The 144,179-nt window shown below is 38.7% G+C and overlaps 1 protein-coding gene across 1 annotated transcript; it reads right to left on the reverse strand.

The window, feature by feature from the left end:
- Positions 1 to 136,084: 136,084 nt before the first annotated feature.
- On the reverse strand, positions 136,085 to 142,074 carry LOC307136012 (uncharacterized protein; the record flags this gene model as incomplete). Its single annotated transcript, XM_079832758.1, has 12 exons — positions 136,085 to 136,245; positions 136,328 to 136,487; positions 136,636 to 136,850; positions 136,936 to 136,977; positions 137,238 to 137,300; positions 137,385 to 137,462; positions 137,538 to 137,585; positions 137,681 to 137,773; positions 138,335 to 138,400; positions 138,615 to 138,707; positions 138,793 to 138,972; positions 141,939 to 142,074. 12 exons carry the CDS (start codon positions 142,072 to 142,074, stop codon positions 136,085 to 136,087), a joined length of 1,335 nt encoding a protein of 444 aa, XP_079688884.1.
- Between the last annotated feature and the right edge of the window lie 2,105 nt (positions 142,075 to 144,179).

Below are 144,179 nucleotides of genomic sequence, written 5' to 3' on the forward strand. Positions count from 1 at the left end.
CTATTGCTCGTACACTTTTTTCTACCACATATTTTCCTTCCCTTCGCCTCTCTATTAATGTGCTTGGACACAGAGCTCTGTGAACAGCCAGCCTCTTTTGCAATGACCTTTTGTGTCTTGCCCTCCTTGTGCAAGGTGTCAATGGTCGTCTTTTGGACAACTGTCAAGTAAGCAGTCTTCCCCATGATTGTGTAGCCTACAGAACTAGACTGAGAGACCATTTAAAGGCCTTTGCAGGTGTTTTGAGTTAATTAGCTGATTAGAGTGTGGCACCAGGTGTTTTCCATATTGAACCTTTTCACAATATTCTAATTTTCTGAGATACTGAATTTGGAATTTTCCTTAGTTTTCAGTTATAATCATCAAAATTAAAAGAAATAAACATTTGAAATATATAAGTCTGTGTGTGTAATGAATTAATATAATATACAAGTTTCACGTTTTGGTCAACCGCTAATCCTAACCATATAAGCTTATAACTTAGTAAAGTTCAATAAGATTACTATTTAAAAAATAGTTGCCAACACCTCAAGCCACTTAATAAAAAACAAAATGGTAACAAATAACACAGTGCAAACCAGTTACAACAATAAATGTCTTTGGCAAGCCAGCACTGTTTTTTTTTTTTTTTTGGGACAATAAATCTCAACAACTGACATCATAATATGCAATCTTACAGCAAAATCTGCAACTACGACCAACTAAGAATACCCACCTAAAACAATTTCACAAACTTTTACAGTCCTAGTGAGAAAGCAGGTTAAACTCATTCTGATTTGAGCCCAGCCGCCAAGCATTTTGGGTTACTATCAGTGCCATAATACAACTAAATATTGCACTGTGAAACAAAATGATTAAAATGCTCCACACATGCTTAAATTACTCTCTAGCATCACTCCTTTTAGTTTTGGAAATATTTTTTTAGTAAAGAGTTTATCAATTTGAATTCAAGAGAAACTGTATATACAGGTGGCACAATAGAAAAACATCAGGGAAGTGAATTACATTCTTCTTTATCCATAAGCCTTTTTCAGAGGGAAATCTACAATTCAAAGGCCTAATCTACATGACCTCTGACCCTTCTCATCTGCTGGGTCCCCAGAATAAACAGCCACCACAGAGGTTACAATCAAAGTAAGGTAGTTAATCTTATAATATCCACAGATGATTATCAGTGCGCACAGATAAGATGACTGAGGAGATTTTAAGCGTGAATATTTTATGCCCACCGATTAGCCTGGGCCATAACAGTGTTGAAAATGTTTAAACATGACCTTGTGATTATGAGCTTGAATATGTGCACAGAATCTTTATCACAAGAGCTTGATGTCAGGGTTTTTAAAAGCAAACTAAAACTTACTGTACATACAGGACCACAGATCAAGTGGATTTGTCTTTTTTATTGTTTCCTATGGAAGCTACCTTGACACTCGCAACTAGCAAAATTAGAAAAATAAAGCATATTTTCAAACAAAATTGCAAATGCCCCTTTCAGCCGTTGCATCTTCCCCAACAAAACATTACAAACAGGTGTTTGAAAAGACATGTCTCAATAAGTAATAATATGCTACTTTCAATAAAAGGTCCAACAAAGGTGTTTGAGGCTACACTGGACACACTGAGGTAGACATAATAATCAGGTAGTGGGGTAACGTTATTCAAACCGAACCGAAAAACCGCGATACACCACCCAGAGTTCGAGCCGCGATACTCTCATGTTGAACCGAGTGCGCCCCGCCCCCTGCTGCCCCGGCCCCGATCTCATTCACCTTATGCCACAAAATATTTTTTTTCTTCCTTGACATTAGATTAAATAGCAATTAGTACACTTTTAACAACTAATAAGATCTATATTTTTGCTAAATATTATTATAATAATATCATTTACTAAGTATACACTAACTTTTGTCTTTCAAGTGTATGTCACGTGACTTGGGCGATCGCTCAAGCTTCATCGAAGGGCAAAGAGAACCAGTTTCCCCATTTAGCCAGGTAGGCAAAATGCTACCTTGGAATCCCAGCAAAATGGTGATTTTCGTAGCTTGTTACAAAATAAAAAAAAGTTTTTCACCTCAGAAAAAACGCTTTCCTGTCCTGTCAGCCGTTATACTGTGCCCGTAGCGCACACTCTTTCTTTAGTTACACGTGCGCGCGCCGCATCACGCCGTATATTATAAGTGCAAGAGAAACTATGAGCATGCAACGTTACAATGTCAATTTGTAATTCATGAAATAAAAGTAAAGTACCAATTCGATTGTGGCATAGGTGTATCGTTACACCCCAATAATCACGCACATTTGTTTTTCTGAGCGTGTGAATGATGATGCTGGATTGAAGTGTCCACTGGCATTGCAATACTCTGTTCGCCTTAACTACCTGTTTCACAGGTGCTTGTGCCATTGAAGATGTTCAGAGTGACCAACTCCCGACTTTTAAGATCATCTTAATGGCGTTTCACGTGCTTCAGTAATTTATTTGCGTTATTATTATTTTTTGTTATTAATGTCATGCTCTACCGTGTTTACGTCGACAGCCCTAATTTTAACATAACATTTTTTACATCACCTTTAAGTTAAGTTATAGTAAAAATTAAATGTGGCCTTGGTAGCTACCTTAAATAAAAACTATATATATTATAATATTAAATAAATACAACTGAAATAACTGATGCTCGAGCATGCTTTTGCTACAGGTTTCTCTTTAGCATACTACCTGTAAAGCATGAACCCAGATCCTGTCGACTCAAAACTCCTGCAGAGATTGTGGTGAGTTTCATTCCTGCATGCATAATTAATTTCCTGCAAAGTTGACTTTGACCCTGAAGACCTCTCTGACAACTCGTGCTCTCACCTTTAGCACAGCGTATCTGCTGACAACTTCCTGTTGTCTGACAAAAATGGAACAAGTCAGTCATGCTTGAATCGGAGGTGCAAGCGTGGACAGTGACTCCGCAAAAGCAGAGAATAAACCGTTGGATTTGAGCAGTTTGAGGAGCAGAGATCCTGTAAACAGCGAATGCTGTCTCACAGCAACCAGCCCATGTGTTAGCACCTTGTTGGGTTGACTGCAGCCTGGCAGACGGGGCTTGTTTTTACAGGGATCAGCACCAAAAGATCCAGGGTGCTTATTTTAACACCTGCCCTGGAGCTCTGTCTGTGCTCAGCCCACTCCCCGTCCACCAGCGCACCCCCCCTCCCCCCTCGAGTGGCCCTCTCTCAGCCTGGGCCCCATGCCAAAGACCTCAGAGGTCTGTTCTTGCCATGACAGGCCCACGCAAACCCAACTTCAGTCTCGCAGAGAGCCACAATCATCTGATCCCTCAGCAAAACGAATGCCACATAACAACAACATAAATCTTCCCCTTATTAAATAAAGAAGCCATAGCGATAGTTTTCTTAAATGATTGATCTTTCTGAACTGCACTAAATACCTTCTTTGTTGATTTACTTCCTGTTGAAACAGGAAGCCAATAGACTATTAGGCTCATTAGCTGCTTTTCCACTGTCAGGCAAGAGTGCGAGCGAGGGCTTTCCACAGGCCGGGCTGGGGTAATAGCCTCGGACCTGTAGCACCAAGCCCAAAATCATGCTGTGTTTCTACTGTCGGGCTAGAACATCCGCTGTGCTTGGCCTGCCGTAACAACGTCACACAAACCCATCATTTCACCGACAAATGGAAGTTTTATCATAAAAATTATAAAAAATAAATCACTGGCAAATAGCGAGATCGCAAAACAAACATGATAAAAGCGGCAGTTTGTTGGCTTTTTTGTTGTTTACTTGAAGAGTTAAAAACCTAAGCCTCGCTGTTTTACCACAGTTTTACAATAATAAGTAATACATTGATCAAAATGAATTAATTTGTGTCAAGATTGCACGTTAGACCCAGAGAAATAAAGAGGTATTTACTGTTATTTCACAAAAGAAAGACAACACATGCACTTTATTTGTAGTCACAGGACAGTATGTTTACATAGAAAGAATGATAATTTCTACACATTTTCTACCAAAAATACAACCTGAGCAACTTTAGCACTCTCTTCAGTGACAGTCCCAATACAGTTAGGCTTTATTTGGCATACAACAAGACGTATACTGACAGATAAAATAAATACACGGTTGTGATATGATTTGTCTGATTTCTTCAAGCAGTCGTATTTACCATGTTTACTCTAGTAATAGTTAGCACATATAGTATTTTGCATCTCATATAAATATTTCTTATACGCGGTCATCAGAATCCACATCGGATCAAAAACAGAAGTTATTTCAAACACTTGCTGCTGTCTGATAGTGAGTTTTGAGTCAAGATGATGTTTTTGTCTTTCTTTCTTCAGTGGAAAAGAAATCAAGTTTTTTGAGGAAAACATTTCAGGATTTTTCTCCATATAATGGACTTAAATTGCAACCAAAATGTTGAAGGTCCAAAGGTCCAGCACAATCCCAGCTGCGGAATAGGGTCTTATCTAGCGAAACCATCTGTCATTTTCTAAAAAAAATTTAAATGTATACTTTTTAACCTAAATTGCTCATCTTGTGCTGATTTGTGACACACCACGCGCAATCACACCGGAAAGGTCACGCTAGACATAGGCAGAAGTACCGCCCTCGTGTTTACAAAGCGCTCGTGCGAAAACGAAATCAAACTTCCTTTAGCAAAAAAAAAGGTTAAACAACGATGTCGGACGATTTTTAAGTTGGAGATGGAGTTTTTTTGTAAAGGGCGTTTGTATAAGTCTTTGCACATTTGCTTGGGGCGGTACATCCGCCTACATCTAGCGTGACCTTTCCGACGTGATTGCGCAATCCGTGGCACATCGCAGAGCAGCACAAGATAAGCAATTTTAGGTTAAAAAAGTATATAAATTTAAATTTTTTCTTGAAAATGGCAGATGATTCCGCTAGATAAGACCTTATTCCTCAGGTGTTTTCATGCAGAGCTCTTTGAAGCCCTTTGAAACTGCATTGATTTGGACCTTCAACCCGTTGGTTGCAATTGAAGTTCATTATGTGAAGAAAAATCCTGGAATGTTTTCCTCAAAAAATTATTTTTGACTGATTAAGAAAGACACAAACATCTTGGATAAGTTGGGGGTAGATCAATTATAAGGAAATTTTAATTTTAAAGTGAACTAATCCTTTAATGCTGATGTTATCTGGTATATGAAGTTATCCCTGCCGCTGCCTTCTCCAGACTCAGATAAACTCTGCCTTTGTTCGTAACCACTCCCCGCTTTGGACCAAGGATTCAGCGGGCCAAAAAAACCTGGCCATTGGCTTGAGGAAGCCCCAACCAAGCCCGGAAGTTACAGTGGAAACGTTTCTGGCATGCACTAGCATGCCCGATTAAGGCCCAACAGTGGAAACGCACCTATTGAAAAGACCAAGGGGTCAGTGGTTAGCCTACAAGTAGATTAGCCTACTAGTAGATGCCATACCATGGCTATTCAAAGTTACCCAGATTTGGGTCCAAAAAAATTAGATTGTGAACTTATGTGAAACAGGTTTGCAGGTATGTTCTTTGTTAGTTAAAGGTTAAGAATTGTGTGTAATATTTGCTGTTGTGTATTTGCGTTACCAGTGTTGAGATATCTAGTCCCAGAAATATTGCAACAGTTCTAACTTCAACAGTCTCATTTAGTACAAAAAGCAATTTACACCTCTGCCTGTAGGTTTGATTCATTCATTTCTGAACAATTATTGGCTGGCCAGGTCTAAATATGCTTTTGGCTCATTCAGTGCATCAACTCAGAGCTGAAGTTTGATTTAGTTTGATTCTGTGAACCAGCTTGACCAGCTTCTAGTTTTAAAAGAATGATTCATCTTAAAAGAATAAATCGAATACTGCTATTGTATGTAAAAGTTATCATTTTGCTTGTATATTTAAAGCCTTTACATGAAAAAAAAAAAAAAATGCTAATACTATAAATTATGTAGACGAGCTGATTAAGAATCAAAGTTCTTTTTTTGAACCATTAATTTTAAAAACATTAGGTTCATTTGCTTTGGGAATCAGGTTACACTAGTCATAATGTGCGTGGCTATATGTCTTTGTAAAGAGGAAGAATTGTGCGCACATCCAATGAAACTTTTACAGGTGCCAGATTCAATAAAGAATAAATCAAAGTAAACCAAAATCACCAAACACCAAAAACGTTATTTATATGATCAAATGCCCATGTGGTCTAGCATATATAGGTAAAACTCAGCGCTGCTTAAAAACACGCATTGCAGAACATAGAAACAATATACGTACTGTTCATTTTAATTTTTGTAAATACACAATTTGTCAACTTTCCGATATTTAGGAATAGAACAAGTAAGAATACCCAGAAGGGGTGGTGACATCAACAAAATCCTTTTACAGAGGGAAGCTTTTTATATATACACACTTAACACTCTTTCTCCAAAAGGTTTGAATATGGAGATTGATTTGAAATCTTTTTTTGTGAATATTTACTATTTCTTTTTGTATTTTTATTAGGGCTGTCAAAAGATTAATCGCGATTAATCACATCCAAAATAAAAGTTTGTGTTTACATAATATATGTGTGTGTACTCTGTTAATTATTATTTATATATAAATACACACACATTCATGTATATATTTAAGAAATATTTGCATGCCATGTATATACTGTATATACATTTATATAATCTATAATATATATATATATAAATATAAATGTTTTATATATAAAAATAATAATTTTTTTCTTAAATATATACATGCTTGTGTATGTATTTATATATAAATAATAATTAACAGAGTACACACACATATATTATGTAAACACAAACTTTTATTTTGGATGCGATTAATCTTTTGACAGCCCTAATTTTTATTTTTCATGTATTGTTATAAAAATCCCCCTTTTCTTTTTGTTCTTTTTCCCTGCTAGTAAATTGTTTAAGATGATATTTTGTATTATATTTGGGTTTGTAAATTATGGGTTTTTCCTTTCCTTTTTTTGATTGTGTCTATTTTGATTGGATGATTGGGTAATCAGCTCATTAATGAGGTCAGGTGTGATGGTTCACACATATAATTTCTACCTGTTTGTGCTTGTTGTTTGCCTGACGAAGACCCTTTTGGGTTGAAACGTTGCATGTTTTAATAAATCTTTGGGAGCAGTATCAACAATGTGTAGATTTTTGTTTACTTTGCAATATGTCTTTGACACACCAAAAAGAACTGGTTCATAAGAGTCATTTATTTGTGAATCGGACTACACTGGTCACAGTGTTTTTTGAATCAATAGAAAGAACGATTTTATAAAAGAAATTTAATTGGTCAAGTGGTATGTTTATTTTTAATAAGGCCTTCAAGGACAACTTAATAGAAAGACATGTTTGCCATTATTTTGCAGTACAAAGTCTTTTTATTGCATCACATTCAATATAGACTGCAAAAGAATTACAAATAAGTACGCTGTATAAATATGCTCTATAATTTTTTTGTTACTAAAAGCAAGTTTTGTAAGCATTTAGGAGTACACTAGATGGCATGTAAGCTGACACACAGACTAAAAGCCACAAAACTCTAATTTTGATTTCATAAAGGGTTTTCCCAAGGGAGACCATTAAGAGTGACAGTGCACCATGAAGGAATGATGAATTATGAACAGTCACAACGTGTGTGTGTGTGTGTGTGTGTGTGTGTGTGGTCAGCATGCTCTTTCTCCTCTCTGGTCCACTGGTCTGATGTATCCCCTAGGCCCAGATGCTCTCAGCAGGAAAGGACTGTCCATCCTGCGAAACTGCACTGATCTGACAAACCTGGGCAGATGTGCCAAGTGCCTCCTGCTTAAGGGTCACGTCCCCCTTAAAGCGATGGCCACAGATGGCCCATATTTCACTGCTAGCCTTCCTCCGTTCACTAAGGTTAGGTCCCTCTCCTGAGTGGAGTTATATGTGACCTCTCAAGAGAACGAGGGACTGGGGACTTCATTTAGCCAATGGGGAGACGACTGCCGCCACAGCCACGCATAGCAAAATCGTTCCTTTTTTTTCTCCCCTGAAGATCAGTCTTCTGAATTATGTGAAGTGCTGACTTTAATTTGTCCTGAGGAAAATAAAACTCCAAATAAATCTGATTTTGCAACAGTGTGAAATTTAGGCCAAGAGAAAATTAATCAGTTTTTGGAGTCTGACATCAGATACAAAATCTCAAGTGTCATGAGCTGTTCCCAAAGATTTTTTTCCCTCGCGTTTTATCTGTTTTATGTTCGCGATGAGCACATCTTACATTCCGCTTCACTCTGTTTATCCATCCATCCATCCATTTTCAATATAAGTGCTGTTACATAAGGCTTTAAGATGTGAAAGAGTGGGGAACATGCGTGTGGTGTATTAAAATGTGAAGTTTTCTGTAAAACCACATCAAAGTACGGGCTGAAGTGATTTAAAGGGAATTACCATTCACGCTGTATGTCAATTCAAAATAGCAAACACAATATCACCCTCTGAAACACTGACCTCAAAACAAAGTTCCCTCAGGGATTCGCTGAAGATGCATTACCAAGCCACAATTGTAAATAAGTTTTTAATGGACATTTATTGCTCTGCTACGCTCTTCTTGAACTACACCCATTTTCCCAACGTTGATAAATTCTGATGTGTCTCGCTCTGAAATTTTGCAAGCTAAACGTAAAGAGAATCCAGATAGTATTTTGTAAGCAAATATTTTTGAACAAATGACGCTCCACATGTCATCTGTATATTTACGATGACTCAAAGACATGGGTGTGTGGGTCTAATTAAAAATGTGAGCGGGGTTAGCAGCCTGCTGCTTTCCTCCAAGTCTCTTGTTGCCAGCTCTTGGCAGCTCTGCTGTCAGAGAGCCAGCTGTTTAGTCCTGCCCTGAATTATTGCCAGCCCGCAGTGCATTGTGGGACATCTGGTCCGAGCCATGCTTTTGTCATCTTTTGTCAATACAACGCTTAAGTTCTTAAGTCAGGACATTACAAGAAAGTGCTTCCATTTTATGAGATATTTCTAATTATGTAGATCATGGACGGCACACCACTTCATAATTTCAGAGCACTTTTGAGCAGTATACACAGATTATGAAAGATTATGAACGAACTAGGGAATGTCATTCATTATTGCATGTGGGTCTTTTATACATATCCAGAAATGCAAGTAAATGGTGTGTGGGTGTTGACGTCCTTTTAAGTCAAAGAAAGAAAGAAGATCAAGAGAAAGACAACTTTGTTATATTAAAATGAAAGGCAATTAAACATTTTCTCTCAAAGAGAAACCGCTATATATTCAACAGTTTTCAATAGCAGTATGGCTAATCAACAGTTCTGGATGCAGAGCGGGCTTCTTAGGGTAAATGTTTACATGACAACAATGTACTAAAGCAGAATAGTTTTTCCTTTGCATTTTTTTGCATACAGACACCATTGTCAAAATGATCCCTGTTCACATGAATGCACAAATTCACGTTTTTGTATTTTACGATAATGGTATTGTTTTCAAAAACGTTTGAAAAAGTTTACGTTTTCAGGCCCCCAAAATGTTGTTGTCATGTAAATGAACAATAATACAATCAGCAATACTTTACAATAAGGTCCCAATAATTCAATAACTAATATTTACTAAAGATTAGGTAACTAACTGTTGCACTTGTATTTATACATTTTTATGTTAGTTACTTTTAATACAATGTTAACTCAATTCCATTAAAAACATCAACACATACAACTTTTGATTTTAATAATGTATTTGTAAATGTTGAAATTAAAATTAACTAAGATTAATACATTCGTTAGAAGTATTATTCATTGTTAGTTTATGTTAACTAATGAATTTTACTAATGGAATCTTATTGTAAAGTCTTACCACAATCCAATCTCATGAGAAATTGCAGTATTGTAACAAATTATGTTGTGCAAAAAAGTACTACCCAAACCCTAAACCTAACCATAAAGTTTACCCAACCATAATTGTAACAGGGAAAAAATAAAATAAATAAATAAATCCACACAACTACAACTTTGTCACTTCAAAAAGTCACATAAAAGATTGTAAAACTAATCCATATGAATCAAGCAATTTAAAAATTTCTAAAGAGACTGGATCATTTTTTACAGTATGAACTAATTGAATTTAGGTGTTTATTCACATATAAACATTGATCAGCGAACATAAACAGAAGTTCAACCGTACTTGCTTGTCCCGCGAGAACAAACTTCATTGGTTCTTGCAGAAGCTCAAATATGCTATGTAACACATGAGAATGAACCTCATTGGTTCTCACAGAGACTCAAACATGTTACTTAACACACAATAATGAACCTCATTGGTTCTAGCAGAAGCTCAAACACACTGCGTAACAGATGAGAATGAACCTCATTGGTTCTCACAGAAGCTCAAACGTGCTGGGTAACACACAAGAATGAACCTCATTGGTTCTAGCAGAAGCTCAAACACGCTGCGTAACATACGAGAATGAACCTCATTGGTTCTCAAAGAAGCTCAAACCTGCTGCGTAACAGATGAGAATGAACCTCATTGGTTCTAGAAGAAGCTCAAACATGCTGCGTAACGTACGAGAATGAACCTCATTGGTTCTAGCAGAAGCTCAAACATGCTGCATAACAAATGAGAATGAACCTCATTGGTTCTCACAGAAGCTCAAACGTGCTGGGTAAAACACAATAATTAACCTCATTGGTTCTAGCAGAAGCTCAAACCTGCTGCGTAACATACGAGAATGAACCTCACTGGTTCTTGAGGAATCTCAAACCTGCTGCGTAATAGATGAGAATGAACCTCATTGGTTCTAGCAGAAGCTCAAACACGCTGCGTAACAAATGAGAATGAGCCTCATTGGTTCTAGCAGAAGCTCAAACATTTTGCGTAACGTACGAGAATGAACCTCATTGGTTCTTGAGGAATCTCAAACCTGTTGCATAACAGATGAGAATGAACCTCATTGGTTTTAGCAGAAGCTCAAACATGCTGCGTAACGTACGAGAATGAACCTCATTGGTTCTTGAGGAATTTCAAACCTGTTGAGTAACAAATGAGAATGAACCTCATTGGTTCTCACAGAAGCTCAAACGTGCTAGATAACACACAAGAATTAACCTCATTGGTTCTCACAGAAGCACAAACGTGCTAGATAACACACAAGAATGAGCCTCATTGGATCTAGCAGAAGCTCAAACATGCTGCGTAACGTACAAGAATGAACCTCATTGGTTCTAGCAGAAGCTCAAACATGCTGCGTAACGTACAAGAATGAACCTCATTGGTTCTAGCAGAAGCTCAAACATGCTGCATAACATATGAGAATGAACCTCATTGGTTCTAGCAGAAGCTCAAACATGCTGCATAACATATGAGAATGAGCCTCATTGGTTCTAGCAGAAGCTCAAACATGCTGCATAACATATGAGAATTAGCCTCATTGGTTCTAGCAGAAGCTCAAACATGCTGCGTAACGTACAAGAATGAACCTCATTGGTTCTAGCAGAAGCTCAAACATGCTGCATAACATATGAGAATGAACCTCATTGGTTCTAGCAGAAGCTCAAACATGCTGCATATCATATGAGAATGAGCCTCATTGGTTCTAGCAGAAGCTCAAACATGCTGCGTAACGTACAAGAATGAACCTCATTAGTTCTAGCCGAAGCTCAAACCTGCTGCGTAACATACGAGAATGAACCTCACTGGTTCTTGAGGAATCTCAAACATGCTGCGTAACAGATGCGAATGAGCCTCATTGGTTCTAGCAGAAGCTCAAACATGCTGCATAACATATGAGAATGAGCCTCATTGGTTCTAGCAGAAGCTCAAACATGCTGCGTAACTTACGAGAATGAACCTTATTGGTTCTAGCTGAAGCTCAAACATGCTGCATAACATATGAGAATGAGCCTCATTGGTTCTAGCAGAAGCTCAAACATGCTGCGTAACTTACGAGAATGAACCTTATTGGTTCTAGCAGAAGCTCAAACATGCTGCATAACTTACGAGAATGAACCTCATTGGTTCTAGCAGAAGCTCAAACATGCTGCGTAACGTACAAGAATGAAACTCATTGGTTCTAGCAGAAGCTCAAACATGCTGCATAACATATGAGAATGAGCCTCATTGGTTCTAACAGAAGCTCAAACATGCTGCGTAACGTACGAGAATGAACCTTATTGGTTCTAGTAGAAGCTCAAACATGCTGCGTAACTTACGAGAATGAACCTCATTGGTTCTAGCAGAAGCTCAAACATGCTGCGTAACGTACAAGAATGAACCTCATTGGTTCAAGCAGAAGCTCAAACATGCTGCATAACATATGAGAATGAGCCTCATTGGTTCTAACAGAAGCTCAAACATGCTGCGTAACGTACGAGAATGAACCTCATTGGTTCTAGCAGAAGCTCAAACATGCTGCATAACATATGAGAATGAGCCTCATTGGTTCTAGCAGAAGCTCAAACATGCTGCATAACATATGAGAATGAGCCTCATTGGTTCTAGCAGAAGCTCAAACATGCTGCATAACTTACGAGAATGAACCTCATTGGTTCTAGCAGAAGCTCAAACATGCTGCATAACATATGAGAATGAGCCTCATTGGTTCTAGCCGAAGCTCAAACCTGCTGCGTAACATACGAGAATGAACTTCACTGGTTCTTGAGGAATCTCAAACCTGCTGCGTAACATATGAGAATGAACCTCACTGGTTCTTGAGGAATCTCAAACCTGCTGCGTAACATATGAGAATGAACCTCATTGGTTCAGGCAGAAGCTCAAACATGCTGCGTAACTTACGAGAATGAACCTTATTGGTTCTAGCAGAAGCTCAAACATGCTGCATAACATATGAGAATGAGCCTCATTGGTTCTAGCAGAAGCTCAAACATGCTGCGTAACTTACGAGAATGAACCTTATTGGTTCTAGCAGAAGCTCAAACATGCTGCGTAACTTACGAGAATGAACCTCATTGGTTCTAGCAGAAGCTCAAACATGCTGCGTAACGTACAAGAATGAACCTCATTGGTTCTAGCAGAAGCTCAAACATGCTACATAACATATGAGAATGAGCCTCATTGGTTCTAACAGAAGCTCAAACATGCTGCGTAACGTACGAGAATGAACCTTATTGGTTCTAGCAGAAGCTCAAACATGCTGCGTAACTTACGAGAATGAACCTCATTGGTTCTAGCAGAAGCTCAAACATGCTGCGTAACGTACAAGAATGAAACTCATTGGTTCAAGCAGAAGCTCAAACATGCTGCGTAACGTACGAGAATGAACCTCATTGGTTCTAGCAGAAGCTCAAACATGCTGCGTAACTTACGAGAATGAACCTCATTGGTTCTAGCAGAAGCTCAAACATGCTGCGTAACGTACAAGAATGAACCTCATTGGTTCAAGCAGAAGCTCAAACATGCTGCATAACATATGAGAATGAGCCTCATTGGTTCTAACAGAAGCTCAAACATGCTGCGTAACGTACGAGAATGAACCTCATTGGTTCTAGCAGAATCTCAAACATGCTGCATAACATATGAGAATGAGCCTCATTGGTTCTAGCCGAAGCTCAAACCTGCTGCGTAACATACGAGAATGAACTTCACTGGTTCTTGAGGAATCTCAAACCTGCTGCGTAACATATGAGAATGAACCTCACTGGTTCTTGAGGAATCTCAAACCTGCTGCGTAACATATGAGAATGAACCTCATTGGTTCAGGCAGAAGCTCAAACATGCTGCATAACATATGAGAAAGAGCCTCATTGGTTCTAGCAGAAGCTCAAACATGCTGCGTAACGTACGAGAATGAACCTCATTGGTTCTTGAGGAATCTCAAACCTGTTGCGTAACAAATGAGAATGAACCTCATTGGTTCTCACAGAAGCTCTAACGTGCTGGGTAACACACAAGAATGAACCTCATTGGTTCTAGCAGAAGCTCAAACACGCTGTGTAACAGATGAGAATGAACCTCATTGGTTCTCACAGAATCTCAAACCTGCTGCGTAACAGATGAGAATTAATCCCATTGGTTCTTGCGGAAGCTCAAACATGATGCATAACACGAGAATAACTCTAATTAGTTCTCACACATCAAGCAAGCATGCTTGAGCTTCCGTTTACCATATCTGATGTGAACATTTGTGAATAAAAGCCTAAATTCAATCTGCTCATCATATAAAGTGATCGTGTCTCCTCAGAAGTTTTTGAAAAAGCCGCTCAATTCATATGGATTATTTTATGAACTTTTTGAACCATCAAAGTGGTAGTTGCGTGGACCCTCAATGAAGTGACAGAAATTTCTCAGATTACATTTAAATATCGAAATATCGATATATGAACTAAAGTCTTACAGGTTTGAAACGACATGAGGGTGAGTAAATGATGACAAAGTTTCGATTTTTGGGTGAACTAACCCTTTAAAAACAGCATCTCAGGTCACCTCTTGCAGTCCTTTGCACTAACCTTCCCTGCTCTGTTTAACTGCAGCGCATGACTGTCCTGTGATCAGTGAGGAGCTCCTGTGAGTGAAGAGCATCTTCTAGAGTACAGACGGGCCCCTGATGTTTGCCACCCCTCCCTGTGTTTATAATTCATTATTATCATGAAGTATATAGCCCCGTTCACTTTTCACAGACGACTTCAAACACTCTGACACGCCGTTCTGTTACCCTTTCCAAGAGCCGATACAGCGCCGTTGTACATCACATCCGGACTTCAAATATTCTTTGAGTCTCAATTTTGCCGACAAAAAGGAGGAACCAATGGCACAAAACAACGGCAACAAAAATATCCCCCCACTCTTTTATCTTGCGTTTCTTCAAGGAACTCGTGTGTGTGTTCTCTTTGTTTTGCTCTAGAGACGTGTTTCGTTTTTTTTTGTTGCTGTTGTTGTTGTCTTCTGTGAAGCTCGTGGGCCAAAAGCTCATAATCATTTCAAAAGGTCCTTTAAATATATAATAGGCATGCTACATCTCAGCAAACAAAGTGTCACTCTGAGGAGGTAAACATTCGAGCTGACTCCCGCAATCATGCGACGGTCCCTGAAAAACGTCTGTTTCGCGACCTCTGCTTTCACGTATCACCTTCACAACCGCACATGCACGTTAACATCCAGGAATACAAAAATAAAGTGTGTGCTCCAGTCACACAAGTCATCTTTACGATTATAGGAAATGTTTCCCCTTGCTGTGCCCATACGCCGAAACACTTTAACTGCAAATGCAGGATTTTTTTTTATAATCTCCCACTATGAACGGCAATTTAAATAATATCATTATCACTGCTAAGTAATGAGTTTTAGTTCAAATGTTGTTTCACATTCCAATATCAATAATATCGAGAACATTATTATAAGTTGCAGGTTTAATATCAGTAATTTCGATGTGGGGTAGTCAAAGATGACTATTATTATGTGACTATTAATTTGCGCAGTAAAAAAAACAAACAAATCATTGTGCGTAACTAAATGAGAGACCATCAAAAGTGTCAATATGCATTTCAGAGGTGGTTGCTCCCACATAAATGTTATGTTTAGTGCAGACCGAGATATTATCTTGCTGACTAGTGTGTGTAAACAGTGTCTGAGAGCTGTTAGTTCCAAAAAAGATGCTGTTTGGGGAAAATTGAGAAACTCACCCTTGGCACATTCGTAATCTTTTAAATCTTTTAGCATGTGCCTGTTGGCTAAAATACTTGGCCTCAGAACAGAACTTAACCTCACAATCCAGAGATGTAAAATGGGAAAGAGAGAGAGAGAGAGAGAGAGAGAGAGAGGGGCTGATAGACATGACACCTCTCTCCATGTCAGGACCTGGGCCAATGACTTGCAAACCGCTTGAATTTCGACTCGCCCACAGGCCTGAAAAACTGCTCGCTGTGAACGTTGACAGCAATTTGAAAATCATCGACCAGAACACCAGAGAAAAAACAAATCTTTATTATGATTAATCCTCAAACCGCCGTGGTCTGAAAAAGCAGCATCAAAGCGGAGCGCTTATGAAGGAAATCAGACTCTGTCATGTTATTTCATACAGATGAAACGGGATTGTTTCTCGAGCAGAGGCCCAGTGCGTGGCTGTTGTGATGAAGATTGCCAGTGGCTTCTTGTGGCTATGTGTCTGTAGGGCCGCTGGAATGAGTGTGGAACCTCTGGACGGAGTTTCACTGCTGTCATCCAGATGTTTTTTATGACACTCAATGAACTGCAGATTAGTCTGAGCTTTATAGGGAAAAGATTGCATCTTGGGATTTGGAAAATGACTCTTTTTGACCACTTATAACAGGTCAAAGATGTCGAATTTTCAAAGGACTGTCCTGATTGAATACTGAAAGTAATTGTGAGATGTAAAAAGAACTAAAACGGTTCTATTTTCACAGATATTTAAAGACATGGAGCTTAGTGATTAAACTCTTTTTTTCTTTCTCATTCCATGAAAATGGTATACTTTGGAATATCAAGACATTTTTTTAGTACCACAAAATTCATGTTTTCTATTGTGAAAAGTATGTTTTTAGATGTGTATTTTTTAAATGCACACTTTAAAATGGTCATAACATTCAAAAACTGTATCCAAAAATCTGAAATAATTGACTAATTCAAATAACTTATTAAAACATTAAATACTACCAATAAATAAATAAATATATATATATATATATATATATATATATATATATATATATATATATATATATATATATATATATATATATATATATATATATATATATATATATATATATATATATATATATATATATATTATATATAATAAAAAATGTGTCCCATGTTCACATTAATTAATTGTATTTATATCTTTATTAAAAAACACAGATATATTATATATATATATATATATATATATATATATATATATATATATATATATATATATATATATATATATATATAATTAGTTTTCTTTCTTTAATGTAAATGAATAATTAGTTAATAATTAATTTCTTTTAATTAATTAATAAATATAATAAAATACTAGTTTATAATAATGATGGTTGTCTGACAATTCATAATTATTCATTTATTTATTGTAAATTTGATCAACTTTGTCTTTCCATTTTGAAAATAGCACAAAACAGGGTTTTAAATTTTAGTGCAAAAATTCCAAGCCTCATATTAAAAAGAATAAAAGATAAAACAGGTCATTATAGTTTGACCTCCTCAGGGTTTATCAATATTTTCTTAAGCTTATTCGCTTTTCAATGACCATTTTTAGGCCCTATTTTTTAACCTGTTCGTGAAAAGGGCCTTCTCACTACACTCTAAAAAATGCTGGGTTAAAAACATCCCAAGTTGGGTTGAAAATGGACTAACCCAGCGATTGGGTTGTTTCAACCCAGCAGTTGGGTTAAATGTTTGCTTAAAACAACCCAATCGCTGGGTTAGTCCATTTTCAACCCAACTTGGGTTGTTTTTAACCCAGCACTTTTTAGAGTGTACCTTTTTCCCCCAAAAATGTGTGTGAGTGTGTGTGGCGCACAGTTGTGCACGGCTTCTTCTGACACTGCGGCGAACAGCTCCTGCTCCGACATCAGAGAGATTCCACAGCGAGGTTTTAATTATGTACCGACTTAACTTGGCTCAGAGTTTCAGGATCCTTATTGAACAACATAAATCTGGAGCAATGACAGCTCTGTTCTCCACACCCCACAAACACCCCGTCCACAGACCTCCCAGAGTTTAAGAGCACCATCCCCTCCTGGACCACACCACTAAGGTGCAGTCTTCCATACAATAAATCCTAATCGAAAGTTTGTTCAGATGTGTCAGAGAGAGTGCATGTGCGCACATGCGCTCGGAGAGATATACATGCATGTTTGCGTGTATCCATCAGCTCATTTAAGGATGCCCTTTTCGATGCAGATGGTCTTAGGCCAACACAGATCTTATAACGAATATCATAAAATGTGTGACCACACTGCATAACTAAACGCAAATTGTGTAGGTATGTTAATAATGTCCCATTTAACACCAGGTTTTAAAAAGACTATGTTTCTCAGAACTCTCTAAAATGCCCAAGTCTCATTTTCTCCTTTTAGCAGACCCCTATTAGCACACTTATGAACTTTCACACTGCCTTAATTTCAAAATTAAACACCTGTATTTGTTACCCACCACCAACGAGAGGTGTTTTTCAAAGGTGACGGCATTAACGACTGCGATAATCACGGCTCGTCCGTTCTCTGCAGGCTAGCATCCTGTTTTCCAGGCCATCGTTCTCGACTTCAGCTGTTCTGCAGCCGCCTGGCGTTTAGAGCTGTGTGAACGCACCCCCATTGCACTGTGCACGCATCGAGACGGTTCTTGGGAGTGAGAAAATTATCAGATTTATCTTGTGTCTCCATTGGCACATTTTAAAGAACAGTAAATGCAGCTAATTAAATAAAGGGTCAAGGGAAACAATGAACGTGCGGCACAACTGAGTGTATTAAACAAAGACTGAAAATATTGTGAAGATCTGAAGGCCAGACCACAGCTGTTAGAAAAAACTAAAAGGACTTTTTAAAAGTCTTAGTGTTAAAAAACAAACATTTAACTGCTACTTTCCAGGTGTGGGCATACCCAAACTGGATTTGGCTGTAATTTGCGGCAAAACACAAATATGCGTTTTTGTTTGTTTGTTTACTGTGGCATTATTTATCGCTCGTTTTTTTGTGGAAGGAAAGATGGAGCAGAGAAGGAAGAAGAGGATTAGCTCACGTTATGTGATGAGTGCATTAGTCCGTTTGAGAAGCGTTTGCTGCCGCACCTGCTCTGGATGGTTTTGTGAAGCATTTGGAAGCTATGACTGACTCGAACTGCCATAAAAGGTACACATTTGGAAGATGAGCTACGTTAGTGAGATTTAACAACGCTTAAAACAACATGATGGTAAAATTTATGAACGTGTCATCATCCTCCCGCGGCTACAGTGAAAAAAGAAGGAATGTGTCCTGTCTCTCACGAAATTCTCTTTTGTTCCTTACCTGTAATAAATATTGATTTATTCATACTTTAACTTATTTTATTTATGATTATTAGTAGTATTATTGCAGTGTATAATTACAGAAAAGTATTGACAGAAAGAGCCGGGAGTAAAAATACAGTAAAAACACAAACCCAGAATTAAAAGATGCAACCTCTAAAGCAAATGCACATTACATTCCATAACAATAATGCATTTGTAGGCCTACTGTATAATAGGCAGAAGAATTAATAACCAAAAAAGAAGAATTTATAACAAAAAAAAGACATCATTTATATGTGACATTTTCTGTGGGGCATCAGGGGATAGGATGAAAAAATAGCTAAAGGTAATGATTTCACACACCCACACACACACACACACACACACACACACACACACACACACACACACACACACACACACACACACACACACACACACACACACACACACACACATCTATATTAGCAAGAGGGGACTATCGCTCTACACTGGCCAAGAGGGGACCCGTGTTTCTGGTCATTTTAAAGAAACAAAACTTACATACAAAATTTAGTTTTAAGGTCTTTTTTCATAATTATAACTTCAAATGTGAATTTTTTTTTTTTTTTTTTTTACATGCCAAGAGGGGACCTGACCGATGTCTACCTATCCAACGGGACCTCCATAGCCTGCAATGGATCTGTGTGTGTTATATACATAACGTTAACTGGCAGTAAAGTCTTTCTCGATTATATGTTTTTTCATGGACCTTTTTTGGAGATCAATGTTGACTGCATTGAAAAAATGTCATCTGTCTCAAATAAATTATGTGAACTGAATTTCTTTTAACATTGTCACTTGTTAACATTGATAACTGAGTTTTAATTCTTATTACAGTGTATATTTTATGGCAAGAACTGATGTTTTGTGTTTTAAATCAAGCAGAAATCACTCTTTAAGGAAACAATTGCAGGTCACACGCACACACACACACACACACACACACACACACACACACACACACACACACACACACACACACACACACACACACACACACACACACACACACACACACACACACACACACACACACACACACAAAAAACACACACACACACACACACACACACACACACACACACACACACACACACACACACACACACACACATATATAACAAAACAAAACAAATCCAATCCAATCTCTTTGATAAAAAAAATAGCTAAAAGCAACTTGGCAACTCTGGTTATTAATGAAAAATGAAAAAGGAACTTGTAATGTAATTGTGCATAAATTATTTAACATCTTTAACAAAACATTTTTACCAAAGCAGCTCAGTGAGAAATTTTTCAATGCTCGCAAATGAACTAATGCCATGTCTGTCTGTTAATCGAGTTCATGCACTGATTCATTCACAGGTATAATTTCAATAGAAGTCACGAACACTCTTTATCAGGTGTCCTGTGCGGTTCTGGAGTGTAAGCACTACTGACTGGAGGTTGGCCTGTTCTCTGAGTTCCTCCTACTCCAGCATTAATCTGATCCTGGCGGAGGAATGTGGGATTTGGCAAGCGCTTGGCCATAAATAAAGAGAGGCCTACACAAAAGAATGTGTTAATTACTAATTATACAGAGAAAGGCACAGACCAAGCAAATGAGTGCTGGAAGGCGAATGGAGATGTCTGATCCCAACTGCAGCGTTAGGTCCACTTATGTAAAATAGAAATCAAACGCTTCAATCATGCAACTGTTAAGAATGTGTTCCTGTCCTAATTGCCATGAAAAACAGTATCTGTCACATGAACCAGAGAAAAAGCCCAGTCTCTAGAATCGTGACCCCATCCCAAGATGCCATTTGAAAGTCCCTGAACTTACACATTTAATCACCTCCTTCCGTCTCATTAGATATTGTAGCTAGTCGTCTGTGGGGTTCAAAACTCTTCCTCACCTTCTGTAAAAAAAAGTGCCTGGATATACAGTGAGGTGGAAACCTGCGGTAAATTAGTGTCACAATTCCGGGGAACTATTTGCAGATCAGCGGAAAGTGGCAGATGGCGCTTGCATTGAAACGTATTGTGACTGTTATTCAAAAGCAGGCTTTTTTTCCGCTCTCTTTTTTCATGATATTAAAAAATAATGTGTTGTTTTCTTACTGTGTGGCCTATTAATAGGGAAAGAAGTGGGGGAGAATTAAACTTTAAGCAGCCCTTGACACTCGCTGAAATTTAGGGTGTCTATTAAAGATCCTCTTTAAAAAAGCAGAATGAAATAATAGATTTGCGGCTGGCATCTTGCCTGCCTGCAACTTCCTGGGCTCATCATTAGAGCTGGCATCTCCAGGTCTCAGGGAAACATCCGTGGCCCTCAGAGTAACACCGTCTTCTGCATCTGTCCTGGCTGCCTGTCTCCAGAGCCTGCTCTCACTGATGTTAAAAGAAATCTTTATTGTCAGCCACATCTCCCATTCACTTTGTTCACCTGCGCTGACAATCCTGGGCTGTGTGTGAGAGAGTCACAGAGAGATTGTGTGTGTGTGTGTGTGTGTGTGTGTGAGTATACGTGAGTATAGAGTCCCTGCGTGAGAGTGAGTGTGTGTATGCAACTCTCCCTCCCTCCGGTCTCTTTCGTCTTCCAACATTGGCATCCCTGAGTTTCTAAATGCTCCCTCATTAGTTTAAATCTGTTTGAAATCTCCAAGTGAGAGAGTGGTAATGAAGTGCAAGCAGTGGCCCTCTCTTAAGCCGTGACAGGTGGGAAGATGGCTCGTGATGTTTGATTGGGGGGGAGGGCGCTTGGCGGCGTTGGCAGGAGGGGCGGCGGATGGAGCAGGGGGGTAACGGACTTCTGGATTCCAAAGCATATCGCGTTGGTATCACCGGCAGACAGACTGCGTTTCGACAGCAACGCTTACGACACCTCTTCAAGTGAAGCCATACAGCACTTTGGCGCATGGGACTGACAGTTTGTTGAATTATTTAGCTAGGCCCCGATCCGCTGTTTGCATTGCCGTTCATTATGCGCTCGCTGTCTTTTAATGAGGTCAATTATATAGGGCTGAGTTCCTGCACAGGAAACAGAAATACACCTGATTAAATAGGCGTAAGTGAAATGCTCAGCTGTGGAAAAGGGAAGGAATAAAAGATGATTTCTGTGGCAGGAATCACTAATGTGTCTAAAATTGGTCAGTCCGATGGTACCTTCAGCAGATCATTGGTTGTTCTCATCATTTAACCAGCCTTATAAGACCACAAAACTCATATTACCATGTAGAACACAAAAAGAGTTAACACAATGTATTTATTTTCTAAAAATAAAAATACATGGTGATCATTTGCTATTAAGTTCAATCAATCAATCAATCAATCAATCAATCAATCAATCAATCAATCAATCAATCAATCAATCAGTCAATCAATCAATCAATCAAACAATCAAACAAACAAGCAAGCAAGCAATAAATCAATCAAACAATCAAACAATCAATCAATCAATCAATCAATCAATCAATCAATCAATCAATCAAACAAACAAACAATCAATCAAGCAATCAATCTTTCAATCAATCAATCAATCAAACAAACAAACAATCAATCAATCAATCAATCAATCAATCAATCAATCAATCAATCAAGCAAACAATCAATCAATCAATCAATCAATCAAACAATCAATCAATCAAACAATCAAACAAGCAATCAATCAATCAATCAAACAAGCAAGCAAGCAATAAATCAATCAATCAAACAATCAATCAATCAAACAAACAATCAATCAATAAATCAATCAATCAATCAAACAATCAATCAATCTTTCAACCAATAGATAGGTAGGAAGGTAAATAAATATATTCGATCAGAATCTGAGCCTGGATCCCCATAGGGCACAAGGTGAACCAAACTTGACCCTTGTGCTCCCTCCCCGAAAAAATGCTGGCTATCATTTCTCTGTAACCAGGTACAAAAGAAGATTGTTTGTACAAATCACTCTCCTGTGCCAGTTTGGCAACAAGCTAAATTTGCAGAATACAATCCGCTTTTAGTCTTGTGACCTGCAAAGATAAACAGGGGCATTTGATGGGGGAGGTAAACAGAGTGACAGATAGATTTAATCTGCTAATCGTGCACAAATTCAAAGTTTCACATCTCCCTTATCTTGTGGCTTTTCGAGAGAGAGAGAGAGAGAGAGAGAGAGAGAGAGAGAGAGAGAGAGAGAGATAAGAGTTTATGCTCAGAAGGATTGATTATCTGCTAAATAAACAAATATGGAAGCCATGTCTATTAAACCATGACTGAGTTTGTCATGTTTATGTATTTGCTAACTTTTAACAAAATTTATCTCACAAACAGAAGTAAAAAAAAAAGAAGAAAAGAAAAGGAAAAGTTGGAAGCAAATACCAAGCATTTCCTTATTCAATGTTTTATATAAAATATAATAATAATTAAATTAACTAATAATAATAATAAAGTGAACATAGGAATTCATTATTCTTTTTCCCTCTGGAATGTGAGATGTCTTTGATTAATCAGTAGTTCACCTCTTTCTTCATATTCTCCTCATGGAATCTTTTTGTAGCAGTTTCAAATATTTGTGCATGGGTGCATAAATGATTTCCCTTTCATTCTCTCTCTCATTCTCTCTCTTTATTTCCAGACCGTCTTAAGTAATTTGACCTTTAACAGGGAGAGCAAGCTAATTTTTTGCTTCAATGGCCAAGAATCAGAACATGTCACTTAATTCAAATTGGAATGAATATAGGTATCCATGACACACCCAGTGTGGTTTTGTGTTAAAGGATGTGTAAGGAGAGAGATACTGTCTGTGACACGCTTATGGCTTAACGTTTACATTTGCATTGTATGCATTTACATTGCCAGATTTTCGCCTCAGATATGCAGACACAATCAGAGTCCAATAATTCAAATATAGTTCAATATCAGTGTATAATTATTATTATTTTACACTGGATGTTTTAAAGCTCAAAAACAACTCAACAAGCACTGGGAATTCTTTCCTTTATTCCTGTTTCAATCTTCTAATGCATTTACAGTAAAAATCGGTGGGATTGTACCTCATTTAGCACCCCCTCTACTAACTGTCACTGTCTGAACTATTTTGCTTTGCCATTTCCCTTTGTTTCAGTCTCGGATTTCCTTTCATTTAGAAATATCTTTGATCAGAATGTCATCTTAACATCTAATTCAAATGCTCTTCTCTATGCAAATAACATCTGCTCACCTTTAATGAATTTGCCATATCTATTCTTACAAACATTTACTATGGTAACCATAGTCTTCACACAAATACACAATGCAAAACACATTAAAAATGAATTGGTGCTTTTTTTTTAATTATTATTATAATTATAATTTAAATTTTTTAAAGGTCCCATGGCATGAACATTTTATTTTATGAGGTTTTTTAACATTAATATGAGTTCTCTTACACTCTAAAAAAAAAAAGGTTCTATATGGCACCAAAAATGGTTCTTGGCTCGTAATCATAGGGGAACCTTTTTTAGTGCTATATAGCACCAATTTTGGTGCTTCAGTGGTTCTTCAGCGGTTCTTCAGAGGTTCTTCAGCGGTTCTTCAGAGGTTCTTCACCGGTTCTTTGACTAAGGTGCTATATAGCACCTCTGAAGAACCGCTGAAGAACCACTGAAGCACCAAAATTGGTGCTATATAGCACTAAAAAAGGTTCCCCTATGATTAAGAGCCTTTTTTTTTAGAGTGGTATATGGTCCCCAAGTGGCTAGAAATTTCGATAGGTGTAAACCGAGTTCTGGGTGTCCTGCTCTGCCTTTGAGAAAATGAGAGCTCAGACGAGCCGATCTAGAATCTTCCCTGTATGTCGTCATACGGGGAATGGTTACCTCCCCTTCCTCTGCTTTGCCTGCCCAGAGAAAATGGATTCAGTTTATTTTAGTCGCAATGTCAGCACAGGCTTTACAAACAGACTTTACGATATTGATTCAACAGCACTGCCACAAACAGTGAGTAACAGTGTTCAATAATGCCTGATCTGTGATCAGTGATTTCTGATGTGTAGCTAATTATTCAAGTTCACACAGACTTTCTTCCTAAATCGTTTAATACTGTTTATGCATCAGTGAATCAAGCCAGTGACTAAATTATAAAAATTACATCGTTTCTGTTAGTAGCATGACACAAATCTGTTATTTAAATCATGATTAGACGCTAGATTAGCGATCAAAGAACACTCTCTTTATAATGCTCGGATCTATCACACATCGCGAGTGTATCTGCACACTTGCCCAAACTGCCATTATAATGAATGACGCTGTTATGCTGCACAACAAAGCTCTTACTGTATTCATGTCGATGTTGTGTTTGCTGTTAGTTATGGTGAAAGCATTTTTTGAGAGAAATACCGCTGCAATGACGAGATCACTGCACTCACGCGATCAACAGACTGCATGTCTACTCAATGCTCATCACTGCAGCCTTTCATTTGCTGGGAAAAGATCTAAAACATAATGCTATAATCAACACTTTCACCATTCGTTAATCTCGACAGCTGTAATGGTAAAAAAAACTTAGTAGTATTTGAGAGGGGTTCCACATGTTACAAAGTTCGTAGAATAAGGAGGAAGAATACAAGGTCGGCGTTACTGGGACTCGTGTTTACTCAGAACTCTCAGATACAAACAAAATAAACTCGCGCTCACAGCGCTCTCAACAACTCAGTACAATATAACTTCCTCAGCAATCTTTCTCCAGCTCTCTGGTCCACGAGTGACCAGTCCGTCTCTTTCTGCCAGTGCTTGCAGACCTCGCTAGACCACGCCCCCTCTGCCACATAATCTAATACTCATTTCAAATGCAAAGATGTCAGCCAATCACAACAGTGGTCGTTTTCACTGAAATCTCACAGCAGACACGCCCCTTCAAATAGAGCATTCAAGCCAGTGGGCTGATATCAAGATAGAAAAAATGCCTTTTATTTCTATATTATGACATTTTATGATGTAAAAATCCTACTAACAATATAAGTACACCTCAGGAAACATTATAAAATAATTTTAAAAATCCATGCCATGGGACCTCTAAGTTACAACCTGACGTTTATCATTTACATTTTTTAAGTTACAACGTGAGGTTTATTGCACTTTTTGGCCATAGTTAAATTAATTACTGAAGAAGAAAATCGATTAGAAATTAAAAATATAATAATATAATAATATATATATATAAAACGTGCTGCGTTAACGTGAGACTCTTATCGGGCGATAAAAAAAATATTGCCGTTAATCTATTCTCAAAGTTGGGTTGGGAGCTGGGTGTACTACGCAAGCTATGATGACTTTCACCTTGATATTTTAGTGCGGATGTATACCTAGCCAAATTGCACTGTAGGGGGCGAGAGAACGAGTCTTCGAACCTGTGTGTATGCCTACTAGTTTTGTCAAAAATATCGATATTTTGCTATGTATCAATAATGAAATATCTGAAATGATACAATACTCATTTTCTACAGTATTGATATCAGCTGCGCTCTCCTCTCCGACCGACAGCGAGTTGACACGCACCCTTCTCCTCTCATTCAGTCCGTTTAATCCTCTGAATTTTGCGAACGGGTGTTCAATATATATTTATATATATTTATATATTTATTAGGGGTGTAACGGTACACGTATTCGTACCGAACCATTCCGGTACAGGGCTTTCGGTAAGGTGCGCGTGTGTTCCGAACGGTTACGAATGCAATCTTTAACAGTCGGCTTGTTTAAAGCGCGGAACACACTTCAGTCCTAGTTCCGACACAAACATATTAAGTATTCTGTCCATTTTATCATGAAATTCAAACGATAAATGGGTTGACGCTCTTTAATGTGACGACTGATCACTGTAGACACGTCAGTTCAAGCGGCCGCGGCGTGTGCGTGTGAGTGCGATCATCTCTTCCTAAAGAATAAACATGAATTAATATCTTAAGGTATGTTGAGGATACATTAACACTGAAACGTATCATATGTGGTGTAATCGCTCAATCAGTGTTTCAACCGCGGAAAGACGTCAATATTAAAACAGCTTGTAAACAATGTCATGTAGCATCACATTTACCTCAGGCAGTCATTCAGTGTCCACAGCTGTTAGCTCACTGGAGAAATCAAATATTTTGCTAAATATATGCACTATATTAGCCTATATATTCATTATATTCTACTTAACCTGCAGTGATGTCTTGATTATTTCATGTATTTTTAAATAAACCTGTCATGAAAATGACACTCAAATTATTATATTCCAACAACGAATTGGAGAAAAAAACACATAATTTTATAAATTAGATTTAGAAATTAATGCAAAAACAGCCTTATGTGAAGCTTATGAGTGATTATTATACCTAAAAATAAATAGCAACTGAATTTAGGCTAATAGTTTTGGCTCTGTTGTTAACCTTTAATATTAATGTGCAAGTAAGGGCTCCCTATATAGTTTACACAGCAATATCTTCAACAAACTTTTAGTTATAATTTAATTCATTTAAGGAGAGAGACTTTTTTTCTTCAGTAAACCACTGTTTAATAAATATAAATAAAAAGCAATTTTGTAAAACTGCTGTACCGAACCCGCACCGAACCGTGACTTCAAAACCGAGGTACGTACCGAACCGTCAGTTTTGTGTACCGTTACACCCCTAATATATATATATACACACACACACACACACACACACACAATTTGAATGGATGCATTAACAAAAACTGTAATATCATTGTTAAAAGAAAAAAAAAATACAGGGTATTTTCATGGAAAAATGTGCTTACCATGGTAAATTTTTATAATGGCATCACTACACTACATAATATATAACAGTATTTAGTTTAGTATAATATAATATATATTAGCAAGACTGCAAAAAACAATACGCTAAAAATAAAACTTTAAATACATATATTTATATATAAGTATTCTCTCTTTTTCTGTCTTTTAACAGTGAGCAAGAGGCATAGCTAAGCACAGCACACCCTAACCCTTCCCGCTAATATGGAGGTAAAGGTAAAAAAGGAGGAAAAAAGGAAAAGGGAAAAAGCTCATTCTGCATAGCCCCTCTGCTCCGATAATGCATCACACTTCAACTCCGTCTCATCTTATGCAAAGTGACTTACAAGAGGAAGCTGGCGCCAAGAAGCATCAGCGCTCCGTCACTTGAGAGAGGGAAGCAATATTAAAAAGAGTCCCTTGACGGATGCCACAATAGCAGTGCCTTTCATTATCGCCCTGCCGCCTGTGTCAAGCCACCGTGTACCGTTCATTGTGCATGCATAGTAAATGACTATTTACCTGCCAGTGCCTTTGATAAGTCAGTCCCCTCTCCGCTGGCCCTCGTGCCCCCACCCCTCGCCCTTCCCTCCCCTTCAGCCGGACCCGAGCCGCTTGCTTGCACCCCTCCTCTTCCCACCATCACATTATCATGAGCTTCCCTACCGCCTCCTCTGCTAGAATTTGTAAGATTACATTTTCCACAGGTGCCGTTCTCTGGGGCTTATCAAGGAACTTTCTTTGATTGTTTCCTGCTTTTTTTTCAGTACCTCCCGTTTCCTCTTCTTTTATCTCCTTCCCTCTCTGAGCCGTCCTCCCTCTCGCGCTTTCTCTGTTCCTTCTCGTCTCGCTCGTGTTTCTCGGCCTTCTTCTCCTGTCAGCGTCCCTGCTGGGGTTTTGTGTTGCGGTCGCTCTGTTTGTGCAGTCCCTTGTTTTCAAATGACATACCGGGATAGATATGCAATATTAAAGAGGGGCCTTATGAATTTTTGACATCTAATTAGTTGCTTCTCGGTTAACATATCGCAGCTCACGGGGGCAGGGCCTTCCACCAGGGTCTCTAAAGAGCCAAACAAAACAACCCGGCCATCTTTTGCATGTTCATCTCTAATGTAAGCAGTAATCGTTGCGCTAAGGTTAATTAATGGCCCTTGGTATCCAGGATTTTCACAGTGTATCTGGTTTGCGGTATCGTCATTTTACCAATTAGCTTATTTTTCCTCTTGAAATCTTAATAGCCCACTTTGAACGCTCGGAACATACAGTTGAACAGCAATTTTGTGACATTGTAACTATTTATGGATGGCACAGAACCTCAGAGCACACACATTCTCTCTCACTTTCTCTCTCTCATTCACACACACACACACACACATACAAACAGTAATATCCAGTCAGCTAGGCCAGATAAAGCAAACAAAAGCAATGAATTTAAAACTGTTTCCTTGCTCTATACTCCGTGGCAATGTCCCCATCCAGAACAATGCAACCTAAGCTCCCCCTCTCACTATTCATATATACAATAGGATATATAAAAATTAAATACATTTTTCTTGCATTTTTTAAATGTTCAATTCAATATATTCATATTTCAAAATTACAAATGATATTATCAGCATAAAAAAATGGAAAAGTTAAATAAAATTACATTAATTGCAGAATATTTTTAGCATTTGTTTCGTTAGGCTTTAATGACAGTAGCTGCATAAATTCTGACCTATTTATTTCCAGAGAGATGAGAAATAAGAGAAATGTTGTCCCAGAATTTTGGACCACACTGTATATATCTCCTGTGCCCCCCGTACTTTAGATCCCTAACATATTTCTGCAAGAATCTTTTCCACTCTCGATGGTTGATTCCCAAAGGTCCATGCAAGTACGCTTGGGAGTTAGTGATTTCTCTTGTAGAACAGAGCAGAGCAGAACAGCAGAGCACAACAGGAAGAGCATCAGCAGGGTGTGTAATCTGACATCGATACAGGAGGGATTCTGGATAGACTGATAAGATGTGCATCTTCCTTGGCAAATCTGTCTACAGAGTTTTAGACTGATCGTATTATCTTAATCACTTCAAATACCTGTTTAGTCTTCACCATAAAGGTCAAAATGAATGACACTGCAGCAACCCATATAAATACATATGAGTCTAAGGTTAAAAAGCTGAAAAAGTAGCATAAAATAGCATTGATCAGATCATATGTCTCTCTCTCTCTCTCTCTCTCTCTCTCTCTCTCTCTCTCTCTCTCTCTCTCTCTCTATATATATATATATATATATATATATATATATATATATAACACTTTAGTTTAGGGTCCACTTCTCACTATTAACTAGTTGTTTATTAGCATGCATATTACTAAGATATTGACTGTGTATTAGTACTTATAAAGCACATATTAATGCTTTATTCCTCACTACTAAATATTCCACAGTCAACTGTTAGTGGTATTATAACAAAGTGGAAGCAATTGGGAACAACAGCAACTCACAGAGCGGGAGACGTGTTCTCTGAAGTGATGAATCACGCTTCTCTGTCTGGAAATCTGATAGACGAGTCTGGGTTTGGCGGGTGCCAGGAGAACGGTACTTGTCTGACTGCTTTGTGCCAAGTGTAAAGTTTGGTGGAGGGGGGATTATGGTGTGGGGATGTTTTTCAGGGGTTGGGCTTAGCCCCTTAGTTCCAGTGAAAGGAACACTTAATGCGTCAGCATACCAAGACATTTTGGACAATTTCATGCTCCCAATTTTGGGATGGCCCCTTCCAGTTCCAACATGACTGCGCACCAGTGCACAAAGCAAGGTCCATAAAGACATGGATGAGCAAGTTTGGTGTGGAGGAACTTGACTGGCCAGCACAGAGTCCTGACCTCAACCCGATAGAACCCCTTTGGGATTAATTAAAGCGGAGACTGCGAGCCAGGTCTTCGTCCAACATCAGTGCCTGATCTGACAAATGCGCTTCTAAAAAAATGGTCAAAAATTCCCATAAACACACTCCTAAACCCTCCTAAAGCCTTCCCAGAAGAGTTAAAGCTGTTATAGCTGCAAAGGGTGGGCCAACTCCATATTAAACCCTACAGATTAAGAATGGGATGTCATTAACGTTCTTGTGCATGTAAAGGCAGGAGTCCCAAAATTGTTGGCAATATAGTGTATATTATATTCAGTTATTCTATCATACAGTATGCATACTATGACAAGAAAGTCTACTGCTAGCTCACATTCTGTTCAGTGAAAGGATAACATTTTGCAGTTGGGTCTTCTTCTATGTTGCCTCTCTGCCTGACAGGGAAAGTAAACTCCAATTTCAGAGCTCTCCGAAGACCACCACCATCGTGGATACTGACGGCTCCCGTAGAATAATGATCAATTAACTGATTATTCTGGTGAGGGGCCTGATTCGATAATCAGTGCGGCTATTAATCACTTTTTATCTACTAATCAGCAGCTCCTTATTCATTATGCGCTACAGATCAGGGGAGAAGCTCTAGACTGGGCCGTGTTTTCAATCACACCATTTTCCCTTAGATCCTGTGGTAGGTAACATGTTGCGATTGTACGATAATACCGCTCAGATCCGTCTGAACTCACGCCATGATGAATTGCAGGCACTGAATGGTGAACCACGAGGAAATGAAAACCAACTGAACTGAATTGGCGAAACACATACAGAACTAAAAGTTCACACAAAGATGAACATTCTGTCATCATTTGCTCACCCTCATGTCGTTCCAAACCGATTTGACTTACAGGGACCAAAAACAAGGGAGTTGTCTTGCAGCTTAACGTCCCAGCAGCTTTTGTGTGTCGAGCAACAAAGAATTCATATACATTTTAACATGGTAGTAAGTAAATAATGACAGAAAACAAATGTAATGAAATTAAACAAACACACACACATATATATGTACATACGTATCCTAAAATAAAATGCAATGCAAAGTAATTTCTGTTTTAAACAAAAAGAGATACATTTAAAAAAAGGGTCATACTTATGAATATTTCTAAGCAGAAGCTGCTATGTGGTAAATTGCTTGTTCTGAAAAAGACTAGAGGCTATACGACAGCACTTTACGCAGTGCATTTCCTAAGTGTTCACCTCATTCTCAGAGCCCGCCTTTTGCGGCATAAACGCTTTTCTGTTATTTTTTCATTTAGCGTCAATTGACCTGACAGAATGGTTAGCAATTAAGTGATTTTTGTAATGGTCTTGGGTAATTTGCTTAGGCTTGTCAGCTGTCATTTTATGAAGTCACCCTCAGCCCTGCTCTCTCGCTGGCGCATAATAGCTTATAATTTCAAAATCTTTATCCTCTGTTTCATTCTCAATAAATTGAAATTACAGGAAGTTGTTGAAGACGCTTAAATTTCCCCCTTTTTGTTCCATTCTGTCTATTTCGTAATTGACAGTAAAGGGAATCTTTTTGCTTGGGCAACCATAACATAATCACGCTTATATGTAAACTCTGTCACACGATAAGCGGAGAAACCTGCTCGCTCGGGTTCAGTGTAAATACAGGAAGTTTTTCCGCATAGCTAATTGGGCATGTCATGTCAGAGCCATATCGCACAGAAATCATTTGATTTAGTTCACGCAAGCGACATCGACCCTAGAAAACATCAACATAATACAAGGTCAAATAACAGAGAGTAATGATATCTCTTTTTTTCGTCAGGACAAAAGGGACTGCAGCTTTTCTACCGTGCTCGTATTTAAGGCCGTGCTGCATTGATGGTCTCGGTTTGTCTTGTCACTAGAAATGTTGCAAATTTCCAGCATAAAATACTTCAGCTGTCATCTGCGTGCCACCACTTTGTCAAGTAATGTTTTTCAGCTAATCATCTCAGCTTGTAATAACTCCAGCCTAACATCTGCTGTCCCCCATAACACTTCACTAATTTTTCCCTCATTCCATTGCACACCATTCGCTCCTAACACAATCTACATGTATTAGTTGATAATGACTTAGCGCTTAAAAGCAAATAGATGTCGAGGGACCGGCAAGACAGACGCTCCTACCATCCTCTGACTCCGGAAGATGAATCGAAGCCTGTGAGAGCAGAAGAAACGCTTATCAATCATATTTAATGTTTATATATGCATGTACTGACAAACTGTGACAGGACCCTTGTTGGCACAGCGAAAGCATCTAGGCTTTGAATTTGTCCTTTCTGCGAAGACATTCCGAGACAAAAAAGTCTTGGAAGAGTTATGACTTTCACCAAGACCCTCCGTCTTATCATTTTCCTTTATGACCTCATATTGGGAAAAATCCCCTACTTACGTTTTAATGGGTTTCCTTGCTGTGCTTAACATGGTTTGAAATGGCATCTCGTAATAACCATATGCCTATTAAAGACATGATTGAGACAGTCACTAATGAGCAAAGTGCATGCTGACTGTGTTAAGAAAATTGTCGGAGATACAATCATATTTCTAATGAGAATTTTGGCAGTATTTCTAATTGGTAGAAATTGAATCCACAAATTTTAACTGTTATGACTTGCATCAACAAAGTAGAAGATTGCACAGTTCTACTTTAAATATGTGGGCACATTCCATTACACTTTAAATGAGAGGGGTCAGTAAGATTTTTTTTATTTATTTTTTAAGAATTGAATACTTTTATTCAACAAGGATGCATTAAATTGATCAAAATTGACAGTAAAAAGATTTCTATTTTAAATAAAAGCTGTTCTTTTTAACTTTCTATTCATCAAAGAATTGTGGAAAAAATGTATCACAGTTTTCACACACACACACAAAAAAAAAAAAAAAAAAAAAATATATATATATATATATATATATATATATATATATATATATATATATATATATATATATATATATATATATATATATATATATATATATATATATATATATATATATATATATAAGCAGCAAAACTGTTTTCAACATTAATAATTTCTTGAGCAGCAAATCAGCATATTCGAATGATTTCTGAAGGATTGTGTGACACTGAAGACTGGAGTAATAGTTGCTGAAAATTCAGCATTGCCATCACAGGAATACATTACAGTTTTAAATATATTCACAGAGAAAGCAGCTCTATTAAATTGTAATACAATTTCACAATATTACTGTTTTTACTGTATATTTGATCACATAGATGCAGCCTTGGTGAGCATATAAGACTCCTTTCAAAAACTTTTGAACGGGAGTCACAGTTTCAGTTTAACTGAACCACTTTTGTGTTTGGATCATGTATAATATGTCAATGCATAAAACGAAGATAGGAAATAATGCCAGACTGCATTGCAAATTCAAAAATCGGCTCTAAAAATTGTTAATGTCTCAGACTTGATGGGAAAATAGGGGGAAAAAAAGATCCATCTACTTGTTTAAAATGTGCAATATCACATTTCATAATGTTTTGTTTTGCACACCGAACTGATTTTAGATCTTCCTGTGTGTTTTCTGAGAGATCAGAGAACTGGAAGACAAAGAGATTTAGCCACACTTAAATTGCAATTGCAGTTCCCCCATAGACGCTCCTTTGCCCAGACACCTTTTTCATACACGACTGAACCATTCATATTCCATCTGTTCCAGCTCTCACTCTTTGGGGAGGCTGTCAATCTCGAGAAATCATGTGACACGGAAGGGATGGGAGAGGAAGATGGGGGGGGGGGGGGTTGTTTCGACGTTACGCCGCTCATGGACGTCTGACTCTTGGGACTCTCCCAAGCATTGAGTGAACATTTACCTCTCCTATATATTTATAGGGAAAGAGAGAGAGGGAGGCGGGCTGGAGGGCGCCGATGTTGCCGCTGCAGCATGACCGGGAGCCAGGAGAGAGAAGACACATCTGTCACAGGATTAACTTTCCACTACCTGGGACCTGGGTGTCAGGAGCGGCCCCTGTGTGCTGCACACACACTCTGATGACATCAGATAGAATACAAAAGCTGCCTATTGTTGGCTGATGAACACCTGTCAAAAGCTTGCATACTGAGATTCATAAGGAACTTCAGAAGTCAGGAAGTCAGACGTCCACTCATTAAAAAAATAGATGATACAACAAAACATGTCTGTATTTGGTTTCTTTGAAACCTTGTTTATTTAATTTATTCTTTACCTATTCATTCATAGTACAGTAGAGGGAGAAGAGTAAAAATCGTTTTGTTATAAGGTATTTTTCCAACTATGGCCACTTTTTGCCCTCTCAACAACATACAATAAAGTATTTACATCCAAAATATTTACATTACAAAATAATGTAGTGATTTTTCTCATTTCTACCACATCTCAAATGACGTATTTTGTTCTGTGATGAAAATTGTAATGGTGGAAATTACATTTTAACATACAATTTCCAACAGATCTCCATAACTTGTTAACATATTTTACAACAAAAAAAGTGCTTAAAGTTTGAGATAAGAAATTTTGTGAAAGTGATTTTAGAATTTAGAAAGAAGAACAAATATCTGCCAATGGGTTTATAAAAATCTACTTAATTCAAATGCAAGTTATTGTCATATCCATTGACAGATATTTGTTCTTGTTTTAAGCATAAACTGACTTCATTTTGTTCAATTTCTCAGAAAACTAGACTTAATTTCTCCATTTTGCATCTCAAGTAAATGTATCTTGATTTAAAGATGTTTAGATATTTGTACTGGAAAACAAAAACATTTGCAGTTCATGCAATTTAATTTTGCAATTAAATTTAGGTCTGAAATCTGTTTTATTAATTTAATTTTTGTTTTATAGTTTGTTAAAATGTTTCTGGTTTCTGTTTTAATGGTTAAATTCAATTGTTTTAACCAAAAAACATGTCTAATTAACTGAAACAGCAGCAATTTATTCAATATTTTAGGTCCCTATAAAATCCCCCCAAAAATTTCTCAAATTCCGTTTTTTACTCAATTTTTTAGGAATGGATTCTATGGTTCCGTCTATGTTTTCTGCATCGCATTATATTGAATTGAAGACTTTCTGCTCCAATTTAAGACGTTTTTAAAGCCTTAAATGGTGGAAGACCCGTGGAAACCCTGTTACCTTCATCTCTCTCTTCACAATACATTTGACACTACATTAAAAAGTCAAATGAACTTATCACTGCAGGTTGGCATTTTGATTTTACTCCGATTGCGGCAGCAATTCAACTTATTTAATTATTTTTTCAATACCTACAGTTGTGTTGAGATTCTCGCCATCTAACTATCTGTGGTCTCAAGCTGAGGGCAAAATCTCTAGTGTCCTTATGGTCATTTTATCTCCTGCCATTTCTCATTGTCTCAAATCACTTACCATGTCCCTAATAGAACCTACCACAGGTGTAATTTGGCCATAAGGCTGGACTTGAGGGATTTGTTTTGCTGCTTTCTCTCAGGGAAAAAATATCCCCAGTCCTGATCGTTGACCCTTGAGCCCTGTTTACAATTTGGAGATGATTATGAAGGTCTTAACTTAAGTAGCCAAGGAAGTCCCAGTGGAGCATCCTAAGCGACCAGCGCGGCTCCTGACAGGATTGTTTTTGTTTTGGAAGCGCCCTCGCGCCACACCCCCCTCCTCCTCCTGTCTGTCTCGTTCTCTCTCTCTCCGGCCTGCAGGGCATTAAGATGCCCATGAATTAATGAAGAACACAGAGGTAATTAAACGAGATGGTGACGGGCTCCTCTGAGCTTTCAGAGGGACAGAATGTCCTCTCGGGCCCCTCCCTGCCTGCAGGTTGCTACGTGCACTACGGGCTTGATTGGCCTGCTGGGCAAAGGGGCAGATTGCAGCGAGGCATCACCTGTGGCACAGGAACCCCTCCCAGGGCCCTCCCCAGGCTGCTGGGTCACGCGGCCTGGTCTAAACACCCCCTGTGGGCCAAAGAGGAGAAAACAACAAGAGAAGGATGCAGAGAGCAACAGGGCCACTTCCCCAGATTATTGCACCATGCTGGCCTGTTTACACTGAGCCGTGATGGACAGCTAGCAGGCAGCAATTGCCCTTTTATCAGACTTACCTCTCACAGACCAACGGTACTTTACGCGTGCCTCAGAACGCCACGGCGGCAGCGAGCTGTAATGGACCTGCCTGCCGTTTCAATAACAAGCTTTTTTGAACTCGTACAACAAAGTGCTGCTGCTATCTTGCATCACTCCGAGTAACTTGCTTGAACTTCTTCGCCTTTTAAAGAGATAGTCCAGCAAAAAATGAAAATTCTATCGTCATTTACTCACCGTCAAGTCGTTCCAAACTTGTATGACTTTCTTTCTTCTGTGGAACACAAAAGACGACAACAGTTTTGGTTCCCACGGAAGTTACCAAAATGATTTAGGGATGAGTAAATGATGACAGAACTTACTTTTTTGGTGGACTATCCCTTTAAGAACAATATTTGACCCATTTCAAACACAGTATCTTGCAGTATGCTGTAGCACACAGCTACAAAACAGATGTATATCATATAATATAACACAATAATTTTATTGACTCTTTCTACAGGCAACAAGTGAAACTTGTTATGAGTGAATCACTGATTCGTTGAGAATTTTTGGGTGGACTTTTCCTTTAAGAACGATATTTTACCCATTTTAAACATAAAGCATACACCAGTACCAGCACACGCCCAAGATGTGATCACCCCGGGCTACATATGGTAGCAAGTTTCTTGTAGTATGCTGTAACATACGACTAAAACAGATGTGTTATGAGCATTTCGTAACGTGGATTCAAATGTGGCGATGACGACATGTTTGCAAAGTTTTGAAAGCGATAATGGGAAAGTTTAGAAGATGACTGCTCTCTTTTGCAAGCACCCTAACATATCTCTATCCTGTCCCATGAGGGGTGCCTTTCTAACGCCGTTAGAGGGACCACAAAAGACGAGGGCGTTGGGCGATCCAGTGACTCTGGGCTCCTGAGACAGACCTGTATTTTGTTTATTTGTTCTCCGACTGCAGTCTGGATAATCATCTGTATAAATGCTCAGTTCCCACTTGTGCTCGGAACGCTCTCCCGTCCACGCACCGCCCCTAAGGAGGATCTCCCAGGGAGACGAAACATGTGCACAATCAGGAGGCAGGTACATCCTTTGTCAAGCACTGCTGAGGGAATTGTGCAGCATGGAGGTTGTTTGCCTGACACAGAGGTCCTCATCATGCCTCTCTCCATCTGCCAATGCTTTGCGTCTCTGCGTCCCTTTGTGCCGCCTCACAAAATATTTGGACGTTGCTGCTTTCAGCCTTGGAAGAGCTGTAAACAATGTGTGCTATTCAAAAATGAGAAAATAAAAAGTTAAGAATAAGAGACGGTGTCTATGTGTGTCATTTTATAATTTCACTGTCACAGAACTATGTTCCACCACTACATTTCTATAAATTGTAAAATTAGGGGTGTGATGAGACATTTATCTCACGAGATGAGACGATATACGAGATTGGGTTCACGAGAACGAGACGAGACAAGATTTTTACATAGCATTTTTTTAAAAACCCTCAATGATGAAATACATGACTAGAAAAAATAGTTTGCAGGTGCATTTGAAATGTTTTAACTCATCATCTTGTAATGAATGTCATTTCAGTTCTACTTTCTGAGTATGAATTATCATATGCAGTAAAAGACAACAATACTCAAGCACTGTAAAGGTTTTGGCAAAAACTCAACTGGCTTCTTTCCTGTATGATTGTCTCTTCAGACCTTAGAACTGCACATGAGCTTCTTTTGACCTCCTAACTGAACTCCTTCCCACAAATTGATCATAGATATTAAGTGCAAACAATAACCATAATCAAAGTACTCAATATTAAAAGTGCAAATAGAGACCAAATTTATCTACAAGCAAGATTAAGAGCTACGAGATGGTTACAACGGGATAGCTTTTATATTGGAAGATATTCGCGTGCCTCAAGGAGCCGCTTTCAAACAGCGGTAACGTATCGCGTTTACTTTCACTTTGAGTTTCGTGAAAATGTGTACTCTGGGAATAGGGAGCGGTGGCGCTGAATGCGCATTTTAAAATATAACCTCACCACGGTTGAGTTCACTAACATGTAACACACACTTGTACATGCGAGCGCTGGCTTCACTAACACATGTAACGCACACTCATAACACGCTCAATGTCTTCTCGTCACGTGATCAGTGCTGCGCGCACGACTCAAACAGCTCGTCTTGGGCATAGATGTATATCTATGGTCTTGGGTGAGCTGATGGAATTGAAGCGACTGTTATCCACCTGAGTTAAATAGTTTTTATTTATATAAAAAGCAAAACTAGAGTGGATGCGTAATGTAAACGTAGTGTTGGCCTATTCTATCCTAACTTCACCCTTACACTCCATCATGACATTATGACACGAGAAAGCTTTTCACCTCGACGAGAAATCTTGTCACAGTTTAGTCTCGCGTAGCACGAGATCTCGTCACACCCCTAATATATAGAGGGCACAGAGGGCTAAATCTCAGAAACTAAAAGGTTTTGAATCAAAAGTCCAAATGAACAAAAGTGTATTTTCTCTAAAATGGTTATATATTGGTTTCATACCAAGCGGCAACCTCCCGCGGTCTCTCTTGAAGCCAACACGGAAGTGACCGCTCGAGACAGGCTCTAAAAGAGAGTCAAATCTGTATCTCCCCCATGTTAAAATGCCCAACTTTACAGCAGAAAAAATATTTGTTTACAACCTTGTACAAAAAGTGGTTCCCTTTCAGTCTGTGGCGTCGACGTAACGTCTGTGTTCCCTCCTCCAGGGAACGAGGGTTACATACGTAACTGAGACGTTTTGGTCTATACAGCTAATTTTGCCTTTTATGACAACTGTGAGGGTGGTGAATTTTTCTATAACTCATTCATTTAAAATATATTAAGCCTTAAAGTTCTGCATAATTAAGGCCGTGGCCACTTGAGTGACAGGTGGATTGCCACTATGGTCGAGCTAGGCGGGCGTGGTTTCAGCAACCGGGCACCTCAGCTCCACCCACATCCCGCCTCTTTGCCCATTGTCAGTTATCCGGGAGTGAAGCGTTTAGACATGCTGCCAAGATGGCAACGACCGACTTTAGGCTTCAAAAATGCTCTACAGAAACCTACGGGTGACGTCACGGTGTCTACGTCCATATTTTTTTTTACAGTCTATGTTTTAAACATTTAGTTCAAAATATTTAGCACGTGCACAGCGCAAAAACCTAACTACAGCAGATAAAAAAAAACTATAAAAGTAGTTCCTGTAGCTCAAACAGTAAAGCACAACACTAGCAATGCCAAGGTCAAAGTTTCGAACAAAAATAAACAAAAATGAATAACTGTAAGTGTGCTATGCTTTTAATACAAGCACCTGTACAATTTACCTGTGTTCTGAACTATTTTTGTTAGCAGAATAAAACGAAATAACTGCCAATATTGTGTCTAAAATGTAAGTTACTTCATATTAACATTTTGTTCAATGAATTGTAGTAACATCCCACAATAAAACTGCTTCTTTATAATGGCAACTTTAATTTTTTTTAAAAAAGCTTTCATTAATAGTTCTGACTTGACGTTTTTTAACTACTGTATAATGGAGGCTTGGACAATAATTTTGTATTTTATAATTGTTTTATCCATACAGAAAAAAAATTAAATCAGACTAAGAAATTTTCAATGTAGTAAAACATGCGACAACTAGTTTAGTCAATAAACGGTTTCTAAAGTGCCATGAAAAAAGAAAAGCTTGTTCTAGAAAACTGAAATACGGTGTGGATTGCAGTTTTCTGGGACTAGCTTTTCTTTCTTTCTTTTTTTCTTTTTTTAAATCTTTGGACAATTGGCTGGGTTTGGACATGGAGTAGAGAAATGTTCTGATTATGAGGAGAACAGGTGCAGGAGAGCCCACTCCTGGGACCCTCAGACAGCCACTGGCCCTTCTATGGGGACTGCATTTGTGTGTGCGCGAGCGTGTGGATAGGGGACGGGGATGAGGGGCGAGAGCTCAGCTCATTAGAAAGCTTTTGCTTCTGCTAACTCACTTGTCCCATGGGAGACAGCTAATCACCACAAAGGGACCTAAAGTCAGTTAAAGCAGGATGTAGGATGCTTATTTACAGACCTCTTTCTCTCTATTTCCCTCTCTCTCCCAGCTATTTCCCTCCTTTTGCCATTTATTCCCATCATTTGAGGAGATTTATGCAAGCGCTTCAAAGAGGGCAATACATTAAACAAATACATGTAAATTAAATACATGTAAACACTAAACAAATCAACGCAGGTTTTCATTATTAAGTGTTCATTGAAACCGCCTCAAATTATAAAGGTGATATATCATTATGTTCCAATTAATAAGAAAAAGATTACTTTTGTAAATGATAAATAGAAAAGGAGCATATTAATTATATATCTATATATATAATACAATAGAATAATATAATAATATATATATATATATATATATATATATATATATATATATATATATATATATATATATATATATATATATATATATATATATATATATATATACATACATACATACAAGGCAAGTTTTACTATATTGTATACACACACACACACACACACACACACACACCCTCACACACAAGACACAACCAAACTGAACAAGGCGGCTGGGTCTCCTTATCTCTTCTATGGCTGTTAATTCTGTGGTCATTGGTACTTTTTGTTGACCACAGGAACGCTCATTTAATAGTTTTGAGGTTTGAGGTTCTGGCCGATAGTGGTCAACATGCTGCGGTCAACACACAATTAGAACAACACAACGATACCAGATTGGTCTTCAGGCCTTGTAATGACCTGCATCAATTCTAAAGTGCACATATTCAATAAAACATTTCAGCTGTGTTTGGATGCTGTCCATGTTTTCTTTGTTTACTTCCCCATGACATCATATATAATTGGATTGTGGCATGTTTGTATCGTTGTTTCCCTGTCAACCTCAACTTGAGTCTGTGAATGAGCCATCATCATTTTCACATCCAATTAAAAGTTATAGAACTCCATTATGAAAGTTCCACTTGTCTGTATCCAACCAAAACAAGCACAATTTAAGTTATTAACTGATATCCATTCAGCCTTGCTCATTTCCCAATAGGAAGTGAAACTGTATTTTAAGCTAAAATGTTTCTTGGTTCGCTTCCAAACCCATTGCCAGGTCCGTTTACGGTTTGGTGTTCAAGATTAATACCTAACCAACAGTCTCCAACCGCATCAGGTGATCACTCTTCGAAATGAAGGTTCTGTTTCAGGAGACATGTATAACAAAATGATATGGAGTCCTAACACGGGAGCCCAAGAGAAAATGAGCATTCTTCTTAAAGATGGTCATATAGAACTACCGTTGATACTTCTTCATAAGATGACGGTCCTCTCACAGGAAACCGCTTTGTATTCAGCAATGCTTCGCCTCTGCCGGTCAAAGACTGTTTGCTTGTGTTCACCGAGGTGGAGAGATCACATATAGGAGTGGATATCAGTCTCCTCCAAACAGCAAGTCTCTTTATCAATTTGCTAAACACACACAGTCTAATCCCGGGGGGCCTCCTGTGGCTGCAGATATAAATTTAAGAGGATAATTAGACCCACGCGAGGGGGCACTCCACAGGACAGGAAAGAGGACGGCAGGCAGCGGCCAGAGAGGAGATCTCCCTCTCCCACAAGTGCCCGGCTGGTGCTGGCAAAGCCTCTGCCACCCCTGGAGCCTCGCAGGTGCTAACTGATTTATATCTGTTCATAAATGTTTAACCTTTTTTTTCATCCAAAGGAAAGGGCATCTTATCTCTATCCCCAGTTCTGTTAATTGAGTATATGATTAGAGCCTGCTGTTTGACTCGACAAGTCCCCTCTTTTGTTGCTAACAGGAAGGCCAAAGGACACAACTGGGGGAGAGTCACTGTCGCCATAGGTTTCCCTTCTCTGATGAGGACGAATGTTTTTTTTTACCTATGATTCCCTTTGCTTCCTTATAAACTCATGGGAGATACAAACTTTCATGAAATGTATTATCAAAGCTTTTTTATATTACATTTAGTAAAGAATAAGGTACATACACTCCAAAAAAATGCTTGGACAACCCAAGTTGGGTCGAAAATGGACAGCAATTGGGTTGTTTTAACCCAGTGATTGGCATCAGCAAGCACTTTTAATCCTTTTCATACACAATTATGATTACAGGGGCAGATTATGGATTAATGAAGACTTGTTTTCACGCGGCTCCTTGCACAATATTATGTTATGACCTCGAAACACTTTACCATAGTGCATGATTTGTAAACGAATATATTTTGGAGTTTGCATCACTTAACCAGCTCCATATGTTCGACTTTTCTGACATCAAGCTTGCTCGGCTTGCAAGACTTGGTAAATGAAAAAGAAAGAAAGAAAAAACTAGGGTAACAACCTGCTAACTCATCAACACATCCTGACATCACAAGACATCAACTAAAAAAAAAAAAAATGTTTCAAACAATGCAGCCTTATTATTATTATTATGCCAGGAAGACGGTAAATGGGAATTAACTACAAAACCCTTATCCTCCAAAAACACACTTAACTAAAAATGTTGATTTAAAAAACTGCAATGAAATCCTTGACATTTTTTCAGCTTTATTAAAACTTTTTGCAGTGCACATTGGCATTTGTTAAAGAGGTCAAGAACAGCAGTTTTACCACCATTTCCTACAAAGTATAACAAAGCCATCATCAATGTTGTCACACTAAATGTTCACTATTGTTCCATGAGTTCCATTAAGCAGAGAAAGAGCTTAGTAACACCACTGACAGTCTTAAAATCACCATCTCCACTGGTTTGCTCACACAAAACTCAGCATATCCATCCATTCTCAAAACAATGAGAGGCATTGTCAAAATATCTGAAGTTGTGAAAAAGCCTTGACGGTGTTGTTTCAACAAATGATACATTATATTATCACTTTAACTTGGACAGTGATCCTCTTTGACAGTTTTATCACTATAACTCCATTCATGTGAATGGATGTGTGATGACGGTCACAACATCTGCAAATCACTCGTGTTTTCCACACAATATTTCCTCTGGCAGGCAATGAAGTATCTATTCTCACTATAAGCAACCCCTTCTATCAAGTAGACACATATATCACCTATGTCATTGTGATCAGCTCCATGTTTCCAGTTATTTGAAACCAAGGCCCTGTCCCAAAATGCCAAGCCCTTGCCTGACGTCCTCTGAAGCCACAATTTCCACGTCAGTGCAAAGTAACATATGAGTCTAAACAGCGTCAACTTGGATACGCTAGATGTGCAGAATTTTTCCTAGTCTTCTATTAATAGTTTTTGTATTCTTCATGAATCTACTGTAAATAAGCTGGTAGCTCTAGACTGGTGATGACATCATCACAGATGTCTGAGCCAGTGGTCAGCTCTGGTGTTGATTATTCAAGTGTTTCTGGCCTTCTTAATAGCGTCTTCCTGGGAGGTGGCTGACTTTCAGAGAACAGAAGAGGGCTTAGGGGGAAAAAAATCAATAACACATGATTTATTGATCACTAAAAATGCTCCTCATTAGCCCCCCGAGTGGCCCTCTGCATTTAACAGATGACAAAATGTCACCACTGCACTAAAACTGTCCTGGATTTCTATCACACTTTCAGAATCCCAGAGGGGAAACCTGGAGCAAGAGAAAACAAGCAACATCTAACTTCCTGTTAAAGCTTATACCTATAGGCTATTCGTCCAAATGAAACTGTATGTTACAAATATAATATTTAAATAATGCATGATAAATTATAATTAAAAACTACTTATAAATAAATTCTAGATGAAAATGGTAAGACAATACAGCACTCAAATATAATATAATCGGGTCATATACAAATAATTAAACATCTAATTTTAAATTAAATTTCATTTGATAATAATTATTAATAATATACATGACAGATTATAATAAAAAAATGATAGATGCAAATGGTGGGAAATTACATTGCTCGAATTTAATATAATTGGGTCATATACAAATACTTACAAATTATTTTTTTTTAATTGTTTTTCTTTTATAATAATTATTAATAAAAAATCATATATATATATATATATATATATATATATATATATATATATATATATATATATATATATATATATATATCAGATATACAGTATATAGCACACTGTAATTTCTTGCCATTTTCATCATAAATATAAATATACACGTGTGTGTGTGCGTGTGTGTGTGTGTGTGCGCGTGTGTATGTATAATGAAAATGGCAAGGAATTACAGTGTGCTCAAAATAATATAATTGGGTCATATACAAAGAATTGAAAATATTAAAAATAGAATAATTATAATAAAACATGACAAATTGTCATGGTGTTATTCTGGTTATTTTGTTGTTCAATGTCATGTCATGGCTCCGTGCCTCTCTGGTCCCCTAAACTGCCTGACCCGCCATGGTTCCCTGAACTTCCGGCAGCGCCATGGTTTCCTGAACTTCCTGCACCGCCATGGTTTCCTGAACTTCCTGCACCGCCATGGTTTCCTGAACTTCCTGCACCGCCATGGTTTCCTGAACTTCCTGCACCGCCATGGTTTCCTGAACTTCCTGCACCGCCATGGTCCCCTGATCTTCCTGCACATGTATGTCATGGCCTATTCTGGTTTTGTTTCATGTTCTTATTTTGTTATGTTCAATGTCATGTTTCCTGGTTTGTCATGTATTTCATTGTGCCCTCATGTGATCATGTCATGTGCTTCCCTAGCCTCTTGTGTCTTGTTGTCATTGGTTCATTGTCTTGATTGTTCACAGGTGTGTCTTGTTTAGTCATTAGTCCTTGTGTATTTAAGCCCTCATGTTTGCCTCCTTCCCTTGTCTAGTATTATTCCCTGTACCGCTGTTGGTGATTTCTGTGTCTGTTCAGGTCAGGTCCTTGTTTTGTTTTGTAAATAAACTGCTCTTGGGTTCTTATAGCTTGCCTCCAGGGGATTCATACCGTTACACGGAAAATACAGTACTTTTTTAAAAACATAATTTATAAATAATTTGACAATTTTTAAATGTATAAATATACTCTCAAGTATAACAAATGTCTAAATATTATTAAATTTAGCTTAGCTTTTCAAATGCACCTGCTAATTGCTTAAAGGCCATGTGAAGTATAACGGTTACAGTTATTTATTAACTCTACTCATTAACAACGTCAAAGGTCCTTCCTCCACACTGCTCTCATTGCTCGTCTTCAGAAGAAACAACTTATGATGGACAGGAAGTGTTTAACAGATATGCATATGGTTAACGCTATAGCATGTTGTCCTTTTTTTTTTTTTGTAAAGAAAATGTGCCAAAACTTCTTCGGCTTTCAGGCAGTAGCTGACGTTTCTTTCTGGAGACAGACTGTGAGAGGGAAAGTTTATTGAAGGATGGAAAGAGAACTGAGGATGGGGGTTAGAGAGATCAAATATCCATTTAATTAATTCAAGAAAGGGCAATAAAACTGTTTTAATTAACTCAAGGGTCAGGCTCGATACCCAAATTTCTCCCAGATTATAGTGGCCCATCTTTACTCCTTATGTTCCCACAATGCATATAAACCTAATGGCATTGCAGCCTAATTGCTATCACATTTTCTAACCCTTACTCTAGTTATCTTTTAAACATGAGAACATGAATCCTTGTCAAAACATTAATTATAAATAAAAACAGAGATTGTAAGATTGTAGTAGTACATTATCATAGTATAACTGCTCACAAATACATACTACACTGTCCCTGTTTTTAAATGACTTTAGTATGTTGGGAAGCACAGTTTAGGAACAGAGGAACGGATCACAGGGGAGAAGGGCCTGAAAAATCCTTCTGTTCCTGCTGTCCTGCAGTGAGGCTGATCCCTCATGCGCCGGGCCGCAGAGTCCCTGACTACGGTGCTCCATCACCACGGTCAACGTGACGTATGAAGGTGCCCCTGCTCACAGCGGGACCCTCGCAGGGATTTTCAGAAGCACAGATCCAGTGTCGCGCGCTGGCTGATGGTCAGTGCCGTGTGATTAAACGTTCCCTAATGTCACTCGCATAACTCATCATAGCTCTTGTGACCAGGTTTGTGTTTACCCATGATTCTCTTTCACTATAAGCAGTGTTGGTTTAGCTTTTGGCCTGTGAGGAATGTATCGAAGCACATATGTCCACCATTCTTGCTTGAAAAAACTTCTTAATGAGAAAAAAGTCCATTGCCAAGTGGGAAAGAAAGAAAAGGACTTTAAAAAGAAGGGTGGAAAAAAAGAAAAACATGTTCTAACTCTCCTTGACTTGCTTTTTCTGCTTTGGAGCAGCCTTAATTGCGACACATTTATGCAGAGAAAAAGGAGACTGGATTTGTTTTGTCTGTCTCGTCGACGGTCGTTTCATTGCAACAGATGCTGAAAGACAGATTTGTTCAATTTAAAATCAAAAGGTACAAGCTGGGGCTTTTATGTCCTATTTTTTCCCCATTTCTAAAGGAACTTAATATGCTGTCATCACACTTGTATAATGTAAGTGTTTCAAGGAAGTGTTCTGAAGATGGACTATGGGATGTTTTACATGCTGTCCAATTGCATGCATTCAATCTGTATACTGTATCGCCATTGTCATTGCAATTATCATTCATTTTCCACTTCAGCAATGGACGTGATTGGTCATGTAACTGTTATGTACTACACTATTAAAGCTCAGTTGGGTTTTCAAAATGCATCAGAATTCTTACACCAATATATCTTACATTGTAGTCTTGTCTCTTTAGTATTCATGCACAACGTTTGTATGTTTTGATGTACACTCAAACATACATTATGGACATATTGGCAGCATTTAAAATGTATTACAAATGCAATCTGTACAAATCTATATGCATGTTATTTCTACCATGACAACTCTCGGAGTGTGTGGTAATGGATATGACAATGTTATGTTTGGTCTTGGCGGAATAAATTTGCTACACTACACTGCTGTTGCTCTTGATTATTGCTGCTGTAGGACTTGCTACTGCCGATACATACACAACACACTGCTGTGAGCAAGTAAGAAATGCTGATACTGTACAATAGCATACATGAATTACACAGGTGGAGCTGGGGAAGGTGGAGTGTTTCTGAAAGTGTGCTGCAACTGCTACAGCAAATGCTGACCGAGTATTTGAAGGCTGAGCAGTAAGCTCATTGGCTACTGATAAAGCAGGAACCAATCAGACGCGCCCAATAAAGAATGATATGATTGTAAGCAAGTACAGAAAATTGCTACTGCTAATACATTCACAGACATGCTGCTGCTTTACATCTAACATACAGTACATAAAATAACCCCCATAGAAGATCTATACAGGAGGAGCTGGGGAAGGTGGAGGGTTTCTAGGGGGTCGTTTACACAACACCTTTTTTAACTGAACTTTTTATGCAATATGCCATTCATTTAAATGGCAAGGCCAATTTGGGGGCGTGAAAAAGCAAACTTTTGAAAACGGGATTCAAAGTGCCTTTAACATTTTCATGTAAACCAAACAAACGTGAATTTGTGAAAACGATGACATCATGCGCATGTGAAGTAAATGTTCACATATGCGTATTGCGCGTTCGCGGCGTGTTTCTCGACAAAGGTGTCATCGCCAACTACTGGCCATAATACAGCCTTTTTTAGTAATTTTGGCAGATCCATGTGAACAGATCTGTTTGCCCATGATTCTCTTTCTCATGAACGTTGTTGTCTGTTTTTAGTACATCGTTGTCGTGTAAACATACCCTAAAAGCAGACTGCTAACAGCAAACAATGCCAAGTATTTGAATTGATGCCACAGCAACCAATCAGCTGCGCTATATAGATAACAATGTGATTGCTTGAGTTAAGGATCTATCAGCCTATGCCATCTAGAGTTTCATGACATAACTTTGTATCTGTATAGTTACATTTTACTAATATCTCAATATTTATATTGAACTCTTATGTAGCGTTCACACCGGACGCGAATGACGAAAATAATTTGTTCGCGCGAAGTTGGACACTTGAACGTTTTGAATTTACTCGCTTCATTCGTGCGTGACATTCACTTCACAACAGACGCGAATTCGCGTCATGGGAGGGGCTTCTGCCAGCCGGCTCGTCTCATTGAGAAATGACTGACATTTTGTTAAAATTTACAGTTAATGTGTGACAAAACGTAGTTTTAAGACTTTTTCAGCCAATAATGTAGTTGTTTAAAGCTCAAATCTGTGGTTTATTTATAAAAAGAGTGCCTATTTGAACATTTTATCTGGTTTTCGGAGTTTTGAGCTCCAGTGGATCAGCGGCGCTCCGCGCTCGTTAACCCCGGCGAGAGTAGCCTTTACTCGGCTAGTCCATCTGACGTCTGCCGCTGGCTCTGATGTCTCTGTGGTGTGTCTCGAGCTATAATTCGTCTTGTGTATATGTAACGGCCGATCTTTGGTCTCATGGATCTATAATTTGTTCCCTGGCAAATTGTTTAGGCTGAGGGCAAAGTGAAGTTTCATTACTTTTTTATTTTTAAGCTATTTAACTTTACGTTACAGTTGTAGCCGACTAGCACTGACTTTGAATGTTTGACTGAATTGTTTGCTTTATTTCATGTATAGCTTTTTATACCTTTTACTTATACTTTTGAATTAATGATCATACATAAACTTGCATTTAACAAAAAGAGACATGAAAGTTGTGTTTCATGTCATTTAATGTTATCACAGTGATAATCTTATTGTCTGAACCAGATATTAATACACAGATTTTCTCCTCATTGTTGTCACTACCAGAGCAAGCTCCTGATTGGTTAACATGGCGTGAATATCCGCCAAAGTTCAGATTTTTCAACTCAAACGCTCAATTCGCTCCGTGTCATTCCCACCGCTTCATTCGCGCGTCAAACGCTCAATTCGTTCAATTCGCGGCGTGTCATTTGCGCCGCCTCATTCACGCGAATCGCACCGCAGAATGTCTATTCGCGTCATTGCATTGACTTAACATGTAAATCACTCGCGCGAATCGCGTCATTCGCGTCCGGTGTAATCTAACAGGAGTCATAACCATTTGTATGTCTCTATAGTTGTTCATTTGTAAAATTGCTTACTTTTTAGATGCTGTCAATACATTAATAATGTACGTCAATATACAAAAATATACGTTCTAGAACCACATTTTAGGTATGAATACCTATGATTACTAATGAGATCATTGGTTGAGTTTAGTTTTGGCATTAGATTATTGGTAGCCTATAAGAATTATATTAGTATAGTCTTGGCAAAAAAACAAAACAAAAACTTAATACAATACTTTGTTGGGAACACAGAGAGACTTTGCAACCTTTTCAAATCAATTACTGCAGTTCTCACAACCTTTAAAACTATGTATTCAAATAAAAACAAACAAATATAAAATTGTACATCATTTCACAAGATATGGAAATGAGCAGCTGACACTGGCCTGACACAGAGAGCCACAGATAATGATTCCTGCTTTATTTTGACCAACCAGTGCTTAATTAAAGCCACGTAGCTTCTGTTTGCCGCGCTACAGTCGAACCCTCGGCTCAAGCTTATTCAAATGGCAGTCCCTAAGGGAAAAATCCAAACTTGGGTGAGATGGCAAGCTGTTCTGCATCACTACGGCAACACCTGCTATTACAGGTTCCGTCTGCCAGTCAACCTGGCCCAACGGGGGGCGAGCGGACCACAAAAACATTTGTACCTACAAAACTCCTGATTAGCATACCTGTGGGAATAATGGACAGAGGGAAAGGGGGGAGAGAGGGGAAAAACTAGCAAGATTTAGAGTCTCACAGATTACACAAACAGTTTTTCCCCCATCGCAGTTTATCATGCAGTAGCAAACATAATTTCTGACATGATTGCAGGAAATTTCTGCGCATTGCCACTCTTGAGGTCTCGAAAACTTACTCCCCTAAGGGCACGGGAAATCATCGGTGCACATACGTAGAACACTGTGTCTTGAAAAGCACGTTAACAAGCCTTTTGCGGCCCGTTATTCAGATCATGGTTGGGAGCCGATGATTTCCGAGCTGTCAGTTAGTTGGGATGAGCCCCTCACCTGACATTGTGCAGTCACACTTGACTGGTCCTCATAACCACAGAATCAAACTCATCAAGTAAGCATTAATTCACAATAAAGTTTAGTACACACAAAACAGTCCAACCTGACACCCTCCCACTGCACATATTTTTACACAAGTCAAATGAATACCAGTCAGTGTTTGTAATGAAAGAATCAAAATTGATGTAAAAGAACTATTCATATGAGTGCTGAAGAGTCATTTTAGAGAATCAGTTCATTCATGTCAGGCTCAAAAATGACTAAACAGCAACCCCAGTACCATAAAAGTTGTCCATATGACTGAATCTTGAATAAATAATTCAGAGCAATTTTGTAAACTGAGCCAAATTAACATTTGAAAAGATTTGACTCAAAATAATGACTTGGTCACAAATGATCAATTCTTTCATTAATGTGCACATTATCGTCTTTTCAGTTGATGACTTTTAATAATGAACTTAAGTCTGTTGTTCAGAAAACTCTTCAAAATAATTTAACTTTAGAAGATTTCGGATACAACACACAAGTCAATAGACGCAGCTTTCTACCATGCAAATTCTCACCCAAATCAATACGTTCAGATTAAATGTATAAATAAAAAGGCACTGAGTCATTTTAGTGAATCAGTTTTTTAATGTAAATTAATCTATACAAAAAAAATCACTGATTTATTTGAATCCTTCCACACAAGTCCTGTGTAGCATCTTTTTTGCAGCAAAATATTTAAACTACTGACTGACACTATGTTTCCAACGGATATAGTGTAGTGTGCTTTGTGTACTATTCATTGTATTTCAATATAATTTACATATTCATGTTTAACTGTCCATTCAGATGGCTGCTAATTTTCCTCACTTTTTATTTCAAAATTTATGAGATTTAAACAATGAGCGAGTACATCATTAATCCATCTTCCAAACTGTTTTTGTCTTATCCTGAATCACTAAGTGTTTATATTCTGACTATCTTGTTCTTCCTCAACACGCATGCAGTTTTGTTTATTAACCACTAGAGTGCCAACAGTTGCATAGTGTACCTTTAAAGATATAACCCTATAAATAATTTCACTTTATGTTATTTATATAAAAAAATTGGAGCGTATAGCTTTAAAACTAACATAAAAGACTGACAAAAGAGGCAGTAATAGCAGCAGCTTTAGCACTTCCCCAAAGATAAATAAAAGACAAACTAAATAAATCAGTTAAATCTTTACACTCCTCCCTTTCAGCCTCCTTGCAGCATCCCTGCCTGTTTTTCCAGAGAGGTGAGGACCGCCCTGTGCTCCTGAGAGAGAGGAAGCTCGCTGAGAGCGGCACGCTTCACTACAGAAACACCTGCTTTTGTTAGCTCACTACGCCACTTACTCTCACCCTCAGGGACGTGCCACGGGGAGGGAGGGGACTGAGGAGACACAAAGCAAACAATGTCTCTGAGCTCCATGTCATCTGGATGAGAAAACAGATCCACCACCGCCTCAGAATACAGAAGGTACAGCAAAGTAGGCTAACAGTATTCAGACTTTTAGGGATGTGAACTTGAAAGTTTCTCTTGTGTGAAACCTCTTTCGACCTGGACACAAACATCATTAAATGAATACTGCACTCATTACACTTCTGTCATCACTTATTCACCCTCATGATGTTTCAAACATGTATGACTTTCTTTCTTCTGGACACTTTTTATCCATGTGCATGAGGACTGGGGTGCTGTTAAGCTCCGAAATGACTCAAAAGTGCCACAAAATAATCATAAAAGTGGTCCCAATGATTCCCTGAAATGATTTGACTCAAAATAGTCATTCACAATGGTTAGTTCTCTCATTAACTTAAATTAAAGTCTCAAAATTTACAAGACTTCAGATACAGCTCAAAAGTCATAAGGACTGCTTTTATTATTTTTTGTAGTACTTTTTCATATTTTTGAGCTTGACAGCCACAGTCCTCGTTCACTTTCATCGAATGGAAAAGAGTAGTCAGGATATTCACCTAAAATGACATTCTATGTTCCAGAAGAAGAAAGATAAATGGGTTTGAAACTTCATGAGCATGAGTAAATAATGAACCATTCCTTAAATGACACAATGGTAAAATTGATGAACACCAGGCATTTTTCTCTTCTCTGTCGTCCATGATGAGAATCCCCGTAAATATGTTCCTAATAAAGGAGTTAATCTGCAAGTATATTTTATGTTTTGGGAGCGAGTCGCTGCGTAATATGATGTGGTTTGGGTTGTAGCACTCATCCATATTTCATTCAGACTCCTGGGAATTGTGTGCTATGAATCCTGTAACCGTCGAAATGTAACACTGTCCTTTTAATACAGTTTTAATCAGAGAACCACAAGATGAACTATAGGCAAAAAAATAAAGTTTCCCATTCACAGCATCCATGTAATCCATGAGTGTTGCACATCTTCTTTCGCAAAAGGGAAATTAAGGGTCTTTTTTCAGGTCTTATCTTTTCAGAATCATTCCATTATTTGAAGCTTATTTGAAAAAGCCTTGCATCATCAATGCAGAAAGGGTGTGCTGACAATTGCATTAATTACTTTATCTAAATCACTTCCAATTAACCTTACACACCACCTTACAAATAGAGTCTTGCCAGGCCACCCTGAATGACGCCGTCTCCTACAGACAGACAGATTTTTTAAAAAGGGAAGAGAAGAAGAGAGAATTTAGAGTAGGGGAATTTCGTGCAGAGACAGATAAGACTGCCACTTAGTCTGAGGGCTCTTCCTTTGATGGCTACACATTACATTATGATTAATTAATTTCACATTGATATATGTTTTAATTTAACACCGATTCTTGTGTTCTGGGCACGGGACTTGCTCATTTTAGATTAGATTTCAGGTGTATTAGGAAAAGCATGCTGATTGCTGACTGTCAATGTAATGTGGGGGGATAGATCCGATATGCTGTCCTGTGAGGAGGAAAAAAAAAGTCTCAATGTAAAAAATTTTCTTTTGAATAACCAGTAATGTGCTTTTAAAATGTGTGCATTTAACAGTGCATATATAATATTTAACTACTTAAAATAGAAAAATTATTGATCAGTCATTTGGCAAAGTGAAATGAAATACCTATGGTGTGAATTTCATTTTATGTGTCTAGATTCAGCGAGTTCATTGACGCTGTTGGTGATCGCTGAAGAGGAAAAACACAGTCTATGCTGGAACTTTAAATGTTAATTATAATGCTGGCAGAAGAACTGAGAACTTTGGAGCTTAATGATAAATAAAATGCAGCTGCAGTGAAGACTGCGTCTAGACCGTTACTAACAGCAACTAAACAGCAAGACTTTCACAGGGAGAGAAAGAGTAAAGGAAAGAGGGATGAGAAAGTAAGAATGATAAGGAAAGAGATGACTATTACTAAGAAAATGAATGGAATGTATTTTTGATGATCATTTACAAATGGTATAATTTTTCTCCAAAACATGACTTACGGTTCATAATTTAATAAAATTTTTTGGAATACAATTTATCGAAAACTTTTCCAGATGTATTGACAGCGAGTGAATGAACAGAGCGAATAAATCCACAAATTAGATGGATTTCCTTTAGAATGCTCGAATATGTCTTAAGACCTTCCTTCATTAATAGATGTGCAAACTTCTGCCTCCAGTATAAAAACAAAATGTTCTGCGGTGCCAAACAATTTGTAAGTAAGATCTAACATGCAAACACACTTTTGAGAGTGTGAACGACCATCTTTTTATAAAACATGAGGCAAAGTTTAATACCTGTTTTTGGATGTAATTATATAAAGAAAAAAAAAGGGTGTGTGGTTATTTATTTATCTCAGAGCTCATGGTCTCTCATGGAAAAAGGGGGGAAAAACATCCCCGCTCTCATCTCTTTTTGATGTGTTTGCCTTCACGGCTTCTGAGCGCTCTCTAATTCCATCTGGCCACAACAGAGGCGGTGGAATGGCAAGAAAAAGCATTTCCATATGTGCAAATTAGGAGGCTGCCTCCCCAAAACTGCAGTGCCATTCCTCTGAAGTAGATAGCACTGCTGAGAGCTGCCAAGTCCTCTAATGGCAATCAAGAGGAGAGTTCTTATTGGCCTGTCTACCTCGGGCAACAATAGTGCATTTTCATCCTGTAATTTCAGGTGTTTTTTTAATGCAAAAATGACAGGGGGAAAAAACAATAATAAAGCATGCAACATAAAAACTTATATCATGAAACAATGGGCGTTCGGTCCATATAAGCTGCGAATGCTCTGCATACCCAAGCCATTCGTAAACTCGCTAATTAATAATAACACTATAAATTGCTATAAATTCCCTTTTTTGATGTGTACCATAAAGCTTGTATGATAAAATGTTGGTGATATGTATGTAACTGTACGCCATTTATTTATTTGCCAAACAACGGTATTTTCTTAAAATCTGCCAGTTACGGAGAGTTGTGGGTAAATGGATCCACAGCAGCTATGCTCCGTTGTTATATATTGTCATAACTGTCCAGCATTCTCATTGGTTTGCTGGCATATGGGGGATTTCATGTGCAGGGAAAGCTGTCCATGAATCGCTCGTCCAAGTGGACAAATGATCTCGATCAACGAAAATCACATTGAATTTGATACAAAACTAATTAGACTAAATCAAGTGAAAAAAAGTCATAAATAAAACATTTCATTTTCTCCATAGGGAAATGAATATTTTACGAAAACTTAAGTGTTAAAGACAGACATACTGTACTACTCTAACTATCCGAGGTTGTTAATAATTTGCTTTTTTTTACTTATAATACTTATTTATTATAATTACATTATAATTATTGTTTACTTATTTTTTTAATTTATAATTGGCTACTAATATTATATTATTCTTATTGTTAATTCTTAAAATTCTATTAAATTGACACCTGCTATGTTTTTTTCTCAGTCGTCTCTGTCTTTAGTGTGTCGGATAGCTAAAGCTGAGTCCAAATCATCAGTCCTCGTCCTCCTTGATCTATCTGCTGCCTTTGACACTGTCAATCATCAGATTCTTCTGTCCACCCTCTCATCACTGGGCATCACAGGGACTCCGCTCCATTGGTTTGAATCCTATCTCACAGGTAGGTCCTTCAAGGTTGCCTGGAGAGGAGAGGAATCCCAAGCGCATCAACTGACCACGGGGGTTCCTCAGGGCTCAGTGCTTGGACCTCTCCTTTTCTCCATTTACACCACTTCATTAGGTCCCATCATACAGGCACATGGCTTCTCATATCACTGCTATGCTGATGACACTCAGCTCTACCTTTCATTCCAACCAGACGACCCCATAGTAGCTGCACGAATCTCCAGCTGTCTGGCGGACATCTCTGCATGGATGAGTAAAAATCACCTACAGCTCAACCTGGCAAAGACTGAGTTCCTCATCTTTCCCGCCACTCACACTATGCAACATGACTTCACCATCCAGCTAGGTGCATCCCTGATCTCCCCTTCAAAATCAGTCAGAAATCTTGGAGTTACATTTGATGATCAGTTGTCCTTCAGAGAACACATTGCTAAGACAGCTCGCTCTTGCAGGTTTGCGCTCTACAACATCAGGAAGATCAGACCGTTCCTAACAGAACACGCAACACAGCTTCTTGTCCAGGCCCTGGTTATTTCTAGACTTGACTACTGCAATGCGCTTCTGGCTGGACTCCCCTCTTGTGCGATCCAAACACTTCGAGTGATCCAGAATGCAGAGGCACGTCTGGTCTTCAACGAGCCCAAAAGGACTCACGTCACACCACTCTTCATCTCTCTGCACTGGCTACCACTCGCTGCTCGCATCAAGTTTAAGTCGCTGACGCTTGCCTACAGAGCCACCACGCACTCAGCTCCTGCATACTTTGACTCGATTCTACGTCGTCACACCCCCACCAGAAGCCTTTGTTCAACTAAGGAGCGAAGGCTTGTGGTACCATCACAGAGAGGCAAAAAATCCCTCTCCAGAACATTTTCATTCAACGTTCCCAGCTGGAGGAATGATCTGCCCACCGCCATCCGAAATGCGGATTCATTGACAACATTCAAAAGTCAACTAAAAACTCATCTCTTCCGTGAGCACTTAACCTCCTAAAAAAAAACACAAAAAAAAAACAAAAAAAAAACTTTCCTTTCCTCCTTTCCTCCTTTCCTCCTCTTTCCCGCCCTACTCTAGCCTGTGCTACACTGAGAAATGTACACGGAACAAGTATTTCAGGCACTTGTTGCGCTCACTCGACTCTTCACGACCAATCGCTTATTGTACCCCCAAGTTGTAAGTCGCTTTGGATAAAAGCGTCTGCTAAATGCATAAATGTAAATGTAAATGTAAATGTCACAAAAATACAGCATATTTTGCTAACGGCCCTTTCGAGTATCGCACCTCCCTCAACTCAAACATCACAAATACAGCTCATACGGGTTCTCGTGACAGCATGTCTCAACAGGTAAATTTAGGCTACTTTCATTAAAAGGTCCAACATATTAGGAATACTTTTAGCTGTTTTGCAATCAGTAATGAGAGTAAGCAACTGACTAGCTAACCAACACTCTTGTCTAGATCGAATACGAGAGTCTCGCTTATAATAAACCCATCCAACGTATGGTCCAAAAAGGTTGTGCCTGGTCTCTTAAAGGGATAGTTCACCCAAAAATGAAAATGTGATGTTTATCTGCTTACCCCCAGGGCATCCAAGATATAGGTGACTTTGTTTCTTCAGTAGAAAACAAATGAAGATTTCTAACTCCAACCGTTGCAGTCTGAAAGTCGTATAATGCATGGGAATAGTAATCTATGAGAGTAAAAAAAAAATGCACAGACAAATCCAAATTAAACCCTGCGGCTCATGACGACACATTGATGTCTTAAGACACGAAACAATCGGTTTGTGCAAGAAACCGAACAGTATTTATATAATTTTTTACCTCCAATACACCACTATGTCCAACAGCCTTGAGTGCGCGATCGCTTCCGGTGCGTGAGGTTTGTACACGGTCTGATCACGAAACTATGCCAGATCGTGTACAGACCTCACGCATTTATACGACTGACAGACTGCAACGGTTGGAGTAAAAAATCTTCATTTGTGTTCTACTGAAGAAACAAAGTCACCTATATATTGGATGCCCTGGGGATAAGCAGATAAACATAAAATTTTCATTTTTGGGTGAACTTACTCTGTAATGAGTTATGGGTGTGTTTTGGGCGTAACGTGCAATAAACCACTCAGAGTCTTATCTCCTATTCTCTTTAAAAGTCAGTTGCGCTTGCACCATGGCAGATTCGCTATTTTCAAGGCAGAATTTGCAAACGGAAAGACTGAACATTTCTCCAGAGAGGAATATTTAAAAATGTTTGTGTGCTGCTGCACGTCCCTGTGTGTGTAATAAGCAAAGTGTTCACGTGTTGTGGACCCGCCTATAGGCGCATGTTACTAATGCGCCCTTAACACAAAAAATACTGCGCTATTGACTTTAGACCAGGTTTTTGTTGGTCAATGGTGGAGTCTTTTTCAGTTGACTCAAAATAGCAACGCGCCAACAATACGCCTGAACACACATCGTTTTTAGACCAGCACGTCCACAGGCAGTGCATTTCCCATTTAAACAATGTGGCACAGGATGTGAAAATGATAACTGAGTCGGGCTGAAACCAGCAAAAAACATTTGCGTCGCGCCTGGCGTCGCATTGCGTCGGTTGTATGATAGGGCAATATTAGTTAAAGTTTGACTCCATTCTTGCCATTTCATGTTTGTTTCAAATGATCACATTATGTGGCATATGCACAAAGAAATAAAAATATATCTTTGATGCTTTTTTAACCCTCTGGTGCTCTTCGTTTAGGGGTTGCATTGGTTGTCTTCCCGGTCATAAGTGACCGGAAACCTAAAAATTAAACTTCCTCCACCCCAGTAAAACCAATGCAATTTATTTTTCTTCAATAATATTTGTTCTTTTTAATTTTGTATTTTGAGATGATTTGATGGTATTTTTTTTATATTTATGCAATAATTATGGTCTATTTTTGCCATTGAAAATTTTTTTTTATTTTAAATAATAAAAAAAAAAAAAAATCAAATTATTGCAGTATTTCAGGTTAAAATAGAGACTAGGCCTTCAAAATAATTTTTTTAAAAGCAGATTAGCGCCCTCTTTTTGGAATTATTTAAGAAATCATGCCACCATGGGTGTAATCACTAGAGGTCTATGGAGAGGCTTGAGAATTCCCTAGTTCTCTTTTGAACACATTTAATGATTTTTTTTGTTGTTGATGGATTTGAATATTATATATATATAAATAGTCTTATATATATATATATATATATTAGTGCTGTCAGTTAAACGCGTTATTAACGACGTTAACGCAAACCTATTTTAACGGCGTCAATTTTTTTATCGCGAGATTAACGTTCTTTTTGGTCTAACAAACTTTGTAGTTTTTTCACATGCTGTTGCAACAACTAGTAACGTTAGAAAAACTACAACACCACTCCGGATGTAGCTAGACCGGAAACAAAACATCAGGCACGCTGCGGCTGCCCGCACTCGTTTGGGCCATTAAAAGATTAGACGTGGATGGCAAGCGTGAGACGCCGAAATGAGAAACGTTTTAAGCCATGGTTTAACTCAGGGGTCTTCAACTAAAAGTGCTTGTCTTGAGCGCTGCTTTCTGCTCTGACACCAGACGCGAATGAAGCGTTTTGCTCGAGTGATTTAAGTCAATGCAAAGACGCAAATAGACATTCTGCGGCGCGGATTAAGCGGCGTGCATGTCGCGTCATTCGCGTCCGGTGTGAACGCACCATCAGTCTCTTCTTCACTGCATGCTTGACCGCGCGTCTGGGTCTGAACGTAGTAACTGAGCATTGCAACGTTAACTGTTTCATTACGTCAAAAGGCTTCGCGGTCCGGATTCGGACCAGAGTCCGCTAGTTGGCGACCCCTGGTTTAACTGCACTATAGGCGGAGTCCTAGTTTACCTTGCATGTGCACTTTGTAATTTTATTTTGTATCACCCTGTTTTGATCCCTTAGAAAGGGCTGTTGAAGGGGCTGTTTGTGCAACAAAGTATTTGTTTCACCCTTTTATTGATGGGCAGTGTTACATTGTGTGAGCGATTATTTGCTCCAAGTGAGAATGTTGGTGTGAAATCGAACACTAAAGTATGCCAATGTTGTTTTCAATAAAACAAACATTTGAACAAAGCAAGCCGATCCACTTTTCTATGTTGATAAGAGCATTAAAATAAGAAAAAATAATGGGACAAAAAGAAATCAAGGGACATTTAGAATAAATAAAAATGTGCGATTAATTGTGATTAATTGTGAGTTAACTATGACATTAATGCGATTAATCGCGATTAAATATTTTAATCGTTTGACAGCACTAATATATATATATATATATATATATATATATATATATATATATATATAAAGACTATTTATTATAAAGTTTTAGATTTTTTTTTTTTGTTAGAAATATAGATCTTTTTTTCTGTGAATTTGTTTTTGCAGATTTCCCATTCATTTCCTACGGTAGTCATTTTTGACCGATGAGCACAAGTGGGAGTATTTTTTTTACCACCACTTAGCATGCTCGAATCATGCCCTCAATTTTTTGTGTTTACATACCTAATGCTAGAAAAGTCACCAAGTTTCATATAATTCAGCTGTTATTTTTAAAAATATAGGTTCAGTTTTTCATAGGTGTGCGTGTGTGAGTGGATGTGTTAATATCACACTCTTGATGTTTTAGAGTGTCACCCCTTTACTGCTGTGTACTTTTTTCCAGCATCGTGGCCGATTTTGTAGATTGTACACACAAATATTCGGAGAATTTTTGTGTTCTTGTCGATTTCCCATTCATTTCTTATGGTCGGTCAATTATGACCGAAGACAATGAATGCTACTTTTTTTTTTTACGACCAATTAGCATGCTCTAATCATGACCCCAATTTTTTTGTGTTTTTACATACGTAATGCTAGAAAAGTCACCAAGTTTCATATCATTCCGATGAAGCAGTGTTTTTTTAAATTTCAAAACAGAAAATGTTCCGGTCAGAAATGACCGAAGAGCACCAGAGGGTTAAAACACTCGGACACCAGTGTATGCTTAGTGTAGTGCTTTAAGTGCTATTTTATTCTACAGATATATGTAGAACAATTGGACTGTCCTGTATACAGAAATTAGCTTAAACAGTGACTATAGAGCTATATACAGAGTAGATATCAGCACTTAACTAAAGTAGAAGACTAGATTTTGATACAATGTCTCTTAGTCCACAATCCAATGACAAGCTTGTGTTGCTCCCAAATGTACATCAGTCCTTCAGATATGTGTTTGTACACCAGTGCTTGCTTTCAATAATATCCTGGAGTGATGCCCTGGACAGGCAGAAAAAGATCCAGCTGGCTGACATCTCAGACAGGAGAAAATGCCTCTAGTAATAAACATACAGCAAAGGGCATTGTTTTATACATCAGACCCACATGCAAAATCACACACACACACAAACAAAGCTGTGAATGAGAGCGATTTGCCAGCAAATAGTTATATTTTTTCTTTCGTTATAAAGGAAAGCATTACGAACTACCTGTACATGAAGGAAAAATTAGTGCAGATAACGTAGTTAACTATATATATTAGAGCAGTGTACAGGTCCTCTACTGACTGAAGTGGATGTCATTCTCCTCTCATCCTTTATTGATGGGCCAAGAGCTCCCATGTCTTTTGAGAGGGCAAAGAAAAAGGCTGAAACCTCACATATGTGAGAGCTTATTCTTTTCAAATTTGCAGCAATCCTAGAGATGGGTTTGAATGTTCCTGAATGGCACACACACAATGCTAATGCTAATAGCGTGCTTTCAGGGCTAATCTGAATGAAAGAATGGGAACGTGGCCATCATGGCTTTCACTAAACAAACATGGGGAAAGCTACTTGTTTGTTGACCTGATTTAACTCCACCACACAAACACCCATTTTTTTTATTTTTTCATCCACTGCTGATGAATGAATCGCTGAAAATTAAATTTGCAAACTTTAGCGATGAATACTGAAAATTTGAGGGAATAACTTACCTTTTTTCTAGTCTAATCTACACCATCCAGTCAAATGAAATAAGCAAACCTGTTCAATGGTGGCATGTTTTGCATTTACATAATATTGGAACTGTATAAAGTCTAAATATATCAAGGTACATATGAGACAATAGTAATCAAAGTTAACTGGCACAAAAACAGCAATGGAAATGCCTCTGACACTCATCTTTATTGCAAGATTTTTCTCTCCACATGATTTTGTTCACGTCACAGTCTATATGTCACCTTCAGTGGGACGCAATGTAGAAAATTTCACTTTATTTTTGCAGTTGGATGCCAGAAAACCCGTAGACACTAAACATGAGAATTCACTCGCAGAGGAGGAGAAAAAGAAAAAAAAAAGTCACTTGATTGGTGACAAAAGATAACAAGAAGTGGCTGCAGGGTGCCTCCCAAACCCTTGCTGTCTCAGAGTGGTGTGAATCGACCCCATCTGGTTTCATCTCACATCCCCACTCAAGATGGTGCCTTTCCTGCAAAAGCCATAATAGTATATAGATATGAGAGACAAAATATCCCTGCCAGAGTCCCTGGTGACTTAAATCAGTATGGGATCCCTCTAGAGCTCTGTCTGTTCCCTGGCCAGAATTGCAGTACACTTTAAGTAGTCCAATTTAACGTGAGAAACCACGGGCACTGCACTCCCAGGGAAGGAGGCAAGTCTCTGTCCATCTGTGGCTTTGCTTCCTGTAGGGGCAGCCTCAAGAGGAAGTCTCGGCGAGGTTTGAGAGACTTATTTGTTTTTGCTAAGAGGACCGAAGCATGGGGTTGAGATGGAATTAGTTTGTTTACCAATGCAAAGTGCTTGAATGTGATAATATTTTCGTACTAAGGAAAAGTTCACCCCCAAAAACAATCCAGACAGTACAGTAAGTGATTAACGTTGGTGGACTTGAACTTGAAAAATGGTGTGCATTGACATATTTCCGTGGTTGAAACAACATACCTTCTGAGGTTCATTCATGTTTATTTTTTGCTATATACAGCTCTGGAAAATTTTTTTAGAGACCCCTTAACATTGAGAAATCAATGTTAAGTGGTCTCTTAATTTTTTTCCAGAGCTGTATAGTAGAGAGGAAGAGACCATCGGTTCACATGCAGCTTGAACTTAGGCGCTATCTGTCGGGACACATCAAAGAGCCATGAAATAGTATTTATTGTTTGAATTTGAAAGCTGAGGAGCAGAGACTGTGTTTAGCGATTCAGAGCAGAGGAAAAACTTCAGAATTATGAGCATTCATAAAGTTGAACAATACATGGACCGAGCACATGGTCACATTTGTGATTGTTTACTACGATTATGAGCTTAATCAAAGTATTGTGTTTACTTGAGGTAAAGTTGAATTGCAATATTGCCAAAATCCCATTCTCATTATAATGGTGCATGTAAACATACTTTGATCTGTGGCGTGAGAGCATACAGTAACTAAGGGGGATGGGTCTTTGTGAAGGGTCAATTACAATTAATGGAAACAGGAGCTTTTGAGTTTCAAAAAGAATGCAAATGAATATACACTATATTGCCAAAAGTTTTGGGACGCCTGCCTTTACATGCGCATAAACTTTAAAGACATCCCATTCTTAATCCATAGGGTTTAATATGGAGTTGGCCCACCCTTTGCAGCTATAACAGCTTCAACTCTTCTGGGAAGGCTCTCCACGAGGTTTAGGAGTGTGTTCATGGGAATTTTTGACCATTCTTCTAGAAGTGCATTTGTGAAGTCAGGCACTGATGTTGGACAAGAAGGCCTGGCTCTCAATCTCCACTCTAAATCAACCCAAAGGTGTTCTATCGGGTTGAGGTCAGGACTCTGTGCTGGCCAGTCAAGTGCCTCCACACCAAAGTCGCTCATCCATGTCTTTATGAACCTTGCTTGTCATGTTGGAACAGGAAGGGGCCATCCCCAAACTGTTCCCACGAAGTTGGGAGCAAGAAATCGTCCAAAATGTTTTGCTATGCAGAAGCATAAATAATCCTTTTCACTGGAACTAAGGGGCCAAGCTCAAACCCTGAAAAACAACCCCACACCATAATCCCTTCTCCACCAAACTTTACACTTGGCACAATGCAGTCAGGCAAGTACTGATCTCCTGGCTACCGCCAAACCCAGACTCTTCCAATGGATTGCCAGACAGAGAAGCGTGATTCGGATTTGGATGCAGCTGCTCGGCCATGGAAACCCATTCCATGAAGCTCTCTACGCACTTTTCTTAAGCTAAAATGAAGGCCACACAAAGTTTGGAGGTCTGTAGCTATTGACTCTGTAGAAAGTTGGCGACTTCTGTGCAATGTGCGCCTTAGCATGTGCTGACCCCGCTCTATGATTTTTACGTGGCCTACAACATCGTGGCTGAGTTGCTGTTGTTCCCAATTGCTTCCACTTTGTTATAATACCACTAACAGTTGACCGTGGAAGTGAGTGGAACACCTGAATTCAATGATTTGAAGGGGTGTCCCAATACTTTTGTCAATATAGTGTATCTTAAAGCATATCTTAAAGCATCATAAAAGTAGTCACGCACTACAACCCAATTTTTCTGAATATAGAGTTTTCTAGTTTTCTATTAACAGTTGTGACTGGATAAATCACATTGATTCGAAATGAATCATTCACTGAACTCGACTAAACCATTCATTGAAAAGATCCAACTCAAATGAACAAATCACTTATGAATCAAAGAAATATAGTCATACAGGTGTAAAATGACATTTTGTCATCAGTTCATTTAATGGCTCAAAGCAAATTCTTGGGCAAACTCTGCATTGAGGTAAGTGTTCAAAAGTTAATCTTTATATGAATCATAACTTGCATTTATATTTGCCATAGACAACATAAACCATGTGATTCCCTTGATTATGTAAACAGGACAGAGGAAAAAATAGACCTAAGCTCAGCGGCACTGATGAGCAACAGAACCGGAATCAACTATTGATGACAACCACCATGAGGATGATGATGATAAGGACAGAGATAGAGAGCGAAAGAATGGTGTGAATGGTACTAGGCACTCTTCAAACAAATCACTCTTGCATGAACGTGGAAAAAAGTAATATATTCTTACCAATAACAAGGAAATAAGCTGCATTTTATAGCAGCGTTGAGACTTTAAAAAAAAAAAATCGTCATTCAAATGTGACCACAAAAAGTAATTACAGACACATTGGAAACCCATACAAAGTTCCTGTCTCAGTATTCATGAAACTTTAATTGCAAGGAACAACCAGTGCCCAGTCACCCTGGTTTTGATCAAACACAAGTGTAAATACTACACTGCGTCCAAACATTAGAATATAAAATATAATATTATTATTAAACTTTGCAATTCCTGCAGGAAACCAATGCTTGCAGAATAAAACAGTTATCGCTTTAGGTTTTATGTTTGCTAATCGTCTTGTTTTCTGTTGGTTGTGTATAAGAATTAACACATATTGTGACAAAGATTTTAGTGTAAAAATGGTTAAATATATTCAAGAATTACACGACCATTCTTTATTATGCATAAGCACAATTAAATATGCAAAGATCACATTGCCATCATCACTAGGGTTGCCAACCATTCCGTATAATACGGGATCGTCCCGTATTTAAGGCATCAATGAAGCGTTCCGTATGAAAGCCATACGGAACGCAGTTTGTCCTGTAATCAGGTATACGCTCTAAATTGAGAATTAATCATTCCTTTGAGACAAATCATTGTTTGATTTGCGAACATTTCTGCTGGCTTTAAGACCCAGCAGAATCCTATGCCGGCTGGTCGCTCCCGCTCCACAGCGAGTGACTCGCGCTAACGGCAAATCCCTGTTCGCGTTTTGATTTCGGCAAATCCGTTTGGGTTGATGCAAACAACATGATTATTGTTCATGAGTCCAACATTCAACCATGCAAAATAGCATGTACTCTTCCTGAGGGAAGATGTGATCAAAAAGGGAAGTCGTCTTTCACTATTGTAAGTTAATGTTGTTAAATAGAGAAAAAAACATTTTATATTTAAGTAACTTGTATAGTATTCTTAACACGACACTTAACCAGTAAAGTCTCAAGCACCTAAAGCAATCCTCTAGGTTCTCTTTAATCGAAAAATAGCCTATGCATTTGCATTTATTCATACATGGTTGCAACAAAATTTTTCAAAATTTTAAGTGGCATTGTTTAAAAAAATATTTTATTGGCTGAAATTTCAAAGACGTTCAGTTATGCTTTCAAATTTGTGTCCTCCTGACAAAAACAAAAAAAAACTTTTAAGTTTATCATTTTAAATAGAGGTGATATTTAATATCCCTTGGTGTAGAAAATACATATTCAATTATTTGAGTATGGAGCCAGAGTATATCTATGGAACTGAACCATAGGCCTTTAAAATTAAGGTTACAAAAATAAACGTTTATTAAGAATGAGAATATAGAAGGATATTGAGATATATTTAATACTTTTAGGGTTACAGGCACGATATGAGAATAGTACTGATGGCACTCAGACAGGAATGTTAAATTGTGTTGATAGAAAAAAAACGAGATACATTTCTAGTTGAAACATTATTTGTTGTTCAGAAAATGTGTGACCATTGAAAATGTGAACCAAATTACTCATGGAGCCACATTGAGATCCCCATATCTCTGGAAATGATTGGGCCTTAAAAATTAAGAAACCAAAAGTAAAAAGTGTTTTAAGAATTAGAATCTAATCTTCAAAATGAGTTACAGGCGTGCAAACTTTGATCAAAAAACTAAAGTGCTTTTTCCCATTTTGTACTGTCACCGTTGGCATATAATGCAACAAAGATTGCTAAAGTCAACAGATTTACCTTATAGACCTGCCAATATCTGTATAAAAATAAAATAATGATGCTGCCGTCTTTTCCGGCGACTGTAACATGAGGCTTTTCCCGTTTGCATTGAGATCTGTAAACAATCGCTTCCAAATTATTATTATATTTATTTTATTCCCATTTCATTTATATTTAAGTCCCAATTGAATGCTCCTCGACGAGAGGTGGTCCTTCTGTGTCACAGACGTTATTGTGATTTATCGTTAAATTTGTTTTTGTATACATTTTTGATATATCTCTGTGAGTTTAGATATGTTAAAGGTCTCCATTATCTGTCTTACTGAGGAGGACTCCTATTTTGATGGGTATTACAGTCTACGGGTAGTGAAAGGGAGAGCTTGCACGCAGTTTATCGGAGTTGTTTTGCAGATACAAAGTTTACCAGTTATTAACTGCACCCCCGAAAAGGCATAAGCTCTGTGTATATGTTTATTTACTGTTAGTTGTATGAGTGTTTTTGTGTAATTTGTTGTGTATGTTAATGGTAATGCCAAGGAGAGAGAGCTAGAGAGAGAGAGTTTGTGAATGAGACGTTAATGCGCACTTCTTATGCTTTGTTTGTTTGTTCAGCCCTTATGACGATTTTTTTGAGTGAAAAATTATGTAATAATCTTCATAAACCATCAGTTAACTGTGGCCATCATTCGGACGGGGTATACGCTACATTCTGTGTCCAAAAACATCTTGGGATAAGATTTTCACACTGACAGCGTTTATTGTAAGATATAGCAACTCTGTTTGTTTGTCCGAGTTAACAACAGTAACTAAGGGGGCGGGGCTTACCGATAGGTAAATTGTAAAGGTGACCGTAGGTCTTGTGGTGATAACTGTGCAAGGCAGTGCTGCCTCTAATTCTCCATTAATAGATAAATTGCAGTCTTTCATCTAAAGCAGAGGACTTTGATCTCTTGTTCTTGATTTAACCAAACTGGTTATTAATCTTCTAAGCCTTGATTTAAATAGTCTCAACAGTGGTTAAACACATTGCTTCTAAGGCCCCGTCCACACGAAGCCAGAACTTTCCCTATCCAATCTTTTTTTTTTTTCTCGTTTCAAGAAATATCTGCGTACACACGAGAGCATGAAAACGGCTCAAAACGATGTAGTATACATGCCAGGCCAGTATGTGGCGCTGTAATTCTGCCACAGAAATACACTAATCACGGAGAAGAAGAGTTGTGGCTAGAAGGGGTACGGCAACAGTCGGAGGTGAGGTAAAATCTCACAATAAAATAACAATAAATAAATTTGCTACTTACCAGATGTGTTTTATTAACGCCTACACCTACCCCAACCCTAAACATACCCTTACAATAATGCAAATACAGTAATTAAACAACGCAGTATTGATGTGCGCATGCCCAGTGCCCGTAGTTGTATCCCTTCAAGTCTTCCCCGCGCAGGACGTGGTGTGATGACATCACCGTTTCACAAAATATACGGATTGGCTGTATACACGAAACCGCAAGGGTGTCGTTTTCAGATTTATCCACTTTAGGACCTGGTTTCAAGAAATAGCGGTTTCGGTCTCCCAAAACGCCGGATCCGTGTGGACGAAACGCCAATACTATAAAAAATTTATACGTATACAGTGATACGTGTCTCCGTGTGGACGGGCCCTAATACTATGTCACATTCCTAGCATGCAAATACATGCTACTGTTGAGTTCAGTGTTGCCAAGTCCGCGGTTGTCCCACTCCGACCCAACCCCGGCGGAGAAAATAGCATTGGACTATTTTTGATTGGCCATAGACCCTTTTCACAGACTGTGATGACGAGTTTTAACAGTCATCATTATCGTTAATCCTAAAGTGTTTTGTATTTTCATTTTTTTTTTAAATGTGTGTACATTTATAACACTAATACTTTTGTATTTTATTACTTTTGCATCAAATTACAAAAAACAAGTTACCGCTGCTGTGAGGGTGTTTCTAATACAGTCTATGGGAGTGATGGTAAAAAATAACATCTTTCTCTCTTTTGACTGCCGATATCAACCTCACTCTATTTTTGAAAGTTGTGAAATCACTACTGTGGCGTTTTTCTTTTGCTATTTGAGCAACTAGGCACACAAAAATATATATTTAATGTATTCTCTCATTCACTGCTATGACGACTTCTGCTCTGAGAAACCCGGAAATGTGAAAAGGGTCTACTGGGCTAGTTTGAGTTCCTCAAACTCACTCATTTTGAGTTTTTTTACAGCATCAAACCATTAAAAAGGGTAACATTTATAGTTTTAGGATTCTGAGAAAAGTTAACACACTATTACAAAAATAGGAAGTTTCTTCAACTATAGGGTGCTTTTGGCCATGTGGATGTTTAGAAGCTTTCATAAAATATTTGCTAGGTTTATTTACTTTGTCTACTAACGATGTCTAAAAGTGGACATCCGTGCATCAGATAATTCAGAAAATTCAATTTTATCCTAAAATGTCATAAACATTTCCACCACAGTGTCATTGTATTGATCACATCTCATTGTATGCATTTTGTTTAATAGAATTATGTGGTAAAAATTACATTGCAGAACTTTTAAGTATCTTAAATACACAACGTAATATTTAAGATATAAATAAAAAGGATAGCTATGAAATATTATTATTAAAATAGTTATATTAAAATAGAAAATATATATATTTAAACTTTTTTTAAATAACTTTTTTGATGTATAACACTTGCCTGAATGAGTTATTTGAGTCTCTTTGGCACTGATAAGAAAAAAAGCGCTGGCGCCACCGCCGACTCGCGGTGGTTAAATTGACAAATTACTTGGCTGGAAATTTCACACAAAAATAGCTGTGGGACAGTCATAATTTGAGTAAAAAAAAGAGACATAAATCAATAAACAGAACCTAAATAAAATCTATACATAAAATGCATTTTAAAAGTAGAAAAAAATATGAAGCTCTAAAGAGTTTCCAAAAGTTACTCTGATCTTCAATTAGGAAAAGTAAAATAGCTGAAATCTTCATCGCTTGCAACATAAAATTGCATGTAGTTTAAGAAACGCTCAATAATAAAATGGACTATGAAAGAAAATTACGAAAGTACACACAAACAATTCATTTTTCTGCTTTCTGCTGTTAGTTAAGAATATCTCCCACCTCCATCAGTGGACGCTCTGAGAAGCAGAAGACCCTGTAGGTCCAAATGAACTGTTTTAGTCACAGACAGAGAGAGAGAGAGAGAGAGAGAGAGAGAGAGAGAGAGAGAGAGAGAGGCAGTGTATTCCTGGCTCTGTGTGAGGTGTGAGGTGTTAACCAAGTGAGAAGCGCGGGGACTCGCTGGGCGCCTGGCCCGCCTCCACGCACACCCACCACTTCATATCTTCATCTGATGTGTCAATCCCCAGACTGGCCTGGCAGGAGAGAGTGAGGAAAGGGTCACTAGAGATCACAGATGCCACCCTGTTCCTCACTCCCTCTCTCCGTTTTATTTTTTCTCTAAGTTTGATAAGGAAAAAATGGAGTTGAAAAACAAGCACTTTGAGGAGCATTCGAAAACTGAAACTAAACTCTAACAGAGTGGGAGTGCAGGTGTAGGGTGGGATGTTGAACTCGTTGATGGTACGTGCCACACAGGTACAGTAGCTTATTATGCTATGAATTTGGCATATATAAAAATAAAATTTACAGTCTCAAGGTTTGGGGTCAGGTGAGCTTCCACTGTATTAAGAAACAAGCGACAGTTTTACGCTCTGCCAATACAATAACTTCCATTATGATAGCAATTTCAAGAAAATATATAAATAAAATAATTTGACAGAAAAAAAAATCTTCCCACCAGCAGTCGAACAAATGCGAGCGCTAAGTACCAAGACATCTCTCTGTCCTTTAAAGCAATGATATGAATAATAACAGTAATGATGTCTAACGTGGGAGGAGATGGTTAGCACAGTCGAGGAAAATAATGAGTTTTAATGCCAATGCTAATGGGCAAAAAATAGATCCTCTTCTTTCAAAGGAAGAGGAGCGTTTAAGAGCTCTCATTCAGCGCTACCCTTGTGATAATAGCCACACTACCACATGTCTCTATGTCCTGAAGAAAAAAAAAAGAAGAAAAAAAATATACTTGTTAGACTTCTTAACGCGCTTTGCGTGTTTTGAATTTGAGGATGCTGTCATTCTGTTTTTGCCATCTGTTTGGCTCATTATGGGACATATCAAAACTAAAATATTTGAAATTGTCATTATTTTAGGAAACCTCCGCCACCTGTGCAGGCGTTGAAGTTTGTATGCTGTGTTATTTTCTCACTGTACTTTCCCCTTTTTACAACTCTGCCATGTTCCATAATTTTTTGCATTTAAATAGATTAACATAATTGGTTTTCTAAACTAGAAAGAAAGAAAGAAACAAACAAACAAAAAAAGAAAGAAAGAAAGAAAGAAAGAGAAAGTTGTTTAATATTACATATTGATAGCATCAAAGATTTAAAAAACTATCATCTATTCATCTACACACAAAAAAAGGTGTCAAAATTGTACCTTTAGGTGTACAACAGCTTGTCGCTGGAGCAGTACACTTAAAAGGACATCTTTGTACTTTTTTACTCCTAAAAGGTGCATATTAGCAGTAGCGTACTGTGGGGTTTCAGTCAGGGCCTTCACTAACAATCAACACACCCCACGCCGCCGCCATAACACCACACATCGATACATACAAAATACAATTATGCACTGTATGCACTACTGTTACGAACCCCACTTTCAAAGTGCTCGTTGGGAAGGGGGCAAGCAACATAAAAGGACACGCGAGACAAAAAGGCAATTTAACTATTTACTGATACCACTGCACTCACCGTTTAGGCAACTGGTGAAATGAATAAAAATCATCTCACTGACACAAAAACACTGAATCCAGCTAAACAAGCAAAAACACAGACCAACAAGAAACACAGAAAAAACAGTACTTGTCAGCTACCGGCTTGACATTAGGATGCACACGAAGCTCGCGCAGCCCGTCACCCGCAGTGGCCATAGCTCATTTCACATAGATCGCTCACAACCCGCGAAAGGTTCAAACGGCTGATGACATCAGCGGGGGGGTAGCGCCGACACATCGCTGGGCCTCTGGGGCGTTTTATCACTACACATCAAAATTTGATTGGCTGATGACCCACGTCAGTCAAAGTTATGATCAAATGGAAAAAAAACAGCTTCAACAGAAGGCTAGCTATACTACTAGTGCTGGCCACGGAGCTGTGATGCGTTTAGATGATGACATATGGAAAATACAGCTCAGCCTCACAAAAAATAACCAAATTATTTCTGGAAATATAATTGTAACGTACTGAAATAGACAGTAATTGAATTTAGACACGTTCATTTAATTTAATTATGAGTGTGATTGTATGTTGAGCACCTACGACTTTACTTTCGGTAGTTTGTGCGCTGGCTTGGTGAAGAGATACGCAGCTGCTCGTCTGCAGCGATGCATGCTTCAGTAGGGCTGTCAAATCAGGCTATAACGTGTCATATAGCCCATAACACGCTCTCACACATTACATTTTTTTAGCATTGTTGTGTGGAGTAAAATTTACATATGTGATTTCAACAACCAGATGCATTTAGACTTTAGTTTTGACTGTAATGCGGCCCAGACCACCTCCTGAAGTGGCGTTTAGTATTTTGTGTATTTGTTCTAAATGCTCCTGTTGTCTTCTGTGCCCAGACTTGAGTTTTGTTTGATACCTTCAAGAAGTGTGTTTTCTTTGAGCAGGTAAAATTAAAGGTTCATTTCATAACTGACTGACAAAAGTGTATACATGAGGATGCAGTCCATCTTCAATGCATTGTGATATCGAATTGAACCGAATCGATGGCATGATAATCGTAATCGAACCGAACTGTGAGACCAGTGTAGTTTCACACCCTTACCAACTATATATCTATCTGTCTGTCTGTATGTCTGTCTATCTATCTATCTATCTATCTATCTATCTATCTATCTATCTATCTATCTATCTATCTATCTATCTATCTATCTATCTATCTATCTATCTATCTATCTATCTATCTATCTATCTATCTATCTATCTATCTATCTATCTATCTATCTATCTATCTATCTATCTATCTATCTATCTATCTATCTATCTACGTATCTATGTATGTCTGTCTGTCTGTCTGTGGAAAGCATCTTGACGTCTTCTCGACTGCTCACTGACCTTCACGATCTGGTCATCGAGGACATATGCTAGGTCATCTTTCAGAAGCTGATGGCTGGAACTTGAACTTCGTACATTGTTTGGTGGCAGAGAGCCCCTCAGGGAGGCTTGTATCAAACACAGCCTTCCTCCTCTATCCACTAAATGGCCTCCTCATATTCTTACTCTTTCGGAAATGCTTCCTCTAGCCTTAAACACATTACTTGAGCCAGGTTTTATAAATTATGAATCATTTGACACAGTTAAAATGTTCACATATATAAAACACTTTTAGATAACTTCAGAATTGTGGGGTTTAGGAAAAAATACTTCTTTTCCGACTTTGCTTTCTGTATGACAATTACCAAAAATGTATTAGTTACATAATATTAGTTGATTTATAAATGATTTTCCTCATGACGACCAAAAAAAGGTAAAAAAACCCAGATTTTTTTACTCACATCTGACAAATCGGAATTTGTTACACTCGTGTAAAAAAAATTCTGCACGAGATCCGATTTTTTCGATATCTGGACATCTGACCTACGTCTAAACCACAAGGCGAGGGCAACACGTTTGCCCAGAAATATAGCTTTTTAATGTTGTATTATGAAGCAGATATGCCTGTATGTGCTCGCAGCTTTTTGTGCGTGCACACAAGCATTCAGGAGCTGGTTTTCAACCTCTGCCCGTGAGTTTTATAAAAAAAAAACACTTTACTTAAGCTACATTATATTTCTCAGCAATGAGGTAATAACTTTGCTGTAATTAAACCAACAAGCTTCACTATTACGGCTATACACACTCGTGTTAGATCTAGAATTTATCTCGAATTCTAGATCTAACGAGCTGTAAACTAGATATAATAACAAACGAAAATTACTGTTATTTTCCTGTCCGTCCGCTGTTATCTTGTCCATGCTGGCAAATAATCGTGGCCAACCGAATAATTTTAATAATACGGCCATTTAAAACCAGAGGGTCTACCATGTGCATTGTAAAAACTTCCCTGACAATCATTTTGAGCAGGGATTAATGTAAACACAGATATCGGATACAAGTCGTGTCTAAAGTAAATGTAAACAGATGGGCCAAAAAGGAAAAAGCTTCTTTACACGTAGTAACAGTTCCATTTAGAATCGTATGGTCTTGATACTGAATTTATCTACCGAAATGGTTCTGTGTGTAAGAGTTTAATTCCCGCCTTTTTGTTTTTCAAATCTGCAACTGTCAAAGCCACCTCATATTAGGCTACTGATTTTCTGGAGCTCAGCTACAACTACAGACTGTCAATACACTCTTGACAGGTAAATTATTTCTTTTTAAATATATAAAAAAATGTACTTTCAAATTGTAACTGATTTCCAACAAATCATGTTTTTTTCTCTCTTTTTAGTTTAACGGAACATGTAAGTGTGAGCAGCTCTGCTCAGTTCAGGAGTGGTTAGTTCTCTTCTCCACTAAGTACCAGAGACAATTTTTTTTTTTTAAATGATTACTTTGTGCATAAACATACTAGTCACAAAAAAACATTACAGCTAAACTTTTTTGCCATTTTTTGCTAATTATGGCCAACATAAACATAATTGTTTTTACATAAACAACTGGAAGAGACAGGCTGTAAGTCGATTGTGTATTTTAGATGCTGTCACATGCCACAACCTCATCATTTGCAGAGAGAAACTGCCACTCAGAAAACACACACATAATTAATGATGGACGTAAAGACATCATAGAGGATTGTGAAGATATTTCACTAGAACTTGGTCTTCATTACATCTATATCCTGTTCAATGTCAATTGTTATTTGTGTATTCAGTTAACAACTGTTGTTAGAGCACTGTCATTTTTGCTACAATTTGCCGTGTCAATAAAAAATAAGAGTACTTAATGGACAGAGCATGCTGTTTTTTTTTTTTCTTTTTTAATGTAAAACCCAAATAGGCCACAAGATATTATAAGACCAGACAGATTGTTAAAAAATAAGATTGTTCTTATTAAAAAAATAATATTAATAATACGGATATTAATACAATAAATATACTAATATTAATGATAAAAACTATTAATAAAAATATTATTTATAACACTATTACGGTTCTTTATAGCACTTTTAAAGCATATTTCTTCATGGAACCTTATAAAAAGGGTTCTATTTAGCACCGGAAAGGGTTCTGCTATTGTTACAAGCCGAAGAACCCTATTTGGTACTGTTTAGAACCATTTTTTTTTTAAGGGAGCACATATGTTGGGTTTTCAAGTTTTATGGGGAATTTTCATATGCATAATGATTTGTATACTGTACAAAATGTATATTCTATTCCCTAACCTTTTCCCAAACATTTCTGCTATTACTATCTTTGTGGGTATCTTTTTGGTAGTGCAGGATTTACCTGGACCACAAACACACACACACACACACAAAATACGTGTAAAAATATGCACAGAAATTATTATAATGTTATAAATTATAATAACATAGATACAGATGGGCTATTAATGAGAAATGCTAAACATTTTGATGTTTAGTTCCAGAAGTAAGGCACAGTAAATGGCAAAAACATAGTTTCAAGGTCAGATCAACTTAAATGACAGGACACAGATGTCTTTGGAAATGGAAAGTGTCGTCTTGAAAACAGCACAACAGTCTGTCCTTCACCTCATTCCTGAGGTGTTACCCCACGGAAAAGGAAGTATCTCCTTCCGCAATGTCCCCCATGTGGTGTCAATCTCCCTTCTGTGTACCACAATATGCTAATCACATTCAGGTCATTATTTCATTACAAACAAGGTTTAAATTTACAAGAATGGAGCTCAATGCCACCTATTAACCTTCAATATTTTTGAAAATGAGGTATTACGGGATTCTGGTCCCCCTGTGTCCTCATTATAGTTCATCATCCAGCTTATAGTTCATCACTTCACATCATTGCATTGCTTATGCACCTAGAAGAGGTCCAGGGTAGGAAGTCAGAAGCCTTATTGTTTCGCATTCTTAAATATTTATCGCACTGTAAATTTATTGTAATTGTCCTAAAAGTGGCAGTATTGAACTTTCCATTTTAAGAATCTCAATTTGTCAAATGTCACAAATGTCTCTTAAACATTCAGCAGTATGAACTATCATGATGAGGTTAAATATTTGTTTTTTCACGACTAATATTTTTTATATTTTAGAGAGCTACGGTGAGAGAAATGCTTGCAAAGTAAAGATATTCTATACAGTCTCTCAATCAATATTAAGTCATAAAGCCATATGTGCAATAGAAGAAACTGATTGTTTTTTAATAGTTTTAGAAATACTTGATCTTCTCATTATTAAAGTTAAAACAATCCGAAAGGTCACAGACCAGCAAGCCATCTGACACCTCTATGGCTCTTACTTTTCGGATACTTTTGTTCTAAGAAATCCTAGATCATCATTTACATTTTTAAATCTGCATTTTTCATATAGATTGCGTCATTTTCTAATTTTAATATCAGTGTTATTTCCCATGACACCTTTTGTCTTATTATACATTATGAATTTCTCTCTCTCCCTCTGCTCTAATCCCTGTGCCTACACCACGCTTATGAGCTGAAATATTTTATCAGGTGGAGGCCGCAGTCAAAGTTATCATTTTAATCTTATTTCAATAAAAAAAATAATCTCTCTTCTCCTGGGTTTGACAGCAGCTAATGGTTTTTGGTTATCGTAAAGGAAACTTTGAAGACTGTGACTGGGGGGAAAAAAAAGCAAAGCAAAGTGTGTTGTATATTTTTCCAAAGCCTATTCATAAAAAACATGAGTCAGAAAGGATGCAGGTAGGATATCTGAAGTGAACCTCAGTCACATAAGCATGACTCTGTTAGGTCATTCTCAGCAACCCACGGGGCTTTAAGAAGTAGCACAAAACTATGTTCAAGTTGGTATCAGTAACATTTCAAGAAAAGAGGATGTTTTATACAAACTATGAATTAAGTATAAACTAAGGGAAAAAATGAAATGTTCCATAATGTTGATTCAACGTTCCTCCTCATTCTGTATGTTAAACCATGGGTGTCGGAAGCAAAAGAAATGTGGGTGGGTCCTCAGAATTTTTTTACTGGAGTAGATGCCAATTACATTAAGTACAAATATACCGCTTTGCTTGCTAAACGTATAGTTCAGAAAGACAATATTACGGAAATCGCCATATCATTGAGAGTGGCAGTAGTGTAGGGGTAAGACGCACGGCATCTAGTTTTGACACAAATCGACCCGTGGTTCGAGTCCGCCTTTCGCCACGCTCAATCTTCTCCCTTTTCCCATCACATATCAGATCGGAAAGGCATTTATTTTCAATAAAAATGAAGAAAATATTAGAAAAGTGGAAATAAAGCGTCTAACATGTGTTTAATAATAAGTGTTTATCGATTAGGGGTAGGTAAACAGACATGTGCTGAATGTTAGAGACGATAAAAGTGAGTGGGTCCAATATCATTGATCGTAAAAAGTGGGTGGGTCTTGTCCCACCAACATACAATGGTTCCGACGCCACAACAATACCCAATAAAACTTTGTGTAAAATATTTTTATAATACCCTTATTGATGTTTAATTGAATAACATGTGTTGTGAATAAACTAAGTATTTCATTCCAAAATGCCATTTGAACAACCAGTCAGTATAGACTGGTATAGGTCTCACAAACCTAAGGTTAACAGTAGCTGCTACCAGTAGCAGTTCACAGTTCATTTAGAATCAGACATACCAGAAAATGACTTGTGGTTTAGTGAGGGATGCTACACGTCCGAAATCAAATACTTCCCTACTGTATAGTACGCAGAAAACAGTAAGCCAAAAACAGAGTAGTACAGTATGAAGTATTTGAAAAATAGGCGAAAAGTACCTGGATGAACCAACCCGATCTCACGGCAATTCGTAGGTATTTGTACGACCTCAATATGAATTTATAAGATTTTTGCTAAATCATACAGGGTTTTTTTTGCCAAATCGTACGTATTTGACGCGTCATACGAATGACCTACCTTAAAACCTACCCATCACTGCAGTATAGACAAATTGAACAAATTCATACGAATTAAACACCTCATGAATTGGTCATGAGATGGCGTTGGATGAACTAGCACTTCCACTGAGTACTGATGCACCGATCAGGATTTTTCAAGCAAACTGGCCGATTCTGATACCGGTTGCTGAATTTTTTTCTTTAATTTAAAATTTTTACCAGCTTGGAAACAACACTATGGTGAAAGTGGAAGTAAAACTCAATGGAAAATAACTACTTCAACAAAATGTGGCTTATATATATGTGAAACGTAGGCCAGCTAGTAAGATCTGTGTGAGTAAACCTCACTCTGCTGGCCTCAAGAGGCGCACTGACGCTGACGTCCTTGTTAGCGCACCCGCCTCCCATGCCGGAGACCCCGGGTTCGAGGCCCGCATGGAGCGAGAAGGACCTGAGGAGATACATATATTTTCATTTATTTATTACAGATTCATAATTTCTTAACCGCTTGAATGTGTAAGTGCTCATACCTTAAATAATGTATCATGTTCATACAGTAGTGCTTCTTTACTTCATTGTTCAGCTTCTCTCTGTATAAGGAATCTTGTACTTTTTCCAGTAAGTCCAGTAAAACTTATTTGTACAGTATAGCGCTTTCACCATACAATACATACTATCATGTTATCCCTTAATGCTTTAAATTAGAGCGATATGATGATATATGATTAAATAAATGATCCACTGGCAGAGATCAAGCTTTATTGTATTTATTATTTTATCTAGCATATTGTATATTAGTTTCACTTTTTATGTTATTAAAAAAAATAAACTGCAAAAGAGAAATCAATTTGGTCTTGTGTGTGGTCCGACAAAAGGCGGCAGTTTTCTCCGCGTATGAAATGTGATGAATATGTGCAGTGTCTTGGCCGCACGACTGAGCGTTTGAATGTATGCAAGATATTCAATTATTAGTCAGTTTATTCTGGGCAAGTGCAAGCAATTCTTAAAAAGCATTAATGTATAACGTGTTTTTTGTATTTGGTGATTTGTATTTGTTATTGTACGCTGCTGAGTGTCCTGAAATATGTCGACCACTACCCAGAATGCAATGCATAATGACATAGATTCCCATTCTCTATATTTCGAACATCGCGAACAGTGAGCTATGTCTGGTACAGTATTTGCTCTGCTGTCTGTCTCTCTTCTTTGCGTCAGTCTTCAGCGTGTCCCGTCTCTGGCCTGTGTTAACGGACTTTGTAATTTTCCAAACACAGGACATTTTGAGAAATGATTGCAATGCAGTTTGGACACAAGTCCAGAAAAGAGATCAGCCAAAATAAAACAAAAAATCTTGGCGGTAGAGATGCACAGGTCAACCGGCCAAAAATCGGAACCGTCTGGTTTTTTCTCCAAACACACAATAGTTTCTGAATTTATGGCCGGTCGACCAGATTCGGAAGTGCATTTTATTTTTCACATTTATAAGCATTGTAGTCTAGAGCACTGGTAATCCAATCAGACAACGTGAAAATTCGTTAAATCTATAAAACATGAAATATCAAATTCATGTTAAGTATGTTAAAATGGCTTTGGGGTCTCTAACAACACAACGCGAGGGTTAAATTAATGAAACTATTATTAAATTTAAGAAAGAATTGTGTAATTCACTGTATCTGTTTGTATGTTTGTTTGGTGTTGTTCTTTTGTCTTTTTTTCTTTTTGAATATGTGTTTTCTGTTTATTATTAGCTGACTCGGTGCTTCATCATTCTGCAAAAATTCATATCTGCTGAACATAAGGGAGAGAAACAGTGGGGAATCAATCTTTTGTGCTTGGCCAGATAAACACAAGACACAATCAGAGGGAGGAAAAGAGACAGAAAGGAGAAGGCCTCATCCTGCCGGTGATGGATAGCTAGAGTAAAAGTGTCAGGATGGTATTATGTAAATTAAGGAGGCATCCGAGCATCGCCTTGATGATTATGGGAGAAGTGAATGATGTTTGCGCTCCCCAGGCACTTTGCTGTGCCTTGTTATTTTTTTTTTTCTCCCTTCCAGCCACCCCTCAGATGCATTCGGCCTGACCCCCTGGACGGAGGGGAGGAGAATCTCCCGGGAACACACTCCAAAAAATCGGAAAAGACATCTGTTTCATTTACTAAACAAATTATCTGCCAGGATTTCTCACCTAATGGGCATGGGGAATGGAGTGCAGACTCCGAACACACATGAAGCAGGAAGCAGAGGGGCGGCCTGCTTCTAATGACGCCCGCTCTTCTGACCTCACCCTGGCCTCTTGCCGCCTTTGCCCGGTGTTACATCTACAACTGACAATGATAACCAAGAATTCTTAAATCATCTGTCTGGGATTTGAACACAGCGTCTGAAAATGTAAAGGATGTCTAATCCAAAGGGAATATTGGGACTAATGCTGCATTCGTTATAGCAGGGTCATCTTTTTGAGTATATGAAAAGCCAAATATTATGAAGACCTTTACTTTCAGTTTCACAACTATTTTGTGAAAAGGTCTGTAAGCATTCTATAAGCACACAAAAGGTATTTTTCCTTTGAGCTTGAATTTTATTTTAAACAAAGCGGTAACATGTATAGATTTTTTTAAATCGTCTTTATGAACATTTACTCTCAATGCTACATCACTCCAGTTCCAAAGCCCTGTGCAACTTTAAGTGCTTTACTGTCTGAAATATGGATTGGACTACATTGACATATTGATCATTCAATAGATGATTCTGTTGGTTAAGTTCTATAGTATGCATTTGGCTCTTCCGTGAATCTTCCTTGAAAATAAATAAATAAAAAATATTATAAATTATATATATATATATATATATATATATATATATATATATATATATATATATATATATATATATATATATATATATATATATATATATATATATATCCCTGCTTTTGACCTTGGCACACAGTGCTGAGATTAAAGATTAGAGCCATAAATGTACATTTATGAGTATCACATTCTAAAAGAAAGTCTTCACAGTTGATAAAATTAACATTTATCAGAATATTGTGGGTTCAATAAAAGCTCGATCAACAGCACTTGTGGCATGATATTGATTGCTACGAAAATGTATTTATTTAAATAAAATTTGTATTTAAAAATAAAATTATTTTGTCTCCCTTTAATAAAAAGCAAAAATCTAGGTTACAGTGAAGGTGATGTTACATAAATGTTAAAATACTCACTGTTTCATACATGATTTTAGAGTTAAAAATAACTTGAAAACCTTTTCGGTATTTCTATTTTTACAATTTAGCTGCAGCGACAATGTAACAACCAAAACAACAGTAAACATTATGAAGAAAAACGTCACAGATCAAGAACACAAAGAACGGGTGTAAATTATTGTCTGTGGTAACAACATGCTGTTGATTGACCTTTCACGAACCTCCTTTACGAACATCTGAACCTTTGTGAGCATCATCATTTTACTCCTATTAAAATGAAGCTTACTGTGCTTACTGATAATTGCCCCCCAGGTAATTCAACATTCAAGTTCAAGAATGACACCCATATCTGATTGTGTTCTAGGATATCATGGTAACATCTGTCCAGTCGCATTCATTCCCCTGTTTTAGTGTATCTTTCAGTTTTGGGCTGACATGAGAACAGAGAAAGAAAGAGAGAGAGCCTGCACAAGCGTCCGGTCACATCTAGGATTCTAATAACCCTTTCTCCATAACCCAACTCTGCCCTTCCATGTTAACATACTGTGAACTGAGCCCAAGTGACAAAATCAATCCATCACGGCCATGCTGTCGACACAAAGAGGGACAGAGGAGCTAACAGAAATTGATGACATCCCTGCTCGAATTTTACACCGTTTCGGCCACAGCGGCGATTGAAACAGACAAAGATTTATAGTCCGACCCGTGCCGCTGCTACCCTTGATTGCCTCTTTTTTTCCCTGAAAGGCTTTTCTGCATATTTATTCCCAAGCTCATCAGGACCTCAGAGAGGCATTAGAGTGACAATCTTATTCCACCTATGGCGTAGCAGCATCTGGGAATTTGCATCTCTCGCTGCATATAAGACTAATGCTCTCCTGCCCCTCAGTTGCTTCTGTACCGCTTTTATTCGTTAATTATGACTTTTATCCGTCCGTCGTTTGCTCACAGCTCTTATTTGTGTGTCTCACTGTGTAATTTAGAGAATAATTCACACTGGTGAGAGCTGATCTCACTGTCTGTTTAGCTGGCACTGCGAGTGGGATTATAGCCGGCGGGCGCTGGCTCGATTAGTTCTTGTTGCGTTGTTTTTGTTGGTGAGACAAACCTTTCTCATTGGCATTATTGTGCTTGAAAGATGTTTGTGGTGACAACATGTTTGGCTCTTAAATTGCTCCATTTATCTCTGTGTGTGTGTCTGTGTGTGTGTGTGCGTGTGTGTGTGTGTGTGTGTGTGTCTTTCTCCGCTGCGCAGACCTGCCCTGCGTCATGCATTGAAGGTTTTACGAGTACTTATGGAAAATATAAATTTCATCGATATTACTGGCTAGAAACAAATGCTTCTCATCACAAGCATCGTAAAAACGAACACAGCAGTTAGCGAGACAGGAAACTGATTATAATAATTCAAATGTGATGAATAACTTTCATCAAACATCTAGCGAGAGCATCTCTAGATGGAAGTTCCACATCTCTGAGTATCCATTACAAATGTGCTGTGAAATGGAAGGAAACGGGACCTTGCGCCTCTTTGTGCATACCATAAACATGTATTATGCCAAAAATGTTCATATTAAACACCGAAATGGCTGACAAACTCCACAGACACTGTCAAGAAAATGTAATACCACCACATTGTTACACACTCCACCCACGAATAGTCCTAAAATGATCAGAACTGTATGGCTGCATCAGAACATCTCAATAAGTCGGAATGCTTTCAAAAAATTATCCATCATATTTTATGGCATGAATTGTGATTTATTAAGTATAGTATGTAATTGCTTCTGCTAAACAAGGTGCAGCCTGTGGAAAGTAGAGAACGATTATAAAACATGAGCTGAGAAGAGGGATAATAAGATGGTTGCTTTCCACAATCTGTGCCTTCAGTGTAATGGTATTCCTTAAGATGTTTCTTGATGAACTTGAAATAACAGAATGTGACCAGTTTTTACCTTATATTTTGGGTAATTGTCAGTTTCCAAATGTAACGTTATGATCACACAGTACACCTTTATGTCAGCAAAGGTAATTCAGAAATCTCTTTGGAAATATACAGTACCATTTGAGTACATTTTTCAAAATGCTATGTACAGCTATATCTGATTAATCTAATTAATCACACATCAAATTTGCCTGAGAAATTTATCCCAAAAGATAATTTAAAGTCATTATTGTGTAAAAACTAATCAAATAGACATTACAAAAAAAAAAAATTATATATAATTTAAATAATATATATAATTTGTGCTGGGCAAATTAACGCGAGCGATGAATTTTTAAAAATATTTAACGCAATTAACGCTGCGTCCGTTTTTATATCCATTTTTGCCCAGCGTTACATTATATAATCCCGCTCTTATTCATGTAAATGCTATTGAACAATCGAAGCGTGACAAGACACAAGAGAACGCGTTGTATGTCAATGTCCTGTCTTGTGTGTGTGCGTCTCAATCCGCTCCCTAGTTCAGTAGTCAGGGCACTGATCAGGGAGTCGTCCACATTGATGTACACGATATACTGATTCGCCACCTAGGGAGCTAATCGAAGGATACCCTGACAGACACACACACACACACACACACACACACACACACACACACAGGCGTGCCAGTCTCGTGCACACATCGACTTCTCTTTCGCTCTTGAACAAAAAATAACAATACGAATTTTGCCAAAATGGCTGTTTTGTTGAGTATTCTCATATTAGGAGTCTTAAATTAGATCAATAACGTCTCAAATGAACTTGTGAGAAAATGAGATGCACGGGACATCGCTTCAGATCCGAGTCATGTTCGGCAGCGGCAGCTCTTAAAGTGACAGAAGCACTGATGATGTCTGTCATTAATGTTAATCAAAGAACAACGGGAACAGAAAAAAAGTTAGCTTTAATGATGATTAATCTATATTTCGTTTATTATTTATGCAGTTAAGAAAGGTGTTGATAACTTCTACTTCGATACTATTGTATTATAACTAATGTATTATAATGGGTTTATGTAAAGATTGTTTTAAGTTCTATTAAAGGCTGGAATACACTACAAGATTTTTGCCCCGATTTTCCCCCCGATTTACAGTCTGATCAAGTTGACGCTAGTTGACAAGAGTCAGAGCCAGTCTGCAGATTTGAGCCGACAGATTCCATGGAAAATCGCGTTGTATATCATGGTCATAGACTCTGATTTTTAGCTTCAGATTTTGATTCCAGCCAGTCGGAGGATATCAAACATGTTTGATATTTTGAGACGATTTTAGAACACATGTGCGAACGTGATGTGCGAGGCCCGCCCGGGGGTGGGGTTATATTAACAGGGTATACTGTTGCTATAGTGACGAACAATGTGTTGTTTATGTGTGTATATATATTTATATATATATATAGATATAGATATATATAGAGATATATATATATATGCACACACACACACACACACACACAGAATGAATATTCAGTTGAACAGCATTAGGTTCAATTTCAAGAAGTTAAACTGTAAATAAATTTGCACAATGTGCACATTTTGACGCTTAAATTATGTTCTAAATTATGAATGGGTCAAACGCGTTTGCAAAACAGCCTGAATCCATTATTTTCGAGTGCTCTCTCACGGAATCATCTGAAGTAGGCTGAGAGAACAGCGCTGTTTTTCAGTTGTTTCCTCTGTTAACATGCGCTAAATGGATGGTGACAATTGTGTTGCTTTATGGCAGTTTTCAGACTTAAAAACGTTGTCTAGAGATAGACTAGGCTAGGCTACACTCATTCTGCGGCACTGATGCTCCGACAGGTGCGTAATAGGCCTAGCTAGGCTATATGCTTATTTAACTTTAATGTTAAATAAAAAAAAACGTTTGTGCGCACCGTCAGATGAAATCCTGCATGTGTCCATCTCCGTGCAATAAATGCACATCCTTAATGAGCGGAGTGTGGATTTATAGCGGATTTACTTGAACTTCTAGGTAATATCTATGTTTTGACCCATTTAAGAGGCAGTCAAATTCAGAATTTGAAGCTGTGAATAAAACTACGAGCCTGACGTGCGATGACTGACATGTATGCGCATGAATGAATAGCTGCGTTTCCATTACAGATTTGCGCAAAACTTTTGCGATATTTTCTTAAAGTCGATACTTATCCAAGCACTGATGGCAAGGAAAGCACCTTATACTTGAGCGGCACATATGAGGTGTTATGATAAATTGTGGCATTTTATATTCAATTGTTTTTTATGAGTTTAATAAAGAACTCGTCTTCAGTCCAAACATACCATAATCTGTAAAGAATGATCGACTTTTACATATGCAGGTTATTGTGACACATTGCCACATACAGACACGAGCGAAAAGTTTGAATTTGCATGGTGGTAACTCAAAGGTTTTTTTTACCACTTCGTTATTTTGGCTTGGAATTTCATTTGTTGGGTATATAAACTGAATTTAGAAATGCTTTTGAAATGAAAAACTTTGCTTTTAATAAACAAAATATATTTTTGAAATGAAGACAGCGTTTGGAGTGGAGTGCAAAATAATCCGTTCCCTGAGTCCATGGCCTTTATTGCTATTGAGTGTACACAAATAAAAGTAGACAGTTTACTGTTTATAATTATGTATTTCACTTATCTGTATGGCTAAAAATGACGGAGTATTGTGAGTTTCCGCTGAAAATGGAATAAGGAAAAAATCCATCAAAAGGCGCCAACGACTTTGTTGGTTAAAGAAAACGTAGCCTATGTAGTTTCATATAGTTAGGCTATGTCTAAATATTATAATCTTTTAATTTCATATGTTGATTATGAAAAGTGAGCAGCATGAGTAAGGCACATAATCAGATGCGCATTTGTCTGGAGACATGGATTTTGTGAATTGTGTTTACTAGAAAGTTCTTTCTTTAAAATTAATTTTGTTTTGTATAAATTGTATTTTAATTTTGATCAATTATTAATCAACTATTTGGCTGTATATTTAATAAATAAGAAGCAAACCAAGATCGCCAGGAAGGGATTGACGTGCGTAACTGGCCTGTTTCCTCCGTCTTTGAGCAAGGCTGAAACTATAGCATATTTCTGTTTTAATACATTTCTGGAATATATGTCTTAATTACAGTAGGCCTATAGATAGTTATGATATTTGTGGTTCCACCGGGGTCCGTCATTATAAAGTTACACTTTCCTTATTAGGAGAAAATATAGGCCATGTCGTTTTAATGACATAAGATATCATTATTAGACATACTTGAGTGGAAAAAAATTATATGTAGGCCCTATGTGAGAGCAATGCATGGCCGTACCAGGTGACCTGTAAATGCGAAAAAACTGTTTCCATTGCAGAAAATTTCCTTTTTCGAATTGCCTGAAAAACCACCTCAAGCCAGCATAAAAACTTTTTTGCGATATTTGGGAGTTTTTGCGAAATCGACATTGGGCGTATTTTCAATTCGCAATTTCAATTTGCGCAATTTGAAGGGTAATGGAAACGCAGCTACTGTCACATGCACAGTTTCAGGCAAAGAGAAATGTTGCATTATACATTTTTTATTTTTTAAAGCCTAATAATTGTTGAAATTGGCAGCTTTCAGTTATACTGTAATGTAACGTCATTAATGTTTCATAGAGACATTAGTATCAGTGATACTGGCCTTCAATCATAAAAAGATGCCATTACAACAAATATTTAAAATATGCTGTCTTTAAATTGTTTCTTCATTAATTTGGAGAGTAACTGAAATTATTACAATATCAAAATATTAAAAACTCCAATGTTTTTTTAATTGTGATTAATCATGAATAATTACAGAAAAATGTGTTAATTAGTTAAAAAAATTATCGATTCACAGCACTAATATATATATATATATATATATATATATATATATATATATATATATATATATATATATATATATATATATATATAATATATATATATATATATATATATATATATATATATATACACACACACACACACACACACACACACACACACACACACACACAACAGTATGCGGATGGTGCACATTGAGCAAAAATGCTTGGATGTGCCAGTTCTGAAATGAAATTGCTGATTAGGCAAATTGCATATGTTCTTTGCCTTAGTGACATCATCATAGCAATAGTCTTCATGCCGTTAGACATTTCCATTTCCATGCGAGTATCACTTTACCGTCGCTAAATCTTCCCATTACTACTGCCAACGTGTGACGTATATAGCTCAGTTGATTAGGAAAAAATAAAAGTAGGTTTGTGTAGCTTTGGGTGCCTGACTGAAGAGCCTATTAGACTGCGGTTAGTGATGTTGGCACAGGAGGCCTGCATTGTGCAGATCAAACCATCCCTCCCCCTTTTGACACAGTCTGTTTCCTGAGGAGCCCCTCTCTCCTCTCTCTGCCACTGCTCCCATGTGGGCGCCAGTCAAACACGCTGGCCCCCCATCACAGCATCTGCATCCTGTGCAATTTGTCATTGGCCCGTCTTTGCATTGCCATTGGCTGTTGCCGAGCAACCTGTCCGTCTCACAGACTATTTCCCATGATAAATTAGCTGGGCTGTTACTATGCCAACCGAATTTGTTACTTAATTAAACTGATTCAGATCACAATTGGCTGGAGGGGGTAAAAAATTGGGGCACACTTTGTTGCAGCACAGCCTGCTCTCACACACCGGGCCACAGAGCTGTGGAAAACAACTTTTACAAAGCACCAAATATGATTTAATGGAGTTAAGAGTGAATATATATGATCACAAGACTTTTCCTGCACTACACAATATTACAAGAAACAGTATTGCATAGTGCATACCAATATTAAACAATGGAAGAGCATGTACTTTATATGCAATTATGTTATGGAACTGGGTTAGAAGTAATGCATTTGAAGTAATTACCTTATAAACACAAACCCACACACACAGTATGTATGTATTGTGTGTATGTATGTATGTGTGTGTGTATACTTGAATAAAACCAATTAATTTAGATGGTACCACATGCATTTTTTAGGTTATTTGATAAAACATTTTTACTAAATGCCAAAACTCTAAGTCCAAATTCTGTAGTAGATTCTCAGTGCCATATCCGGGCCTTGCCGTCTTGCCTTTTTATTAGTTTATTGAGAAAGAAACGAAACAGCGAAGCAATTTGGTTATGCGTGCAAGAGGGCAGAGGGAAGAATGGAGGCATGTAATCCCCTTAATTTGGAACATCACACCTTCAGCATTTGCCTGTATTGGAAAGGGGCTCTTATCCAATCCCACCTCTGTTTCTGGCTATTCTTATTTCCATACATCCTGACAAAACCATTTTGTCCCATCTGATTGGGTCTATTTGCATCAGACACCTTTTCTGCATATAGATTGATGGGTTTAATCAGTGAATCAGGGAGACCGTTCAAACATCAATCACTGTCACTGCTGTCTTTCTGTCTCTCTGCAGCCAGGCCTTGATTTTCTGCTCAGATTCATCCGAAACGCACGCAAATGTAACGAAGAACTAAGGGGAAACGATTTGAGAAGAGACCAATAACTTATCGGAGGCTCACGTTGAGGCCTTCTCTCGCTCTTGGTCCGCCGCCCCTTTCGTTCAAGCTCTTCTAGTTTCACGTCAAGGCTAGTTTCACTCGCCAGTTTGCGGAGAAAAGAGAGAAGTGAAGTCTCTCCACCTGTCTGCTGGTTTGTAAAGAACACCCCAGATGGGTAACACCTCACCTATTGAAAATAAGGAAATAAATCAAATGCTTCCTAAAATACCCTCTCTGATTATCTTCTTTGGGAAAAACAGATTTGCTTTTCCGCTCTAACAGGTAAAACAAATAACTGACATCATCTACCTTTCCAGGGCAGATCTTGAGAGGAATGGACACTAAATGCAGCGATATGATCCTTTGAATATGTCAAATAATTAATTATTTCTTCATAAAAAAAACTACTGTACAGCAAAATCTTGGGTAAAGTCTGCACCATTACAGGGGCACCAAACGAAATAGCAAAAATAATGATCGTTTCCAAACTATCCTAAAGTTTGAACTCACAAAAATCTCAAGTGAAAATATTTAACATGAGATATTTCCATATAAATTGTTCTCTGAAATATGGAAGCCTGTTTCTCCCACAGAGTAAAACATACAAATGTATGGTGTGGCTTAAAATTTCACAACTGTGACTTTATTTCTCCCATTTAGACTAAATATCTCAAAATTGCAAATAATCTTTTTTTTGTAATAATATTATTATTATCATAATATTACTTTTTTAATCAAAACTGTGACTCGTTTGCCTCCAAGTGTGACTTTATATCTTAAAAAGTGACTATTATAAGCATTCTCACAATTCTTACATTCTATCTTTTTATATATATATTTTTCAACTCTGAGGCATAAACATATCTTTTTTTACATATCTCTACCATTGGTCAGGCATGCAGAACCTACAACCCCAACACATCGACGTTCACCCACTCTCTGCCATTGTCCCAATACTCTCCTGATCCTGAATCAGGTCTTTGGAAGCCCTCAAGAGGCTGAGCGGTTGCACATGCCTTTGCATCTTCTGCATGGGCTAGTCAACCAGCTCACCTTTGGCTCTTACCGAATTAATCAAACTGCCCTTGGTCCTCTAATTGGATGACAGTCATTCTCCTGCCCTATGCGCCGAAGGTGTACGTATTCAAGGGGGAAGGTGGGGATTCCTTTGTATCTTTATATATTCTGCACACCTTTCACCTCATCTACGTCTCAGTCTCCACCCCCCCCCCCCCCCCCCCCATCCTAACCCCTCATTTTTTACCAGTCTCTTGTTATGAGGTGGAGCTGTATGGAAAAAGGAGTGGTATCAGGTCATTAGGGCATCTTTTTTCCTCACATGTGATTTTTCGTCTGTCTTAAGCACATGCAGGGATGTAGGGGGTCTCTAATGTACAGCATGTTGCAGCAGAGTAGTCAAGAAGGTTATGGTGTACACTGCATCCTGGGAGAAGCGTGCGAGCGAGAGAGACGACCTGTCTTCCACACCGACGCCTCCTTTCTGACAGCCATTTGCATCCCCTTAGAGGTCACACACTTGTCTGTGGAGGACGAATCGAAGACAAGCAGACAGATCACTTTCACTAACATAATCGTGTTTGTTATGGCTGAACGATTGAGACATATGCTTCCAAGATGCAAAATGGGATGCTCGTGTTTTATTCAGGGCACATTTGACGGAGTCTCTATCAAAATGAAAAAAGACGCTTCTGTCTACGTTTCAGAACGTGGTATACTCGAAGTATGTATATCCAGTGGCCCCAAAAGCCCACTGTGCATTAGCACAGGCTATGGAACCACTAAATGAGAATTAGCTCTTACCTTTATCTGAAAAATAGAGTGTTTCAAGAACTCTGATGTATAATGTCAAATCAAAATGCTTTAGCTTTGAAACGCTTTGATGCTTTTAGGAAGCGCCACCTGGTCTTGGTTCGTTTGGCACCCTTGGAGAAAGACACAATGCGACAAAAAGTGATTCAATGAACAAAATTATCTTTACAACAATAAGCCAATAAATAACAATAAATAAATAAGCAAGCTGATAATGACTTCTTAGTCAAGTTTTTTTTGTTCTGGGTTCACTGGAATAGTCAATTTCAATAAAACAAGCACAACTGACAGATATCTTTCATGCAGTAATCATAATGCACACAATTTGTATCAATATCCGATTGTTTTAGTGATATTTTAAAGCTAATATTTTCCAAAATTAACATATATTAACATACTTTATATAATGATTCAAGGGTAAACTATACCTTTAAAGAAAATAATCCACAGAAAATGTGGACTGGACGAGCCAAATGTAGAAATTTCTACATGTAGAACATTTTAGGCAAACTTTCCCCCCTACAAAACTTAACCACTTTTTATCAAACATGCAAATAAAGTTGTAAGTAACTCAAAATGGACTAAAAAGATTCTCAATTCCTGGATGGGCCTGCTGTTTTTGCACCCACGTATAGTCTATTTCATCTTATAATTCTATGCTAACAGGCTCTTAATGTTGTCTCTTTTTTTGGGGGGGTAAGGCATGGGTGGTGCTAAGCAGAAGGTGGGATTTACATCTGTCACTGTCACTCAGGACAACCACAACTAATTATACTCTGGCCTAGTCCTGGCCACAATGAGCCTGGATCATAACCAGACCTCAGTGTACAGCTTAAGACAAGCTACAAATAGGCAAGTGCATGATATTATTGCTTATTTTATGGTTGGTGGGAGCAATTCATTCATTTCATAGAATGCAGACATGTTTCTTGACTCTACCACAGATAAAATACACATTTCCTGTCTCGGTTCAAAGAACCCAAGTGAAAGCTGTAAAACCTGACCACTACATGACCTGAATATGCATTTCAGATTTATGCCACTATTCGGAGGTTTTGTGGAATAAGAACGTGCCTGAAAGATTTTCCCAGTTCAAGGCACTTACAGGCAAACGTGTCATCTGCAGTTGCATTGTGCGAGTGAACCTCGGAACAGCTTTCAGTGGCTAAAGCAAGGTGAGAGCATTTTTAAGCACAAGATTGGCCACTTGAGAACAGCGACCTATAAATGATACACATCTGTAAATGGATGCAGCTCCTTTCCTTTTTATCTATGGGCCAAAATCTGAATAATTGAAAAGAGACACATCTTGTGTAAGTGTCTGGAATTTTAAACATTAATAGCGCTGCATTCCCTGGACAGCTCAGGCTACATTGAAACCACTAAATGATATACAGTCATAGGAGTTCTGCCATTTAGAGCACAAGAAAGCACTTCCCAAATTATTTAAATCACCGGAATATATGTCATTGACCACATTCATCCATGCAAAAAGACCTCTTTGGTTGAAAGAGTGATTACACAACACATTATGATCTACACAGGAATCATTCATCTATTTTTCTGACGAGCACCAGTGGCAGTCATGATACTCAAAGTGAGAGGAACACAAACACAGTTTGATTATCTAGTTCTTTACAAAATATATATATATATATATATATAAAAATCATATTTTTATAGACCACCATATTTAAAAAAAATTCTACTGTTGTTGTGTCACGAAATGTATTTTTAAGAGTTTTTTGTAGTCATGCAGTTTAGATCTCAAATATGAATCATATACAAACATAGCGCCTATTTTACAATATGTTAAGATGCTGTGAGCTCCAGACAAACAGCGGCTGTTCAGCGCATGTACCTGGAAAGAACAGCTTCATCTTGGCCAGTGTTTCGGGAATTTCTTACTGTATGAAGATAGTGTTTAAACATGAGGTATGATTAATTTGGGGTATATCAAATGGGCAATTTCATTGTTTCTTATTTACTTACTCACTTGTGCCGTCAAACTGTTATATAAACGCAATATCACACTCGTGGCCATGCAATATGACTGTATATCTACTATAATTATACATATAAAATGAAACGCTACGGTTTACATTTTTTTATATTTATATACAGTCAAATAAAAAAATTTTATTCAGACACCAGATATATTTTTTTACTAGTCGTTGCAGGACACTATATTTCATTTATGTAAGTAAGGAAAGCAAAATACAGTAAACTGACATATTGACCTGACCATGTTTTGCTTAAGTGTTTTTTAAGTGTTGCTTGGTAATTGGTTGACCTAAATTAATATTATCTAATTGTGTCCTTAAATTAAGACAGCTGATTGATTTTAATCCATTACATACATTTCTATCAAAGTTATCAGACATTATCAAGATGAAATTGTTCTGACACAGTTTAACTCCCATTTTCTAAACTATAGCGAATAAACTGTGATAATGTGAGAAAATGCTGAAGGTGTCAGAATACATTTTGGTTTGCCTGTACATTGTAAACCTAAAGCAATAACAGTAGTGTATAAAAAGTATACATTTCCTTTTCACTTTGAAAGGACATTTCTGGATTAAGGCATATTTTTAACCCAACATGTCAATGTTAAAATAAAGTGGATATTCTCTTATGAAGCAAGAACAGGGCTGGCAAGGAATTCCCTCCAGCTGTTCTCTGGGCATCCTTTAACCTGCAGGGTTTTTATTGATCGGTGTCCAAAGACACAGATCGACTGTCAAATGTTCATTTAGATTATCACAAGAGAGCCTGACTCATGTATGACCTCAAGCAAGATATTCATTTTTAAGGTTGGTGTCCTTTGCTGCCATTAAACTGCACTGGCCAGACAGTTAACAATGGGCTGCTTTATTGGAAACATTGTTTTTATGACAGCTAAGTGAGACATCAATAAAACATTTTTTTTTTACTATTGCCACTTGTTTTGGTTAACTGCTAGCCCCTTACTGACATAACGTATGGATCTCTGACATAACAGTTGGTTTCGGTTTTTTCCACCTTCCACCCTTATCTTTGCGGCCAGGTCTGTCAGAGTTTTTTTCAGCGTGATCGATATCACACAAGCAGTACTGGTGTTTAACGTCCTCCTGGTGGTTTTAAGCAGGTGTAGTTGTGTTAAAAGGTGAGCAACCTTTAGGTTTGACAGGGTCTCAATGCAGTTGATGATCACGGCAAAATGCAACAAATGCTTTATCTGCAAGTGTCAGTTAGATAATAAAAATGCTAAATAAACTGGAATGAAATGCGGCTTGGCACAAACAACCACAAAGAAAGGTTGTGCTTCGTTTCTCGTGTGGGGCTGATCGAGGGGCCTATTTAAGAGCCATTATCAGAATTAGCAGGAAAGCCTTTTTAAGACAAGAAGTACAACAAAAACCACTAAATAAACTGCCTCTGTTTTCCTCTTCCCTTGTGTTTAGACTTGCTGAAAGGGTTGTTGAGTTGTGGCTAATCGCTCAAGAACGTGGTATCGGTGCTTTGCATAATGTGTTTACCGGTGGTCTATAACAGGAGGCAATAATGCAGTACTTTCTGCAAGCTTATCATTTGTGGTTTTGTGGCCAAAAGGCACATTCAGCCACCAAGAGCATCATGGTCAGAGGTGACGTGGTGAGTTTCCTGTTTTCAACAGTCACTTCCTCTGCTTAATTAATAATGAAATACCCCTACTTTACAAAAAAAGTCAGTTAAAGGTCATTTGATTATTAATAAAAGGTTATCTGATGGAAAACATAAGAGATAACACATACCGTAGACACATCATCTGCTCTTATGAGCATCCTGTATGGCTTCTTTAAACCATTGTTTAAATAATACTGCACAAGCAATAGCAACAAAATATTATCAACAGTTGATATCACGATTCAGACAAACTCCGAGCAGTTATTTTGTATATTTTTCTTCTCCAATAAAAGAGTGCCTACTCAAGGTCTATCAGTCTAATATGACAGGATGTTAACCCTCTGAACCCGAGAAACGCACCTGCGCATTTTGCCAGATTTTTCCTAGAAACAGTGTAAAACAACTTAAAATACTCCGTCATTTTTGGCCTCACAGACATGAACGATAGGTCTTTACAAAGCTTAAAGTGTCTACTTTTATTTATATACACCCATCACCTCAAAACAAAGAATAAGCTTCATCGTTCTTCTGATTTTCATCGAGCTTGGAAGATAATTTTTAAGATAAAACATTTCTTCTCACTTATATTAGCAGTTAGCAGTATTGTAGGCTACTAGTAGAACTATTACCAGACAAAAATTTGTGAAATCAACGGAAACATGTTGAAATATGAAATAGGTAGGCAACCTTTCAATACTAAATAAAGATACACGTACGACATGGGGATATTGTTATGCTCTATAATATTAAACACAGCATGATATAAAAGTAGGGTTGCCAACTGTTTATTGGGCCTAAATGTCCCGTACATGACAGTCCTGTTTATTGACTGCTACGCTGATGTAACCACTGACTAAGCCGTTCACATATGTTGCGACTTTTGCGTGCCCAAGTTTGCTATTTTAAATGTAGACGCGCAACAAGCGCGCTCAAATAGAGAGCAACACCGCCGTCATGCTCGTGCGGTGCGCTCATTTACCCCATGCGCGTCTATGCGCAGCGAGATGAAAAAGCTTAGCAACGTCAGACAGGAACATCTGTATGCATTTGTAGATTGCATTGCAAACAAATCATTATGATATTCACTGTGATACTGTAATGAGAAATCCATGTTGAAAACAGTTATGTAATTTTTTTTCAGGATTCTTTGAGGAATAGAAAGTAAAAAAAAACAGCATTCATTTTAAATAAAAAGCTTTTGTAACTTTTGGCACATTTAATGTATTTTGCTGAATAAAACTATTTCTTAAAAAAATATTAATTATTAAAAATTAAATAATAACTATTTTTACTGACCCCAAACTTTTTAACTGTACTGTATAATGATATAAAAGCTTTAGTTGGTTTGTGTGTAACAACTAACATCCATTTCTATGATGTTAAAATTCTATTTAGGATTGTGTAATAGGTTGAGCAAAAAAAAAAGTGTTTATATCAGAGAGCCAGACACTGAAATGACACACACAGTGTGGTAGCTACAGTACAAACATTTTGAGTGTCCCTTATAAATAACCACGATTATCCCTTATTTTTGTCCCACTTTTTGTCCTGCGTTATGTTGTGTTGTAAATAAAAGCAATTCAAAAAGCCATTATTTTAAGCTCTTCACATTCTTTGTTCTAGTTCCCTCACTGTCATTCAGCTGATAGAGGGCCATTAGGATTAGGGGAGGGGTCTTTGTCTTTCTCAGCTGTGAAACACATCAATATTCATGATGATTCACGCATAAGCCTTCCTGACACAAAACATGTCTTACAAATTTTAAATCAGTATATTGTTTTATGTGAATGAGTGGCCAGAGTGATTTTTACATGGTCTTGAAGCAAAAATTCTAGCCTACATGATCCAGTTATCAAAAGTCTTGTGAACAAATATTCAGTATGGGTTTCATTGCGTTATTGAAGTGACTTAAAAAAATTGTTTTCATAAACCACGCAATAACGTAATTTTCTCAAAACTACAAACTTTTACATACATGCTGCTCACATATTATTGTATCAGAGTTTGTGCTGAATACAGTGTAATCAGACTTTAGCCATGAAAATATTACAAGTAACAGAAATAAGCTCAGGTTAATAAGACATGTTAAGGCATGTCAAAACACCTCCAGGGCCTAGAAAACAGCTCAGGGTTCAGTTTTAACCGTGTTTGCAAGACAGACCTAGCAACAATGGCTTACTTCAACAAAATCCTTCCTTGCTTTAAAAAAAAAGAAGTCTTTAACATCAGAAAAGTCTCCATGATGAACTACCTTGAGCCCAAGATTGGTGGCGCATTTTGACCGAGGAAGAGTGTCTCACTTAATTGGCCTTTAGAATAGAAAAATGGACATCTCATGAGACTCATTTTAATTTGCATGAATAATGTGGATGTGATACAATCTGATCATATCGTTCAAACCACAGAGTACATATAAGGCAGCGGTTCTCGTCAGTTGAGAACCGTGGCACTGAACACGTCTAATGGCAGAGGGCAAATCACGGGCAGGTCTTTCCCATGGCCTTTTGAATGATCAAGAGGAAGGAGGAACATTCTTCATAAAACTTCAGATACAAAAGACAAACTGTCTCTCACATGCCCCCCGAGACCGGAGAACATCATCTCTTGAATATTTCACGGCTGTATCAATGTCAGAGAACATTTCTTGCTGACTCCCTACTGCTCAGCGTTAATGAATATTAAGCGGGACATTTTCCTTTGGGTGAAAGGTCCCTTTATTTATTCTCTTTATTGTTTGAAAGCCATCCCCGATTCCATATTTCAGAGCCTTAGTCTTTCCACTCATTTATTTGAGACCTGCAGATCTTTCGTTCGGGCCAATTCGCACAAAATCCTTCATGTGCTGACACTCGTGTTATAGCATGAAAGAAGTCACAAACTCAGAGGAAAGGAGAATAGGCAAGTATCTGATTTGTTCATTGATTAATTAATGCTATGAAAAGACTACAAATGCTCACCAGCTTCACAGAGCTGTTCAGTTGTGACGTCAATTTGTAGGCCAACCGGAAAGGTGGATTTGTCTCTGGAATTTTTAATCGGTTTTCAGAATGGCAGTTATGGATTTCTGAGTAAAATAAGGTCTGTGCTTAATAATACCTGATAATAAGTTCACGTGGTGTTGTTTTACAACATGAATTAGTCACACCCCAAACATCTGCAGGAACATTTTCAAGAAACATTTCTTATTATTAATGTTGAAAACCGCAATATATTTTCTATATGATGAATAGAAAGTTCAAAAGAGCAGTATATAAATAAATGAAAACGTCTTTCCTGTCACTTTTGGTCAATTTATGCGTTTTTGCTATTTATTTAAAAGAAGGGGGGAAAAAAACTCACTGACCCCAAACTTTCGAACGTAGTTAATTTAGCAACTTGTTATAACTGTTAAAATTCTAATTTTAGTGTCTTTTTTTATTCGAAAAACATTAGAAATTCCTAAGGTAACCCAAGGTCCAAAAAATCCTCCTCATTAAAGTGATGTCCTTCCCTGTTATTGGAAAGCACTGGGAGATCAGATCTCTTCTATTCATTTTAAACACTGCTATCATATTGATGAATATATTACATAATAAATAAATGCATCCCCACACTGAACTGGTCAAATATTAAATAAGTGCTTATCGATTTTCTCTGTATTATTCAGGCACTGGATCTCTTCTGTCTTTGGGAATTCATCCACATATTTAAAGCATAGACATCTCTGGCTGAAATGCTCTAATGATTTCCAGGCCCTGGGAGCTTATGGAATTTAATTTCTTGACACAAATATCAGCATCAGAAAAGGAAATTAAAGTTATCATTACTGTCAGGACATTATCGCAGCCTCACTTAACCTGCCATTCAGTAAAATGAATTATTTATGTTCCTTTTCTTTTATTTGGAGATGGGAGGGTTCTGAATATTTCTGTCTGCTATGTGAGTTGCTATTAGGAAAAATTGAACTTTCTGAAACATTTGAACTGTCATGTTTAAATAATACTCTACTAAAATGGACAACTGGCACATTAACACAATTGGTAGAATAGTCGGTGTAAATGAATGCCAGTATGGAAGGAAATAATAAGAAGAAGAATTACATTCTTAAAGCTCTCCCAAAATTGAAAATGTCCCAGAATGTCCAAGCCACTCTTTTCCATACAAAGAAAGTCAATGGTGACCACTGCTGTCAAGCAAGATGAACAAATAATTAAAACAATGAACGATACGAGGGAGAGTAAATGATGAAAGAATTGTCCATTTTCAGGAGAGTACAATTGCATCTTCTAAATTAAGGGAATTGTGAGTTTCAGGCTATACACCATTAAAGCAATTCTGTGCCGTAAATTACACAATTTGTGTTTACCAACAGCGAGAAGCCAGTTACTGTGTTTCAGTCATTTTGTCTTTTATTGTACATGCTCTGTTTTCTGACAGGACTTATTTTCAGTATTGAGGGGTTCAAGCACAGCAATGTGTGATTACAGCATTTGAGTGTCATTCGACATCTGGAGATTCCAGACATCTGTGTGGATGAGTGACTCTATTCCTCTCTGCCTCTGCACACTCGCACACATATGGTATCTGAGAAGCTTCAAAAACATGTTACCCAGCTCCTCTCTGAATCCAATCACACATCTCCACTTTTTCCTGAAGCTTCACTTCCACATACGCTAGTTAGAGGACTAACAACACTGCAGTTGCTTCTGTTAATAGACAAGCCGCACATGTTAACAATGTCCGTAGGAAAGAAAAACCAAAAAGATATCTGTAAAGGTTTTTTGCATAGACAGAAATTAGATTACATGTAGAAGAAATGAGAATAGTAACGAGAAAAATTAATCTAAAAAAAGGGTTCAGACTTGCCAAGATATCAAAACTTGTAATCTGAATTATGTATATAGAACAATAAATAGAACAACGGATAGGATAGACAGAACCACAGATTGAAGAAAGAAAGAAAGAAAGAAAGAAAGAAAGAAAGAAAGAAAGAAAGAAAGAAAGAAAGAAAGAAAGAAAGAAAGAAAGAAAGAAAGAAAGAAAGAAAGAAAGAAAGAAAGAAAGAAAGAAAGAAAAGAAAGAAAGAAAGAAAAAAGAAAGAAAGAAAGAAAAAGACGGACAGACAGACAAAGAATGTTTTAACAACGATAAAAAGCAAAAATCAATTAACACTGGCCAAGAGTGGATCATTATATCACATGCAATAACCGGAATGATAGAATAATAAAGAGCAATTTATTTAGAATTAGGCCAGTGTGATTCCAGCAGGAGAAGATGGATGTGTGGAGATAGACAGATCTAATTAGCCTTGTACCAAGTCCCAGTGCTGTTCTCCTTGTCTTCTCTAGCCGGTCTCTACAGCGGCATATTGCTGCTAATCCATGTCCACTGCTTAATGACTGCAAATCGCTGATATCTGCCACTGATGAAATGCTGAGAAGATTAATCTCCCATCCCTTTTACTAAAAAAAAAAAAAAAAAGATAACCTTGGAAGAATTAAGTACACTGTATATTTTCCCACTAACAGAATTGATTTTCGTAATATTTAATAGTTTTTTGTTTGTTTTTCATCATTCCACTCATTTGGCCAGCTAGTGTATATGCACAGCTCTACTGTGGTGATAATCAATATGCTATAGAGTTAATAGTCAAAATTATGACAGATTTAAATACAGTTAAGACTAAAATTAAAGAAGGATGCGCAAAATGCGATGGAAGTTTGAGGAATTGCGGGTGAGGCATAAATGGCAAATTAATCTCAACCTTTAGAAAGGGGGAAAGGCAAGAGGGGCCGCTGAAGGGAGGGTAAATGCCCCTTTGGATGGCTGCCAACTGCTGCCATCTTAGAATTTACATCTGTTTACTTTCCATCTTAAACCCACTCATTTCTACACAGCTGAGGTTTGCTGACCCGTGCATTCAGCCTCTTGCCCGAAATGAAGCCCAAACACTCTCTCTCACTCACAGTCACTCTCTCTCAGCTCTTCCCTGTCCTTTTTTAATATATAAGGAAGACTGGGGCTAGTTGTCACATGTGTAAGTTATCACAAGGGCTGTAACAATATTTAATGTAATGTAATGTAACTATAGCTTCAGTTTCAAATGGATAGCTCCACAAGTTATTTAAAGGCAGGTGTAACATGCCCCACAAATTAATCAACATCCACCTTTAGACAGACAGACGGACGGACAGACAGATGGACAGGTAGATAGATAGAGATGCGCAGATCAGCTCTATTGTCACCTGAATCCGCTGTTTAAAAAAATCATCCACCCGCCACCCACCCGCATCCATTATTTTCTCCGATTTACATATCCGCACCCGACCCACACTCGATCGTCACATTACAATTATTCAGATTCTCGTAAGCACGATGATATCGTAACATGAAATAGTCTGATTTAAAAAAAGTTATTCTTTGGCTAAATTAATTAAAACCAGGTGTTGGCAACCTACTGTATATGTAGTTGCTTTCTTCAACGAAAATTATGACTAAATATCGTCGTCAAGTCAACAAACCTTTATCATGTGATGAAAACGAGACGCAATGTAAATGTTGGTCACGTGACAATGACTATAATTTTCATAAATGAAGAGACATTTTCGTAAATAATTGTTTCTCGTGGGGTCGTAAGGTATTTTCATAATTTACACGGGCTAGTCAGTGATTTTATTGTCATCCGCATCCAGAACGTTCCTTTCAGGATCACTACTGGTGGCCCAACATGACCCAGGATATCTCCCGATACATCAAGGGGTGCTCAGTCTGTGCCATTTCCAACACTCCACGGAAGCTACCCGAAGGGAAGCTGGTACCCCTACCGATACCCCGACGTCCATGGTCACATCTGGGAGTTGATTTTATGACTGACCTTCCACCATCTAACTATCACACTTGTATCTTTGTCATCGTCGACCGGATAGCTGATCCCTATCAAGGGCCTACCCACCACATCTGAAGCTGCTGGAATCCTATTCAACCAAGTATTCTGCCATTATGGCTTGCCAGAGGACATCGTCTCCGACAGAGGTCCTCAGTTCATTTCCCGAGTATGGAAGGCCTTCTTCCAACTCCTGGGCGTATCTCAGTGAGTCTATCGTCCGGTTACCATCCACAGACCAACGGCCAGACTGAGAGTGAGATCCAGGAAATCGGGAGACACCTCCAGTCATACTGCTACCAGCACCAAGATAGCTGGAGCCGTTACTTCTCCTGGGCAGAGTATGCCCAGAACTCCTTATGGCAGACCACCACTGGGCTAACTCCGTTCGAGTGCATCCTCGGCTATCAACCTCCTCTTTTCCCCTGGTCCGGAGAACCGTCTGAGGTTCCAGCCGTCAATCACTGATTTGAGGAGAGCAAGAGGGTATGGGACTCTGCACAAGTGCATCTCCAGTGAGCAGTGCGAAGACACCAACACCAGGCATATGTCCGAAGAGCTGAATCCACACAATACCAGCCAGGACAAAAGGTGTGGCTCTCCACCCGTGACATCAGTCTTTGCCTGCCCTGCTCTAAGCTGAGTCCCCGCTACATAGGTCCCTTCACTGTGCAGAGGCAGCTCAACAAAGTCACCTACAGACTCAACCTTCCAGCACACTACCAAATCTCACCTTCATTTTATGTCTCCCTGTTGAAGCCCTTCACTGAACCTTTCTCTCGTCCCACAGAACCCACCACAGACGAAGTACCTCCTCCTCCAGAAGTCACTGACGAGGACCTCATCTACCAAGTCCACACCATCCTAGACTCATGGCGACAGGGTGGAAAACATGAGTATCTCATCGACTGGGAGGGGTACGGTCCCGAAGAACGCTCGTGGGTATCCCCGGATGACGTCCTGGATACCTTCTTACTCACCCAGTTCCACGAAGAGCACCCAGGCCATCCAGCCCCTCCGAGGTCGTGGCCGACCCCGTCACAAGGTCCGTCAGCTGTCAGGAGCCGGCCGTGGAGAAGGGGGTACTGTCACAGCCACACCATCACAGCCCCAATCATCACCCAATAAACAGGACCCGCCCATTCGTTCACAATCACCAGAATACTGTCTTGCTGCACCTGTACTTCATCAGAGACTCACCCTTTATATTCACCATGTACCATTCACTCCTTATCTGGTCTCGTCTCAGTATACACTGTTCACATCAGACTCCTTACCTATTCTACCTACCTGTGATCGTCTCCCATCTGCAGTACGTCTACCTGGTTCCCGATCTCCTGTATTCGTCTCCGTCATCACCTGCAAGATACAACAACCGGTATCATCATCCGCTGAGTCACCATCCTCTTCCCATCACCTGGTTCCCGCTGATTCACCTTTACTCTGCTTAATAAACATCTATTGCACTTACCTGCATGTCTGTTTCCTTCTGTGTTGTGACATCTTCCTATTTTTAAACAGATTTAAATAATTAAACAATAATTAGGATATTATTTTCCTATTATTAAATTAAATATGCATTTATTATTATTATAGCTACCAAGCATATGACATTTTATTAACAGCATACAATCATGTTATTGACCACGTGAGCAGCGTTCCCAGGAGCACAGGATCACACAACTCGCTCCTCCACCGTGAATAAATCACCATCTGAATGCACGTGTTTTATCACTGAGGTGGCATGAAAAATATATATCATGTAACAAAAAAAATTTGCAACAGTTTTATAACATAATTAAGCAGCAGAAGCATACAATAACCAGTTTTCACTTCCTTGCATTCATATAAGAACCTTGGATAGGGACTGGACACACAAGCTGTCATGAAAGAGTGTTAGACCACAAGGGGGAGGAAAGGGCCGGCTGTTAGCCATCCTTCTCAGTTCCACCAGTGAGAAGGAGGGAAGTCTCACACAAGCTTAAACTTTACTGGAAAGACTCCACAGTGATTGGATTATAATAAAATATTGTAAATTCAGACTTTGCAGTAGTAGTCTTTTACACAGCTGGACTGTCATTACAAACAACCATTCCAAAACACAATTTATATAATCTACCATAACAAAACCTTGTCTAACTGGAATAAATGAATGGGAAAAATACTAATACAAATACTAATAATACATATACATATATACATATATACATATATATATATATATATATACATATATATATATATACATATACATATACATATATATACATATACATATACATATACATATATATATATATATATATATATACATATATACACACACACACACACACACACACACACACAAACACACATTTGTAGCTGCTGCCTACAAACAAATGGGAACTACTTTATAAACAGCTCTTGATATGAGAAAAAAGTGGAAACAATGGTGGAAACAGACTCATGTTGTCTTATAAGCATTCACCTTAACTGATACTCTCTTCTGATTATCTGAAGCGATAATCCTCTTCATAGTTAACAAGAATGTGTGTTCAAATTTACATTTGCCTTAAGCAAGGTTAACTTTTCAAATTGCCGAGACTTGTTTGCCAGGTTTCTAAAGTCATTTTTCACAAGGAAATACTGAACATTCAGTATCTTAACTCATCCAGTTCCTCTAGACTTATTTCATCAATGTAAGCAGCTACATCTGTATCTCTCACTCTCAGTATGACCTTCAACTGTGGCCACAAAAGAGGGACAAAAATCTGTCATACTTTCCTTAGAATGCCCTTATTCTCCAGAAATTCACAGTCTGATCTCAGATGACTATTTGTGACCTAACTCTCCTTTAATTAACTCCTGATTACGTATTAATATCAGATGCCGGGTTTCATGCTAGCACTCGATGCTTTTAATAAGTGGATTAACAATAGTCTTACAGTGTTTTTCCCCTTTAGTCAAGCTGCGGTCTTCTCTCCACTTGGGTCCTTGGCACTTGGCCAGAAGATTCTGCTAACAAGTTTCTTCTTGTGGTCACAGGCGTAAGCTATGAAGTGTGAGGAGAGCTGTAGACTGTTTGTCCAAATGTCTGTTTTAAAAGGCTAACATTTGAGGGTCAGTTCACAATAATTAGCCTGGAGGTATTTAGACATCTAGGAGACATCACCGATTGGAGAGTACTGGTCTTTTGCCGAGCAAAAAACTATTTACAATTTAAAGGTAAAGGGTGTCATTTCAGCTTCAAGGGAATTGCAGAAAAATACTGCCAGGTATCCTGAAAACTCCTCTCATTTGACACTGGGACTTTTCTGAACACTACAGAATCAAGGATTCTGCAAATATATACTACCGTTCAGAAAATGTTTGGGTCGGTAAGAATTGTTAAAATTCAATTTAAAGGGGTGATGAATTGAGAAATCAACTTTCCCTTGAGCTTTTGATATATAAAAGGTCATGGTAATATAAGAATATCCTGTAAGTTTCAGAGCTGAAAACTTCCTTGTTAGTCAAAGAAAAGCTTTTATAGACACCAGGCCTTGCAAACGATCGATCTCAGAATATGCCAGGCTATTATGTCAGAGTGTAGTGAAGCACCGCCTCAACAGAAGAAGAACAACGCCTGATTCTGTAGCCCCGCCCACCGACTCGTGCCACTAACATAGCACAGGCCTACATGGAGCTAAAGCCCGGGGTATACTTCACTTTACGCACCCGGACGCGTCACGCGCACAGCCCTGTCTGCGTGTCTTTCAAAGTATACTACACCACGGATGCGCGCGGATGATCGCGTTCGACACAAGCGCAGTAAAAAATAATTCTATGCTCTACCAGACATCGGAGGGCAGCACTGAGTCCTGTCATCAACGGGACATTCGCTGGGCATGATCGGAGAAGAACTGTAGTGCATCCACCATTGCAACATAGTTTGGAAGAAATACTGAAGAATAAAAAATTCTCTCTTTTTTTTTTCAAGCGTGTTGTTTTTAAACCGGTCTTTGCACACTCTTCTTCGACAGCTGAACACTGTGCTCAATACTGTGCATACTGCCACCTAGTGGACTCTTCTGTACTGCTGGCGCATGCGCTGTTGCATGCGAATGGGGCCACGAGCCCTCCGAATGAAGAAAAATTACGTCATGCGGACGGTGCACGAACGCGGACGGCCGAAGTATACCCGGGCCTTAAACCGAATAGAATTTCTAAACATACCGCATAAGCTTCATTCGGATTACAATATTATGAATGCATGGATGAACTTTATTTTTAATGAATATCCAGCTCACGTGGTCACGTCTGTTCTTTCATTTCACTGGATTCGCTTGTAAACAAGAGACTGGATTTGCAGACAGGATGAGATTAACCACACTTATGTGAGTAAAAATGTTTTTTATATGTGATGGTATTGCATTGTTACAGATCGTTTGATATCTATTGATTATGCATTTGTGTCTAACTGAACATTAGCATGCAGTCAAAGGCTGAAGAATTCTTTATTTGTGGTGTTGTTGGTTCATTGCGAATCGGGTTTAGACTTGGACATGTAACGTTATGGGCTAGGGCTCGCAAAGCCCAACGTCCTGGTGCTATGTGTTCTTCAGACGGACTATCTTAAATAGTGAAATAACATTCCTTTCTTGATGTGCGTTCACTCTCTTGACTTGATATTTGAAGGAAAAATACAATCGCGGAAGTTTTGATCATACAGTCTGCAACGTACTTGGCGTGTGTGTGTGATGCACGGTTCACGCTTATATCCACCGATCAGGCGGACCAAGTAATAAAAAAATAACATTCCAATCAATCGCGGGTGGATGAGAGATAAATTATTGTGTTTGTTTGATAAAGATATTTTGCAAGCCCTGTGGGACGAATTATTTCGGTTGCCGTTTCTCACAGGCTTTCAAAACAATTCCTTGTGTAGCCTACTCATAGGGGAGCTGAAGCTCATTAAATATGGTAAATGGTAAATGGACTGCATTTATATAGCGCTTTTATACAGACCTACGGCCATCCAAAGCGCTTTACATTTTTGCCTCACATTCACCCATTCACACACTCATTCATACACCGACGGCGGTGTCAGCCATGCAAGGCGCCATCCAGCTCGTCGGGAGCAGCTGGGGTTAGGTGTCTTGCTCATGGACACCTCGACACTTGGTCAGGTGGAACCGGGGATCGAACCACCAACCTTCCGGTTTGTAGACAACCTACATGAACCACTGAGCCACTGCCGCCCCAAATATGCAAAACTGTTATCCAATCCAAGCCGTGGGCGTTTACTTCCAAGTATTCAGTGCGGCACGCCCATCAAAACTCAGTGTTTCTTGAGAGAGCCTCAAAACCAGGGTAGAAAATAGCCTACTACTTATTAATTATGATGTTTTTGAATGTAGAAACCACAGGATTATTTGATGAACATTTTTTTTATTATTATTATTATTAAAAAACAGCATTTAATTGAAATGTAAATCTTTTGTACCATTATAAATGTCAGTTTGGTCAATTTAATGCATCTTTGCTGTATACAAATATTTCTTTCTTTAAAAAAAAAAAAGAAATTAATTAATAAATCTTTCTGACCCCAAACATTTGAACGGTAGTGTATTTTCGAATACACAAACTGACGAATCAAAAAATGTATGCAAACAAATCAAACTTCCCAACAGTACTTGACACGTTGACATGAAAAAAATGACATTTTTCTATAAATTATTTTTTACTGTCACACTACTGAAAAATTAATTAGGTTGGTAGCATCACAACTTTTAGTTAGCTACTCGCCAATACTTGTGTGGTGTGACCAAACCTCAGTAATCTACAGAGGTTGTTGATGTAAAAAGGCTCATGGAAAAAATATTTCAACGTAGACGGATTTGACAAAGCATATCCCAAGGAACAGTTACAAACATTATGCATAATTCGATGCAAATAAGGTCCAAAACAGAAGTTCCCTCATCTAAATTTCTTTTCCGAGTTCATTAAACTTCATATTAGCCTTTAACTGACAATCATCAACATATCCTGAAAGGCTGATTTCTGGTACACAAGACATCGTATCTCATCAAATTATACCCATACAGGCCTGGAAGATGGTGTTTGTACTTTCCGGGGAAATAACCAGAGATAATAACGCCACTCATTTAAGGCCAACCCTGCAAAACCTCGACCAGTACCTGTCTCCCGAGTGTCATAAAGACCCTTTCTTGTTCTGCCTGCATGTCATAACTGGGGTTTGTCATTTGCACACAGCAGTCCTTAATTACAGGCTTTTAAGCTGCACTTCAGGACCACAAGCCTGTGAAAAGTTCTGAAATTTCCTCTCTAGAGGGCTGACAGCAACTGCCGCTAAATGGGTGTAAAGCGGCAAAAAAAATTCAACTCGGCCGACAAATTAGATGTGTCTGCGCCGGCCACAGATGGGTGCCGTTAACCTGTCGGGACACAGTGTCACGACATTAACGCACATTGTCTGTGGCTCTCTGTCACTGCTGCGCACCTCAAGCGGTCGGCAGCCTTCATTTAAACTAATGTAATTAGGGGCTCTCTTTGTGCTGAGTGGGTTGAGTCACATGACATTCTCATACATTTGCATAATTCTAGAGTAGTTCAATATCTGCACACGAAAAAGAAAAGAACTCTTTATTCGGTCTCGTCCAGCGTGGGGTCAGTTTAAATAATCACGTTTTAGGGACATAATGAGGGGGTCATACGTCATCATACACTAATATTTGGACATAACTAAACCCAAGTTTAAAACCGCTTTAAAACGGTCACCTCAGACCAAAACTACAACACCTGAGCCAAAATAATATCATCACTTGTAGTTCTTCACCCACCTTCATTCTTTGTAAACAGCAGAATGTTACACTGCGAAACATACATACAGGCCTCAAGGTAGCGCAGCAAGAACAGACAATCTGGTGTTTAGCCCTACACGCCCATTCACATGAGAAACTAGATATTTTACGGCACAGGATGAAGTAAAATTCTCCACAATGTACACTGGAGGAGCAATTTGTGCTGAAACCGAACCTTGAGTGTTTGACCCAGATTTGGCAACAGACAAGTTTAAAATGACCCTGTCTATGAGGGTGTTATCAGACAGTGCTTTTGTGTTTGTGATAACACTCTTTTCAAAGTTCCCTTTCAGGTTCCTTGCCTTGAAATCTAAAAAGATTGTATTTTCGTGTCCTGTAAACTCATCAGTATTTACCTCCTCCATACTGGCTGCATTAGACAAGCTGCATTAAATGTTATGTAGCGTTCTAATAGGTAAAATAATTAAAGCAATGTTTTTTTTTTTCACCTATACAAAATTCTCTCACAAACTTTAGCCATTCCAGCTTGTCCTTCTCTTCATATCACGCATGGTTTTGTTTTGCATAAATGTCAAACTTGCTGCTTGAAAGCATTTGCATTGATTTACATTGAGGTTTTTAGCATGGCCATTATAAATCTGTCGCCCTCAGGACACCCCTACCCCAGCACTCACCCACCTATGACATATTTGTTAAGAGCATTTTGGACGTAGGCCATGAAAGCCACTTCAGGATTATCTTAAGGTTTAGCAGAAGTGATGAGTGAATTCCGGCTTGAGAAGACATATCAGACTGCAGCTTTAATCTCCCTGCTCACACTTCTCTGCTTTCTTTTTTATTTCCATATTATTTATTTAATAGTTTTCCCCTCCTTTTTCTCTGACCCTTAGAATAGCATTAAGCAGAATGTTTTTGTTATGATTGGCTATACTCTTCATGTGTGGTGGATAATCCTCCAAGTTAAATAATACATCGGTAATCGGTTAACAGAGTTGGCTAAAGTTTCTCTTGTTGATGCATTTTCATTGACAATTTAGTCACTAACTGCAACAGAAGGCACTCCATCTTGTCCAGCGGGTTTCCGCTCCTGTGCCACATTCACATCGAGGCTTGGTTTTAATCACTCAGCATGGCGCAAGCTACAAAGGTCAAGCCCATTGATTAAGTGGATAAAAGGGTGACTTGTCATCTCTCATACAAGACACATAGATGCTCTATATTTTCCGGCAAGGGACAGTCATTTACACGGCCAGACCCACAGGGTTTAGAACACATACAGACCTTCTTTAACTTTGCTATTATTTTAAACTATGAAAAGAATATTTCCAACACCACTTTTTTTAAGCAAAGTATGCCTCAGCCTTCCAGTTGAGGTCAATTTTCTCCTTAAAATTCTTCAGTGGAAAATCACTGTAATGCTTGTCCTATTGTGACATTGCTTTTATAAAACGAAGGCACCAGTAAAATGATAAAATGTGATGTTATATAAAAAAAGATAATTGGAATAAGCAGTGGCAGTTCTAGGCCGGGGCTTGCTGGAGATATAACCCACCAGAAATGTGCTTAGCACCGACACAGCCCCCAAGATTTTTCGAATGATTTTCCTGTTTTTCCTCACAGCGTTACTTTCATAAAAAAAAAAAAAGGAATAAAAAAAGGGGGTGTCTACAATGGTTTTAATGGAGTCAATTGCATGCTCAGGTACACTGCCCACATTAGGAATAGCGATCATATTAAGCTCCTCATCAACAACAATCATATTAGAGAGCTATGAAATATGAAGCAACTTTAGATACAAGTAGCGTTCTTCAGAAGATAAACAACAGAGATATTGACCTTGTGTAATCTGCTATTGGTGAGCAGACCGTGATCTTTTTGCAGATTCACTCAAATAATATATATTTTAATATAAGTTATTGCACTCAGTTCGCCCTAGCTAGCCTAGTGGTGATGAAAAAAAGAGATAAGGTTGTTTAGATTAATAGATTAATGTGTTAAACAGGCGTCTTTGACCGTTGCATCTCGTCTGCTTTTTCAGTTTCTCTCACCGCACTTTAAAACGCTGTGTCAAGTTCAACTTTTGAAAACACATCTTGACTTAAAAGCACAAGCTTGTTCCTTAATATATCTTACAGCTGTTTTAAAACCCTATATAATATATACATAGACATAATAAATATGTACGCCTATGCCTATGTCTATGTGTATGTGTGGGTGCCACGGGTGTGTGCAGAGAGGAAGACGAAGACAGGTAAATACAGTTCCCAAACGTGGTTTAATTTAAAGTACTCATAAAGTAGGCAGACAGGCAATAGCACAACACATCTAACATAACGGTGACCGGACAAGGAGTGCAAGAGAAGGAACAACTTAAATGGTGAACACAAACGAGATGATTAAACAGACACGGTGGCGGTAACCAGGGAGACAGACGAGTGGCGGGAAACTTAACAAAAAAAAAGCATGTGACATATGAAAACAAACTGAAAGTCCACGAACAAAACTAAACAGAATGGTGACAATGGGACTGCAAGTCGACAAGTTTTAATAAACCGTTATTGATTCAAAGAGCTGATAAGGTAATAATAAAGGTGTTAAGCAAAATTGAAGAAAAAAAGCTGTGCTTAGTAACTGTGTACACGTTATAATCTGACCATGTAAATGTACAGTTTAAAGGCCCCCTGAAAGTTTTTTAGCTTTAAGTATGACTATGTTAGCCTTAAGGTTATGAATAAGCTGGTGTGTTCCAAAACAATGACAAAATTCACATTAAGGACATATAAGCATTCAAAAAGTACAGTCTCTCACTTCCGTTAAAATGAATCACAGATTTTGATGACATCATCGCAGACTTCATCTTCTCATCACATCTTCTGTCCAATCAAATGCTCTCTAGAATATCTGAAGCGTCCCGCCCCCTACATTATAAATAGACGCTGAAGCTGCGTCTGAAACCGGTCAGTTATTGACACATTTACTAATTTCTATACATGATGAATGGCACATAGAGCACTATACATGCAAATGAAACGATTCAGACATGTGTTGCTTTCAGTTGAGGCGAATTAAGTTTCACGTTAGTTTCACATGCACCGCAAACACATAACGTTACACACACACCAACGGCTCTGGTCTAAAGTTAGACTAATGTTAAATACACAAGAGTGCAGCGCAGATCACATGCGCGAGTCGGTGCAGACAACGAAACATATCGGACCCATTTAAATTCTGCACAGAATGCTGTATTTCGAAGCGATATGGAGGAGAATATGATGATAAACGGTTAGAGATTAGGAGGAAACTAGCTTTACCAAACAGAAAGGCTCTAGTCAAACTGTGGTATTAATGAAACACTATTGGCCGTTTCAAAAAAGGGGAGGAGCTGCTAACAGCTGGTGCCGTTTCAGGAGAAATTACATCAACACATTGAATAATGCTGTGTTTCAAAGCACTTCAGTGGGCCTTTAAGGTAAAATAGAAAATTAAATAGGTAAAATGCAATGAATACAGGGTATTGAAGTTGAGCACCCCCTTAGCACCCCCAAGAAAAAAATCCTGGAGCCGCCACTTGGAATAAGCAATTCCTCAGCCAAGTAATGGCAAATTTACACTGCCATGGTGGCACGGAAGTGTTTCTGAAGTGGCATTTAGGTGTCTTTCCACAGACTGTTTAAACCACTAATTCATATTATTTATTTTTAATAAAAAAATATTAAGGCCTGGTTTCACAGACAAGGCTTAGATTAAGCCAGGATAAGTATACTAATATATGATATAATTAACATAACATACATAAAAAGCATTCCATAACATAGCATATAACATAACATGTTATAATCAATATATAATAGTAATTATTAATCATGTTTAACAATAATTCATCTTGACAAACCATACATCATATACATAGACTCAAGCTTATAAAAGATATTTGAAAATAAAGAATAATTTAAGTCAGGAATACACATCAATACAAATCTCAATTTTGTCCACTCGCAATAAACATGACACAATTTTAATGAAAAAGTTTGCTTCTTGCAAATCTCAAGCAAAATGTCCTTTTATCCACAGAACTTTTAATTTCTTTTTGCTTATTAAATCACAATATTACAGAAAATGGCCAAAGTCTGATTACAGAATGGAAACTGTTCAATTGTCCGCATGAATAGCTGGTAATGCAACTGCATGAAGACAATTCCAAGATAGTGTTTCAGCATTGTCCATCTCTATTTCTGACCCTGAGGCCCAAGCTACTCAGCCCTGTTCTCATCGATTGGTGTCAGTTGGCCATTGCTATGACAACTGAAATGCCCTCTGGGTTACTATGACATCATACCCCCTTTGACCTTGCCCTCACATAAGTCCGTACAATAGAGAGTATGTGAAAAGGCATTCAAGTGTTTTTTTTTTTGTGCACGATTGGTGGCACTGACACAGATATTCCTCAATGAGGAGAGAGAGAAAGAGAGCTCTCCATCCCTCTACAACAGCAAACACTTCATGCGTTTCTCTCAGCCCTGGGGACCCATAATAGAAACCCAGAGGCCTATTTAAAATTTCATCTGATCCTATTAATTATTGTGAAAAGTGTGTGTCAAACTCAGGTTGATGGTAGTCAAGCTCTTCCTGCCATTTTGGGGAGATAAGATGTCAGTTATCTCTTTGGGAGGTTAATAGACCAACCACATAATCCTTTCCCTTCTCTGCAGATTTTGTGGTATTTGCATTTGGTAAGCTGATATGGTCATTCACTTGAGAGTGTGACTGCATTCCTAATGAATTTCCACACCGCCTAAACCCAAACGAGAGGACAGGAAGAATCTCCACTCTCATTCATTATCTGTCTTCAGACGTCCTCTCACATATGCTGCCACCTCTTCTGTTCACTTTTTTCTTTCGTCCTCATCACCTGATTCTTGACAAACAGAGAATCCTTTACAAGGACCAGTTGCTTAACTTTGGAGATTAATTAAATGTGTTTAATGTCGTTAAAGACAAAGAGTGTTATTTCTGCACCACTAGCGGCACCAAAAAGAATTACAAAAATAACGTCTGTTGTCAGACAAGTTTCAAACCCTCCCCCGTCTGCCTGTTTGAATAAACATGTAGCTCTGCCCCAAACTCACGGCAGTTGTTATTTTTCCTGTATCTGAATTCGTAGAGCATGCCAAGGATGTGGGTTTGATTCCCATGGAAGACGTAGTGATAAAAATTTGCCTTGGATAAAAGTCTCCGTCAAATGCATAAAATGTAAATGTTATGTCATTCCCAGACAGATACATCAAAATAACAGATTGCAATATCGGTTGGTGCGACTATATGCATATAAATCTCTGTGACATTATTTTACATTTCATTTATGCATTTGTAGACACTTTTGTCCATGCATTTTATCAAGTTTCATGCATTCCTTGGGACTGAACCATTATAAAAAATTTACTTCTAATAATTATTTCATTTATTACCACAGTACTTTAACATAAAAATATTTATATAGATAAATCATGTTAATGCGAAAAAAATATGAGTAATCATAATTAAATATTTTAATATACTGACAAATATTTATTTAATGATACCCATAACCACATATACTACAAACAAATGGATTATACCGTACAATTCAAAAGTTTGGGGTAAGTGCGATTTTTTTTAAAGAAAATATTTTATTCCGCATAGGTCACAATAAATTGGTTTAAAAGAGGCTTTTATAATGTTAAAAATAATTTTGATTTCAAATGAATGCTGTTTTTTTTTTAACTTTCTATGAAATCAAAAAATAAATAAATCAGTTTCCACAAAAATATTAAGCAGCACTACTGGTTTCAACATTGATAAGTATAGTAAACATTTCTTGAGCAGGAAATCGTCCTAATAGAAAGATTTCTGAAGGATCACGTGACACTGAAAACTGAAGTAATGGCTTCTGAATATTTAGCTTTGCGATCACATTAATCAATACAGGTTTTTTTTTTTTTACCTTGGTGAACATTTCAAAAACATTAAAAAACAGTTACCAGACATAATCACATCCAAAACAATAGGAGGGAAACATTTGTAGCATACAAGATTGCAGCAAGTAACTGCAGGCGTAGTCAGTTGTGAGAACACTTCAGTTCCCAAACATTGTCAAGGAGCTCTGATCAAGGGCTTGCTGTGCTTCTAAATAAACAATGACAAAATGATGGCTATTAACCCCGGCTACCTCATTTACTGCCCAATTGGTTTAAAAAGACTGTACATGGACTAATTCCTGTGAAAAAAGAAGAAGTAAAACGCACCTAGTTGAATTTCCAAAGTCATTTACGAGTACAATGAGAGCAGACACAGAACATTCCATGCCTGTTTTATTAGCATTATTATTGTAAAAACATTTATAACGTGTATGGACATGCAAATGTAATTGTGTCTTCCAACATCTGCCCATTTTAATGGATTTATCAAAATTAGGCAAGACAGGGATATTTTAATGCTGCGATCATTGAGGTAAGAGTATGTTTGCCCTTCAATCAGACGGTGCCAGAAAAACAAAAATCAACATCAACAGTCATTTCATTCTCTCTTCTGACATGTTCACTAAAGCTAAAAGACATTCCTATAATTCAAGGTGAACCCCTTATGCATATTCATAAGGGCCATTACCTTGAAGAGGAATGTCAAAACTCACCAGAAGGAGCATGCTTTGTTTTTCCAAGGATAAATGTGTACATGTTTGTGTTATTACGATGACACTCTTTCAAGTGTACACAAAACAAAAACTGCTTGCATATCAGTATACGATGAACCCTCCTATACTCTCTCTCTCATATGCACAAATAAGTGTTGAAGCCACTGAATAGCTGTCAACTATTCATCAATGATTTATCATTCTACCTGTAGTTCTTACTATAACAATGGGCAGACAGCATCCTTCCCAGAATTCCTAGCGCCTTGACCCCCTGATAAAAGCAAGAAACACTGAAACACTTCCCACCACAATGTCCCTTCCAAAACCACCTGGGAGTGTTTGATTTTATTTATATATTTGAAGCACACCTCACCCCAAGTACCTCATAAAAACTCATTTAACAGATCAAGTGAGTATTGTAGTTCTGTTAGCTTGTTTGATACCCTTGAACAACACGCCTGAACATTCCTCGTTTTCAGACCAGCACATACAAATGGCGCAAATGCATTTGCTATTTAAACGTGGCGCAGGACATGAAAATGCCAACTGCGTCAGGCTGAAACGAGCAAAAAACACTTGTGTCACCTGTATGATAGGGCCCTCTGTCTCACCCACAATGTGAAAATTAGTTTATTATATGTTTTTTTTAAAAACGGTTAAGTTATATTTACCAGAGGTCGACCAATAGTGGATTTTACCGATACCGATAACTAAGTTGGACCGCACTTGCCGATAACTGATTAATCGGCCGATAGTTTTTAAAATGGATACTGGATAAAAAAAAAAAACATAAGTAAAACAGTGCTGAACTTTATAACAAGAAATAAAAAAACTGTACTGATCCATGAAAATGTGCTAAAATTAAAAATATTAAAATGAGAAGTTCTAACAGAACAAATTCTTCAGAAAATAATTTAAACATTAAAATATTAACAATAAACAACAATTTTTACAGCATTTATGTATTTAGGTTCATGTCAATACAAGTTTGTTCATAATAGATACATATATACTGTTAAAAGAGGTGGGGCCCATAAGACTTTTTCAATGTTTTTGAAAGAACTCTCTTATGCCCACCGAGGCTGCATTTATTTGATCAAATATACAGTGAAAACAGTAATATTGTAAAACATTATTACAATTTAAAACAACTGATTTCCTATTCTAAATTTACTTTATTCCTGTGATGGCAAAGCTGAATTTTCAGTCTTCAGTGTCACATGATCCTATAGAAATTTGGTGCTCAAGAAACATTTCTTATTATCAATGTTGAAACCAGTTGTGCGCAATGTTTTTATAATCTCTGATGAAAGTTCAAAAGAACAGCATTTCAAATAGAAATCTTTTGTAACATAAATGTATTTGCCGTCACGTTTAATCAATTTAATGCATCCTTCCTAAGTAAGAAAAAAAAAGTACAAACCTCAGATTTTTAGTACAGTGTATATACATAAATAAAGTACAGTGCAGTGTATATACATAAATAAAACATTTAATGTTCATTTATACAACTTTAAATGGTAAAAATGTATTAGTGTACAAATGTACATTAACCAAGATTTATTAATGCCATAAAAGTACTGTACATTTTTAGTAAATATTTTAGTACTTTTCAGAGTCTAAATTCACACTGCACTTTTTCTCAATGAATATTCTGTATCGCTTGTGCACGTCTCATTATGTTGTGTTGCAAAGCAGCGTTTCACATACGGGATAGTTAAAAGTACAATGTAGATTCGTTTAAAAGCACCTTATGAGCTTCAAAGATCACCTCACAGGATCTAGCCCAGCGTGGAATCAGTCCACATGTGCGAAGCGTGCCCAGACTGAACCACACCACATTTTCAGCCCCTGTTCAACAGCTCTAGACTCGACGACTGTCTCGACCCTTCCCCCATTCCTCTCTCAGACAGAATTACAAGCCATTACACACCTGTCTGGACACAGATGAACTTGAACAATAATCCCAGGTCACAGGCTGGGCCCACTCGAGCGCCTGGAACTGGCTTTTGAAGGAACTTCTAACATTCTTCCACAGCTTAAGAGCTGGTGTAGTATATAGTGACACAGCCAGATGCATTTACGCAAGGACATATTGCTGTACTTTGTCTACACAAACACCACTTGAGGCTTTTCTGTGACAATGAAAACACAAGATTATTATTTAGTTTTATAGGATAGTTCAGGTAGCATCATCTTGTTGAATATATTTTGATATAATATTCAAACATAATAAGATACAGTATATATTTAGTTGATTATCCCTCTAAAATATCAAGTCAACTGAGAAAACAATATAAAAGGATATTCATATAAAGAGCCTTGACTATAACAGAGAGCTCAGAATGTAAATGTACTTTAATGGTCTAAGTTCTGAGTTTTCATCTGAAATTAATTATTCCTGTATTCCTCATATTAATCCTGACATTTACACATCCAAAACTGTCAATATGCTCAGTCTGCTTGAATAAATGGCATGACACTCTTCAACAATTGGGGCTTTAATTGGGGAGAGGTTAATTCTCTCTTTAAACCTTAAAATTAAACCTCTGCCACCAATGTAACCTGATAACATTTCACCCAGAATGTGACTTCCACATCCTCTCGAACTCCTAATTAAAAGTAAACTCCTCCTAGATTCTGGCATTGAAATGCTTGCAAATCAGCACAGCTGCAGAAAACACCTTACATAGATGTCAGCCTCCAAACTGGTAACACTTACCTCCAGTGGTAACAACCCTGGTATTTTTTCCCTATTGCTTTATTTTTATTTAATTGTATTTATCTATTTTTAATCAATTATTTATTTAACCTGTACAAAAAGTCTTGCAAAAATATTAATGGTATTAGTTTATTTAAAGGGTTAGTTCACCCAAAAAGGAAAATTCTGTCATGAATTCCTAACCCTCATGTCGTTCCAAACCCGTAAGACCTTCATCTTCAGAAAGCCCATAAGACGTTCATCTTCAGAACACAAATTAATATATTTTTGATGAAACCAGAGAGCTCTCTGACCCCTCCATAGACAGCTATTTAATTAACACTTTCAAGGCCCAGAAAGGTAGTAAAGACATTGTTAAAATCGTCCATGTGACTCCAGTGGTACAACCTTAATGTTGTGAAGCGACGAGAATACTTTTTGTGCGCAAAAACCAAACAAAAATAACGACTTTATTCAACAATGTCTAGCCTGTGTCAGACACTTATGCTGTTGACGCAGAAACTGGCATTGTCCTAAACTATATAAAATTAAAGGCCAATTTATACTTCTGCGTCGAGTGCACGCAGAGGGTACGGCGTACCCTACGCATAGACGCGTTGGATACGGCGTACCCTACGCCGTAGCCTGACGCGCACCTCTCCAAAAATGTAACAACGCGTCAATTCTACGCGGACCGCAAGCGCTGTGATTGGTCTGCCAGAACCCTTCCCTCAGGTCAATAAATAAATAAAAAATCTGCGATAGGAGTGTGTGTGTCCAGAAATTGGATGATAGTTCCTTACGTCTGCTATAACACACTATTTTGCAGTCCAGCGATTCTTTATGGTAGTAAATAAATACATAGATCCGCTGAATATAGTTTATTTATTTTCTCATTAAAACCAAAGATGTTAATCAGTAATTGTATATCAAGAACAGGGACACATTAGGGTATATTTCGTGAATGAAGTCTCCGCAACAACAATCGCTTGCTGAGCCACCGCTGCTGAAAACAGCGGCCACGAGCTCCGCATGGTTTCACAAATGCATTCCAGCGCCAGATCGCCTTATTTAACTTTACTAATCAACTAGAGACGCTTCATTTGTATTAGATACAACAACTCAAGCTGCAAGAAAAGCCGCTCTCTCACTGCTGCTGATATTCCGACATGAATGTACAGATTCTACACATCAAGCTGCTTCTTCTTCGGCTGTTGTCTTGATTACACCAACATGCCCGAGGACACTGCCTTCTAGCGTCTGCATGTGGAATTGCACATTGACGCAGACAACAGCGCAGAAGTATAAATGCTCACGACGGCGTCGGCTACGCGCGTAGCCTACGGCGTACACTACGGCGTACACTCGACGCAGAAGTATAAATGGGCCTTAAGGTTGAAACACTGGAGCCGCATGGACTGTTTTAACGAAGTCTTTACTACCTTTCTGGGCCTTGAAAGTGTTAATTAAACAGCTGTCTATGGAGGGTCAGAGAGCTCTTGGATTTCATAAAAAATAACTTAATTTGTGTTCTGAAGATGAACAAAGGTCTTACGGGTTTGGAACGACATGAGGGTGAGTAATTAATGACATAATTAACATTTTTGGGTGAACTAACCCTTTAATGCTAGATAAATTACCAAATAAATCATAATCACATATCAGTATTTGCTGAGAAAAGCCCCTAAATGAGAACATTTAAAGCATTGCTAGAATTTTTCACATTCATGTTAACTTTTTATTTTCCCTCAAATTGTCATGCTGATAATGGAATGTGTAACGGGGAAAAAATCTAAAAGTGTTCAAAATTAGGGCTGGGCGATAAAAACGATAACGATATGTATCGCGATAGACACGTAATCGATAGCAAATAAAAAATGCGTTCGATAAAACCTTCATTTTTTTTTTTTCTTTGTCAGAAGAAACCAGAGGTTGCGATGCAAGTTTGGTTGCATGAACAAGACACTCGCTCTGGTAACCTAGTGTAGGGAGTGACACGCTAACATTCAATCATGTAACAGTATCATGTTTGCTATATCGTCTCGTGTAACAGAACCGGCGTGGGGTGACAAGTGAGTGCCGCAGCGAGCTAGGAAATTGTTGATAAAACAGGAAAGCAAGTCAGATCGCCAGTATGGCAGTTTTTTGGATTGTATAAGTTTGACCGTAGTCAGACCAAACTTATTTTACCACCTTAAGTCTTGTTTATACGTTCGTCTGGCTCTGCAGCGCGAGCCTCCACTGACTGCGTGCGCCTCGTCCGTTTGGGGACGTGTTTATACTCGACACACTCGCCGTTGTGCTATTCTTTGAAACGACATGGAGAGGTACTCAGTATCAGTGCCTTATGACAAAGCATCTAACGGTACAAAGAAATAACGGAGGCACTGCACCTTAATGTTAAGTGATAATTTTTACGTGTTCATTGGGATTTTAGACTTATGTTTACATTTGAATTATTTGAGTGTTTTCCATGGTAGTGTTGACATTTCTGCCTTTATAACGGAGGGGATTATAATCAGAGGAAGGTTAAGTTTAAAATCAAAATGTTTAAATGTAATATATTTTTCTCCTGGTCCTTATTTTAAATAGGTCATACAAATATCAATAATTATCGATATCGACCGATATGAAACACTTATATCGAGATAAAGTTTTCAGCCATATCGCCCAGCCCTATTCTAAATATATTTAACACGTTAACAATATTTAACACAGTTAACATCTTCTGGCGGTCAGTGGTACGCGAGACGACTTGCACTAAAAGAGTAACCCCCGACGCTACGTTTCTTTACGTATCCTTTGCGCTTCTGTGTTTGTCAATACGCATACGTCAAGGGTTCAAGGGTTATTCTTTTAGCGCAAGCGACTCGCGTACCGCTGACCACCGGAAGCTAGGTATTTTAGTCTATAAAGTTTTAAATTTGGATATTTTTCTTACACAAACACGCGACTTCGCTTCAGAAGGCCTTTATTAACCCCCCCGGAGGCGTGTGGAGCAGTTATATGATGGATAGATGCACTTTTATGGACTTCAAAAACGACGTAACCATTTACTGCCATTGTAAAACTTGGAAGAGCAAGGACATTTTTAATATAACTCGTCTGAAAGAAGAATGTCATATACACCTAGGATGACTTAAGGCTGGGTGAGTAAATCATGGTCTAATTTTCATTTTTAGGTGAACTAACTCTTTAAGTGTTTTTAAAAACACAAAAAGTGTGTATTATTATTTTTTGTATTTTTCTATATATCTATCAGTGGTCAGGAACCTTTTTTGACCAAAGAGCAAAAATGCAAAAATGTTGGTTAATGCCTCAGTCAGATAGCCACTGTATCATTAGAACATTTCTAAGGTGACACACAGCTGTGCTTGCTTTGGACTTGCTGTCTAACATTCATCAATTTGTCAACTTGATACCCAGCTCATCTCTCTTACTTCTGAGGTCAGAGGTCATCACAGATATGTCAGTGTTTCATGTCATTTTCTTGACATCCAACCAGCTGTCCAGACTGCCGTACACATTTTTGTAAGAGGGGGCATTTTGATGAGAAAACAGCTTCTTTTAATTAAAGAAATAATACTTTTTGAATTATTTTGCAGACCAGATAAACCCACAAGGCATTCTCAAACATGACGCAGGGATTTTAAAAAGAGAAACTCTCAGAGAAACAAACAAACACAAGCCTTACTTGTCTGTAAGAGGCATTTCTACAAACTCAGGGATGGTACGGAGCCTCTCTTGTTCGAAGAGGTCAAAGGTTATGTTAACTTTGGGAATATCATCAGGGCTGCCGTGCCCCTCGGGGAAGTAAACTTGACCCACCTCTGACCCCCACAATACGAGTTGGCTCTGGAGATCAAGGCCAAGCAGTCTGTCTGCTTATCGTCAGTGGTTTAACATCCCCTCCGTCATCATCAATCAGACACAGCCATTTTTCCCAACCCCCTAATCAGCGCTGCCATCAATAACCACACCACTGATTTACCATTCAGCGACCGCCACGTCCACTGCACACCTCACATTAATCATAGACATTATGCCAAAGTATTTGGACTGTCAGGGACGTCTTAAATTATTTGATAAAGCTGTAAAAATAAAGCTCATATTATTCAGTGCGTAATTTTATCCAAAAGCGTACATTCTGTTTTAAAAAGCAGCTTTAGACTGAGATTAGTTAATCCTCTATTAAATGAAAAGCGCTAGAAATAATGGCACGGCTATTCATATCTAAGGCTATTAAAAGCACACAATCCTATTCTATGATTGTTATTCGAGTTCTCTAAACCTTTCATAACACAGAATATCCCTGTAGAAGATGGATTTTTTTTTTCAAGATATCAAAACTAGTATGAGAAGTCCCTTCAGCAAGTGGACAGAAGCTGAGACCTATCCACAGCAGAGCATTTATCAGCCCCCTAAGTGGCTGTAACAAAAGCAATGCTCCCTGGGAGAGAACCTGACAGCAGTTTTCCCCCTTATCGATCGCCACGCTCGCTCTGAGTGCTCCAGTTTATGACAAAAGAGTTCACGACACCACAGTCAGAAAGTCAATACCGTGATAAATACTCTCCTTCTGTTGGTCCCTTGTCCAGCACTTTACCAGGCATTTGCCATGACAGTTATTACGGCTGCAGTAAATCTGTGGCCAGTAGAGAAGAAAAAGAGAAGGAGAGTGAGAGAGAACGGCAGAGAGGGGGGAGGTTGGGAATTCCACTGCCAAATTTATGAACTCAGGATACTGTTTACTTAATTTAAAGACTCACCACACAGGGTCAGTCAGTCAGTCAGTCAGATCTGAAGATTTGATGGGATGTGCATGTCCACAGTTTAAAGGAATAGTTCACCCCCCAAAAATATGAAATATAAATTCTCTATTCAATATAGGGTTTATTATTATATATATATATATATATATATATATATATATATATATATATATATATATATATATATATATATATATATATATATATATATATATATATATATATATATATATATATATATATATGAATAATAATTTATTATGAAAATATTATTCATATAAATGTAATAGTGCAACATTTATTTTTTACTAGTGGGTGCAGGACACTATAGTTCATTTATGTAAGTATAGCTAAATTAAGGATAGCAAAATAAAGTAAACTGAGACATATTATACCCAAATATTCATCATACAGTGGACTACCAGTAAAAATGGATACAAAATGTGGGACCAAAATTGGGACACTTTGACCTGACCATGTTTTGCTGAAGTGTTTTTTCTTTAATTGCTAAAGCGACCTTTTACACCACAGACTGAACAAAAAAATTAAACATCGATTTGGTAATTGGTTGACCTAAATTGGTATTATCTGATTGTGTACTTAAATTTAAAAGCTGACAGCAGATTGGTTGATTTTATTCCATTACATACATTTCTATCAAAGTTATCTTACATTATCAAGATAAAATTGTCAAAAAAGAGTTCTTGTCATATTTTATTACCATTTTCTAATTTATAGCGAATAAACTGTGATGTGAGAAAATGTTGAAGGTGTCTGAATATACATATATATATATATATATATATATATATATTTTTTTTTTTTTCAAAAGTGAACAATTGAAGTTCAACCCACTGACTCAATTTCCTGGTCGCAACAGCTTTAAAGCTCTCTGGAAGAAAAGAATGTCAGTGAATGGTTTAAACTTTTAGTTTAAGGCTTCAGAAGACTTGGAATATAAAGAAATAAAGAAAATCATACACATTCGAAATGTCATAAGAGTAGATAAATAATGTGAACTATTCATTTAAGGAACGCATCTTCCCTTTCGTTCAGTCACTACGACGTAACGTTAGTGACTAACGAATGGGGGTTTCGCTTAGAAGCCTATCAACTTCGAGTTTTGAGAAAACGCCCAATGGCGTGCCAATGCCATGGGGCATGCGGAATTTGCATACGTAGCTCCGCCTCACTGCGTGAGTATATAAGGAAGTACGAGGCAATATCGCATTAAGTTTCTGCTTTCGGAGCCAAGAGTACCTACCTCTTCACTCCTACAGCCTTCTGAGACTCTGTCAGCTTCTTCGAGACGAGCAGCTTTCCAGTCGGTGTTGGTGTGACGGCGCGTTCCAGTGATCGCATACTTCCTGCCTGCTGATCTGTGCAGTGGTCTGCATCCAGCTGGTGTGTGTTTCCCTGGGCGCTTCGGCATCGACTGTGAAGTTTCCTCTCATAAAAGAGCTTGCACGTGACGCGTCCTTTTCAGGATGTTTCGTCCGTGCACTTCTGGGTGCGGTAGATCGCTTTTTTCTTTCGACGGGCACGAGCGCTGTGTGACGTGTTTGGGCTTTCAGCACGCTCAGGCAGCGCTCGTGGATGACTCATGTTCTCTCTGCGGGAACCTGGCCATCTCAATGCTACGATCGAGACTCCGTGAATTCCGTGCTGATGCCGGAACGAGAGTCCCCTCCGTCCCCCCCCAATCTGCGGTCTCCTCTGGAGGCGGCACTTTGGCTGGTGACCAGGGTGATCTGAGGGTGACGGTGTGGAATAAAGCTCCGACGCTAGTTCCTCGGCCCACACCCCCCTCTCAGGCACTTGACCCGGCCCGCGCTCAGGCGTCTACATCGGGGCCGGCTCCTGCTGTCCCGACTGTGGCGTTTGGCGCGGCGGAGGAGGAAGTGATGTCTATCGCCGCATCACAAGGTGGGCTGGAGTCATCTGAGGATGAGGATTCGGCTGTGCTGCCACCTTCGGGTGTCCCAGCATTGCCCGAGTCGGACCCAGAGTTGACAGCCATGCTCTCTCGGGCCGCCGCAGCGCTTGGACTGGAGTGGAACCCTCCGCCTCAGCCCGAGCGTTCGCGGTTGGATGATTGGTTTTTGGGGGCGGCGCGTTCGGACACCCGTCCGGCCGCTCCTCCAATACCTTTCTTCCCCGAGGTGCATGAAGAGGTCGCGCGTTCCTGGAAGGCCCCGTTGTCTTCCCGTGAACGTTTGGCGGCCTCTTCCGCCTTCACCTCTCTCGATGGAGCCGCGGCTCATGGGTACACTGGGGTCCCCCCAGTCGAACGTTCTGTTGCGATGCAACTGTGTCCACAGAGCGCTTCGTCCTGGCGTGGTGACCCAAAGCACCCCTCCAAGGCCTGTAGGTTTTCGTCATCTCTGGTGGCGAAGTCCTATAGAGCTGCGGGGCAGGCCGCCGCTTCTTTGCATACCATGGCAACTCTTCAGGCTTACCAAGCCAAGTTGCTGTGCGATATGCACGAGAGAGGGGCTGATCCAGGGCTCAGCAATGAGTTGCGTGCCGCCACCGACCTCGCTCTCCGGGCGACGAAGGTGACCGCGCGCTCCCTGGGTCAGGTGATGTCCACAAATGTGGTCCAGGAGAGACACTTATGGCTCACCCTGTCTGATATGCGCGACGCCGAGCGAACACGTTTCCTCGACGCCCCCATATCACAGGATGGGCTATTCGGCGGAGCGGTCGAGAGCTTCGCCCAACAGTTCTCGGCCGCTCAGAAGCAGACTGAGGCAATAAAATACATCCTGCCCCGGCGGTCAGCTGCTGCCTCCACCCCACCGCCCGCGCAGGTGCCTCAGCCTGCTCGCCGCCGAGGACGTCCTCCCGCGGCTTCCTCCGCCTCTGCGCCACCCAAGCAGCAGCCTCCACCCGGGCCGCGCAGAGGCAGCCGCAGGAAGGCGTCCCAGTCCGCTCCAGCCCCGCAGCCCGCGAAGAAACGCCAGGCTAAGCGGCGCTCCTGATGCGGACGGCTCAGGGATGGGCAGTTCTTTCCAGGAGACGGCGGCAGGGCCGCTCCTTCCCCCGGTGGAGGGCCGGGGGAGAATCTTTTGTTCAGCTGCTGGCCCCCGGGTCAGCAGCACCCTAATGTGGTTAAAGAAAGAACTGACAAACCCATCCCTGAGCCCCCAGAGATCGGTGACGGCAGTGCGCGCCACCCTCGGGTCACGCCACTCTCGTCCCTCTCTGTCGCCAGCCCCCTGGCAGAGCAGACCCCCGTGGAACGCGAGTCCTTCCCTGGTCTCCTCTGTCAGGGCGCAGCCGTTAACCGTGCTCCGACCCGGGGACGCCCAACAGCCTCCCCTGTCCGCGCCGGTAACGCTGCCTCGCTGCCCCACCCGGGGTACGCCTACTGTCCGTATGACCCCGTTGGTGCAGTCTCTGGAAGCCTGGCTTCAGCTTCCGGGGCTGTCCCGCTGGGTTGCCCGGACCGTCAGGCTCGGCTACGCGATTCAGTTCGCGCAGGCTCCTCCCCGTTACAGGGGAGTCCGCTATACCGTGACCGGGGCCCATGCCCCCGTCATGCGTGCGGAGATTGCCACTCTACTGGCGAAGGGTGCGATCGAGCCTGTCCCTCCAGCCGAAATGAGGTCGGGGTTCTACAGCCCCTACTTCATTGTACCCAAGAAAACCGGTGGGTTACGGCCAATCCTGGACCTTCGCATCTTGAACCGATCCCTTCACCGGCTTCCGTTCAAGATGTTGACTGCGAAACGCCTTTTCGAATGCGTTCGTCCGGACGATTGGTTTGCAGCGATCGACCTGAAGGACGCCTACTTCCATGTCTCCATCCTTCCTCGACACAGACCGTTCCTACGGTTTGCTTTCGAGGGGCGGGCATACCAGTACGCAGTTCTCCCATTCGGGTTATCTCTGTCCCCTCGCGTCTTCACGAAGATCGCCGAGGCAGCCCTTGCGCCCCTTTGGCAGCACGGGGTCCGCATCCTGAACTACCTCGACGACTGGCTCATACTAGGCCACTCTCGAGAGCAGGTTTGCGGACACAGAGATCTGGTTCTCCACCACTTAACCCGTCTGGGCCTTCGGGTCAACTGGGAGAAGAGCAAACTCTGCCCAGTGCAGAGGATCTCTTTTCTCGGTATGGAGATCGACTCGGTCGCCATGTACGCGCAGCTTTCGAGCGAGCGCGCGCAGTCTCTGCTGACTTGCCTCCGACAAATCGAGAGCAAGAATGCGGTTCCACTGAAACTTTTTCAGAGGCTCCTGGGGCATATGGCATCTGCAGCCGCGGTAACGCCGCTCGGATTGCTTCATATGAGACCGCTTCAGCACTGGCTTCGCGATCGAGTCCCGAGATGGGCATGGCAGTCTGGCACGCTCCGGATCCAAGTGACTCGGGCCTGCTTACAGACACTCACCCCGTGGTCGAACCTCAGCTTTCTACGGGCCGGTGTGCCCTTAGAACGAGTTTCCAGGCATGTTGTCGTATCGACGGATGCCTCTGCCACGGGCTGGGGTGCCATGTGCAATGGGCAAGCAGCCGCGGGCTCCTGGACAGGACCCCAGCGCCTCCTGCATGTCAATTGCCTCGAGTTGCTGGCAGTACGGTTCGCCCTGCACCGCTTCCGAGCGTTGCTGAAGGGTCAACATGTGCTTGTCCGGACAGACAACACGGCCGTAGTAGCGTACATCAACCACCAGGGCGGTCTACGCTCCCGCCGCATGTCTCAACTCGCCCGCCATCTCGTCTTATGGAGTCAGAAGCGCCTGAGGTCCCTTCGTGCTGTCCATATTCCGGGAGTCCTGAACCACGCAGCCGACGAGCTCTCGCGGTTTCAGCCTCTCCCGGGAGAATGGAGACTCCATCCCCGGACGGTTCAGCTGATTTGGGAACAGTTCGGCGACGCACAGGTAGACCTGTTTGCCTCCCACGACTCTTCCCACTGCAGCCTGTATTATTCCCTGACCGAGGGCACGCTCGGCACGGATGCACTGGCGCACAGCTGGCCGCGGGGCCTACGCAAATATGCGTTTCCCCCAGTGAGCCTACTCGCACAGCTTCTGTGCAAGATCAGGGAGGACAAGGAGCAGGTCCTTTTGGTCGCCCCGTACTGGCACGGCCGGACCTGGTTCCCCGAACTCATTCTCCTTGCGACAGCCCCTCCCTGGCCTATTCCTCTGAGACCGGACCTCCTCACTCAGAGACGGGGCACCCATTGGCACCCGCGTCCCGACCTTTGGAACCTCCACGTGTGGCTCCTAGACGGGACCCGGCAGGTTTGAGTGGCCTACCACCGACGGTGGTCGCCACCATCACTTCCGCTAGGGCAGAGTCCACTCGGCATGCCTATGCGTTGAAGTGGAACCTCTTCGTCACCTGGTGCTCTTCCCGCCAAGAAGACCCCTGGAAATGTCCGATCGGGTCCGTGCTTGAGTTTCTCCAAGAGGGGCTGGAGCGAAGGCTGTCTCCCTCCACCCTCAAGGTATATGTGGCCGCAATATCTGCCCACCACGATCTCTTGGAGAACAAAAAGGTAAGTCAGCACGACCTGGTCATCAGGTTCCTGAGGGGAGCTAGGAGACTGAATCCTCCTCGCTCTCCTCTCGTACCCTCTTGGGACCTCGCAGTAGTACTAACTGCTCTGCAGAGACCTCCCTTTGAGCCTTTGCGGTCGGTCGATATTAAGTTTCTGTCTATGAAGACGGCTCTGCTGACCGCATTGGCCTCAGTCAAGAGGGTCGGGGACCTGCAGGCATTTTCGGTTGACGAAGCGTGCCTGGAGTTCGGGCCGGCTAACTCTCACGTGATCCTGAGACCCCGGCCTGGATATGTGCCCAAGGTTCCCACCACTCCGTTCAAGGACCAGGTGGTGAACCTGCAAGCGCTGCCTTTGGAGGAGGCAGACCCAGCCTTGGCATTGCTCTGTCCAGTACGCGCGCTCCGCGCCTACGTAGACATGACGCAGTGTTTCAGGACCTCAGACCAGCTCTTTGTCTGTTATGGTGGAGAGCGGAAGGGAAGTGCTCTCTCAAAGCAAAGGCTGTCTCACTGGATAGTGGACACCATTGCTTTGGCTTACCAGCAGCAAGGCCGACCATGTCCCCTTGGTGTGAGGGCACACTCCACCCGGAGTGTGGCTTCCTCTTGGGCTCTAGCGCATGGCGCCTCGCTAGCAGACATCTGCAGAGCTGCAGGCTGGGCGACACCCAACACATTCGCCAGATTCTACAATCTCCGAGTGGAGCCAGTGTCCGACTATGTACTCGCCCCCCCGAGGGGCCGGTGATGGACCAGGTTCAGGTGTCTTCGCTTGCTCGCCACTCCACTCCACGGACTGGATACGTGCGATATTTTCCTCAGGTGAGCTCCCCGAGAGCCCTGAGCTCCTCCAGCACTGTCGACGCCGACATCAGTTCAGTCTGCCCTCTCGAGCCCAGACCCTCATGTCCGGCCAGGTGCCCCATGTGCATGGTTCCCTCCGGCGACCCCCACATGTGTATTTCACCGTAAGTCTCCGCAGTGAGCGGGTTTCTTCCCTTGGCGTGTCCCCGCCACCCCTAGGGTTAAAAATCCACCTTCGGCTGGTACCCTAGAGATCTTCCATATGCAGCCCTCTCCGGGTCATATGTGTCTCTTAAGTCCTCCCCTCGGGTAGGCATCTTGGCATTCCCTCACTGGGATATGCTTCCCAGTGTACCTTGGTAATCCTGTGTTAAGTGGGAGTCCTTCGTCCGTACTAGTCTTACGACAGGGAACTCACACTTACGCAGGGCGCTGGAAGACGGCTGAGTGGCGGGATTATATTGGGACCCCCATTCGTTAGTCACTAACGTTACGTCGTAGTGACTGAACGAAAGGGAACGTCTCGGTTACGGATGTAACCCTCGTTCCCTGAGGAGGGAACGGAGACGTAACGTCCCCTTGCCACATCAGCTGTGTTGCCTGGAACGCAGGAGTTCAGTCTTGGCTCCTCAAGCAGGTAACATAATGCGATATTGCCTCGTACTTCCTTATATACTCACGCAGTGAGGCGGAGCTACGTATGCAAATTCCGCATGCCCCATGGCATTGGCACGCCATTGGGCGTTTTCTCAAAACTCGAAGTTGATAGGCTTCTAAGCGAAACCCCCATTCGTTAGTCACTAACGTTACGTCTCCGTTCCCTCCTCAGGGAACGAGGGTTACATCCGTAACCGAGACGTTTTTCACTGTGGGTTTCCTGTGTAGACTAATTTATATTATAATATTAATACATTATGTTCCATCACTTGCAAAGTAACAACTGTTAGCTCTTATTTTAAATTGAAATTAATGAAAATCTTCCATTTACGCTTAAAAGATTTTCTTTCATAGAAATGTGACATTTCAGCCTGTTTGCCGTTTAAGGGAATTAATGTAACACTACATACATGTTTATGGTATTAATATTCTCAGGGACACTTGTTTTATTTGAATATTTTATTTTTATTTAGTACATTTTCAAAGAGACAGCTAAGCCCTAATCCAAAATAAATCCGGTTAATGTTAAAATGGCCATGTCCCTCTGCTTGGAATAACATTAATCAATACAGAAGATTATGCCGATGGAAATTAAGTTGTTATGTAAAATGCCCCATTCCTGTACCAGATTAATATATCCTTGCATATTTATACATCTGATATTGTGAAGAAAATCACATTACACTGTGTAACCTCAAAAACCTGCTAAGTGTCTTGCAAAAGAAACGTATCACGTGGAGATTACTACTTTACAGAGCACATCGCAAGAGCTGCTCATATAACGTACGGCTAAAACCTTCCTGGAGCTATAGAGAGATCATGGAAACAGGGGCTGTCCAGAAATGACAGGTCTGAGATCAAATCCATCCCTGAGGAGTGAACTATCACACTGGATTTATTCCAGCAGGGTGGTGTGTAAATACCTGGAACAGGTTCCTGTCGTGAACACAGACCTTCCAAATGTGAACAGCAGTCAAAACAGAACCATGCTGTTAAAGGGAGGGAGTGTATACCGAGGAATGAACATTTGCTGACTCATTTCTGTAATTTAACAACCAGGTCGAACTAAACAGCATGTGTATCTCATCAGGGAGTATATTTATTCCTAAACAGGTTTTAAAGGAATAGTTCACACAGAAACTAAAATTCTGTCATCATTTACTCATCATTTACTCACCATGTTTTTTTTCCCATTTGTAGAAATGTTTTTTTGAAGTATATTAAGCTACATTACGATTAAAAATCACTATAAAAACAAAAGTGCACAATATTCTACTGAAGTCTGCTGAAGCCAGTACAATGTCTTCATATGAAGAACAGACCAAAATTCTATGAAAATGTTTGCTGAAGATCTGAAAAGAACTATAAGTCAAATGGAGGCCATTTGACACCATATATTTATATAAATAGCCAGTTCTAATGTGTCACTGACATCAATGGTGTCATGTTTGTGAGCTAAAGCAAATGGGAAGATCTTCAATGAATAATTAATAACAATAATAATTATAATTATAATAATTTTGCACTTTAAATTATTTAAAAAAATAATAATTTCAGTGTTGTTTTCCAATATAATTATCCAAACAATTACTTAAAAATATTTGTCAATGTTGGTGCCGATAGCCTTGTGGTTAGCACCGCAACTACGCCTCCAGCGACACGAGTTTGATTCCCAGCTCAAGGTCCTATGCCGATCCCGTTCCCCTCTATCTCCATCCAACACTTTCCTGTCAAATCTCTACTGTCCTATCCAATAAAGGCACAAAAAGGCCAAAAACATAACTTGTATATATAAATACATACTGTATATATATTAGTGCTGAGAATCAAAAAAAAATTTATACTAATTAATTAAAAAAAAATCTGTAATTAATCATGAGTTTTTAATATATTATATATTGTAATATTAGATATTGTAATAATTTCAGTTACTATTCAAATTAATGAAGAAACAATTTAAAAAGACAGCATATTTTAAATATTTGTTGTAATGGCTTTTTATGAATGAAGGCCAGTATAACTGATACTAATGTCTCTATTAGGCTTTAAAAAAATAACTTTTAATTTAAGTGAACTTAAAACAATCTTTACATAAACCCATTATAATAAATGTTATATTTACCCATGGTCTTCCCTGTTAGACATAGCCTATACATAAATGTAACAGTTATCAAACACCTTTCTTAACTGCATAAATAATAAATTAAATACAGATTAATCATCATTAAAGCTAAAATTTTCTCTGTTCCCTTTGTTCTTTGAAGAACATTAATGACAGACGCTGCTACTTAGTGCTACTGTCACTTTAAGATCGGCCGCTGCCGAACATGACGTGGATCTGACGCGCTGTCACGCAAATCTCATTTTCTCATTTAAGTTCATTTAAGACGTTATTTACCTAATTTAAGACCACTAGTACGGCACAATTATCTGTGTTGTTGTTAAACTGAAAAAATGAATCGCCCGCGTTAACGCGCTAATTTGCCCAGCACATATATATATATATATATATATATATATATATATATATATATATATATATATATATATATATATATATATATATATATATATATATATATATATATATATATATATAAATAAATAAACAAGACTGAAGTTATTATTTTTTTTATAATTTAAAGTGCAAAATTATATAATTATAATTATTATTGTTATTCATTGAAGATCTTCCCATTTGCATTATACTGTATATATATATATGTATGAAGACTTCAGATGCAAAAGCCTCTAAGTCCGTCTGACGTTTTTCTTTCAAATAAGCATTTTTGTCAGGCTTCTATGTATAGGTTTCTACCTAAGTACCGGTACTTCTGAATGGGCAGAGGCTGGGATTTAGTGGGTTTGAAGTGAAAGTATTTTATGAACGTATACTATATGCGGAGAGCATTCACTCAGTATCGTTATCTAATTTTTGACCGAAGTGGCTTTTAGAGGCTTTTGCATCTATATATATATATATATATATATATATATATATATATATATATATATATATACACTCACCTAAAGGATTATTAGGAACACCTGTTCAGGCACGTGCAGAGGGGGGGGGGCTTTGGGTGCTCGAGCCCCTGCCCTTTTTCAAAATGAATCAAAAGTGCCCCTCTCAGACAAATATCAAGGATAATATTGTGGTCAATAAAACTAAATAAATGTGATTATTATAACATGACAATGCATACAATAGTAAAGAACGGCTCAAAAGTCGGACAATTTCTGTTGAGGCGTTGCCATAACGCGTTGCTATGGATTGCGTGCGTTTTGATTGACAGCTGATTTTCCACTGTTCGGAAACGGCTCTCGAGCCAAATATGGTCCTTTCAGAAAGTGTGTGGCCTCACGGGAAAAAAGTAAACCAATATATTTTTTTTCATCCATAATCAGAGCTAATGTGTTGATTTAATTACAAAGCTATATATTAGCTATATATTTTAAAGTATTACACTATTCACCAATGCCCGTTTGTTATGTATAGGCTATACACCAACCAATCGTGATCTGGCAAAGTAAGTTCAAATTCCATTGGGCGATGTGAAGTGGTAATTTTCTGCTCTTATTCATAAATCGGCTGAAAATTACTGGGACAGACGAACTAACGTTTGTGGATCAATTTCCTGCTATTGAAATCAATTTCCTTTTATTGAAATTTCAATAAAATTTCATTTTATAAATTGCATCACTGACAAAATGGATTTTAACAGACAACAAACAAATCCCTGCACAAAACCACAGCAGCAAAAGTCGCATTAATGGTAAGTTGTGTTAAATTCACTTGTGTTTATGTAGCCTATATTGATACACCGTTTACTATTTCATGAAACTATCAAAGTTAACAAAACCCAAGTGCCACCGGCACCTACAGGCCAATTATGTGAAGTGTGGCGAAATGGTTAGCCTACATGAAAGGACTTTATTATATTACCATTTTTGAATATTATGCAGCATTATGAAATAAGTCTCTTATGTCCATCAAGCCTGCATTTATTTAATAAAAAACAGCAATATTGCGAAATATATTAAAATAATGTTTTTCTATTTTAAAATAATTTAAAATATAATTTATTCCTGTGATCACAGCTGGATTTTCAGCATCATTACTCCACTCTTTAGTGTCACATGATCATTCAGAAATCATTCTAATATGAGGATTTAATGTCAATGATGGAAACTGTGAGACTCTTTTAAAGATTATTTGATTAATAAAAAGTTAAAAAGAACAATGTAGTATTTCACAATATTAGGCGACTGTTTTTTCTGTATTTTTGATTAAATAAATGCAGGCTTGATGAGCGTAAGGGTACATATACATATACATTATATATATATATATATATATATATATATATATATATATATATATATATATATATATATATATATATATATATATATATATATATATATATACATATTGCCCCTTTTTTACATTTGAGCCCCTGCCCCTGACGAACTCTCTGCACGGCCCTGCACCTGTTCAATTTCTCATTAATGCAATTATCTAATCAACCAATCACATGGCAGTTGCTTCAATGCATTTAGGGGTGTGGTCCTGGTAAAGACAATCTTCTGAACTCCAAACTGAATGTCAGAATGGGAAAGAAAGGTGATTTAAGCAATTTTGAGCGTGGCATGGTTGTTGGTGCCAGACGGGCCAGTCTGAGTATTTCACAATCTGCTCAGTTACTGGGATTTTCACGCACAACCATTTCTAGGGTTTACAAAGAATGGTGTGAAAAGGAAAAAACATCCAGTATGTGGCAGTCCTGTGGGCGAAAATGCCTTGTTGATGCTAGAGGTCAGAGGAGAATGGGCCAACTGATTCAAGCTGATAGAAGAGCAACTTTGACTGAAATAACCACTCGTTACAACCGAGGTATGCAGCAAAGCATTTGTGAAGCCACAACACGGACAACCTTGAGGCGGATGGGCTACAACAGCAGAAGACCCCACTGGGTACCACTCATCTCCACTACAAATAGTAAAAAGAGGCTACAATTTGCACAAGCTCACCAAAATTGGACAGTTGAAGACTGGAAAAATGTTGCCTGGTCTGATGAGTCTCGATTTCTGTTGAGACATTCAGATGGTAGAGTCAGAATTTGGCGTAAACAGAATGAGAACATGGATCCATCATGCCTTGTTACCACTGTGCAGGCTGGTGGTGGTGGTGTAATGGTGTGGGGGATGTTTTCTTGGCACACTTTAGGCCCCTCAGTGCCAATTGGGCATCGTTTAAATGCCACGGCCTACCTGAGCATTGTTTCTGACCATGTCCATCCCTTTATGACCACCATGTACCCATCCTCTGATGGCTACTTCCAGCAGGATAATGCACCATGTCACAAAGCTTGAATCATTTCATATATATATATATATATATATATATATATATATATATATATATATATATATATATATATATATATATATATATATATATATATATATATATATATATATATATATATATATATATATATATATATATATATATATATATATGTATATATATATATATATATATATATTTTTTTTTTTTTTTTTTTTTGGCATAAACCACATTTAATTTTGTTAGATTTTAATATTGTTCCAGCATCACATTGAGTAAAGGATGACAGAACTATCCATTTAATCATCTTATGAAGGAAAGATAAATATATAAAAACACAAAAGACTGAAAAAAAATTTCCTCTTAAAAGCAAACATTTTTTATTGTTAGCGTGAGTTAGGCTGGCTTAATGTAGGGTTAGTTTAAGGCCACCTTTGCCTCTATAACAATACAGAGTTAATTTGAATATGTTCACCACTGATTCAAATTTCAGACCCCTATCCCCTGTGTTCCCTGCTAAAATATTTTCAGTCAAAGATAATGCTTATTTGCTCACCAAAATTTCACAGAAATTCTGAGTGAGAGTTTCCTGCTGCTCATAAAAACATTCCAAGATTCAGGGGTAGTGGTGGTATATTCAGTAAAACTTTGTTAAATTGTCTCATACCAACAGAACATGCCCAGTCAACAATTTGATCTCACAATGATGTCACTATGAGCTCACAATATTCTCATGGTGCGGTCATAATGTGAGTGTCACAGTGAACTAAAAGTGTAACCACACAGAGCTCTCACTGTGTGCTCATACTTTGTTCACAACATGAGGTCACTGCACAATCACAGTGCACTCATACTGTGGTGGAAATATGAGGTCACATCACACTCACTGTGTGCTCATACTGTGGTGGAAATATGAGGTCACATCACACTCACTGTGTGCTCATACTGTGGTCACTGTGTGCTCATACTGGGGTCACTGTGATGTCACTGGGCACTCACTGTGTGCTCATACTGTGGTCACTGTGTGCTCTTACTGTGATCACTGTGTGCTCATACTGGGGTCACTGTGTGCTCATACTGTGGTCACTGTGTGCTCATACTGGGGTCACTGTGTGCTCATACTGTGATCACTGTGTGCTCATACTGGGGTCACTGTGTGCTCATACTGTGGTCACTGTGTGCTCATACTGGGGTCACTGTGTGCTCATACTGTGGTCACTGTGTGCTCATACTGTGGTCACTGTGTGCTCATACTGTGGTCACTGTGTGCTCATACTGTGGTCACTGTGTGCTCATACTGTGATCACTGTGTGCTCATACTGTGGTCACTGTGTGCTCATACTGTGATCACTGTGTGCTCATACTGTGGTCACTGTGTGCTCATACTGTGATCACTGTGTGCTCATACTGTGATCACTGTGATGTCACTGCGCACTCACTGTGTGCTCATACTGTGATCACTGTGTGCTCATACTGTGGTCACTGTGATGTCACTGCGCACTCACTGTGTGCTCATACTGTGATCACTGTGTGCTCATACTGTGATCACTGTGTGCTCATTCTGTGGTCACTGTGATGTCACTGCGCACTCACTGTGTGCTCATACTCTGGTCACTGTGTGCTCATTCTGTGGTCACTGTGATGTCACTGCGCACTCACTGTGTGCTCATACTGTGATCACTGTGTGCTCATACTGTGGTCACTGTGATGTCACTGCGCACTCACTGTGTGCTCATACTCTGGTCACTGTGTGCTCATACTGTGGTCACTGTGTGCTCATACTGTGATCACTGTGATGTCACTGCGCACTCACTGTGTGCTCATACTGTGAGATCACCATATAACACCACTATGCAATAATGGTGTTAGTTCACTGTTATCTAAAATGATTCAGTTAACTCAAACTTTTACACCCACATTCTTTATTTCCATAAATAAAAACAATCAAACAAAAAGTCAGCTTTTTCCTTTATTTGGTTTCCTTTTCAGCCTGGTGTTGGCGTTGGACAAAAAAATTTCTACTTGGCGAATACATTCCGCGTCTGGTGTTGTTCTGGTGGTTACTTTTAGCTTCTTCACCTCTATTTCATTTTGTTTGTGAAAACACCTGACACATTCTAAAAACACAAAGAGCAAGGTGTTAACATTACAATTTCTATAGCAGCATCCAGATGCACAAACCAAAACTTAAACACTTACTTTTCAAACATGTCAGGAGCACAGGTGGCAACACCTTCTTCCCATCTTTCCCCGTTCTGTTATACAGACAGAGAACATTGTCTGACGCTATGCTTTTTAAAGCCTGTCTCACCATCTCACCTATATTGGAGCTGCCGTGAGTATGGATGAGATGGTGTACCTGACAAAAACATACATAATATTGTCATGATTAAAATATACCAGGCTTCAACATTTCTTTTACATGGTATCTGCTGCAAAAAAATAAAAAAATAAAACTGTGGCTTTGTTGTAAAAAATAAACGCTAAATTTATATAGTAGTACTAACATAAAGCTCTCGATAATTTTTGTCTTCTTCAAGCCTCTGACAGAAGGCTTCAAACGTTTCAAAGCTGGAGCACTGTTGTTGTTTAAAAAGTTCCTCATGGGCATCTTCTTCTGCCTGCTTCATGAGAACAGACTTAACTTTTGCCAAGTCATTCATGATGAAAGCTTGTCTCTGTTCCAGCATTTGAATTTGTTGGAGTATCTTAGTATTCAGATCTGAAAAATTGTAAAGTTAGATTGTTATATAGCAAAGGATTGTTGTCTGTATAAATAAATAATGTCTAATTGATATATCACATACCAAACAATTTCTCCATGGTGACTTTGCATTTTGTTTCCTTCCCTGTTATCAAAATTACATACATAAGGTCAGTGAAATTGTATTTATCTAAATCAGTTATATTGTTTCTATATTTATTTTTCTACATCAATTAAACCGTTTTTTCCCTGATCGTTTTATCCACAATGCACATGTAGGTGGTTCACTTTAATTGTGGGGACATTTGGTACAATGTAAAAAAAACACGCGCACGCACACACGCGCACACACGCACGCACACGCACGCACACGCACACAATAAATTATATTAAATTATAACTCACCTAAAGAAGCAGAGCTTTTGGGATGATCATCCTCATGCATTGCCACATTTCCCTGAAGAGTATCTGTGAGAGTCATGACACAACATTCTCTTATAAGGTACCTTGTGATGTGTTTGCATGTGTTAAAGGGAATATCTATTGTCTCACCTAAGAATACTGGGTTGGGCTGGCTTGAGTTTAAATAACTGTCATCAGGGCTTCCATTGTTATCATCCAGACAGTCACCTGAACAATGCGAATTAGAATGATCAAATTAGCTTAACCAGATTCAATTTAAGAGAAAAAGTGTTTCATACTCACCCGATGTTTTGACACACAGAGCTTTCTGAATAAGTGGACTCTTGACTACTTTCAAGAAAAGACATAAGACATTCAAAATCTGCAAATAAAATTATAAAGCTGATTCTGCTAAGTTCCTTAGATAAGTTAAAACACAAGCTTACCATGGTATCTGGGAGTTTTGGCCAGCTGAACATTCTTTGTCTTCAGACCAACTCGCTTCATTGCATTTCTTGACTTCTTTAAATGCACATCATCTGTTTATCACATTAAAATTAGTATGATCACCTAATCTTTTGCCATAACAAACCTTGTATACACATGTCAAGTCATGTGATGTTGTTGAAGATCATGAAAGTCTGAGAGGAAGATATAGAAGTAAGTGGCTTAATGTACATCAATACATGAATGCATGGGTTTTCTAACCGGGGTCAGGGGACCCAAAACATTGTAAGGGTCTTCATAAAATTCATAAAAAACATAAATATTAATATATTCAAACATTGTTACAGTCACATTTTTAAGTTCTTGATAGAGACATTTAAGTGTTTATATTTGGGGTTTTTTATCTGTAGTATGGGATTTGTATTTCTTTGTAAAACAGAATTCTTTGTAAAGCTTCTATAAAACTAATAAATTTGAACTAAAAATGTTTATCTTCAGGTTTACATGTCCAACATTACTCCTTAGCTAAAGGTTCATCATATATGGTGGGTTTTGGCAATATAAAGTGTAAAAACCTCTGCATAGTAACACATTATACACACCATTAATACATGAATTTATCTTTTGAATATGTGTGTATATGTTTAAATCACCTGAGACATCAGAGCTTGTGGGCTTGGGATCATCCTCATCTTTTTTCCCACTTCTCTGAAGAGTATCTTTAAAGATAGATCATGCAGAAGAAAAATATTTTATATTAAATAAAAGTTTAGTTAAAAAGTTAAAACACTGTCACACTGAACTTTCTGAATGAGCTGAATATTGACTAATGTTCAAAAGAAGAAAAAAACAAACTAATAAAAAATGGATTGAAAAAACATAAAAGCGCTTTAGCAAGTTCAAAGTTCTACATCAAAGTTAAAACAGGCTAACCATGGTATATAGGAGGTTTGGGCAGTGGGACATTTCTTGACTTCAGACCAGATTGCTTCACTTCATTTCCTGACTGCTTCAAGTTCATATCATCTGTTTAGTACATAAAAATAAAGAATGATCACAGAGTTATGGCTAAATTGTTTTCTGCATACCAATCATTTCAATATATACAGACCTTCACAGGAAGATGTCTCTGAATTGATGTCACTTTCATTACAGAGCTTATTTTTCCTTTTTCTCTTCTCACGTAATTCCACAACTGCAGGGTCTGTCATTGAATAAGTAATTGAGTCCTCTGCTGCTGAGACCCCCGTTGTGTAATCTGAGATGTATTGATTTGCTTGATCATAGTCTCCTGTAAGTGGTAAATTTATGTATACTATGTGTATAATGGAAATTCAGTCAACTATTTATTCATCATTGAATACATAAATATATTATGATTAGTAAATTTATAAGACCACCTATCATAATATTGAGAAAAAAATCTTCCAGAAATGTTAAATACTTATGTAAAACTAAAATTGTGATTGTCTTATATTAAGCACAACAACTTGAATTTGTGTTCTTATACCCACATTTCAGCATCACATTCATTTTCAATTCAAATGCACCATTATTGCAACTTCTTACCAATTGATGGTCCAACGATCTTCACAATGTCATAAACCTTCCAGTTAGGTTTTGGTGGAGAATTGTTTTTAATGTTTGAGAGTGATGATGTCCATCGACACTTCAATGTTCCATTGTCATCAAAAATCCAACTGATTGGTACAACAGATGTCTGTCCATCACCGAATAAACAAATTCGATACTGAAAGACGCACGCGCACACACACACACACACACACACACACACACACACACACACACACACACACACACACACACACACACACACACACACACACACACACACACACACACACACACACACACACACACACACACACACACACACACACACACACACACACCTTAATTTTTGTTTCCAAATCCTAACAGGCCAAAAAGAACTTCTGTATTAGTAAAACATTATATGAAACACATAAATCTTTTACACATTTTTTTAGTTTGAGAGGACAACCTTAGCCACTCTCACTGATTACTGTATTTGATAATTGTTTAAGAAGTCTTCTTTGGACAATTGTTGTGCATCCTAAAGAAAGTGTGTATCATAAAGTACTTTAAACTACACTTTTGTAGATCTACACTTTACATTCTTAATGATGTAGTGTTGCATCTGATGTCTGGGTAAAGTTGCTTGTTATGTTAATAAGAGGATGAATGTCAGTCACTTTGAGTTTTGGTAAATGGGAAGTGACGTTGAAGCTTTTAACATAAAACAGCTACAGTTCTGCAGATAGAAGTTGTTGTTAAAAAACTAGTCATATAGCGTGGTGAAATAAGGCTTTTTATCTTTAATATGAGTATCTAAGAGTAGGCGTACTTCATCTTTTTATCCAAAGAGCAATGATAGTTTGAATGAGCAACCAGTGCAGCATTCTTGCTTACTGTTGTTTTACAGCGCTTGTTAATTATTGAAATATAAGTATAAATAAAAAAAATGTATATATTGAAATATAAAGTTAGTAATGTTGTAATGATCTGACTTAACAGGCCTAACAATTCACAAATACTGATATGCAAACTAGCTGCAGCTAGCAATTTTGGTGTGATTACTGAAGGTAAAAGGGCTGGTGCACATGTAGCATGTGTGAGCAGTACTCTGCTAAAAAAAAAAAAAAAAAAGACCAGACCACATTGCACATCTAAAAGTTTGTAAATAGGCCACTCACCATTTCTGCGGTGTAACAATACCATGCACAACTTTTTCTTCTTCTTTACATGTTTTATGGTGGTTGGAAGACCAGCTTAGATGGTGCATTTACCACCGCCAACTGGACCGGAGTGTGAAGCATTCACAATGAGCTCACGCTTTACACACATGCTGAGGATCACAGTATGAGAATCAGATGAACTCACAATGAGCTCACGCTTTACACACATGCTGAGGATCACAGTATGAGGATCAGATGAACTCACAATGAGCTCACGCTTTACACACATGCTGAGGATCACAGTATGAGGATCAGATGAACTCACCTTGAGCTCACGCTTTACACACATGCTGAGGATCACAGTATGAGGATCAGATGAACTCACAATGAGCTCACGCTTTACACACATGCTGAGGATCACAGTATGAGGATCAGATGAACTCACCTTGAGCTCACGCTTTACACACATGCTGAGGATCACAGTATGAGGATCAGATGAACTCACCTTGAGCTCACGCTTTACACACATGCTGAGGATCACAGTATGAGGATCAGATGAACTCACCTTGAGCTCACGCTTTACACACATGCTGAGGATCACAGTATGAGGATCAGATGAACTCACCTTGAGCTCACGCTTTACACACATGCTGAGGATCACAGTATGAGGATCAGATGAACTCACAATGAGCTCACGCTTTACACACATGCTGAGGATCACAGTATGAGGATCAGATGAACTCACCTTGAGCTCACGCTTTACACACATGCTGAGGATCACAGTATGAGGATCAGATGAACTCACAATGAGCTCACGCTTTACACACATGCTGAGGATCACAGTATGAGGATCAGATGAACTCACCTTGAGCTCACGCTTTACACACATGCTGAGGATCACAGTATGAGGATCAGATGAACTCACCTTGAGCTCACGCTTTACACACATGCTGAGGATCACAGTATGAGGATCAGATGAACTCACCTTGAGCTCACGCTTTACACACATGCTGAGGATCACAGTATGAGGATTGTGTGATGTCACTGTGATCATCGCATGATCTCACGTGTTGACTGGGTGCTAATTAATTGAATGTGTTACATACACTTGTGCTTCTTGAACTTACATGCATTTAAAGTCCTTGAAACATCCTGAGGAACTTAAGAAAATCTACAATCAGCCCTATGCAGCTGTCACATGTTAATTCATGGGATGGGCTATAGCACCAATATGTAAGGGAATCTTCTTTGAAGTTTGAAGTTTACTGAACAAGCGTTTTCCATTTTAGGGACAGATAAATGTACCTAGATCAAAAGAAACCAAGTCTAAAAACCTAATTTGGCGGTTCTGCAATAGTAACAGGAAATATCCTGTTACAGTTCTGGATGTTGCGCTAACAAATTGGCACTATCTCATCGAACCAACAGGATTCATATCCTCACTAAACTGCGTAGGGCAGCCGAGGGCAGAGTAAATCGTGGAGAGCCGCACACTGCCGTCCTCCCTGCGATACATACTAAATTGTTGAGTGATAATGACCAGAGAGAGGGTGAAGAGGTGGATCAGGAGGTACAGCGAGATTAGGCCCAGTGCGGTTGCGCTGTGCCAGAGTGTAGTCATGCGTCACACCGAGGCTGTTGTTCTGCTTAGTCCCTGGAGTGAACAGGACACTCATGGCTCCCTCTGATAACTTGTCTCACCATGCAGATGAGCCAAGACTACCTCAGCCCACCAGATTTCCACACACACATGCGCGCACACTCTCAGACACAAACTTCTGCTGTAGATGCGTTGATTTATACCTAGTCAAACGCACGCACGTTGTTTGCATACTAACACAGTCGCAGACTACACTACAATTCACAGTACCAAACATGCTTCCTACAGCTTCCTCCATCCCAGATCATTTGGTGCAACATATTCTTGGTTTATTTTGGTTAAGAACTAGACACTTAGACAAGAAAGGGCAGCCTGATATTTAAAGTAACCGCTTAGGGGTAGAAAAAAGTTAACGATAAGGTTGGATGAAGTGGATTATACAAGGATACAGTGTTAGTCGAGACCAGCTCATTCGAGTCAGAGTCAAGACTGGCACCAGAAGATGGTTGAGTTCTACTCAAGATGAGACCAGAAGAGGGTCGAATTGTACTCAAGACAGACCAGAAGTGGGTCAAATCTGGTCAAGACAGAGACCAGAGGAGAGTTGAGATCAAGTCAAGACAGAGACCATAGGAGGGTCAAATATAGCCAAGACAGACACCAGAAGAGAATCGAGTCAACTGAATCAATGACAAGATCAAGAACAAACTCCAACACAAGGACCAAGACCATAAAAAATATCTTGACTGTTACCCAGGTAACTGATAAAAACTTGACTCCTTTACTTCTGAAAACTGTTTAACATCCAGCCAAAAACAATGGAACTTTTTGTGCAATATACATCAAAAAAAGTTGTGAGGGGGTATTTATACATGGACACTTCATGCCTTTTTAGTAATCCAACCTTGAAAAAACAACTGTATATGTCTTCTGAGACTAATTTTAACGCTAATTTTAAAATCACTAAATCACTACATTTAAATGCGTCTAGTTAGTAAAGCCACATATGCAAACTTTAGCCTTTCAAAATGCAACTACATCAGCTTATGGACATTGTGGAGCCCCAAAATCCAAATGTGTGCAAATCATGGATAAGATACGTGGATATTGAGTGATCAGTAACCGCATAAACGTGCCATGTGGAGCATACAAATTTTACCTATGAAGGGTAGTAGACAGATTCATATCTGTCTTGCATAGATATATGTATGTGGGAAAGTATAAATGGAGCGCACATACTCGATCAGATAGCAATCTGAACCCCGAGGCTGGGACCGGATTCAACTACGGTGCCCTTTTGAAACAGTATTGGCTTTGGAAGCCTTTCATGGGGGAACATTCTACTAGCTTGTCTCCTTCGTTTGAATGGATTCATCCTCTTAGAGATTAGGTGACCCCGTGTCACTTATATAATCCGTTGAATAAAGTCTCATAGAGACATTTGCATTAAATTCCACCTGTCATCCTTAGGTGCTTCTTGACGTTTTAAGGTCCCGGAATTAGATTTTATTCCTGCAGTCGTTGACCAAGCTCAACGGTCGGACACGTTGTGTTCTAAGCCTAAACTTAAATGTCCTCTTTTTTTGGAAGACCAGATTGTCTCTTTATGTCTCACGTTATTTTTCCAAAGCCCCCTCTATTTAAAAAAAAAAAAAAAAAGTGTTACCTGGAGTGTGAAAGATCAGCTTATCCCGCAAGCTGAGGAACGCTCCTCTAATCCTTACCGTTACTTTTATTCCGCCGCACAGCCAGAGAGTGCCAGTCCCAGCAGAGCAGACCTTTTCATGTTCCCCTGCCCTCTCTGTTAACGCTGTGCCCTCCGCTGGCATACCACAATCCCCTGGACAAAGAGAGCAGGAAAGCTCTATTGTATTACAGAGCATCTAGGGTTACTTCCTAAGAGAAGTCTTAAGGAAAAGAAATGGTTTGATAAGAGGAATGTAGTCATCCTCAATCAGTCTTATGCACAGTCCTGCACAAAAAGGTGATAAAGCAGGGTTATCAGAACTTTAGCACTAAATCCGGCAATATTTACCCTTTATCGCAGCACTTTGGTGGGTTTTAACATTCTTAACATCTGTCCTACCCATTGTGAAACGTTTAACTCTGAGACGTATGGTCAGACGTGACAATTACACTTACACATTCATGTTTTAGGAATCTCTTTAGATATTAACAGTA

The sequence above is a fragment of the Gobio gobio genome (genome assembly GCF_949357685.1).
Source record: "Gobio gobio genome assembly, chromosome: 13".
In the NCBI taxonomy this organism is placed as follows: domain Eukaryota; kingdom Metazoa; phylum Chordata; class Actinopteri; order Cypriniformes; family Gobionidae; genus Gobio; species Gobio gobio.